General features: G+C 37.4%; 2 protein-coding genes across 2 annotated transcripts; both read left to right on the top strand.

Annotated features, from left to right (window-relative positions):
* Positions 1–83,899: 83,899 nt before the first annotated feature.
* rbm7 (RNA binding motif protein 7) lies at positions 83,900–89,270 on the top strand. Its single transcript, XM_051656061.1, has 5 exons — positions 83,900–84,083; positions 85,425–85,587; positions 85,867–85,954; positions 87,875–87,968; positions 88,168–89,270. Exons 1-5 carry the CDS (start codon positions 83,991–83,993, stop codon positions 88,534–88,536), a joined length of 807 nt encoding a protein of 268 aa, XP_051512021.1. The 5' UTR covers positions 83,900–83,990; the 3' UTR covers positions 88,537–89,270.
* Positions 89,271–95,120: 5,850 nt separating this feature from the next.
* On the top strand, positions 95,121–117,632 carry barx2 (BARX homeobox 2). Its single transcript, XM_051656060.1, has 4 exons — positions 95,121–95,517; positions 107,184–107,496; positions 113,667–113,751; positions 115,961–117,632. Exons 1-4 carry the CDS (start codon positions 95,331–95,333, stop codon positions 116,264–116,266), a joined length of 891 nt encoding a protein of 296 aa, XP_051512020.1. The 5' UTR covers positions 95,121–95,330; the 3' UTR covers positions 116,267–117,632.
* The last annotated feature ends 26,547 nt before the right edge of the window (positions 117,633–144,179 follow it).

The raw sequence follows: 144,179 nt of genomic DNA, 5'->3' as shown, positions 1-144,179 counted from the left end.
TATAAATAGATCGTTGTTATAGCGGAGAGAAAATTTATCGCAGGCAGTTGGCTCACCACATGTATTCTCATCATCATCTCTGATTTCCTTCATACAGCACCTCTCCGTTTCTGTGGTAAGACAAATGGAAGACAACATTGCATATGAATAATGTTAGCATGCACTGATCTACAATACAAACAAAACAAAGAAAATATTTATTGCCTGCACTTTGCCCAGCCAAGGCTAAATGTAATAAACACATAATGTGTCAATACTGAGTTACAACTGGAACCAGGTTTGGCTCAGATTCAGAGAAAATAAAGCAAGCAAGCACTTCTTTACAATCCACATTTGGTTGGACAATCCAAAATCTTTGAAGCTATTCTCTTCAGTTTAAGTATTGGTGTAGTTACTGCATTTTGGCTTTGTAGGGCTGCACTCAAAAGGAGAACAATAGGAACATGTCAATATCTAAGTAACACTTTCTCATGCTCTTATCATGTGGAAACGTGTTTTGTTGGAACAAAGCAAATGCTGTGCCATAGGATTTGGTTCATATCCTCGTAATGCTAATTGTTCTGACAACTAAAAATGTTTAGTTATGATGAATTCAGCTAACAGTGGTTTATTTTCTGCTTTACTGATGTCATTTCTTTGGAATAGGAGCAAGATACATTAAGAAGAGGCCTTGACTAAAATACCTGACACCTTTGTGACAACACCAGTGCACACTTTACAGAGGACTAGAGGGAAAAGTAGGTGGCATGGTCATTTATTTCTCTATGGCCTTCTCACAGTTGCTGGTGGAAATGTGAGAAGCTTGAAGATCAAATAGCACCATGCTTTTAAACACAGTCATAAATAGAGAGAGAGAGAGAGAGAGAGAGAGAGGTGTTATTAATATCTGTAACAGATAATTGACAGGCAAGGAGGAGGCGGGAACTGGCTGAACAATAAATAAAGTTTTAATATCAAACTTAACTTAAAACAAACAAACACAGACACACATGCAACGTGGCCGTGTACAAATCCCTCTCTCTCTCTTGAACTGGCGCCTCCAGCTCCCTTTTATCTCGCTCTCCCGCCGATCAGCTCATTCAGCGGTGGCCGTGCATCATTACGGCCCGGCCACGCCCTCCTCCTCATCACACTCCTCCCCACCCGATTCAGGCTGGGGCGCCACCGGTCTGACCAACTCCCCTCCCATCTCTGGAGGGGAGATTCTGCCCTTCCGGCCATTCTGTCAGCTGGTGGTCCACCCCACCTCCTGTGAACCTGGGGGAAAGATGAGGGGAGGCATGGGGAGAGGGAAAGGGCGAGCAGAGACACAGAGAGAGAAAGAGAGAAAGAGAGAGTGAGAGAGAGAGAGAGAGGGGAGAGAGAAGAACTTGCTCGCCGGCTCCCGGACGTGCTGTCACCCGATCCTCAACCACTCCTCCACTCTCTGGTGGACACCAGCTCACTCCTCCCCTGGCGGATGGCAGCGAATCCTCTGACCCCTGACGGTCGGAACCGCCCCTCCCCTTCTTCGGAGGATGGCAGCAGTTCCTCTGACTCTCATCGGCCGGTAGCGACCCCTCTGTCCACAGGCAGATGGCCGCGGATGCTCCCCTGGTGGATGGCAGCGGCGAGGACATCCCTCCTCCCTCCTGGGTTTCGGCATCACTGTAACAGATAAAGGAGGGGCAGGGAGAAGGCAGAAACCGGCTGAACAGTAAACAAAGTTTTAATGTCAAATTTAACCTAAAACAAACATAAACAAACACAGACACACATGCAATGTGGCTGCGTGCATCTCTCTCTCACTCTCTCTCTCAAACTAGCACCTCCGGCTCCTTTTATCTCGCTGTCCTGCTGATTTGCTTGATTCAGCGATGGCCGTGCATCGTTATGGCCCGTCCACGCCCTTCTCCTTGTCACAATATCATAATATTACTTGAGACATGGAGTCGATTAGAGTCTAAAACCTACATTCCTATAAACTACAGAAAATTCTGTATACCATCAGTAAAACACCCTCATGTTAAAAATGGAAGAGATTGTGGAGGAATTTTAGTTTGGTTTAAAGAACATCTTTTCCATTACATTCCACCTGTTAAAAAGGGATAACACATATCTGGATTAAAATTAAAAAGGAACTCATTTGTACAGATGAGGATACTTACCTGTGTGCCACCTACATCCCCCCACATGAGTCACTATTATAATCATCAACACATTACAATCTGAGATCATTCAGTTTCAGTCTCTTGGCTCAGTCCTGATAATTGGGGATCTGAATGCAAGAACTGGGAAAGAACTGGATTAAATTAGTTCATTTGGTGATAAGTTTATTATTAATAATACAAATATACATCAAACCAAACGTCCTATTAAACCATGTCTGAGCTATGAAAACACAATAAACAAAAATTGAAAGCAAATTCTGCAGCTCTGTAAAAACCTGGGTCTCCATAAAGTTAACGGCAGAACAAAGGGTGATTCTCTGGGCCGATTTACCAACTGCTCTTCTTTAGGCAGCAGCACAGTGGACTCTGCCATCACAGATATTGACCAAAACAAGATCAGTTGCTTCACAGTGATGCCACAGCTACCTTTCTCAGATCACAGTCACATTGTCATTAGTATGAACAAGTCAGCCTGTCTTCTACCATCTTCAGATCAGAAGTTTAAACTGTATCCCCTCCCAACCAGATTCTTCTGGAGAAAAGATAGTCCAGCCTTATATAAAGCTGAACTCTACAGCAATTATGCTGGGAACATGATAGATGCACTTCACCACATTTGGAGAAGATGAGAATAGCATCATTATGGCAACTTTTTCACAACTGGAAGAAATCATTGAAAAAAATCCAGAGTTGTAAAAAGAGTAAAGAGTAAAAAGAAAGTTGTTAAAACTGACTGGTTTGACAAAGAATGTCAAATGTCAACAAAAGAACTATGATTGTTATCAAATAAAAAACACAGAGACCCCTCAAACCAACAAAACACGTGCCACCTATCAACAAACTCTTAAAAAGTACAAGTCACTGCTAAAAAGTACAAGTCACTGATAAAAAGCAAAAGAGCTGAACATATGACAACAAAGCTCAACAAGATTGAGGAAGCAGTTGATCAAAATGTATTCTGGGAAATATGGAACAATTTAAATAAGTCCAAAAAAGATGAACAAATTCCATTCCGTGACCCAAACATCTGGACAGAACATTTTGGAAACCTTTATACGCAAAGTAAACTAAACCCCATCCAAAAAAAATAAAATAATAAAAAATAAATAAATAAAATAAAATAAAAATATGACCTGCAAACTACATCAACTAGAATACACAATAAAGTGTCAATTAAATCATTTGGACACCCCCATATCACTAAAGGATCTCTGCGAAACAAATAAAATCCCTCAAAAAAATAAATAAAAAATAAATAATTTGAAACATGGCCGACCCAAACTGAATGAGGCCATCCTCAAATTATTAAATTTGCTCTTAAAATCAGGACATTTTCCTGAGATTTGGAACGAAAATAAAATCACCCCAATCTTCAGACAAGGTGACATATTTAACCCAAACAACTATAGAGGCATTTCATTGAGCAGCAACCTTGGCAAACTATTCTGTTGTATAATGAATGACAGATTAGTCCACTATCTCCAACTGTCAAATTGGATTCATGCCAAAAAAAGAGAACAACTGATCACATCTACACACTGCACACACTTGTACACAAACATGTCCACCAAACAAAACAAAGAAAAATATTTGGTTGCTTAATTTACAGTATTTAAAAAAAAGCCTTTGATTCAGTTTGGCATAACAGACTCTTCCTAAAACTAATTCAGAGTGGATTAGGAGGAAATGTTTATGATTTAATAAAGGACATGTACAAAGACAACAAATTCTGCATTAAAATACAAAATAACTGAATATTTCATCCAGAATAAGGGAGTTCATCAAGGCTGCGGCCTAAGCCCAACTGTATTTAATATTCATATAAATGAATTGGCCACAATGCTTCAAAACTCTTCTAGCCCTGGACTCACACTAGAGGACAGAGAAATCAAATGTCATCTATACGCAGATGACATGCTACTTTTGCCACCTATTGATGAGGGATTACGTGAAAACCTATCAATTTTAGAAAATTACTGTAACTGGACCTTACCAGTAAACATGGACAAGTTTAAAGTCATAATTTTTCAAAAGAAAAATCATCTTAAAAGACACTGTTTTTTGTTTTGTTTTGTTTTTTACATTTGGGAGAGAAATTCTTAGCCAGTGTCCCAGTTACAATTATTTAGGTCTGGCAATCTCCGCTTCTGGACAATCTGACATGGCTGTAAAGGACCTAAAAGACAAGACTCATAGGTCACTTTACAGTGTAAGAAAAATATTATTCAAATGTAACGCCCCAATTAAGCTGTGGCTGAAAATATTTGTCAGTGTCATCAAACCCATCCTTCTGTATGGCAGTGAAATCTTGGGACCCAAATATAAATATAAATTATGAATCCTGGGACAAAAGTTCAATTGAAACAAATTTTGTTAAAACATCCTGGGAGTTCAAAGAAGTGCTTCTAACCTGGGCTGTAGGGCAGAACTGGGCAGATTCCCTGTCTTGACTGACATTCAAAAGAGAGCCAGTAAATTCAGGTTCCACCTCTTCCCCAGAAAATCACCATCACTGTGCATTTATACACAGAGCAGCACACGCAGCACATGCAGAGAACGACCTGTTACAGTACTTAGTGGACAAGCACCAGCTAAATGTATACTGGTGGCCAAAAGTTTGGAATAATGTACAGATTTGCTGTTTCAGAATTAAATTGGTACTTTAATTCACCAAAGTGGCATTCAACTGATCACAAAGTATAGTCAGGACATTACTGATGTAAAAAACAGAAACATCACTATTTGAAAAAAAAAAAAAGAAAAAAAAATCATTTTTGATCAAATCTAGACAGTCTCCATTTCCAGCAGCCATCACTCCAACACCTTATCCTTGAGTAATCATGCTAAATTATTAATTTGGTACTAGAAAATCACTTGCCATTATATCAAACACTGCTGAAAGCTGTTTAATTCGTTAAATGAAGCTTAACATTGTCTTTGTGTTTGTTTATGAGTTGCCACAGTATGCAATAGACTGGCATGCCTTAAGGTCAATATTAGGTCAAAAATGGCAAAAAAGAAACAGCTTTCTCTAGAAACTCATCAGTCAATCATTGTTTTGAGGAATGAAGGCTATACAATGCTTGAAAAAACTGAATATTTCATACAAAGGCGTACACTACAGTCTTCAAAGACAAAGGACATCTGGCTCTAACAAGGACAGAAAGAGATGTGGAAGGCGCAGATGTACAACTAAACAAGAGGATAAGTACATCAGAGTCTCTAGTTTGAGAAATAGACGCCTTGCATATCCTCAGCTGATGGCTTCATCGAATTCTACCCGTTCAACACAAGTTTCATGTACAACAGTAAAGAGAAGACTCAGGAGTGCAGGCCATATGGGAAGAATTGCAAAGAAAAAGCTACTTTTGAAACAGAAAATCAAAAAGAAAAGGTTAGAGTGGGCAAAGAAACACAGACATAGGGCAACTGGAAAAGAGTGTTATGGATCTTAACCCCATTGAGCTTTTGTGGGATCAGCTAGACTATAAGGTGTGTGAGAAGTGCCCGACAAGACAGCCACATCTATGGCAAGTGCTACAGGAAGTGTGGGGTGAAATGTCACCTGAGTATCTGGACAAACTGACAGCTAGAATGCCAAGGATCTGCAAAGCTGTCATTGTTGCATGTGGAAGATTTTTTGATGAGAACTATTTGAAGTAGTTTAAGTTTATTTGAAAAAAAATAAAAAATTCAAATGAAAGTCATTTTTCATGTTATTAATGTCCTGACTATACATTGTGATCAGTTGAATGACACTTTGGTGAATAAAAGTACCAATTTCTTTCCATAAGAGCAAAATCTGTACATGATTCCAAACTTTTGGCCACCAGTGTATCAATTCAATTCAGGCAGGCAAAATTAAAATAAATACAAAACATGACTCAAGAAGAATATATTCTTAATTGGCAAAGAAAATTCAAAGAAATAAACAAATTAACATATTTCATATATCAAAAACGTTTGATATAAATTGATTTAAAACAATCAAGTCAGCTGTCTGGGATACGGACAATCAGGTACAAACCTCATTTGAGTATTTCTCAAAACAGATTAAAGAAGTGTTTGAATATCCTGCGGGAGGACAGGATGTTTCTGTACAACTATTACACTTACACCAGGGAAAACACTCAGCTGCTGAATACGCTGTTCAATTCTGCACATTAGCCGCTCAAAGCGGATGGAATGATATTGCTTTAAAGTCAGTCTTCCGTGAGGGGCTTAATCACAATTTACGAGCAGAATTGGCATGCAGAGATTAAACCACTACCCTATCTCAATATATTAACATAGCTGTCAAGATGGATAATTTAATTTGAAATAATCTCCGATCGAAAATGTCTCAAGCCTCTTCACCACCGATCACATCAGTCAATCATTCAATCCCAGAACCACCAGAATCCATGCAAATAGGATATACAAAGTTGTCATCAGAAGAACACCACCGACATCAGTGCGAAAGGCTGTGTTTCTACTGCGGACATTCAGGTCACCAATGTGCTGCATGCCCCAATAAAACCAAGACCTCCAACAAAGTAAGGGAATTTCTCCATTTCCTCTTAGACAAAGCTTCAAACTACCACTAACAATAGATTTTAATGGTAGTCCTCACTATGTTTCAGCGTTAGTGGATTCCGGGGCAGCTGTAAATCTGATCCATCATGAACTCATCACTGCACTCAATATACCTACCTTACCATGCACACCATCCATCAACATAACAGCCGTCAACAATTAACCCATAGGAACAGGCATTACACAACAAACTATACCTCTGACTATACGGATTGGTCTATTCCACACTGAAAGGATTTCATTATTTGTAATATCCTCCCCAACGAACCAAATCATCCTGGGCCACCCATGGTTAAATGTACATAATCCCAACATATCCTGGGCACAAGGTGAACTCATAAAGTGGTCAAGTTACTGTCAGCAAAACTGCTCCCACTCTGAAATCACTCTGCCATGGCTCTCCACCAGCATAGAAAGCCCCAATGTTCAAGTTCAAACCAAGATTCCAGAAGAATATGCAGAATTTGCTGAAATCTTTATTAAAACCAAAGCAACCCAACTTCCCCCTAACCATCCTTGGGAATGCGCTATCGAACTCCTGCCCAATGCAGCTCCTCCTAAAAGCAAGGTATACCCACTATCACTTCCAGAGATTCAGGCTATGGAAAATTATGTCAAGGAGGCATTAACTTCAGGCTTCATACGCCCTTCCATGTCCCCTGCTGTAGAAACATCTCAAGGATGATCAGTGGAAACAGGATGCACCTGAGCTCAATTTTGAGTGTCATGGCAAAGGCTGTGAATACTTATGTACATTTTTTTCGTTTTTTATTTTTAATACATTTGTAAAGATTTCAAACAAACTTCTTTCACGTTGTCATTATGGGGTATTGTTTGTAGAATTTTGAGGAAAATAATAAATTTAATCCATTTTGGAATAAGGCTGTAACATAACAAAATGTGGAAAAAGTGAAGCGCTGTGAATAATTTCCAGATGCACTGTACGTCTCCCAGCACTGGACACCCAGGTATCCAAAGAACTAAGGCTAGTACGTAATTCATTCTGGTGGCCGAGTTTAATTCAAGATGTTACTAACTTTGTCAAGTCTTGCCCCATCTGTGCACAGTCAAAAACTCCCAGAGAACTTCCGCTGAACTACTTGAACCACTCCCCATTCCACAGTGACCCTGGTCCCATCTATTGGTGGATTTTGTCACAGATCTCCCTAGTTCTAACAGTTTCACTACTGTTTTGGTTATTATAGACAGATTTTCAAAGTCATGTCACCTGGTTCCCCTTAAAAGTCTCCCTACAGCTATGGAAACTGCTAACGTCTTGTTTCATCACGTTTTCAGAGTTTACGGAATACTAGACGACATTGTGTCAGACCGGGGTCTCCAGTTTACATCAAGTATGGCAGGCATTCTGCAAACAGCTAGACATTATAATTTAATTTAATTTTCTTTATTTATCACACATTATACATTTGCACATATACAGTGAAATTCTTCTTTTCACATATCCCAGCTAGGCTGGGGTCAGAGTGCAGGGTCAGCCATGATACGGTGCCCCTGGAGCAGATGGGGTCAAGGGCCTTGCTCAAGGGCCCAACAGTGGCATCGTGGCAGTGTTGGGGCTTGAACCCCTGACCATCTAGTCAGTAACCCAGAGGCTTAACCACCAAGCCACCACTGCCCCTAACGTCAGTCTCACCTCAGGCTACCACCCACAGGCTAATGGACAGGTGGAGAGACTCAATCAGGAGATCGGTCACTATCTCAGATCGTACTGCAGTCGTGAACAGGAAAAATGGAGTGATTTTCTTCCATGGGCCGAGTATGTCCAGAATTCCCTCACCTATTCCTCCACAGGACTCACTCCCTTCCAATGTGTTCTGGGCTACCAACCACCCATGTTCCCTTGGTCAGGTGAACCGTCAACAGTACCAGCAGTGGACGATTGGGTCAGGAGAAGTGAGAGGGTGTGGGACAGCCCTCATGTCAGGCTCCAACGTGCCATCCGGGCTCAACTAATTCAAGCCGACTGTAGGAGATGTACCCACCCCAACTACCAGCCAGGCCAGAGGGTCTGGTTGTCTTCAAGGGACCTTCGATTGCAACTACCCTACAGGAAGCTCAGCCCCAGGTACATAGGTCCATTTCATATCCTGAGACAAATTAATCCTGTGACTTACAAGCTAGAGCTTCCTGCTAACTACCACATCTCTCCTTCCTTTCATGTGTCATGGTTAAAACCGGTCCACCCTGAATCTGGCCCTGAAACCACGGAAATGTAACCTCCACCGCCTTTGGAGATTGATGGAGCTCCAGCATACCTGGTCAGAGAAATCCTAGACTCAAGAAGGAGAGGGGGCCAGATGCAATATTTGGTGGACTGGGAAGGATACGGACCAGAGGAGAGATCGTGGGTAGCCGCACTCATTGACCCGTGAGTTCCATCTAACGCACCCCAATCACCCAGCACCTAGACCAAGGTGATTTTTTTTCTTAAAAAAATGATTTTTTTTATGAAGTTCAACTCCTAACCCAAAGCTAAGCCTAACCATTAAGCGCAACCCCTTACCCAAACCTTAAACCTAAATCCATGGTTTTAATAACAGAATAGCATTTGTGTACCTTGAAAGAGAGAAAACATTTGGAATGAGACAAGGGATGTGTATTACAGGTTATTGACATTCATCAATCATTTATATTCATCAGCCATAAATATGGAATGAGTAACCAAATTTTGTCAGATGTTTCCTTTCTTAAAATAAAGTGTTGGATAGGAGGCTAGTTTGTAAATATGATGTTGATGTTGTATCGATTCTAAATTTTGTTTGCTGATTTATTGGTCTTTAAAGGAATAGACATTGTACCCTTCTGTAAAAGCCAAGTTGTATGATACCTTACAATTTTGCCATCTCGAATGAATCATCATGAGTAATCTTGAAACCATGCTGGAATGTTTTGTGAATCTGGCACCAGGAGAACATTCAGATTGCTCCTTCAACTCCTTCATCAGTACTGTAAATCATCTGACCCTAAGGCTCCAGCATAAATACACTCACCTGTCAGCAGTGCTGGGTAGTAATGGATTACATGTAATATGGATTATCTAATCAGATTACAAAATCAAGTATTTGTAATCAGATTAAATTACATTTTAAAATACTCTTAATCGGACTACAGTTACTTTGTATAGATGACATATTAATAAGACAACAGCAGGTAATTGATCTATTTGAATTGAATTATTGAAAATAATTTATTGATCATCCTAATCTCTTTTTACAATCTTTTACAGTTTTCATTCTAAATCAGCACACTGCTGATATATGTTCAGTAAATCTTTGAGAGTTTTCGGAAGGGAGGGGGAGGGAGAGGGTTGTGTGTATTGCACTCAGAACTGATACTCACTACTAGCCAGCCAGGTGAAGAAGGAATGGTCTACCTCAGCATTTTGCCACTGGATTATAGAGATAATTTCAATGTTAAGAATTAAATTACACCAACGGTGTGCAGCTCACACACTGAATTTAATTACTTCAAAGGATCTACTGGATGCCATGTCTAAGGGTCCTGCCTGCAGGGTACACAATAGCTCACCTACAAAATGTGCAGCAATATGAAATGAAGCCCATCACTCTAGTGTTGCTGCTGATGCAGTCGAGTCCACTGCATGAAACTTGACATAAAACTTGACACAACTGTTCCTTGTGTGACTCAGTGGAACTCTTTTTTGCTGTTTTAAAAAATTCTACTCTTTTAGAATATTATTGCTGTTCAAAAGATAATATCTTGCTCCTCACCTGTGGAATAGGTTATGGTGGACTATCAGTAACTAGTAAGGGTGTCATGTTTAAATGTTTTTGTTCATGTTTTCAGGTCTTTTATTTTGAAATTAGTTCATTTCCTTGTCTAGTCACGTGATTATCCTGTTTCCCTCTTGTTCATGTGTCTTGTTCTCATTGGTTTATTGTATTTTCATTGGTTCATGTTTTAGTAGTCTTTTTATTGGTTCATGTTTCATTGTCTTGATATCTTTTTTTTTTTATTTTTATTTTTTTTCATTGGTTGTCTTGTTAACTTGTTTACCTAGTTTATAGCCCTCATGTTCTCTAGTCCGTTGTTAAGTGATGTTGGTGTAATGTTGTCAAGTTGTTTATGTCTAGTTTGTTCTGGATTCACGGTTTTGGATTTATTGTACTTTCTAAGATAAAACTGTCCTGCTTGTCTACAATGTTACAAAGGGTTAAAAGTGTTTCTGTGTTTTTAGATGAAATCTTTGACCTAGCAAAGTCATTGCTGTTGATTTTATGGTCATTAATGTTCTTAATGTTGCTATTGTTATATGCACTTAAAATTAACTTGATGTCTCAGTGTTTAACTGAGAGTTAGACTTTGGACATGCTGTTAGATTTAATGTTTATTTCATTCATGTAATGTTTAATGTGCTTTTAAAAAATGTTAGAAGGAGCCCTTTTTGTTAGGAATGGAATGTTTTCTTCCTCTTTGAACTTATGTTAAAATTATTTTCCTATTCAAATGCATGTGACATATTCAAATAGAATTAGGTTGAAAGTAATCCCAAATTAATACAAAAGTAATCAGATTAGATTACCCCACAAATTTAATCTATGAGATTACATTACTGAATTGCGTTTTTTGTCATGTAATTAGTACCGGATTACAATTCATAAATAATCCACCCAGCACTGCCTGTCAGTAACAAAAACTTGACTGATTTTTAGCAGTTATCTCTTCTGGTTGCTTGCCAAGAAACCTGGGAAACTTCTCCCAGATGTTAGTCACCTACGCTACAGCAGTCTTTTGCTCAATCCCAGGCTCCACCTTGGTGATAACTCTCCTTCCCAACCGTGTAGCACTAGACCCAATGATGGCCAAGTGGCATAAACTACAACAGGCAGATAGATGACTCACACTGATTAAAACATATCTCATGTTCCTGTTTTGTGATCGAGCTTTGGTTGAATAGCTGGAGAGGAGATTCATGTTGGACCTGCCTCTGTATTTTTAATTGATTTGTTGACAACACCCAATGTGTTCACTATCTGTCATTTGTTTCACAAGCCAATTAGTGTCTTATTTCCAACATTTTGTGCAAGGTCCCCGTAAACGTGTTGAAGGGAAGATTGTCGGATGTGACAGTTATGATGTAGCTGCTTTGATCAGTGTTAGAAGCTTTGAATAGTGACATGTTGAAGTGTAAATGTAGACTTGAGTCCATGTCAAATGCCAAATAACCATCAATGCTCAATTGCATCAACTGACAGAACTATTTTTTTTTAATTTTTTTTTTTTTTTTTATTATTATTATTATTATTATTATTTTTATTTTTTTCATTTTAGAGTGCCACAGTGTGCAGACAAACAAGGGTCTGCATATGTTGCAAATACTGTTGATCTATTGTAGATACATTGTACACAGGTATTCAAGAGATTTGCCACTTCAGTGTAGTAAGAAGGAACAGTTTATTACTATGGATAGAGGTGACACATACACATGGATAGTGATGAATCTATATCTCACTGTCTGGGAGATGTGTAGAGGTGTAAATATATTTCATGCTTCATGTTACGCTGATGTCTTCGACACTGCATTGAATGAGAAGGCTTATTGATACATAAAATCAACCAGCACACGGAGAAAGACAAAATGAATCCCAGAAAGCTTTCAGCATAAATGAACATAAATGTTGGCACGGTGGCCATAAACAGAAGCAAGTCCCCATCTACGCATGAAGCCAGTCTGGGCCGGGCCAAGTTCCACCCACCTTGGATTACACATCACACAGCTCCACTCATGAAGGTCTCATCTAAATGACTCATACTGACTTGCACACTCAGCAAGGGTCCGTCCCAGCCCTGGCTCCATCCCAAACACAGCGAGAAGAGGAAATTAAAGGGAGGGAGGGAGCCATGCCATACTGAGCCACTTGACTCTGGATTTTGAAAGCAATTGTTTGCTTACTACAACTTCGTTTCCAATTAACCTTCTAATGGCTACTATAAAATGGCTGGAATTGAAGATGATTGTGCATTAGCAAACCCATTATGCTACAAATGTCCAGTGCAACCTAACTGAGGGAAGCACCATTAAATGGGTCCACTGATCACAGGGCATTGGGATTTGTGGTTCCTTCTGATCGGATTCCTGCCCTTTTGTATTTAGTCAGGATAGTTACATGTTGTTGCTCTCCACACTGTGACCATCTGTTGTAGGGGTGGCTTCCAATTCTTCTCAGTTTAGCTTGTAATATTAAATAAAATAAAAAACTGAATCCAAGTAATAAACTGAAATCACTGCATGACACATGTATGTTGAATGAATTTTAAGTTGTGTTTTGGCAAACTGAAATTCATGAGTTTTAGTTGAAGTTATCCCTTTAATGATGGAACACTTTTTTCCCATTTGATTTTCTGACAAAAATATTGTCTATATTGATCTATATTTATACACTTGGAACTCCTACAAACAAAAATTAAGTGGATATTTTTTGTGCGTTCTTTAATATTTGTTTATTATTGATGTCATTTTCACTGTCACTTCAGCCTAGTGCATCCTCACTGTAGTCAGTTGGAAAAACTAACTAAGAACTAAGTTTACTTTTCTTGTCCTTTCCATAAAACATTGCCATGTTCATTTTTGTCTTTTATATATATATATATATGTGTGTGTGTGTGTGTGTGTGTGTGTGTGTGTGTGTGTGTGTGTGTATGTATGTATGTGTATATATACACACTACTGGTCAAAACCTTTGAAACACTTGACTGAAATGTTTCTCGTGATCATAAAAATCTTTTGCTCTGAAGGTGTATGCTTAAATGTTTGAAATTAGTTTTGTAGACAAAAATATAATTGTGCCACCATATGAATTTATTTCATTACAAAACTAAAAAAAAAAAAAAAAAAAAAAAAAGTTTTGAAATTGATGACTTGGACCAAATAATAAAGAAAAGCAGCCAATAAGTGCCCAACATAGATGGGAACTCCTTCAATACTGTTTAAAAAGCATCCCAGGGTGATTCCTCAAGAAGCTGGTTGAGAAAATGTCAAGAGTACATGTCTGCAAATTCTAGGCAAAGGGTGACTACTTTGAAGATGCTAAAATATAACACAGTTTTTATTTATTTTGGATTTTGTTTAGTCACAACATAATTCCCATAGTTCCATTTATGTTATTCCATAGTTTTGATGGCTTTACTATTATTCTAAAATGTGAAGAAAAAAAATATAATAAAGAATAAGTGTTTCAAAACTTTTGATCGGTAGTGTGTGTGTGTGTGTGTGTGTGTGTGTGTGTGTGTGTGTGTATATATATATATATATATATATATATATATATATATATATATATATATATACACAAATAGTTTCTTCTGATTGTGTTATTTATGCATAAATTCAATTATATTATTGTAAACATTTCCAAATAAATGAATAAATGCAATAATATAATAGATGCCACTATCTCTAAAAAATTCAATGAGAAAATGCATTAGTGAAATTCCATTGTAGGATAGAAATTGCCATATGGAAACATGACAATTTTTCTGTTGTGGCAATGTTAATTTTGTCTCAATTTTCTGTAAAACCATGTTAGACAATGTTATTTAGTTAACAACATCTAATTAATTATCAAAGGTGCATAAAACTATAAAAATAAAAATCACGATGGAGACCAAACATTTAGACCAAATCTTTAATTGAGCGATTTTGGAGCACTTCAGCAGGTGACTCACCTCTAAGGGTGAACTCAGGAAAAAGAGTCTTGGAGACTAAATTAAATGTCATGTGGCTTAAAAACAGCATATTATTGGTTACTTTAAACGCAGCCCTTTTATTTCCAGCAAATGCATAATATTTGAGTTTTTTTTGAAAGCTGAGTAAGTGAAAGAAAATAAATTGTTGCCATATGACTACACGGTACCATACGGTTCATAGAGTTCTGCTTTATTAGAAGCTTCATTCAGTCTCAGTATCATGGCCCTAAAAATTCTTTCCAACTGATTACCACTGACTGTCTGTTATTTATTTCACAGTGGTCTCGGGAGAGTAGAGTGCTGGGTGAAGATATGGATGGGGGTTGTTAAAAGCTGAATCACAGCATACTGAAGTGATGGAGAGGAGAAAAAAAAAAAAAAAACTTTGCCAGCACAAACAGAGACTGCAAGTCCCTATTTGTCAAAAGTGGAGGGGCTGGTATTTTCAGCTGAGTGGATATCGAATATGAAAGGCTCTTCCTCCAAAGTTCGAACATCCTCTAAGAGTGGCCTGTGCTTTTGCTGTCCAGACAGGTATGAACAACCTCCGGCTACTGCCATTGGCCGGCACGAGGACTGTCAGAAAAGCCAGACGGTCCCCTCATCCTTTCTTCTTCTACTGTCTCCTGAAGAAATGAAAGAGAAAAAAGTCTGGTAACTGACAACCTGTCTTTCTGTGTTTGCTTGCCCTTGAATAATTTATAGGGCCCTGGTTTCCCCGGAGCCAGAGACATGTTCAGTTTCTTTAATGCTTCATTTCCCACACTGAGGCTTACCAAAGAGAAGCAGAGGATTCTGCTTCCAGAAAATCTACCATTCCCTGGCAAATCCTTGGAATAAACTGTCGATAACTGCAGCACTGGCTCTGTCTGCTTGTGAAATGCTGATGAGGTAGGTGTGAGTCAACAACTTTTTTATAGCTGGAATTACCTAACTTGGATGGCCATCTTTTCTTTTCTATAGATGGCAGACATATCACAAGTAGCCCTATGTTGCCGGAAACATGAATATATAAAATTCATATATACTAAATTTATAACAGAGTACAAAAATGAGGTCATTGTGTGAGAAAGAGAAAATGAAGGGTGTATAGCACAGATTATATACAGGAGAGACTGGGGCTAGCTGTCAGACTTTTTAGTTCACTGAATATTTCTCAGAGTAGGTTATTTTTGAAAGTCAGTTTCTGCATTGTCACATACCTATAAGTCTTGGCTACAAAAAAAGCTATGAACATTTTCACTGTTATTGTCCAGGACAAGAGATACAGTTCATTGAACACACGTTGACCTTTTGTGACAACCTGCCCCAGTTGCAGCAACTGTCTGGGACAAGTGTTCACAATAGAACTTGGCATTAAACTAGTGGTATAGGTTTCATGTGAACATTGGGGAGCATGTTCCCCAGTCCTTGCGATAATCTTGTGTAATCCACAGATTACAATTTTACTGTAATAGGCTTGGTAAAAATAATAAATACTGCTTATAATGTTACAAACTGCTGTGGGCCGAAAAGTCTTTAACTTTAAGTTTTTAATTACTGCACTGATGTCATTTCCTCATGCCACCAGTGCTGCATGTCAAGCATCTAGATGAGTTTTTTTTGTTTGTTTGTTTGTTTGTTTGTTTGTTTGTTTGTATTATTCTTATTTTTTAGGCATCACTTGATTTTTGTCCATGTTGTGTCATTATACTGTGACCTTTAATTTGAAGATATGATATTAAATTGCATCAAACACCTTAGGTGTCATAAGCCATTTAGCATAATTATTTTTGTATTCTTTTGTTTTAATTATGTTTCCCTTCATTTTGTGATGTTAGTCATAGGTGGTAAAGCATTACATGTCCAGTCTGTTATGGGAAAATATATATAATTTAAAAATTTCAATATAGTAATGTTAACAGAAATAACATTATCAATATAAATTTACAAATATGTTTTCTAGATATCATTCACAGACCATGTAGGGGCTAATGTATCCACTGAATGTCCTCCCTGTTATTGTCCACTCTTTTATTTTTCACACTGACCCTGCCCATTTAATCAGATCGAAATCTGAATTGGTTAAGTTATTTAGCTTGACCAGCATGACTTATAAAATCTTTACAGAGTGACAGTCTAAGTGCACAGTCTTTGCACTCTAATAGTCTGGTGGAAACAGTAGTGTGTAAAGACGGTGTGGATGTACTTTTAACAAGCGGATGTCTCAGGTTTGATTCCCCCATTTGTCCTACTTTTTCCCATCCTGTTTCCTGTCTCCACTCTTAATATTTCCTATAATACTACTTCATGTTTAATCAATAAATAAAAATAAATATAAAATGTGATTGCCTCGCAGTGATTTGGTCATGGTGGCAGTCAGGGAATTGAGAGAAAGGTTTAATCCGGCTAAAATTAACCATGTTTTTACTATAATAATATTGTAGTAACCATGGTTTTGAGCAGAAACCATAGTTTTAATGCAGTTAGCCATGGTGTTATAACAGTGATTTGGTGTTAATACAGTAACCATGTTTAATTTTGTGGTTACTATGATTTTATTACAAAATACCATGGTGAAACTATGGTTACTGCAGTAAAACCATGGTTATTTTTTAAATTTTTGTAAGGGAAGGTTAGGTTTAAGTTTAGGGTTAGGGGTTGGTGTAGGGTGTCTGTGGGACTCTAAATAAACACAATAAACACACTGCAATGATGCCCCTATACCGTATGTTATTATTTAATTAGGGGTGAAAATTGTATCTGCCACTGTTTGCACCGAGGTGCAAATAGTATCTAACACCATTTGCATTTTGCACTTAGTGCAAAGAAGATGCTTTTTATTGCTATTTACACTTGCATACATTTACAAATCTTTAACATGTCCCCTTAATGATGAAACATAAGGATAATTATGTTTTGTTTTTAAAAGTTTCAAAGCCAAAATGGCACTGAATTTTAGGAATGACCTAACTGCCTTAAAAATGAGAGTAAAATGATAGGCTGATAGGACTGTTGCTCAAGCCCTAACCCTGGCCCTGAGCCTAACCTTGACCCTAAACCTAAAATCTGATTGGTTGATTTTAATGTTGATCCAGGAACATATCCTATTGGCTGGAATAACAAGGAAAAACAAGCAACACACTCAGTAACAACCTTCATCATCCAACTCTCCCTGAAAGTTTTGCGCTCAGAAACACCTCAGCATGACTCATATCTTTATCATCCCAGATCATCATCACAAATCAAGGTCCAGTCAAAACCTTTAATGTTAAGAGATGCATGAACCATAACATAGTCCAACATCCTGCATATGAACATTCTCGTGTATCTGGAAAAACAAGACACTAGCCCAAATGCTTTACGGTCATGGAGTTTTCTCATGCATTCTTGTGTCCCTAAATGTGGCATTACTTAGTGAAATTGGGGTTATCTGGCAGGCATCTTTACATAACACCACTGTTTGAATCACAGAGCACACAAGGGGGACATGAGGCGAGATGTCAGTTAGCCTTTCACTTCTGAGAGATTGAGAGCCAAAACAAGCCAGACAGAGACTTAAGATCCTCAGCTGCTGATGGGAAACTATAATCACTCCATCATCATTTCTCTGCCTTTATTATTATTATTATTATTATTATTATTATTATTTTATTAATTTATTTATTTATTTTTTGCTCTCTGTCTTTCTCACCTCTTTTCACACTGAAACAGAGGCGGATGTTATGGTTCCTGCTGTCACATCCATTATTTCCTTCCCTGTCCTCCTTGTGTCTTACAGTGAAACCGGATCATATGTAAATATGTCCAAATGATTGATTAATCACCTCACCTGTGTGGATCCACTTCTAGCCTTAGGACCCAACACCCACTGCATCCATCATGCTAATGGCCAGTAACTGCTAGCGAAAATCTAATGGCCACCATGGCTCAGTAAATTAGCTGCTGATGCAGGGGATTTTTCTTGCTGTGTGTGTGTCTGCGAAGGGTGTGTATGTGCGACTGCCTGTTGTAGGCTAATCATGGCACATGTGTCTGCTTCTGAATCCATATTGATTAGGTTTGAGGGAAGAGGACACGAAGGGGCCTACTGGTTTGACAGGTGTCCTTGGCAAAAGCCTGTTTCATTTTGGCTGCGGCAGGACCCCAGAGAGAGCAGCCGAAGGCTTTGATGGACGTGGCGGTCGATACCAGCAGGGACGTGGATGGAAGGGGTGAACAGCAGGGACAAGTTATGCAGTGCCCATCTGCCAAGATGGGCAAACATTTGTATTTTTTATTTTTTATGTACACAATAAAATTTAATTTACACACACATATAGCCTAACTTCTGCACACATGCAAATTTACTTTAAAGGGATAGCTCATCCACAGTTTAGAATTCTGTCCTCATTTACTCATATTGTTCCAAACCCATATGATTTCCTCTCCTCCATGAAACACAAAAGGAGATGTTACTTCTTTCTTTCATGGAACATGATAGCATGGGGAATCGACTTGTTGCTACCGAATGTTCCAGTACCTTGGAATCAATCCTGTTACGCTGAATTGCTGGAAAGCACCATCACCTATCAGACATTGATGCATCAATTAAAATGTGTTCACCACTCCCTGTGGTGCTTTTGATAGCATGTTGCAGGAGCTGCTCCTGGGACACAGGCTCTGGTCATGTGAGGAATCAGGAATTAATCATGTTCAAATAAACAATGATGCGCAGAATTCTGAGGTTGTATCTTCCCTCTAAAATTACATTTTTATTCGACTGATGGTTAGAGTTTAGGTTAATAAAATATGCACTCATGTGGACTATATTACATCCTTTACTACTAAAAATACAAATTGCTCACACATGCCCACCCTTACAAAAAATCTTAGAGTTTTGTCAAACTTGCCGCAAACTTGTTGCACACTTGCCGTAAATTCCCCACTCAATATTTTCGCAGCGATTCGCCACAAGTGTTTGCCAGAGGCTTGCAGCTCTTCACCAGTAGGGAGAACCAGCAGCAAACCTTTGGCAACAATGTGGAGTTTGTCGCAAAGCTCATTTGCATGTGCAAGTTTGCAGCAGGTTTGCCAGAACTCTTAATTTTTGTAAGGGCATGCATTCAACAACACTCCCTGCTTCAGCCACTAGGGACAGTGATTCAAATTTCATTAAGTACAGACTGATTTCAGCAGCAGATTTTTCAAACTACTTTCGCCAAATTCATAGTAAAATCAGTCATTAGTAAATGATGACAGAATCTTCATTTTGAAGTGAATCATCCCTTAAAGTTCACAGACACACGACAGCTCACTGTAACCGCAGGGAACGGTTGTGGTGGCCCCTCCTGCACAAAGTTTATTTTGGGTTTGAGCCTTAGCAGCATGGCTGTGGTGAGTTAATTATGATGCATTCCACAATTCTCTTTATTACCGGGATATGCTGCAATGATGCTATCCATTCTTCCGTGAAATTGAAGAACTGACACACTATGTTTACCCTCTCTATTTTCACCCTGTCTCTCTCTTCCTCTCTCAGCCTGCCTTTGCATTCAGTATCAAGCTGGAAGGTAGTTATTGGCATATCTTTTTTTTTTTTTTTAGCTTTATTTTGATGGACATTCTGCTTATCGACTCTTGACTGCCCTTTCTAAGAATCAATCTAACCTTTAAACAGGCAAGTCTTTATGTCTGGCTAGCTGGAGAGGGGTGTGCTGTGCTGCATGTGTGAGGGAGAAAAACACCTCTCTTTACAAGACAGGGATTCTATGTGGAAACAGGTAGACAGAGTTTCAGGAAGGACTTGTCACTGGATGTAAACCCAGTGGAACAGGGACGCAAAGCAGTCGAACAATTGGCTCCAAGTGCTAGTCTGTCCCTGCAGTTAATGTCACTTGTTAGCATCAACACGCTTTCTGTGTATACTTCAACGTGACATTATTTGAATATTACTATGATTAATAAACCTGCAGGGACACAGTAAACCCAATGTGCAATGTAAAATTGACAGCAATGCTGTCCATGCCTTATTGTTTTCAAACTCACAACTTACTATGATTGTACAAGGCTCTGACGTAAGGAGAGAAAAAAAAAAAAGAAAAAAGAATGAAAGAAGAATTATATATATTTCTTTGGAAAGTACACAAAAAACCTAAAAGCAAATAAGACACATATTTTTCATATGAGTGTGGAAATACATTCATTATTTCCATTAATATTCAAGCCTTAATGTACATTTACAACATTTCAAAATACTGAAAGCCATTTTTACATTGCAAAAATTACAGATAAGTGAAAAGTTGTATTTACACTTACTCTTTTTTTTTCTTTTCTTTCTTTTTTTTTTTTTTTTTTTGAATAACATTCACAAAGTATAGAAACAAAGAAACAAAGTAACAAGCAAGTAAATCACAATTTAAAGAGTTGAAGGTGGTTGGTCTCAGAGTAAAATCTTTGTGTGTGTGTGTGTTTAATGTATTTTCCTTTCTTACTTGAAAAGTTTTTCTGCCACCTAATGCCCACCCCTAAAGATGGCCCTGGTGTTTTGATATAGAAAAAGTATAAAAGTAAATTCCTCTTTTTTACACTTTTTTTTTTTTTTTTTTTTTTTAACCCTCAACTACTGATTCTCCTTCACAATTCAAAATGTTAGCGAAAGAGAAACTTTACAGCACTATGATTTCTCAACTGTAATCAAGTGACATAACAATGCCTTTGTAAAATATTAGAAAAGTATTATGTTTAACCATGCCAATCAAAAGAACAGCAAATGACAATTGCGTGCCAGCAGATTTTGTGTGCAACACAACATTCTGTCCAGACTGATTATTTTCAAGGACATATTTCTTTGTCTTGTGAATTAATTCCTTGTGTTCATCCAGCTATTAAATATTGTAGTCTCATCAACAACGACAGCATCACAAAAGACAGTTCTCATTATTTAAACTGCATCACCACTACCCAGCCTTAATCCAATGAAGCAAAGCTGACCTTAAAAGATGACCTCAGCCCTTTAACGAACATGTGACACATTCTGACAAAAATCCGCCTTCGGCGTTCTCTGTCCCTGTCTCCTAAGTGATCACTTACATGCTCTTTGTGCAGAGAAGCATTAAGGTGTGACTGACTCTCTTGCCTTTAGCAGATGAGACAAAGGTCTGATGGCTCTCAGTGCTGCTGCATTGCCATTGAAGTCTTCTGTTCAGTCTCAGCATGCTTGATATGTCTTTGAAGCTTGCCAATATGGTAAGTAGCTCTTAAAACAGACTCATTCCCTCATGTTATCTCTTTTTCAACTTGTTTCTTCTTTCTTGTACTTTATTTGTCCACTCTGTCACGTTCCATCAGCACAGAGATGAAGAGACACTCTTTTTCTGGGGTGGGTGGGTTTGTGTATTTTCTTCTTTTCTTTGTACTTTGCCCTATTTTCCCTCCATTAGACTCAATCCCCCCTGGATGTGAGACCTTTTTGTCTCATCAACATTTTCAACAACAATTAAAGTGCACAGAAAACTGGCCACTACACTTTTATTTTGTAATGGAATCCAGGCAAAAAACACTCATTCCATTTATTCTGGAACTCCTAATAGATATAGAATGTTAAAAAGGTCACATCAGATAAAAAAGTTAATTGTAGTATAAAAACAAACTGTGACTTTAAGAATTCAAACTTCCTACTAAGTTACAAAAGACAATTAATTGAAAACTAAGCTGTAAAAAGTCTCTTCTCAACTTCCTCAACTTTCTGATGTCAGACAGATGAAAACATCTGAACATATGACCACACCCATTGTAACGTATTATTACAATTATTATTCTTAAACACCAGAGGAACTCACAATGAGAGCAAAATGTCGGGAGAGCTGCCAAAATTGTGCTGTTACTTTCTTTTGCAGTCTCTAGTTACGATAATTATTTCAAACTTGATTACACCTCCTAGCTCTTGACACATACACAGAGCACTCGATGGTGCTAGGATATGTTATAGAGCTTGAAATCATGACTGACAAGAAGACTGCTGATGTCCAGATTTAAAGTGAAAGAGGAGTTACATTTTGGCCTGTTCTCACCCAAAATCGATTGGATCACTTCAGAAGACATGGAATAAACCAGTGGAGTGTTATTGATTACCTTTACACTGCCTTTATGCCCTTTTTGGAGCTTGAAAATTTGGTCACCATTCACTTGCATTGTATGGAAAAACAGACATCATATCTCCATTAAAATAATTCCATGTGTGTTCTGCGAAAGAATGAAAGACATACGAGTTTGAAACAACACAAGTAAATGATGAGAGAATCATTTTTGGGTGAACTATTCCTTTAAACAAAATAGGGATGTGCCCGAAGCCAAATACCTTACTCGGAAAGGCACAAATAATGACTTCAAAACGTAAAACGGATTAATTCGAATATATATATATATATATATATATATATATATATTTGTATGACTGATTATCCAAAAAGCACAAGAATAAAGTGACATTTTAAATTACAAAGAATTTATGAATCTGTGCAGCCAATATTTCTACTGCGTAAACCTTATGAATGAAAATGCACACATTGTGAATTCAGATCGGATGGGCGCGGTCTCGACTCAGTTTGTGGTCTCTGTTAATTGTGCACATCTGGAGCTTGTCAAGTATAACATTAAGATTCGACATGATACACACTTTCCACTTCTTGAAATGTTAATGTATCACACAATTCATATGTGATTCTCATGTATTTATTTATATTCTAAACCTGAGTGTGATGTTAAATTCCTGACATGAAGTGATTTAACGTCGGAACTCGTCAATCCATCTCTTAAAGTTGACCACATTTATATTCACATCAGCGATTAAGGTAATTAACTCATTAAGACTTTATTCCAAAAACAAGTTTAAATGCTCCATAAAGGTTTAAATGCTCCATAGAGTTTTCATCTATTAGGAATATTCCTCCATGTAAAACAAAGAAAATGAAACATGCTCCGTCTTTTTTTCTTCTTCTTCTTCTTCTTTAAACTGTGCTAAATTTGAAAATGTTAAGTGTTCTTGAACTTTGGTAAGGGACTAAATAAATTTAACATTATTATTTTTATTAAACTAAATAATGGTGTCCTATCGTAAAAATTCCTGATAGACTTATGGGAATTTCACCTGTTTGTAGGCTATATTGATTTTATTTTAATTTATTTTATTGTTTGAATTTGTATTTATTATTCACTGCAAAATGTGTGCTTGACATTTCACATTTTGCTTGACGCCTCCTGCCTTCAGAATAATTTTGTTATACATGCACAGACAATCAAAAATTCTGTTTCATGCAGATGTTGATATCTGAAATACCAGGAGAAACCACAACATATTCCACAGATAATGTAGCCTAGAAATTCAGATTCATCTGGTAAGAAAAGAATTATAAAATAATATTTTTGTAAATAATAATTGTATAATAATAATAATTATTATTATTATTATTATCATTATTACTATTAGGCAATTATTATGAAAAGGCATATACAAAGCATATTTTTTTAATAGAAACTATAAATGTAAAAGTAACACTTAAAAATGGGTGTTTCATTTATTTTTAACGTTTTAAGCCCCGCCCACACCCAGTTCTATCCGAATACAATACAGAGACTTTTGTCATATGAACAGATACAGATATAAATACAGATAATGTCTTCGCTGCACACCCCTAAAACTTAATATAATTTTTATCATTATATGGTAAGGTAACTTCCAGGTAACAAATTAACAGTTTTTTTAATGTAGCATTTGTACTTTTTGCAATTTTGCCTGTCCAAAGAAAGAAGAGCGGGCAAGGTTTATACATCAGTAGGGATGAATCCTAAACTTTACGGCCAGACAGATGATTGGGCAAGGGGGAAAAAAAATTACATGGAGCAAGAGGAAGAGTTTGGCATGGTGAAAAAGAGAAGAAGAGAAAGACTCATCCAGGGCTGGAGATGGTTGGCTGGCTGATCAGGAGGATGAGAGATGAAAAGGGCTTGCGCTCCTCTCGTTTATTGTCTGTGCATGCAAGATACAATGTGACAGCTGAGTGGAGCTGGAAGGCCAGAGATGAATTCACAAATGTTAGCCCCAAGGACAAGCATGGGGTTAGGGATGAATGGGTGGGGCTGAGAAGATTTGGGTGTCGGGTGCACAAGAGTCAAGGAAAAGAGGGATCTGTGAATTTCTTTTCCAGTGGTCAGCTGACATTTACATCCAACATCTAAAACCATCATGATGATAACTGAGTTTAATTTCAAGTGTTAATTCATTGATGTTGAATATGGCTTCTTGTTTGCATTCATAAATGCAGGCTGATAATTTTCTAATGGCTTGAAAATTGTCAATTAATTTGTAAGTGAGCAAGACAGCACACAATTCCTGTCAGTAGAGGGGTAACTTAATTGCATCCTTTAGGGAAAATAAACAGCCCAGACATGCTTGCTTGTATGTGTCTTCTTTAATCGGGAATGAAGGATAATACAACATATTGTAAGAAACATTTTAAACATCCTTAGTCTTAAGTAACCATCAAGGGCTGGGTGGTATGACAGTACAGTATATAACGTGTCATAACAGAAATGCGTTTATAACAAATGTGTTTGTGTCATTGATACCACGGTATATTTTGTATTTAGTGTTTAGTTGTCACAACTTGCCACATTGAATTAGAATTTAACTAGAGTTGGAAATAGAGAACCAGTAGATGAAGTCAGGATCAATTATTTGATTGCATTTATGCCTTTAGAAGGTTTGTATAAACATGCCTTTTATAGGAATTGTATACAATTATTTTCTAATTTGTTATATCTGCTCTGCGAAATCTGATCATGATCTCCAGCTAACAGTTCTGAACAGTTAAGGAACTGCAATTGCTAAGAGGAATCTAAACTGGATTTGTTAAATTCCTTACAATTCCCATCCACAGATTTAACTGATGTGACCTTATCAAAACACGTGTGCGTATATTGACTATTTTACCATGGCTTCGAATGTTGCTCATCCAATCGGATTTTAGAGCCGATCCAGAGAGAATTTGGATACTTTTAATACTAGTTTGACTGTTTTTGGATTTTAACTAATACCAGACTTAACATTAATTTGTTATTAATAATATGTTATTTTGGTTTGCACCCATCAATTTCCAAATAAAAAAAAAAGAAAATAGTCAAATGAGTTTTTCCAAAAACAGGGATTACCACATGGTTATTTTTATATACAATTGTGTGTGTGTGTGTGTGTGTGTGTATATGTTTTTGTCTTTTTCCATTGGCTTTCCAGAAAGAAAAAAAATTACTGTCCAAATACCTTTACCATGATGTAACTTTACTCTAACAATGATTTTGGTCACACCGTCCAGCGTCTACCCCTATTCAGAAGTGCTTATGTGTGGTAACACTGTTGCCAAATGTCCAGTTTAGTAGTAAAAATACACAAAGCCATTGTGCAAACATCCACTAGAAGATTAAAGCAATAATCTAATAGAAGATGTTTGTTACAGTGATTTTGCCATGGTGTCCTTAGGCACATTGCAAAGCAGAGGTAAAATGCCATGTTATAATTAATAACAGACAGACTCAGTTGTCTTATTGCTTAAATGAAACAGGAGAAACAGCACAATGTTAAAAGACACTAATGTTCAATAGACAATTAAATGTATTCATAATTACTACGGAGTGTCAATTTGCACCCCGGTGTAAATAGAATCTGCCACACAGTGCAGCTATTTGCACTCCAATAGTCTGGTGGAACCACAGAAATATACGTCAAACTAAATATTAGGTGTTGCTGCTGTGGCGTGGGGTGTAAAGATGGTGTGTGAATATGTACTGTTGTCCTAGTGACCGCGGTTTGAATCCGTGTTTTGTCTCACTATTTTTCCCATTCGATTTCCTGTTACTCCACTCAAAATATTTCCTTTAATACTACAATAGAAATGAAATGAATATAAATGTTGATTTCATTTAAGTGATTTGGTCACGGTGAACTTCGAGGAGTGCAGAGAAGGGTTTGATCCAGAGGCGGAGTCTGCTGATCGCATTCAATTCTGCGGCTCGCCGTCGCTTGTGTATTGATTGCATCACTGTATTACAGTGATTACATCATATTGTAGTTACCATATTTTTTTGGCAAAAACGTCTTGGTTACAAACATAACCTTGGTTCACTGAGAGGGAATGAGACGTTGCATATTTACGCAAATGGGATTACGTCAGTGAGTCATGTGGTCTGAAGCCTGTATACAATCACGGCAATTTATTGGCTGATGGCACTGAAGCGATGCCCATAGGGAGCCGCGTCACGGAATCCATATAGGTGGATGCTTTGTGCCATTTCGCCAGATTTTCTGCAAGAGGCATGAACCTATGCAGCAACTAGAGAGTATGACTAGCTATGCAAAGTCTCATTCCCTCTCAGGGAACCAAGGTTACATACGTAACCGAGATGTTCCCTTTAGATGAAACATCGATGTTGCGTAATTACGCAAATGGGACGAGATACAATCATGCCATGCGAACAGTGGCTGCCAGCTCTCTAAGCCCATGTGGCAAGCTTATAGCAGCACACAAGTGAGCTAAAGAAATAGAAATCTCAAGAACTTACTCCTGATCCAACAGAAAGAACTTGGGAAGCAGGAGTCAAACTCTCGTCCAAATGATAAAACCTAACAAAAGAATGCCACCATACAAATGTCTTCCAAAGACACATCTCTAGCCAATGCCGAAGAAGATGCCATACTCCTCGTAGAATGGGCTCGAATACCCAGAGGCGAAGGCAAACCATGTGCCTCGTAAGTACTCGAGATTGCATTCACAATCCAATGAGACAGTCTCTGCTTGGACACCGAATCACCCCTGTTGCGGCCACGAAAGCATACAAACAACTGCTCTGATTTACACCATTGGCTAGTAAGGTCAACATAAACCTGCAGAGCCCGTACTGGATACAGCATATGCAACCTTTTTTGCTCTTCTGACTCAAATGGCGGCAGAGAGAAAGGACTGCATATTAACAGTCTGTGAGCGAATAGCCCAAACGAGGGCTCAGTACAACCTTAGATAACCCTGGTGCAAATCCCATACACAAGGGATTGATCGACAGGGCATACAAATCACCAACCCTCTTAAACTATGCCAATGCTAATAACAGGGCTATTTTAAGAGTCAGGAATATATCAGATACTGATGCTTGAAGTCTTGAACTGAGCAGCTGAGAGTGACTCTAACACCACAGATAAATCCCATAAACGGACACGGATGGGACGAAAATGTCTAATAAAATGAGAGACAAGAGGATATCTCCCAATAGAAACTCCATTTACCAGCACGTGTTCAGCTGCTATAGCGGCTACATACACTTTAAGCATTGCTGGGGTAACCCCGGCCCCAAAACTCTCTTGCAAAAAAATCCAGCACTCAACCAACTGGGCAGTGGAATGGATTGTCACTCCGTGCTGCGCACGAAGAGCGAAAATATGCCATTTACTCGTATATACCCTTCTTGTTGATGGAGCTCTAGCATTTAAGATGGTATCAACCACCGCGGGGGATAAACCATCATTCAATAGAGGGCCCTGTTGAGGGGCCGAACCCATAGTTTCCATAACTCGGGCCAGGAGTGCCAAATGACTCCTCTGGGAAGTGGAGTCCCATTTGCGTAATTACACAAAGTCGATGTTTCATCGAAAGGGAACTATAGACGTTATTCACCCTATCGCAATCTTTGGTTTTTAACGGGAATGACAACAAGGTTGTGAGGGATAGACTTACAGTCTCTTCAATGGGCTGTACTGCAGTATAAGTGTTTCTGGATCGTTCCGCTTACAAAACATTGATTAAATATCTGTCCAAGAACAATCATTATGCAAAGAACTCCAGACAACATGAGTTGTGGAAAATCAGATGTGAACTAGGAGCTTTATACAGCTTTATACCATTCATGGCATTGAAGAGATGTAAGTCTATCCCTCACGGCCTCGTTGTCATTCCCATTAAAAATCAAAGATGGCACTAGCGTGAATAAGGAATATAGTTTTAATGTAACTAACCATGGTGTTTGTACAGTAATATGGCAGTTGTCATGTGTATTTTGTTGGTTCATGTTTTTCATGTCTTTTATTTTGAAATTCTAGTTCCTGTTTCATGTCATGTGGTTCCCTTGTCATGTGATTTCATGTTTCCCTCCATGTTCATGTGTCTTGTTTTCATTGGTTTATTGTCTTGTTATCTTGTTTAGAGTTCTTAGTGTTTATTGGTTATCTTCGTCAGGTGTTCTCCATCATCGTCTTTGTCATTGCCAGCGCTAGCAACAACGTTACAGCGGTAATATAGTAACCATGGTTAATTTTATGGATACTGTAAATTTACAAAAATACTATGGTGAAACCATGGTTACTGTAGTAAAACCAAGGTTATTTTTTCTAAGGTATGTTTAAGGTTAGGTTTAGGGGTAAGGGAAGGGTTGGGGAGTAACGGAATACATATAACGGGATTACGTATTTAAAATACAAAATATAAGTAACTGTATTCCACTACAGTTACAATTTAAATCATTGGTAATTACAATACAGTTACATTCTAAAAGTATTTTGGTTACTGAAAAGATTACTTTGCATTTTATCTTCATTTCTTTAATTTAATATTTATTCCTTTCAGATGGAAAACATATACATATTAATGATGCGATCCAAAGTGCATTTGAACAGCGGTGAAACACTTTCGTATGATGTGTTATATTCATACGTGCCGACAGAGAAGTAAGTTTGGAGCAGAAGAAATAGAAATAAACCTTGTGTAAATTGTCAGCTTAGCGCTAAGCTAAAATGCTATTTCTAGCCATTTTACATGCACGTTACCAGGCACGATCATATTTTTTTATCAAGAAAATTCACGTTGGATCATAATTTCTTTTTTCTAGAAAGACCTTTGATATTAGGGCAAAAATCATATTCTTGATAATTTTTGTATTGTTTTCCTGTAAAAATATCTAAAAATCCTTAACTAGATCAATTTGATTTATCTTGTTTTAGAAACAACACTGCATAAATATTTAGGTTTTTCAGAGAAAGTATTTTTAACGTGTATTTTGTCTTAATGTACTGGCAGAGTTTTTATAGTCAAAACAAGTGAAAAAATCTACCAGTGCTGAAGAAGTAATCCAAAGTATTTAGAATATGTTACTGACCTTGAGTAATCTAATGGAATATGTTACAAATGACATTTTACAGCATGAATTCTGTAATCTGTAGTGGAATACATTTAAAAAGTAACCCTCCCAACCATGGGTAGGGTTTAATGTAGTGTGTCTGTGAGACTCTAAATAAACACAACAAACATACTGCAGTGATGCCCATACTGTATGTTAGTATTTAAATATGGGTGCAAATAGTATCTGGCACTATTTGCACTAGGGTGTAAGCAATATCTACCATTATTTGCACCAGTGTTGGGGTGCAAATATTATCTGCCACTATTTGCACTGGGGTGTAAATAGCATATACCATTATTTGCACCAGGGTGCAAATAGCATCTGCCAAATAATTATCATAATAATAAATTATTTTGCCAAGTACTTCATTAGCTGTTTGTGGTTGCCATGCCACATAGCAACTTGACACATTAGTAAAGAATGTCTAGTTGCAGGTGTGCAATTATAGTCATTTTGTGACAGCTTCGATTGCAGCCAGTCCAATCAGATTTTAGAGTCAGAACTATCCATTTAATAATTAATCACAGACAGACTGATCACACTTTGACATTTGGCAACAATAGGCTGAATGTTCTACTGCTGAAATCGGTCTGTGCTAACTGAAATTTGAATCATTGCTCCTAGTGGCCGAAGGTGGAAGTGTTGTTGAACATATGGGCATGTATGAGCTTCAGTTTCCAAGTGAAATGTCCACAGAGTGGTACCAAAAGTAAGTTTGTAAATGATGTAACTGATGGAATTTTATCCGTAAATAATGTAATACAGTCAACAGGAATGCATATTTTATTAACTACTCCCTAAACCAAACCCCAAACCTAAACCAAACCCTCAGTGGAATAAATTTGTCATTTTAGAGTGAAAATGCAACCTCAGAATCGTGCTTACCATTATTTATGTGAGCATTACTACTTCCTGGTTTCCACAGGACCAGAACTGGTGTGTTGGAGGTTGCACTAGGGAAAGGTGAATTGGTGCAAAAATGTCTGATGGCGCCGGATGTCGTTTGTCAGTTATTTGGCAGAATCGGGTAGTTTCGGGGTACATGAACTTTTGGAAGCAATGTGTTGATTTCCCATGTGATCATTTTGTCACACATGGCAAGAGCAAGAGACAAAGAGCTCAAAGAGTTCAATGGAAATCACAAGGGGACACCGTTTTAAAAAGCTGCACAAGGAAGGGCACTATGGCACAGCATTAGTTACAGTACACAATGGCACTCAACTCACTCATACAGCCTCTCATCTGACTAATATGTTAATTCCCATCTCACAGTTGCCTTTGTCTTATGCCTTCCTGCCAAATGCATGTAGATAACAACTCCCACGGGACCAGAACTGGTGTTGGAGGTTGCACTAGGGAAAGGTGAATTGATGCAAAAATGTCTGATGGCGCCGGATGGCGTTTGTCAGTAATTTGGCAGAATCTGGACAGTTTCAGGGTACATGAACTTTTGGAAGCAACATGTTGATTTCCCATGTGATCATTTTGTCACACATGGCAAGAGCAAGAAACAAAGAGCTCAAAGAGCCAATGGAAATCACAAGGGGACACCATTTTAAAAAGCTGCACGAGGAAGGGCACTATGGCACAGCATTAGTTACAGTACACAATGGCACTCAACTCACTCATACAGCCTCTCATCTGACTAATATGTTAATTCCCATCTCACAGTTGCACATGTCTTATGCCTTCCTGCCAAATGCATGTAAATGACAACTCAGGGCTGTTACAGAAATTCAGCCTATGTAAGGTTTTTTTTTTTTTTTTCCTTCAAGCAATATACTCATATTCAATTCACCTTCCTGTGTAACCTCAGGAGATCTCACACTGTCCTAACAAAAGTTTCTATGGTGTCAGATTGGTAAATGCAATTCAGACTGGCACTTTTCCTTGGACCATGAGTGGGGAAGTGTGAGACATGTAAGGAAGCCTTTAAAAATACATTCACAAAGAGCTTTTAGCAGACCCAGCACCAAGGCACTGTAGCACCAATAGCACACAACAACAAGCTCTCTTTCTTGCTCCCTCTCTCTCAAGTGTGCTGTTTCCAAGGCCGCTGGGTATCTTTATATTTAATTTAAACAGTAGTTTGCATAGAATCTTGTAAAACTCCAAATGCACTTGATAGTACAATGCAATGGTCAAAAGACTTTTGCTCACACACTGGGCACAAATGTACCGTGGCCCCACCAAAAAAGTATTTGGAAACTTGAGCCCACTTAAGATTACTCACTCAGCTATAATTTTTGATTTCGTTCTCTTTGTTTCCATTTTAACCCTTTAAAGTCTGAGCCTAAAATTCCGAAAATTTCATTCTGTGCCAGAATATGATATTCACATCAATATTCATATTACATTCATAGTCATATAACATCACACACCTGAACTGTATATACCATATTGAAGAGAAGAACTAGGGCTTTCAAATGATATAAATATATGTATGATTATTTAAGGTTAATCATCCTTTATCAATAAGATTTCACACATCAATATTTACAAAAAATCTTCTCCGGCAACCATACTTCAGACAACTGCATTTTCAACCATTTTAATTACAAGCTAGAGGGAAACTTAGAGTGTATGAAATATACATAATTTTGTGGGCAATATAGAATAGCATACAGATTAGAAATATAATCTATTGTTTAAAAGTTATGACCATTCTAGTGATTAGTGGGAAAACAGAGTAAACAAACATTTAGAATGTTAAGATACATTTCACATGACCACTCCTCAAATACTCCTTTTGAGCACCTGTAATAATAAATTGAGATTGTAATTGAAATTGAAGGACACAAACACTGAAATATAAATGTTATGTGTTACACAGCAAAACATACAAAATCAAACTTTCGAACTATCTACAGTGAATACATTTTTAATAAAGAGTGCAGGAACAGAATATATATAAATTAATAAATACTCAACAACTGCAATACCTGTGGAGAGAAGAGAGGGAGAAAAGAGGGGAGGGGGAAGACAACAACACCAGTAAACACAGCCCAACCTAGGCCTCTTCGCGAAACTGAAAACAGTTCCTATCGCGAACCAAGCAAAGTCTTTTGCCATTACATTCCGGCGCACAACAAGCTACTTTACTTTTATTTTCAGTCCTACTTTTCCGATAGCATAGCCAACATCTCTTAGAGGACTCTTCAAATTTAGGGACATGGGCTGTGTGGAGTGATGACGAAGGAGGGACTACAGGCTTTAGTTTATGCAAAGGGAAACTTGCGTGAATATCGTTACCTCCCAGCTGACAAGCCAGGTTTTCTCTGAAATCTATCTGGGTTAAGTTCACTGGTCTACACTCATCCCCTGGTGCCGCATGAATGTGATGCCATTCCTTAAACAATATGAAACTATTGATGACGGCAATGTCTATGAAGTGGAAAAAAAGAGTCTTCCACCACTTCTGAGTTTTTTGTAGGACGCCGTAAGATTTTATCATTTGGTCTGACCTATCAACACCACCCATGTTTTTGTTATAATCGCTGATGACAGTGGGCTGGAGGGCTACTTCTTTTGTCCAGTCGCCATCATTTTTTACAAACATAGTAATTTCGGTTGAGCCATTCGCATTGTGGAAATTGGAGAGGCATGTAACTGCATGCGTGTCCTTCCACTGAATTACAAGTATATTCCCCTCAATCCTACACCACCTCATATCCCCATGAGCTGTCTTGCCTTCCCATCTTTTGATGTCTTTAAATTCTGCAGGAAACAGATTACGATTCACCCTGCATGTCCCACAGGCATTAGTTCCCATTTCTAACAACTTAACCATAAGAGCTGGGGACGTGTAAAAGTTGTCAAACCAAACATTGTGGCCCTGGTCTTTGAATGGCTGCAGTAATGATTCAACTACTTTGGTGGCCAAGTCAGTGACACGGCCATCATGACTTCCTGTGTAAACATTAAAGTCGAGAGTATACCCCGAGTCTGATGTTGCAATTACCCATAATTTAAAGCTTGCCCTTCATGTTTTGGTTAAATCCTGACCGAGCTTTAAACTTGACCATACGTTCATCTATTGAGAGATTTTGGTTAGGCTGAAAGAGCTGCTGGCATTTTTGTTTGAGGTGGTCCATAAGATAATGCAACTTCCTAAGGCGATCCTGATTATTTACAACATGTAGAGCTGTTAAAAGAGCCTTGTAGCGGTCACGTGACATAAATCCCCTCGCCCACGAGCCCTGAAGTGACTTGGTTCCCCAATGACTATGGGAATCGGGGAGAATTGAAAACCCCATGTAAATGAGCAATCCAAGAAATTTGTAAAATTCATCGGGGGTCACCTCCATCCAAGCTCCTTGGTAGCTGGAATATGATGGACAGTTTAGGATGAGCTCCCACCCCTGACGGTTTGTAAAGCTGCATATCTCAGCAACTACAGCCTGAGTGAAAAATAGCATGAAAAAGTCAATTTCTTGCAACATCATATTGGAGGTTGACCGCACAGCCTGATGCACACTACCTAAGTCAATACCGAATGGACGGCTAGGCTTAAATGGGAGAGGTTTTGGTGCCTGTGGATCGATGTCAGTGTACGAGGGATAAGAAACAGAGTCAAGGAAGCGTTTACGCTTTCTAGCTGACTTGGGACCTGTGCGAGAATGGCTAGCCATACCCAAAATAATAAGAGTAACAGTGTTAGTGTTACTGTGAGTATCAGTCATATGAGAAATAGAAACAAACAATACATATACATTCATACACACCCAGTTGATGGTCTTGGCTGGGGATCAGGTTCCATCTCATCCTCCATCTCCTCATGGTCAGGGTCTTCCTGCAGTAGTTCCTGGTCCAGCAGATCTTCCTCCTGTGTGCTCATGCCCTCATGAGCCATGTCCTCCTCTGCTATGAACCTAAGCTCATCAGCAGTCAGCTGCCTCCTCTTCTTGAGGGTGCTGAGCAGGGAGCCATAGTCTCTATCCATCTCTACAACAGAAAAAAAAGTACAACAATTGGTAGCCAGCAGTGTGTTCTTCACAAATCAATTCACTGAATAGTCACCAAAGGCTTGCAGACTAAGCAGAATGTCCGACTGCAGACAGCCCTCTCACACTTTCCTTGTGAACAGGAAGCTACACACAATCTAAAACCATGTCTGTGTGATGGATGGGTAAGGCTATCTGCTAAATTATAGAAAGATATCTACCATTTTTTTTTATTACATGGAAAAATCAACAAGCTAGATAACTTATCTAACTAGCAGGCCAGTTTCCAGGCAGGTCTGAACAGTGTCAAAAAAACTAAAAACAAAAAAATGTCTGAACAGTGTCTGCTCTCTGCCTCACATTACTTCAGGCAGATTTTTCACAAGCGACAAAATTGGCAAAAAAGTTATTGATATTTAGTTAAAAATGTACATAGTATTGCTAGCTAATGTTTATTTATCAAGTTTCACAGAAACTGCCAAAAAAAGGTTGATATAAAAAGAGGCTCGCCAATGACGGTGATAGAGGCTAGCTTCCTGTGAATGCCAACCGTCATGTCATTTTTTTCCAGAAATAACTAGCGTTACTTCTACAAATAAATGCTTTATAACTAAAACGTTTTGACTTTCAATAGACAATATTGACAACACATGTTAAATAACTTGTCTTACCTCAAAAGATCACCTCAGTTTTCAATATGAAGCAATAAGTCCAACACTGGAGGTAATCTCCCGGCGTATCCTCTCTGGCTTCGCTCAGGCAAATGGAGAATGACGCTGATGACGATACATTTATTATTCACGCCCAGTAACCCCTTAACCAATCATATGTGCTTTTAGCTTATATTGTCATGAGTATCTGGCAGTTTTCAGAAATAAAATCGGTGATTGGACGGCGAAGATACTGAGACAGGAACCATGGGAATAATTGTTCCCAAATTTGAACGCTCCGGCTGGTAAGGGTTAAAAGATCTAATTATGTCAATATCTCAATTAAGGGTCATTTGAGGGTGCCTGAGTCTTGTATATCTGTGCAGATACTGGATGTGGGAACCAACACAACGGCCACTTAAGGGTCTTGCAGTTCTAAAATTCTAATCTTTAATGGTCCAAAATTACATTTAATTCTAAGATTGTCCCACATGGCCAAAACCAGTTGTTTTCATTTATTATTATTATTTTCCAAAACTTAATATATAACAGTGTGACCTACAAGAAAAACATCAATATCCTTTATCATAAACAAAACCAATACCTACGCCTCAGTCTGTCCACCCACAAACCATCCACATACTTCCACATACATTTACAATGACTGTTTGGAGCATATTGTGTAAAAGATGGGATGAGCTTGTAAAATCCACCAGACTGGCAGTCTGCTATGCAACATCAGGATGCAAAGGTTTTTATCAGTCGACTGGGAAACAAAGGATACAAGTTGCAAAATTGCTACAAAAACTAGTGTAATCACTGTAGGCATATTGACAAAGTTTGCCAAAGTTTTTTAATCTTTAAAATATGTTTAAGAGTTTTTTTCTAAGGCAGTTAGTAACAAGCAAATTAGATATCCTCAAATACAGCTGTATATTCCACTTTATCTGTACTTATCACTTATGAATGGTCAGAAATTCTTATCAGTCTAAAATAATTTCCACTTAAGTTCTTCATTGCTGACCAGTTGCTGTTTGTATTATTGCAATATATTGGTGGAGTGGGCTAAAGCACAGAACTAGTAAGCAGAATGTTGTGATCCCCACAGCTGCCACAATTGTGTCCTTGAGCAAGTTGCTCTGGGGGGATTGTCCCAGTAATAAGTGCACTGTAAGTCGCTTTGGATAAAAGCATCTGCCAAATGTGTGTGTGTGTGTGTGTGTGTGTGTGTGTGAATATATATATATATATATATATATATATATATATATATATATATGTATATATATATATATACTGTATATTAGGCTGCTCTTGAATTAAAGCTAACATATGGGAATACCGGTGTAACCATGGTTACAGGTGATCATCTTATCACTAATGACATCAAAACTCGCCCCCTCCCCTCAAAAAATAAATAAATGTATAAATAGCGAAAGGAAGAAAAAGACGAATATCTTATGAGCAGGAAAGTAACATATCTTCCGCTGTTGTTTTGAATAATTGAAAACAATTGTTTTAAAATAAATATCATTACAAAAGTTAGGCAACGATGATATAGACATAACTATTGCTAGTCATATCAGTAAAGTCAAATGGTGGAAACTATTATAACTTAGCTAGCAGGCAAAAATACCAAGGTAGTAACTGGTTTAGAGATTGGCACTGTTACCAGCATAAACTTACATTTTTTCCATTGTCCTTCCTTCCTCGAAAATGTAATTGAAAGCACTGCAGTACCACAATCCATAATAAAATGCCCCATTGGAGTGGCTAACACTATCTAACGAACTACCGCACTAAGAGAGCTACCTGGCTATCGGTCCGATAAAATATCTTACCTGTCAAGCAAGAAACATTCCATCTCTGGGACGGTTTTAAATCCTTTAAGATCTCGGAGTTGTCGCCACATCTGAAAAGCCAATCCACTGTTGTTTTGTGTTTTATTACGGGCTCTGTCACTTTCCCTTTTTGCTTGCAAACGCTTCTCGGTTCGAGGTTTCTTTATTTTGAAAGAGGTGATTCCCATGAGGGTTGCGTTTTTGAATGATCCATGGTCAATGTCACTCATTTGGTGTGGCTACAAGCTTTCTGCTTCAAACTACTACCACACCTCCGGACCTTCTTTTCTTTATTTACAGACATGACGTAAACATGCACGGACGAATGACGGAGGTATGCAATTTCCTGCAAAATCCGTCCCAACAGCTCTAAAATATAAATCATTATTATAGGCTTACCATAGTGAATCTTGGTAAGGTAAAAACATGGATTGGAAGCCAGACTGTTGGTACTTAATGGCTCATTGACAAAATTTGGTCATTTCTAACAAAATAATCTTACATGGTATAGCTTTTTTTCTATTTATCAGTCAGGGTTGCATTGAAAAGTTAGCTTACATTGGGTTGTTAACTTTCATATGCCAACTTTCTATCTGTAATTTTAGCAAACAGGATGTTTTACAGTTGACATACCATGTTTTAGATGTTTTACAGTTGACAAACTAAAACATCACAAATCTATTGCTAAAACTTGTGTGCATGTATTTTTCTACCAAAAAGGATGTCACTTCCATCCGGAATGGAATGACATAAAAGAGATCATTAACCCCAAAATGACAGTTCTCTCATCATTTACTCACTGTCTTAAACTCGCATGACTGTGTTTTTGTCTGTACAATGTACAGAAGAGGACAAAAAAATGGAACTGTGTTTAACATCTAATAGCATGGGTTAATCTGCCATTGCATTCAGACTCTATTAGCATGAGCTAATGGGACCCAAAGAGGGAGACTCAGGGCTAATTACACTGTCTGCTCATTAGTAAGCCATGGGGGTTGGTGCAACAATAAGTGCATGTAAATAACAGTAGTTTCAGCCTGGGAATGGATGTGAGATGCTGGGGGGGCTGGTGAGTAACACGAGGAATGGGACTCTTTCCAAACAAATTGTTATACTGTTTAAAGGGTGAGCCGATTGTGTCGGTGATTTGGAAATCAATGACTCTGATCCAAAACCTAGTGAGCTGCCTTACTGTTTACCTAGGCAGCGACTCTGCGCAGCACACTCGACTCAGTTTATTTCAATAGAGTTTGCCGTTAGCATGCTGCTAAGCTAAAACTGACACTTCAATAAGCACAACAATACAGAGAACACACAAGCATTGGTAACACTTAACAATAAGGTTTTATTTGTTAACATTAGTTAACTACATTAGTTAACATGAACTAACAATAAACTACTTTTAAAGCACTTGTTAATCTTAATTCTAATATATACTAATACATTTTTCAAATTAAACATTACATAATGCATTATGAACTAACATGAACTAACAATGGACAATGTATTTTCCAAAATTACCATTGTCCAAGATGAATAAATGCTGTAAAAATATTTTGTTCTTTGTGAGTTCATGATACCTAATGCAATAACTGTTTACAAATAGAATCTTACTGTAAATTCTTACCCAATTATTGAGTAAAACAGTACATTTTAATTGAAAATTAGAGATATTTTAATGGTATTGAATAAATTATAGATACAATTAAAATCAACATTACTTGCTTGTCTTCTACGCAAAGGACAAATGCAAAGCTGCCTTATAATTTGGCCAAAAGAAGGTATCTTAGAAGGCTGCATAATTCTGCTGCCAACATTTGATGCCTTAAATGCTGCCTACACAGTTGGCTCACTAGGTTTTATAACAGAGCAATTCCTTCAACATCATCATTGCTCACAGGTCTCTAGATGGCTGTTTAGAAACAAATAAATGTGATTTGATAACAGCCAGAGATAACATAAAGCCTGTGATATAAACACAAAAAGAAAGCCTGTCCGCTAAGATCTTTTGTGACCTTAATTAGGTTTAAAATAAATAAATAAGCAAAGGAAAAAATTAAAACAAGAAAACGCCATTAACATTTAACAAGTGGTAATAGCGTAACACAAACAACAGCACCTCTGAGTTAAATACTAAATCAGGCCTAATTAAGATGGTAGAAATTATGAATATAAATTAATGCAGAGCCCTTTAGGATGAATAGATGCACATATACACATGTGCATACACAAACATGTACACACTCATGCTCTACAGGAAGACATTAACAGTGACCTGTACAGGTGCTCGTTACAAATGGATGTTAAACAGAGCACTAATGAACCTCAATGGGATAGGTAACGATTTATTAAAACACATCAACAATCCACTTTCGTTATATTTCTCACTCTATCATACACTCCCAAAGTATAAAGAATTGTAGTAATCATGGCGCGAGGAGATGAAAGCATGAATAACAATCTCAAAACTCTTCCTGCAAAGGAAGGGTTTAGTTTTTGCTAGTCGCCATAAGTGAAAAAAGCTCGAGCTGACGACAGCATTCATTTGTTTGTCAAACTTAAGGTTGCTATCAAAATAGACACCTAAGTCCTTGAGATTGGTGCGCCATGGAGGATGAGTGTTTGCCAATAACGACAGAAACCTTCGATTTGAAAGATAAGACTGGAACCATTTCAGAACTGTACCCCTAATTCCAACAAAACGCTCTAAACTAGAAATAAGAATATTATGATCCACAAAATCAAGCGCAGAGCTGAGGTCTAAACGAACCAGAGCCATAGTGCTAATGGAGTCAGTGGTCATTAAAATATCATTATAGACTTTTAAGAGAGCAGACTTGGTACTATGCAAAGCTTTAAAACCTGACTGAAAAATATTGAAAATTGAATTCGTATTCATAAAGGTTTGTAATTGAGTGAGAACCACTTTTTCCAAGATTTAAGATAAAAACGGCAAATTTGAAATGGGTTTAAAATTAGCAAGGACAGCAGGGTCAAGAGTGGGTTTTTTAAGAAGAGGAAACACCATAGCAAATTTAAAACAATTAGGAACAGTCCCAGTAGAAAGGCAGTTATTTATAATACACAGTATGTCAGGACCAACAGTATCAATGATTTAAGAAATCGCGCAGGAACGATATCATAAGGAGAAAAGGTAGGTTTTAGGTGCTCAATAATTTCTCTGCAGGTCAGGAGAGAAACAGAAGCATGAATAACAAAGGGAAGCATTGTATTAAAATGTATTAAAATGTATTTAAAATACATAAATATTAACCATATACTTGCATTGCATATTATTTTGCATGTACATTTGAATGCACATAATAAACCAGTTTTGAATTTGTTTAAAAATTGTTTGTATGCTGAATGGCATGTTTAAGCATCAGCAGCAACTGTTGCGTACTTTTTCTCTGAATGCAGTACTGTTGCCCAGAGGAGAAACTCTCTGATTGGCACACATAGAGTACTTGTTATACTAAATATCGGCACTCATGCAATGCTGCTTGTTCAATCAAATTTGATGATTAGAATTAACTTCCAATCATAAAATTAGATGCCTCATGCACACTATCACCAGTTTAGACCAATATACTGTAATTTTACGTTTCCAGTATTCCCTTTGTCTCTTTTCTGTTGTCTTCCATTTATTGTCATATGTTATAAAAAATAAAATTAATAATAATAATTAACGCTTGAGTTTGACTTTGATTTACCAGTTTCCCCATACAGCTTATAGTTTTCTACATGCATCCAGCTACACATGGCTAACCCAGTAAATCTACATACAGCATAACCAATCAAATCCTTCCCCATGCTATATAATGCATGTCAGTGCTGTGTCATTTTACAGATATGAGGCCTTATGTGTTACTCATAAACTGTAGGAATTTCATGTGAATCCATCAGACCCACATGCTACAAAATACAATATCCAACAAGGGATTTGTGGATTTGTCCTATGATTTTCCCATCCTCCATACACTGGTCTAATTACACTCAGCGGTCTCTTTTTCCTCTGCACTTGCCATGCACAAATTGATGTGCATAATTTATTAACCTCCCTACAGTTTCTGAATAAGAAACACCAAACCACTGCATAACCTTGGTGCGTTCACCAAGTGCAGTCATCTCGCTGTCACTTTGAATATAAGTGAGTCTGGATATGCTAATTCAGTGAACATGCAGTCGTGACTCCCTTTTGTTTGTCATCAAGAACTTTGGCTGTGAATACAGAAGCAAGCTGGGCTCGCTCTTTCTTGCAACAGCTGTAATATTAATTTTATGTGTAGCATATGGTGTAGAGAACATAGGTGGAGCACATAAATTAGAACATTCTGTCATCATTTATTCACTCTAGTTGTATTACAAACCCGTATGACTTTCTTCTGTGGAGCACAGAGAAAATAAAGTAATTTGAGTTTTGAACAACATTAGGGTGAGTAAATGTTCAATCATTTTTGGTTGAACTATTCCTTTAAAGCAGGATTAAAGGAGTCTTAAAGGCTTTATTGTCTGCTATGAAGGCACTGTGAGAAAACGATAATCAGGTGGCATGATTTTACAGACATAACAGCCACACTGGTCATCAAAGGGCATTTTGTGCACTAAACAGTCCAGACACAAACCAGAGTCCAATACATGTTCCATTGTGCTAGTTATGGACAACATTATCTGCTGGCCTAATGAAAAGAACGAGTGTTTTCAGTGCCCCAAGCAACATCCTACCTCTCACATTTAGGGACAGCACCTCTCAGAATACAGAAATGAATATTTCACAGGGCTACAACACCCATCAGACAAATGATTGTGGATGTCCCGTCAATACGTGGCTGAAAGATTGATGAAATATGATGGCTGTGGGCAGACCGTGAACCTGTGTGAGTGGGCGTTGATACACAAGCTATTTTTGGGTGAGTTTTCTATATATTAGCTGGGAGCCAGAGTTGGCTGAGCTGGGTAGGCAGGCACACGTCATGGTTGCCTGGTAAATTAGAGTCAAATGCTTCAATGCAACACACTGACTTCCCATCTCCAGATTAATTTACTGGGTGCACGACAGTGGAATGACCCTCCAGACATGAAATATTACATTTCGCTTTAAATAGCCACCTTGTCTTCTCAAAAACACTGATAAAGAAGGAAAAATACATCTCATCACAGCAACAGCCTTACACTGCTTCGCCAGACATGACCAGACAGTTTGAGTCTTGTGTTATTAATGTTATTTATGTTAATAATGTTATTATTTCTACAGTAACTGCCTATACATATGGTTAGATAAAAATATACATTAAGAAATAAAAAATACATAAATTAATTTAGATGGTCAGAATAAACGATCATCATGAATTTGCTTTGAAGTTATTTAAATTCATTAAAACAATTATTTGAGAAAAAAAGCAAAATAAAGTTGCAGAAGTAGCTCTACAATGCTAGAAAGATAATAGAATAGAAATTAAATGGTAATAGAAATGGGGTGTCAATGAAGGCTGTAACAGGCACTTCCAGTATAGCCAACTTCATAATGGTAGACATTATCCCTGCTAAATAAATAAATACAAAAGAGAGACAAATAATAAACTAGATTTTTTCACATTAGCTAAAATTTAAGCTAGATCATTTAAATGTGTATTCTTATTCCGCTTGTGTATTTTAGAGCCATTTTTTTAAATGAACGACTTTCGCATTCTATATGCTTTTATCTCATGTATTTTCTGCATCAGTTTAATTGCTGTTTTGCTAAGCAGGAAAAAAAAAAAAAAGAGCCTAATCCAGCCTAATATGGTTTCTGTTCTCCCAGTTGATTGGCCAAACGGGCATCTTGATGGTTTAGCTGGACAGCCAGCTAGTCTCCCAGCCTTACCAGCCAACACATGCCCAGAACCAGCTCTAAAACCAGCGAACAAGACCAGATTGACCAGGCTGGAAGACCAGCAAATCAGTTCAGGCTGGTTATATCATTTTTTGTAGGGATGCAACAGGGTTTATGTAGGGATATTGCTTGATTTATAATTGAAGCGATTTCGTTTTGACGCGTTGCAACAAAATGCTTATGTACGTGTAAACTGCAGCACTGGTGCTGATATGATAAGACAGAGAAGTGCTGTATTACTCATACTGTATCAAGGCCTTAATTGTGATTTAGATGTTTCACCAGTTGTTTACTTCTCAAGACAACACTTATTAATCAAGCATGGAGGCAGAAACATTATTAAACCCTGACATCCAATAGCACATATGCTAGAAAACACATGCTTATTAGATGGTCAGAATTCTAAGTGCGCGTAATGTGATGAACAAACTGCAAGCATGACTAGCGCTGATTGCCTCATTACAAATGATTAACATGCTTATTCAGCTAAAATTAGCATGGCAATGTGTACAATTAACAATCTATTAGCTAAAATGTCATTACACAGTCCATGTACTCTTTCCAGATTCTGATAAAGCAATTTCAGAATTTATCAACATATCTCAGTGCAGATGGATGTAGACTTAAGGGGATAGTTCACCCAAAAATGAACATTCTCTCATCATTTACTCACCCTCATGCCATCCCAGATGTGTATGACTTTTTCATCTGCAGAAACTAAGATTTTTAGAAGAACATTTCAGCTCTGTAGGTCCATACAATGCAAGTGAAGGGGTGCCAAAATTTTGAAGCTCCAAAATCCACATATGGGCAACATAAAAGTACTATATATATATATATATATATATATAAAATAAAATAAAAGACTTAAATATTGATCTGTTTCTCACCCACACCTTGTAATGACACACCAACTTGGGAGCGGAGATGAACCCAGATGTGGGAGTTTATTGAACTGAACACAGAGACAGGCAAGTAGCATGAGGCGAGTATTCATGTAAGGTATATAGCCTTTTGAACACAGTCTTTAGTCTTACATAGAACTTAGGCAGAAGGCACAGATAGTTAATTTCAGATCAATGCTTGCAAACACTAGGAACATAAACTTCTAACAGGGTCTAAGGTGCGTGACTTCCATAAACTGAGGAGCAGATCAGAACATCAAGGCATGAATACATTCAGAGTTCTCAAAGTCACGTGTTTAGTACATTCTGAGCCGATCGTGGATTATCAGACAAGTTCCACACAGTTAAGTAGTAATACGGAAAACACAGGGTTCACATGAATCACTAATCTTGCAAATCCAGAGCACATCATTGATAAACAGGTAAGTAAAAACCAGATAAGCAGTTCACTAATGCAACAGAGCAAAAAGTGAGTCCAAGGAACTTTCAACAAGGCTAGACGCTGACTGAGAGTGAGGTTTAAGTGCATGTCCAAACAAGGTGATAATGAGCTGCAGGTGTGCATGATTAAAACTCAGGCAAGTGAGAGCGGGTGACTGACGGTGAGGGAGAGGGAGTCCGGTGGATACGTGACACACCTATCATATTGTGTCTGAACACATGGATTTAACCACAAGAGTCATATGGATTACTTTTATGCTCCCTGTATGTGGACTTTGGAGCTTCAAACTTTTGGCACCCATTCACTTGCATTGTATGGACCTACAGAACTGAGATATTCTTCTAAAAATCTTCATTTGTTCTGCAGAAGAAAGAAAGTCATACACGTCTGGGATGCCAGGATGGTGAGTAAATCATGGGATAATTTTAATTTTTGGGTGAACTATCCCTTTAATAAGTGAGTCCAGAGACTAATTTCAGATTGTTAAAATATATTCTCGCACATGGCTGAAACCTCAGCATTGTATGGTTGCACATCGTGGTTTATCTCTGCAGCAAAGAGAAGGCAAGAGGTGAACTGATTGGATGAAAGAGAAAAACAGGCCAGCCTCTAGAGTGTTCACTTCTTATTTGAAGGTTAGCTCTGCAATTGTATGCTGATACAAGTCTGCTACTCGATTCAATTGTTCCATAAAGCCTCCGCAATTAATTTACATGCCAAACGTTGCCAACAAGATTGAGGGTTCTTTGACCTTCTTTTACACTATATAAAATGTTCGACTGTACAAATAGCTTCCTGCTATAATTACTTGGCTAAATGCAGATCTTAGTCTTGTGAGCACCTGTGTCTATTGCATCACTGACTCCTGAGGCTTAGATGCTCTTCTGTACTGAAGACTCTGAAATCTGTGAAATTCACTTACATTTATTATTTTATTTATTCATTTAACAGACTCTTTTATCCAAAGCACCTTACAAATGTGGAATTCATCCAAGGGGTACTGTAACATAAGAAGTGTCACCATACAAAATACTAGAATTGCTGAGAAAAGAGAGCACAGGCCATTACAGAGTATGTGAGACATTGTGAGACAACAGAAAAAGTATGGAGAGGGATTCATTATTTTTATTTTAATTTTTTTTTTAGTTAGAGAGGGATTCAACTTTTAAGCTTTAAAAAAGGATGCAAAAGTATCATACAAGTATTGTAAAATACTTTTGTTGTCCATATTATTTGTGTTGTATATTTCAAGTCTTCTGAAGTCAAATGATAACTTTGTGTGAGGAACAAAGTGGAATTTAAATTGTCATTCCTGGATTAAAACACTTGTTGGTTCTGGAACAATATTTCTACAAACCAATCAACTTTTAAGGGTAGTTAATGGGAGTTAAGGTTGGGGTTAGGACTATGTTGGTTTGGCATGAATGTTGTTCCAGGTACAACAAAAGATATAAATCCAGGACAAACAACTTAATTTTTGCTTTGTTCCTCATGCAAAGCTAATGATCGATCAAGGAACATATCCTTGGCAAAACATAGTCAACCTTAAATTATAATTCACAGTGAGTGAGTAGATGGAACGGGAATTAATTTGCATTGCTATAATATTTTTGCACCATTTATTTAATTTATTTTATAACGGATATGGGAATTGTTACAGACTTAGCTGCTGGAATCTAGTATGTTTCAGTGATAACAAACTGATTTTTTTTTTTTTTTTAAATAACCTAATATATATAAATATATATATATATATATACACACAGTAGTGGCCAAAAATATTGGCACCCTTGGTAAATATGATCAAAGAAGGCTGTGAAAAAAAAAAAATCTGCATTGTTTATCCTTTTGATCTTTCATTCAAAAAATTCACAAAAATCTAACCTTTAATTAAAATAAAACAATTGAAAGAGAGGAAATATCTCATTATTAAATAAACATTTTTCTCCAAAACACATTGGCCACAATTATTGGCACCCCTAGAAATTCTTATGAGTAAAATATATCTGAAGTATATTCCCATTCATATTTTACATTTTTTTTTGTACACTAGGAACATGAAATTGTTCAGCCATGACATCCTGTTTCACAGGGGTATAAATATGAGGTAACTCACAGGCCAAATTCCCTTAATCATCAATCACAGTGCATTAGACTAAAGAATATATTTCTGATGTGTGGCAAAAGGTTGTTGATCTTCACAAAATGGGAAGTGGCTATAAGAAAATAGCCAAAGCACTGAAAATGCCCATTTTCACCATTAGGGCAATAATTAACAATTTCCAATCAACTGGAGATCTTAAGAATCGGCCTGGAAAAGGACGTGTGTCTATGTTGTCTCCACACACAGTGAGGAGGATGGTTAAAGTGGCCAAAGAATCTCCAAGGATCACAGTTGTTTGGGAGGGTTTCAAGAAAAAAGCCTCTGCTCTCATCAAACAACAAACTCAAGAGTCTTCAGTTTGCCAGACACTACTGGAACTTCAAATGCGACCGGGTTTTGTGATCACATGAAACAAAAAAAATGCTTTTTGGCAGCAAACACCAGAGATGGGTGAGATGAACACAGATATGAAGAAGTACCCAATGCCCACGGATAAATGTGGTGCTGTATCTTGAATGTTGTGGGGCTGTTTTTCTACCAGAGGTCCTGGGTATCTTGTTTGGATACATGGCATCATGGACTCTATCAAATACCAACAGATAAAAAATCTAAACCTGACTGCCTCTGCCAGAAAGCTTACAATGGGCCCTGGTTGGATCTTCCAGCAGGTCACTGATCCAAAACAAACATCAAAATCATCACTAAAATTGTTCACTGACCACAAAATCAAGGTTCTGCCATGGCCATCCCAGTCCCCTGACCTGAACCCCATAGAAAATTTGTGGGGTGAAGTGAAGAGGAGAGTTCACCAACATAGACCTCTGAATTTGAAGGATCTGTAGAGGTTCTGTATGGAGGAATGGTCTCAGATCCCTTGCCAGGTGTTCTCCAACCTCATTAGGCATTATAAGAGAAGACTCAGAGCTGTTATCTTGGCAAAGGGAGGTTGCAAAAAGTATTGAATAAAAGGGTGCCAATAATTATGGCCAATGCGTTTTGGAGAAAAATATTTATTTAATAATGAGATATTTCCCCTGTTTCAATTGTTTTACTTTAATTAAAGGTTAGATTTTTGTGAATTTTTTGAATGAAAGATCAAAAGGCTAAACAACGCAGATTTTGTTTCACAGACTTCTTTGCGCATATTTACCAAGGGTGCCAATATTTTTGGCCACTACTGTGTGTATATATATATATATATATATATATATATATATATATATATATATATATATATATTTTTTTTCTTTTAATTGTAGATTGGCGCCCCCCAAAAAATCATGTTTAAATGCTACTAAAACAACAGTTTTTCATGTATAAAACACTTATTGCAAAATGCTGTGCCTGCAGATTAGGACATACATTGATGCAGTGTTCACAAAATGCAGGGATTTTTGTGTGTTTGCTGGGATTCAAGGAAATCTGCTTGCCAATTTACAGTATTAGTCTTACATATTCAATTGAGCAGTGTGTGCGATTAATTTGGTAAAGGGGCCACATCAGCCATTAATTAGATCCTGGAAGAGAGAAGATAAAAAGTTCTGCATAGTTGTATCTTTTAAGCCAAGAAGTAGTAGTGCACTCACGCACTACTGAAGTGTATACTGATGGGACCATTCTGTGATTGCTTGAAGTTTTGATGCTACATATCTATCATGTGTTAGTAAAACTGAATAAAGGCTTAATACAATTATTAATTGTTTATTTTTCCATACTTCAATGCAGTGGTAATTTAGTATTCAATTTAACACTCTAGCTTACATCAGGAGTCTGGTTTAATAGTAAAATAAAATATTCGGAAATTAAAGATTCTAAAAACGTATTTTAATGTTTGCCGCAAAGTGGACGAAGTTGTTTTATTCTGAAAACATTATCAACCCGTTTACATGCTCATGGGTCATGATGTGGGTGTCAATGGTTTGTTTGGCATCCCATTCAGCACACAGCTGAATAAAAAAGGCTGCATGACACTGATAAATGATTACTGCCAGAGTAACATTTGCATACAGGTGTGAGGGACTTCAGCATTTTACAAATAACACAAAGAACAAACATTTTCCTCTCTCGCGTGTCCCCTGCATTTGCAAATGATGTGAAGATCTATTGGGATTTTACTAAAGTTCGTCACTGAAAATGGACACGCAGTGAATGGACATGGAGTGGCTGCATCACACTTTTCTTTGAGCAGAATATTGCACTTGTAAGCGCTAAGTTTTTTTATTTTATTCTTTTCGAAGAGGACAGAGAGAGCGCGTACATTTGCATATATGGTTGCCAGATTGCATACATTAAGTATGACATAAGGCGAAATATTTCCTATTTGTGCATGTATAAATCTCTGATTGTGGTGTTGCATCTATTATCTGGCAACCCTGCAATTGCCCTGGTCTGCATTTGAGGGTGCTCTAAGGTTCGTTTGAGGGTGCTTAGCATGAATGCTTTAGACTACAGTCCTAATCATGGTCTCTTTTAAAAGAAGACACTAAGGAGTTTTTTTGGTGAAGTGAAAGCAAGCAGCAATATAACATTAAAACAACATTATAGAAGCTTAAGTTTATTTTAAAGAAAATACACTGCACTTAACTTGCACTAAACTTAAATAAAACAAGCAAAAAAATGTCCCACAGTGTCTGTGCCAGTTAAGAGGTTCTGAATAAGCTATTTCAAAGTAGTAAATAAGCATCAACGACTGACATGAACAGTCGTTAACTTGTGATTCTTACCTTTATATTGCTCTTTTTTTCTGCTCCTCTTCTTTGTGCCGCTTCCTGCCTTGTGCACCTGATAATTAGGTTCTTTTTTCACTCATTTTGTCCACATATGATAAGGATCCAATTATAATATAATCGCATAGCTCTAGTGCTCAATATATGGGTAGAGGGGCGTATAGTCGTCACGAGGGGGTGGCACCCCCCCCCCCCCCAAAAACAAAAACTCTTGTGCAGCGCCTCTCTGTCATTTTGCGCCCTAGGCAACCACCTATGTCACCTAAGCCACGGACCGGCCCTGTTATATATAAACTCAGCAAAAAAAGAAAAGTCCCTTTTTCAGGACACTGTATTTTAAAGATAATTTTGTAAAAATCCAAATAACTTTACAGATCTTTATTGTAAAGGGTTTAAACAATGTTTTCCATGCTTGTTCAGTGAACCATATACAATTAATGAACATGCACCTGTGGAACAATCGTTAAGACGCTAACAGCTTACAAACGGTAGGCAATTAATGTCACAGTTATAGAAACTTAGGACACTAAAGAGACCTTTGTACTGACTCTGAAAAACACCAAAAGAAAGATGCCAAGGGTCCCTGCTCATCTTAGGCATGCTGCATGGAGGCATGAGGACTCCAGATGTGGCCAGGGCAATAAATTGCAATGTCCATACTGTGAGACGTCTAAGACAGCACTACAGGGAGACAGGAAGGACAGCTGATCATCCTCGCAGTGGCAGACAACATGTAACAACACCTGCACAGGATTAGTACATCTGAATATCACACCTGCGGGACAGGTACTGGATGGCATCAACAACTGCCCGAGTTACACCAATAACGCACAATCCATCCATCAGTGCTCAGACTGTCCGCAATAGGCTGAGAGAGGTTGGACTGAGGGCTTGTAGGCCTGTTGTAAGGCAGGTCCTTACCAGACATCACCAGCAACAATGTTGCCTATGGGCACAAACCCACCTTTGCTGGTCCAGACAGCACTGGCAAAAAGTGCTCTTCACCGATGAGTCGCGGGTTTATCTCACCATGGGTGATGGTCGGACTTGCGTTTATCGTCGAAGGAATGAGCATTACACCAAGGCCTGTACATCCTGACATGAACCTCCAGCATGACAATGCCACCAGCTATACAGCTCGTTCTGTGCATGATTTTCTGCAAGACATGAATGTCAGTGTTCTGCCATGGCCAGCGAAGAGCCCGGATCTCAATCCCATTGAGCACGTCTGGGACCTGTTGGATCGGAGGGTGAGGGCTAGGGTCATTCCCCCCAGAAATGTCTGTGAACTTGCAAGTGCCTTGATGGAAGTGTGGGGTAACATTTCACAGCAAGAACTGGCAAATCTGGTGCAGTCCATGAGGAGGAGATGCACTGCAGTACTTAAAGCAGCTGGTGGCCATGCCAGATACTGACTGTTACTTTTGATTTTGACCCCCCCCCCCCTTTTTTCAGGGACACATTATTCCATTTATGTCTTTGTTGTTGAATCTTTAAATGTTCATACAAATATTTACACATGTTAAGTTTGCTGTAAATAAAAGCAGTTGAAAGTGAGAGGACATTTCTTTTTTGCTGAGTTTATATATATATATATATATATATATATATATATATATATATATATATATATATATATATATATATATATAATATATATGTATGTATACACAACAGTTAGTTCCGGTCCTAAAATCTGATTGGACGAGAGACGTTCCATGAGTACTGATGTCTCAGTACATCATCACTTGGACGCTTTACTGTGTGTATCAATCCACATGTGTTTGTGCTGTTCTAAACTAAAGTGTTAGAGCAGTGCATATGTGTTATGAGCTATGTGTGTCTCTTTACATTTATTTTTGTGACATTACTGATTTTAGCAAGCAGATGGCGGCATATATGGCCCTAAATCAGCACTGCTGTGATTACCAATAGCACGAGGCCACGGGCGAATCACAGCAGTGCTGATGTAGGGTCATATCGCACTCTTGCTCGTGTGATATTTCTTAAATATATATATATATATTTGTATATATATTTATATGTACTCTTGCTCTCATCTCACACACACACACACACACACACACACACACACACGCACATGTTGGTGCGGCTATCCTTATGAGGACTCTCCATAGAAATAATATTTTTTATAATGTATGAATTATAAACCTAACCCTCACAAAAAAAGTTCTGCATTTTTACATTTCCAAAAAAAAAAACATTGTTTAGTATGTTTTTTTTAAGCGATGAAATGTCCTCATAAACCACATTTATAGCATAATACCCTTGTAATTACCAGTTTGTATCCTAAAAAATTGTTCTCGTAAACCACCCAAACCCACCCACACACACACACACACACACACACACACACACAGTACATGCTACCACAGCAAAATAACCATATAAACAAAGACATTGGTTAAAGTAAATCGGTTAAGAACGTCAAACAATGTCTATAATATCCTACGTTTATTTCAATTTCAGTTGAAAAGCTCCCTCATCTCCCCTGCACTTACACACACTCACACGCACGCACGTTCACGCACACACACACACACACACTGAGACTCATGACGCGACCAATATATAGAGCCGCACCCCTGCGACTTGATCAATACAACAGTTTCTTTATCCGAAATAACTTTTAATATGTGAAACTTTTTATGTTTCAATTTATTTTGTTCTAATCAGCCTCACACAGCTATAACTGAAAGCACCACACTAACCCTCCCCCTCCTTTTCGCTCACACACGCACGCACGCACACACACTACCTTTTACTCCAATGCCGAAAAGCGGGATATCCTCTGTTGCTAGTTCTAAAGTGATGTTTTTCAACTAGCAACGAAGGCTTGAGCTGTATCAAAGCTAGATACACTTGATCAATAAAACTTCTATATTATCTGTAATATCTGTGGGAAATACTCTTTCCCACTCTTTACACACTCCCACACACGTGGACACACATACATATACGCATTATGCACACACTTACTCGCAAGCGAAAAACAGAGCCGTCATGTCAGCACACACCTGCATCTGTCAGTGGGGTTGAAAACAGATGTTAAGGTTTACATCAGAGAAACTATAGACAAAAATGGTGACACTCGCTGCTGCTGAGAAGTGCTTAACCCTGTGATGCCCACTGTTGTAATATTACAACATCAATTTGAGCTCTACTGAAATAAACCTGCATGTTTTTTTTTTTCTTCTCTCTCTAAGACCACATTTACACAACTAATAGGTCCTATTGTTAAGCCTTGCAATGCTATTGGATGGTAGATTTTGTAAATAGGCCTGTTCACCTGGTCATGAACTCACACAACCTGCAAACTTGACTTGAAGTACATCATCTTGTTTAACTGGACTGGAAAAATCAACATTCAAGTTAAGTAAAATGCCTAAAATATTTTTTTTCTATGATTAGTAATATGTCTAGATCATGCAGATATTAAGGTACTGTTGAATGCTTTGATCATATTAGATTTTGAGCTTGTTATGTCAATGTTGTAATTTTACAGCACTGGGTGAAAGGGGTAGCAAAATTTGCCTGTGCACCTTTCACATTATATGGATGAATTGTACTTCTCACCTGTTCCATGTGAAAAAAATGCTAATAGAAACATACTACTTTTGATCATTCACAAGTTTAAAATGTCTTCTTTGTTAACATTTTGAGTTTCAATCAAAATGTAATGATTATTAAATGATAAGTTCAAGTTGAATTAAAGAATAAATTATTTCTTTGAGAATTTGAAAGTATTTGTGTAGCAATATTTGAAACTATCTGTATCTTATCATTTATAAAATATACTTAACTGGTCTTGTTTTATTTTCTAGGCTTTGCTTGTTTGCCCAAATATCTGCTTGCTTCATGAGGGACAGGTGATAATGTTCTGGAATGTGGGGGGTATAAGTGCTATTAGCATGATAAGTAGAGGGCACAATAAGCTAGCCAGACAGTATTGTGTGAATTCTGTGGAATGGGTCAATTTTTAAACGTGTAAGTATGATTGGGATTTATTTGCATTGAGATTATTTAGCCTGGAAAATAATCAGTGATTTTTTTTTTCCATTTCAGAATGTCACCAGCCAGGAAAGACCGTCTTATGTACAATGTGTATGATGTCATTGATGCCGTCCAAAATGGGAAAAGTGACTTTGAGAAGGACTCTGATACAAGTGATGAAGAGGAATGTGGAGATGCCTGTGAACTGGAAAAGGAAAATAAAAAACCCAATGACCGCCCACCAGATGATTATGTGAACAACATGCCAACAAAACCAAGCCATTCAAGAACATAGTAAATGCCAAAGTTTTCATTCAGTTCATCAGGTTTTGTAAATACAATCTGAACATATTTTTATAATAAACAATATTTCATAAAAATATGACTTGTCTGATTATCATTACTGTGTGATTATTAGTGTATAGATATATAGGCTACTGTTATGGGGCTACATAAGCAGTACACCCTGCAAATGAACCATTAGATGTTCTCTACATTTGTTCAGACAGTGAGTAAAATCATTGAAATTCTGCTACCCAACAGGCTCAAAGTTGCAATATTACAACTTTTCCCTAAAAACTTACTAAAATGTAAAAAATGTAAAAACCCATTTATTTCTGCATTAGAGGGTTCCTACAACAACATATTAAAGGTGAATTTTTTTTATTTTTTTGTATTTTTGTATTTTTTTTTTTTTTTTGTATTTTTTTTTTTTTTTTCTATATTTGGGTCTCACAGGGTTAAACGTACATCTTGCTGATTTTGAAGCGATGTTACTTCAGACGAGAGCTGCAACAAATAAAGGTAATCCCACAGGTGATCTTTCTTAGTTTCTGAGCTTCTCTCTTTCGATCCCTCAAAAACAAACTCACAAACGCACTACCTTCTCACTCCATTAAGTGCTCCAGTAAAGCAGCGCAAGCCTCCGTTGCTTGTTATAAAGTGACGTTTTCGAACTAGCAATGATGGCTTGACATGTATAAGAGCAAGACGCTGAATCCATGGTGGAAGAAAGTAGTTCCACTCACAAGAGCGTTTTAGGGATGAAAACCAGAGAATGTCTTGAAGTAAAACCCTGGACGATGTCTTAAGGTGTGGTAACTGTGGTATAAGCGGAATAATGGAAGACAGACCATTGAATTGTTGAAAAATAATGCACACCCGAGGTGTAACGGTCACTACGCTGCGTGTTGTGACCGCATTACCACCTTGGGTGTGCATTATTGCTTCATCTGGAAACAACTGGTTTGATTCAAGCCAAAAAATGTATTTAACATTTTAACATTTAACCTGATACATTAGTTTTCACTGACAGAACAAATTTTAAGGGTTAGGTCAGATAGAAATAGCTCTTTAAGGGAACAACTGTAGTTACCACTTACAGTGTAAGTCCTGTTATCGATGCTGAGTTTGGTGGACCAATAGTCCTTCCTGACCTCTAAGACCCCTGTCTGACTATAACTCTAGGTGTCTTTAAGTCTAGGATCTTAGGGACGTGATATATTTTTTTGTCTCAGGCGCTTATTGATTCCCAATCCTAGCTGTCTCCAGTCTAATTTTATCATAGCCAGTCACCAGACCAGCTCCAATGCCACTTTACGCAAGCAAATTGAATTAATATATTCAGTGATGATTTGGGTCATATTCATGCTAATTCCAAGAGATTAAATTCAATGTGGTGACAAATTGCACTGATGGATGAAGTTTGTCAAATTTCTTAACCACACAGCTATGGCTACTCTTATTAAATTCTAAGGGAGGATCAATGCTTTGGCTAAACTGTCTTTTTGACTTCTTGGATGAGACATATACCTATATTATCTTAATCCTTCACTGAAATCACTTGACATAAGAACATTTCCCATTGTTCCCTTCTAGTGGCAGACTGATCATACTTTAAATAACGAAATTCAAATGGCCTTAGCTGAAAATTTTGTAGACCATTTTCCAGGTGAAATGTCCACAGGATAGTGTAATTAATGTAATACAATAAACAGGAATGCTTATTTAATTAAGCCTACCTCTTAACCCAAACCTCAACTCTAAACCTAACCGTCAGTGGAATAAAAATGAAATTTTAAAGTGAAAATGCAACCTCAGAATTGCTTTCTATTAATTATGTGAAATTACAATTACTTCCTCATTTCCATGTGACCAGTAACCATATCTCTGAGAATGCATGTGTGACATGTTGTCAGTAACGCCACAGGGAAAGGTAAACATGCTTGAAATGAGAATTGATACAAAAATGTTGGATAGGGGATGGTGCTTGTTAGTAATTTGGCAGGATGGGGTCGATTTCTGGATATATGAATATTCAGAAGCAACATGACGATTTCATGTGTTATCATATTGCTACTCATATGGTGTTATAAGAGAAAGAATCTTGAATAGACTTTTTACTTGTAGCATAAAGTCTAATCCATATTGAAGCTAAGAGCAGCCAACAAACAGGAAGTCAATTTTATTTTCATGTGTTTAGGGTGGGTCAATCTGAAATAGACAATACCACAAAAATATTCTATGTGATAGTTAGTCTGTGATTGTGCAGAAGAAAATATATCGGAAATTTGACCAGAATACTCTTTCTAGAAGTGATAAACACTGATTATTTCACAAACATAACTCAAGCAGGAAATACAGTTCTTCTTGTGGATATCTTGTTTACTTGCTACTAAGTGCCTCAAACATAACTCTGAATATCTTTAAAATATCTGAAGCCACACATATGGTAAAATGCAGAGATTAGTTCTTCCGAATAAGCGCTTATAATATCTATGCAATGCAATGTTTGTAAACCTGTCCGACCCCGACTCACGGAAACTGTGTTGCAGTCAGGCAATCTGATTGGTGTTTGCAATTTTCACAAATATTTTCACAGAAGTTTATGTGTGCACTATGCATCAGACGGCCAGTGAATGGACTGTATGAGGTCTGTGGCATGTTGTCTGCGGCTGAGATTATAGGAGAGAGATCATATATGAGGTTTGATAGGACTTATTATCTCCTTTAAAGCCGTTGAAGTGTAAAATGCATCGAGGGAGTGCATGGGGATCTGGCAGATGCTTTGAGATTGGAGATGAGATAGGGCCAATCTTAATGTCCCTCTGTTAATTACTGCTGTAGGCAAGCAGCTAATCAGCTAATAAACAATCAGACTCTCATTCCACGAAGAATCTTGAGTCTGGCTCCTCTGGCTTCAGCTATCATCTCACAGGAGCTGGATAATGATATGAGAGAGACAGAAGACTCAAAGAATGTGAGTGAGTTGGTATCCTGACTGTGGGTGAATTAAGGATAATGTAGTGAGTTTTAAAAGTTTCTAACTGTTGGATTCATGATGTGCAGGCCCTGTACTCTCTCCCAGCAAGACCAAAATTATTCAGTCTCAATGAAGTAATTAAACCCCTTCTGAGACTTAGCGTGGGAGAGTTAGTGGAGACTGATGCGGTGTGGAGATGCCATTGGCCAGCATACTGCATCGTGTGTGTGTGTGTGTGTGTGTGTGTGTGTGTTTTGTGAAGGATGCTTGCCAGCAATAGCAATGTGTTAACTAAGACTTGTGAGCATGACGCAACTATTACCAGTGTGGCCAGTTTGACAGTAATTGTGCCTCCGGTCTAAGCAGAATTTCATCTTGCTGCATTGCTAACAAGTGTTAAATTCAACAGGGGAAATCAACAATGTGTGGGAAGTTTCACACCATTAAATGAGTCAGAGTTTAGCATATGTAACAGTCCGGATATGAAGCTATACTCAATTTATTTATTTATTTATTTTTTTTGGTTGGAAGGCAAATACAATCTCACTTAAAATATATGTTTTTAAGAAAACTTTTGGATCAATCTCCTGGTTACATTTGCACTGCTGATATATGTTGAAAGTGGAATTGTTACGACTGACAACTCGCAAACAGAGGTGGGTAGAGTAGGCAAAAACTGTACTTAAGTAAAAGTACAATTAGTTTAAAAAAAATAATTACTCAAGTAGAAGTAAATGTACTAACATAAATAATTACTTGAGTAAGAGTAGGAAGGTATCCAATTAAAAGAGTACTCAAGTAGTGAGTAACTCGTTACTTTCACAAATGACATAATGGATGTTAACTCCCCTATATTCCATTACATAATACACATTTAACATGTATTACAGAATTATTATTATTATTATTATTATTATATTTCCCACCCCCCCTTTTTCTCCCCAATTTGGAATGCCCAATTCCCAATGCACTCTAAGTCCTCGTGGTGGCGTAGTGACTCACCTCAACCTGGGTGGCGGCGGACGAATCTCAGTTGCCTTCACGCCTGAGACCATAAACCCATGCAGCTTATCACGTAGCTTGTTGAGCGTGTTACTGCGGAGACATAGCGCGTGTGGAGGCTTCACGCCATCCACCGCGGCATCCATGCACAACTCACCACGCGCCCCACCGAGAGCGAACCACATTATAGCCACCACAAGGAGGTTACACCATGTGACTCTACCCTCCCTAGCAACCGGGCCAATTTGGTTGCTTAGGAGACCTGGCTGAAGTCATTCAGCATGCCCTGGGATTCGACTTGCGAACTCCAGAGATGGTAGTCAGCGTCTTTGCTCGCTGAGCTACCCAGGCCCCATATTATTGTTATTATTAATGGAAATTCTGTCATCATTCACCATCATGCTGTTCCAAACCCATATGACTTTCTTTCTTCCATGCAACACAATAAGTAAATATTAGACAGAATGTTAGCCTTGGTCACCATTTACTTTCAGTGAATGTGGGGTTTTTTTCTCCATATTTTGAAAGTGAATATTGACCGAGACTGTCAGTCCCTAACATTCTGTCTAACATCTTTTGTGTTCCACAGAATACAGAAGGTCACACAGGTTTGAAATAACATTAGGGTTGGGAAATGATGACAGAATATTAAATTATGGCTGAGCTATCACTTTAAAGGGATAGTTCACCCAAAAATGAAAATTCTCTCATAATTTACTCACCCTCATTCCATCCTAGATATGTATGACTTCCTTTCTTCTGCAGAACACAAATTATGTTAAAAATATTTCAGCTCTGTAGGTCCATACAATGCAATGGGTGCCAAAATTGTGATGCTCCAAAAAGCACATAAAGGCAGCATAAAATTAACCCATAAGACTCCAGTAGTTAAATCCATATCTTCAGCAGTGATATGATAGGTGTGGGTGAGAAACAGATCAATAGTTGTCATTTTTTGCTAGAAATGCTTCTCCCTGCCCAGCAGGGGGCGATATGCAGAGAAGAATGTGAATCACCAAAAACACAAGAAGAAGAATGTAAAAGTGATCTGTTTCTCATCCACACCTATCACATCGCTTCTGAAGATATTGATTTAACCACTGGAGTCTTATGAATTACTTTTATGCTGACTTATATTTATTTATTTTATTATCATTTTTTTTAGCTTTAAAATGTTGACACCCATTCGCTTGCATTGTATGTACCAAAAGAGCTGAGAAATTCTTCTAAAAATCTTCATTTGTGTTCAGCAGATGAAAGAAAGTCATATACATCTGTGATGGCATGAGGGTGAGTACATGATAAGATAATTTTCATTTTTGGGTGCACTATCCATTTAAGGACTCTTGTCAGATCTGGATGAATTTGTCAATAAGAAAAGAGGTTTGGAAACCTTTCTAGTAATTATTACGGTGAAAACGTGAACAATGTCCCACAGGGACATTATATATAATGCTGAAATATAAAGCAAGATCATGCTTTATTAATGCCTACTTTCGCTATTTCATAGCTTTTAAAGTCCTGCGTGGATTCTTATTTCAGTGTAGTTATAGTTTTCAATGTCAAAATAATTTAGGTCATTAGTTCTGTACCGCCACTCCCTAAACGCAGAGTACGCAGCCTGCATAGGGCACCAACCCTGGCCGCGGAACAGTCGCTGTGTCTGAAACCGCCCCCTATCCACTATATAGTGCACTATTTTGGGTGTCCGCCATTTTGTAGGAGTGTCTGAATTCTGAGTGAGCCACTCGTTCCCTACTTTTGTTCACTCATTCTTACATACAATGCACTCTAATTTCGAGTGAACATCTGATTAGATGAAAACAGGACAGCCTTCTCTCAGCAAAAATTAAATTGCTGTATCCTTACCTAGGCGCAGATCAATGTGAAGTAGAGGGTGCATCCACAACTGTAACTGTTGTCACCTTGTACTTTTCGCTGGCAGCAATTTTTCTCAGTGTGCGCTTGTCTTTCAAGAGTTTGTCGTAAAATGCAGAGCAGTCCAAAACGCACTGCCTTCATGACTGTTACACTGAGTCGATATTTATCCGGAGTTTACTCCGAAGTCGATGGTCTTGCTCTCCAGCTCCGAAAAGCTTGTCTTTCAGACACAGCCATCATGTTCCACTCAGTGATGCGACAAGTGATAATGTTTTTCGAGCGTTCGAGGCTGCTCTGAGTGTCTTTCCACTCTGGGATGTCTCTCAGTAGGGCCCAATCAATTTGTTCTGTGTTCTCCAATGAGCGGCTCCAATTTTGGAGGTAGTCCACTGATCCTGAATAAAAGTTTCTCACTGCAGTTTCGCATGTCACCAGCTTCAACCAGGGCATCCAACTGCTTTTTAATGTCAGAGGGTATGAATGATTCCTCCAGCCTGGCCTGCAAGACTTTTCTCAGGTCATGAATGTGCAAAGCCACTTCCGTGGCTGATATGTGGTCTTGCTCTACTATCTCCAGTGCATGGTTAAAAGTGGCTGTTTGATTGAGTGTGAAGCTAATCAAAGTTGAGTGCAAGGATCACTGAAAATGTTTCTTAGAAACTTTGGGCATTTTTCTTGTGAAAGAAAATATGCACATAGACCACTGAAAATGTGTAGTATTCTTTCAAGAGCTGGACCAAGAGATAGGAAACGTGTGTTGCCATGCTGCAATAATTTCTGATTGTCCAGCTGCACAAAAGCGAGTACGTTGCATATGACAGCTTCAGATTTGGTGCGGGCAGATAAAAATTTCAGATCATACAATTTCTTGATCAATTTCGCAGTGCATTCAGCCGACCGAAAACTATGGTCGTACAAAACAGAATGAAAAGCAAAAAGTCCTTCACTTGCGTGCACCATGTCAGATTCGGAACTTTGCTTCACAAAAAAATCGATGGAAAAGTGAGCTCCACAAATCTCACACATTTTACTAGGCTCTGTCTGTGACTCCTTTTTTAGAAATTTAAACTCTTTTTGAAGATCCTCATTAAATGTACATGCACGCTTCCTTGACATTTTCCAGCTGCAATTTCATCTGTGTGCTCTTTCAAACTCACTCTTCAATCAGTTCACTAACTGGATGTTTATTTGATAGGGGATTGTGATTGTATAGTTTAATCCAATCATGTACTTCAAATAACACAGTGTGATTTTATTGGTTTTACAAGCCGTATCCTTGGCTACCTTTAATTAGAATACTCAAGTGACTGAGAAAGCCGCTTAGAGGCGATAGAGAAATTTTTGGAGAGGGGAAATATGGGACTGTAACAGTTAAAAGTATGGGCAAGGAGGAGGCAGGAACCGGCTGAACAGTCAACGTAAATGTTAATTGTAAAACTAAACTTAAAACAAACATAAACAAACACACACACATGCAGTGCGACCACAGGCCTCTCTCTCTCGAACTGGCGCCTCCGGCTCCCCTTTATCTCGCTCTCCCGCTGATCAGCTGATCAGCCATGCATCGTCATGGCCCGGCCACGCCCTCCTCCTCGTCACAGGGAGAAAACACTATTTTTTCCACAGTAATTCAGGACACTAGAAAAAGTGCTTAAAAACGGGACTGTCACAGGAAAAATGGGATGTCTGGCCATCCATTTAATTGCCTATTAGTTGCCCATAATCCACCATGGGAAAGACATATGAGCTGGGAGAGGGAGCACGAGCAGGAGAGAAAGAGATGCCAGTTTACTTCTTCCTTCACTCCTGCAATGTTTTATTTCATGATGAATGTATTAAATTACTTTTTGACAAATCAGTACTTAACATAATAACATATAGAGAGGCAAAACATACAGATACATTTTAAAATGTATCTGTATCCGGTAGGGGTGTAATGGTACACAGAAGTCACGGTTCGGTACGTACATCGGTTTTGGGGTCACGGTTCAATATGAGTTCGGTACAACAGGAAAAAGCAACAAATCCCAAATGCTAGGTTTCTTTTCATTTATTTTGAACAGACAGTAGTGCAAATTACAGTTTGTTCCACCTAGCTGCATTTAGTCCCCCCTGAGGTAGTTGGTACCATACAGCCTCCTTTAGTGTATTAAGCACTAAGCAGTAAACAGAATGCACTCTTTCATAGCCATATTTTTTTGTAGGAAAGGTATTTGGTCACAATCAGCTACAAAACTGAAAAGCATCTCTTGTGTTATAAAAGTACAAAATAAATAGAATAATGAAAAATAAAACTTGTGCATTAGGGGAAGCCATTCTTGTTTTGGGTCTGTGCATAGATGGTCTCTTCTTCTTCTGCTCTTTTTCCTGTTGTGGCGATTAGTAAACAGCGTTGCATTACCGTGCGCACCCCCTTCTGGATTGACGTGTGGATCCCCTGTGATTGACTCGGATTTTTTATTTTATTTTTATTATTTTTGTTTTTTATTATTATTACAGAACAAGAACACTTGCAACAAAATATACATACAAATGATCACAATTAACTCACTGATACAATTATAGTAGCAGCAAAGAGTAAAATTAGAAAGAAAGAAAAAACAATAACAAATAATAATAATTAACCAAATAAAACCAGGGGATAACTTAAAATGAATTAACAAGAGAAAAGGTTTCAAGTATTCTATATATTCGTTTTGCCTTTTTATTTCTTGTATCTTTTAGAGTCTCAATATAATGCATCAGTTCAGTTTTAAATGGTATGATGTTAGGTTTATTGTTTGCCCATTTTTGTTTGTGTATATGGTATTTTCCATATATAATTAACAGATTTATCACCAAATTTTGTTCCAAACTCTTATTCTTAAATAATAAAAATATATCTTCACCAGTTAGCTGAATCTTTAATTTTGTGTGTTTAAGTATTAAATATTCAATATCAATCCAAAAAAGTTGGGTAAACACACATTCAAAGAATAAGTGTTTTATGGATTCTTCCTCTAAGTTACAAAAAACACATGTAGTCTCCGTGTCTCTAAAAAATCTTGAGACTACTTGTCTCACTGGGTAAATTAAATGAATAATTTTATATGTGACTTCTTTAACTTTATTGGTGAGACAGTATTTACTAGGTAACTTCCAGACCTTTTTCCATTCAATCTGATTATACAATGAATTCCAGTATGGTTTGCATTTAGGTAACGATGTGTTTCTGCATATTGTTTTTATAAAGAAGTTGTTAAATGTTTTATCTAAAATCTCCACACCATTAATACTTATCTGAGTATTATATACAGAAATACATTCAGAGGATATATCACCCGATAAGAGTTGAATAAGGCCACTAGGAATGGCATCAAAAACTATTGCAAACTCTTTAGCAGTCACCGGAATCTTATAGTAATTAAGGAATTCACAATAATTAAAAAGTTGTCCATTACTCTTAAATAATTGTCTCACCAGTACAATACCATTATCGTACCAGTTTCTAAAAAATAAAGATTTGTTTTTAAACACAATATTCTTGTTATTCCATATTACAGATTTGTGTGGAGAGAAGTTATGTTTGTAAATGAGTATCCATTACAAAAAAGCCTGTCTATGAAAACAAGATAGCTTTATCGGAACCTTGTTTACATCAAAATTACATCTAAAAAAAAATTCCAAACCTCCCAGCTTTCCAAAAATCAGGTCAGGGATGATGTTCCATATTTTGTCTTTAAAGCATAAATAATTCTTTATCCATTTATTCTTAAATACGCAATTAGCAGTATTAAAATCAAGTACATTCAGACCACCTTCTTCAATTGGATTGCATAGAATCGTCTTTTTTAAATAGTGCTGTCTGTTCTTCCAGATGAAATTAAACAAAATAGTATCTACTTTTTTATGACTGATTGTGGAACGTCTAATGCAAGAGCTGTATAAACTAAGCGCGATAACCCTTCAGTTTTAGATAATAATATTCTACCTTTCAATGATAGATCTCTCATTAACCATGAATTTAATTTTTGTTTAATTTTCCCAATAATTGGTGTAAAATTCAAATTATTTCTCTCCTTCTGATCTTTACAGATCTTGATACCTAAATAATCTACCACCTCCTTCACTGGTATACCATGTATGTTATTAAGGTTACAAGTTTTCAAAGGAAACAAAACACATTTTTTGATGTTTAAAAATAAACCAGATACTGATGAGAAAGTATGAAGACAATCACTAGCTTTTTTTATTTCAATTTAATTTAGCAAAAAAAGGGTAGTATCGTCCGCTAATTAGGAGCATTTTATTTCTTTCTTCAAAAGTTTAATACCGCAAAATGTATCTCTTTTAATATGTATGGCCATAGTTTGTGTTACAAGTAAAAAAAGAAAGGGTGAGATTGGGCAGCCCTGTCGTATGCCTCTATTGATTTTAAACCTTGATGTTGTTCCATATGGCAACTTAATTGAACTGTTACAGTCATTATATAATGTTCGAATAACTCGTTTAAAGAATTCTCTAAAACCAAAAAAATGTAAGGTCTCCAACATGAAATTATGATCAATAGTATCAAATGCTTTAAAAAAATCAACAAACAAAATAAAACTATTATCTGTAATAAAATCGTTGTAATCAGCCTTATATTATTACAAATGTGTCGACCTTTCATAAATCCCGACTGACATTCATTAATAATGGGATCAATACAATCCTTTAGTCTTTCAGCAAATATACTTGCGAAAATTTTTGCATCATTATTAATCAATGTAATCGGGCACCAATTTTCTAAAAGTAATACATTTTTATTGGGCTTTGGTAATAAAGTTATCAAACCTTGTCTCAGTGAACTTGGTAAATAACCATATTGTATAGCCTCTCTAAATACAGCTAACAAAAAAGTGACAACTCGTTTTGGAAATATTTATAAAATTCACTAATTAAACCATCATTCCCGGGTGACTTATTGTCTTTAAGTTTGTTAATACAATGAAGTACTTCATTTAGAGATATCTCTTGGTCACACATTTTCATAGAAGACTCACTTATCTTTTTAGCATCCTCTTTAATAGAATCTAAGAGTGACTGTGCATTACTCAATTTGTCGTCATAAGAATAATATTTCTCATAAAATTTTGCCACATATCTTGATATTTCCATAATATTTTCTGTTAACTGTCCATTAATACTCAGTTTGACCATAGATGTGAGTTCTACATTTCTTTTTTCCATGTTAAAAAAAAATATATATTTTTTACTTTTTTCTCCTTCCTCTAACCATTTCTTCCTTGATCTAATAAAGGCACCCTTTGCTTTATATTCATATATTTTATCTAAATCTAATTGTAATTGTAATAATTTATTTTTCCCTTCTTGATCTAAATTGCAATTTCCAGAGAGATTTATTATTTCACATATAATTTTTTCTTCATTTTTTTTTTCTCTGTTTTTCTATTTCTTTTCCTCTCCTTATGGCTAAAGTTCTTATTTTATATTTCATTAATTCCCAATTTAAACCGAAAATATTTGTTGAATGTGCCTCATTCCAACAATCTATAATAATATTTTAACATCCTCTCTGAACAGCTCATCTTTCAATATGTTCTGGTTCATTTTCCTGTACGTAATTGTTTTTACATCATTGGATTTTGTTGTATCTAGTGAGAGAAAAATGCCTTTGTGATCTGTAAGAACAGAAGGCTCTATAGAAACCTCTTTAACAAAATTCACTAAATACCTTGAAATTAACCAATAATCTATATGTGACTGTTGAGTAAGGTTCCTTTTACACCATGTAAATTGAATTTTATCTGGATACTTATGTCTCCATATATCAATTAAGTCAAAAGTAGAACATAAATTATTCAATTCTGGGAGAACAGCCATGACATTTGGACGAGGAGGAAAACAATCCTTTTCAGAATCCCATATTGTATTAAAATCTCCTCCTATTACTAATTTTGCATTGATAAACTTTTCTATTATTTTTTGAATCTGATCTTCAAAATGTAAAAATAAAGCTTTATTTTGCGTGGTAAAGTTTGTTGCATAGATATTTCCCAAAATAAAAATTTCAGCTTCTTTTCTATTACCAATTTCACCCATCGACCTGAGTCATGCAATTTTGTTTGAATTATTTTCCCCTTAAATATACCTTTTAAAACTGCAACACCGGCTGATCGATTATTCCCATATGACATCCATAAATAATCCCCCCATTGACTCTTCCAAAAATTATAATCTGAAAAAGAAGCATGTGTTTCTTGAATATAATAAAAGTCACATTTAAATTTCTTGCAAAATAAAAATACTGCTTTCCTTTTCAGCAAATCACGTATTCCCCTGACATTTAGAGAACAAACTGACAAAGATACCAATGTGCTGTATTAACAATACCTTATCAAAAGTGAAACAAAACATGTTCCCATCACCTCAATAATGTAACTACAACCCAGACTGACCTTAATAATACTTAACTTAAGATCTTTAAGAACTCTGATGTACAACATATGAACATTTTGGATATATTTCAATAATATATATATAGAGCATTTCTGTCCTCAACGTAGTCCATTCCAAGTAATGACTGTACTTGTAAAAGACACATAGTCCACTAAAGTTGTGACCACATGCATTTCTTATTCAAGATACTGTATTTGCACACAATCGTATTCAGTATTTAGGCATATATCTCTTTTCCATCAACGAAGGCTCATACGCCGACGAAGTAAGCCTTCTTTCCTACCTGCCGAGCAGCCTCCACTTTGGCCACAGTTGTTTACGTATGGCTTTGTCCATAGTTGTTAAATCCTCTCTAAATCGTGTCTCCTTTGTCTTCAGATAGGTACTCGTTTGTGCAGCTTTCCAAAGCATATCACATGAAGATCTGGACACAAACTGGATGATGACGGTTCTTGCTTTCACAGCATTTCCTTCAAGTTTTCTTCCAAGCCAGTGTACAATATCTACATCTACATGTTGAAGTTTGCTGGTAAGTTCTGGAAGAACTGCACAACAAATATCCACCACTCGTGCCTTTATGTCTTCGCCTGCCTGTTCCACCAGTCCATACATTCTCAGATTCCATCTTCTTTTGTAACGTTCTACCTCGTTGAGCCTGGCTTCAATCTCCGACATTTTCTTACCATGTGCACTGCTGACCTCATGATTTATCTTCATCTCCTTCTTTACATTTTTCATGTCTTCTTTGACGTCTTTTACTTCATCGAAGTGGAATTCTGTGGTTTTCTTCAGAGCTTCAGTGCTCACCGTATTTGCCCTTAAGAGTTCCTCTAATCCATTGACTCTCTCATTTATGCATCGTACGATGTTTTCTTGAATTTCAGACAAGGAAGGTTCATGTTTACCTTTCTTCGGATCAGGAGTGCTGGGGGTCAAATCCGGTAATGGAGAAAGTGAAGTGTTATGCACCGAATATGAGTGCAATGCTTGAATGTCAGTGCCGCAAATGTGTACTTCATCATCTTTGCTTTTCATCTTTGTTAGCGACTTTGTTAGGCTTTTTTCTTTGACTTTACTTCCCCTCTCTTTCCATTTTTCCGCCATGTAAGCTTACTGATTTACACATCGGCGAGTTGAAGTTGAAGAAAACGTTACAACACCTGATTAACTTGATGATCAGTTATAAGACCTTACATCTAGATGTCCGTGATTGGCCAATTTATTAAACAAAAAGAATGATTTAAGGTGAAGGAACAAACTTTTATCCTCAGCTTCTCAAAACAACCTCCTCACCGGTCGCCATCTTGCACACCACCGATTGACTCGGATTTATTCTTCGTCTGACTGCATGCCGTGACGTCAGTACCGTGACTGTTCAGGACGAATACATGTACTTTTACACCCCAAGTATCCAGGAGAAGTGATCTATCTACATGAGTTGCGTGTAAGTGTGTTTATTTCATTGATTTACTTTGTTGTAGAGTGATATTCATTGCTAGACTTGTGCTGTTTGTTTACTGTCTTGAACGCGCATCGCTTAAACGTGTGTTTGTGTGTGTGCTATATTGTTTTGACTTGTCCCAAGGTATTCACTGCTAGATTTAGAGCTGTTTGTCCAGTGTTTGTAAAACCATCGTTGTTTTTAGTGTCTATAAACAGAGCTTCACTTGTTTTAGAGTATTATTTATTGCTAAAGTGTAGCATAATTTATTTGCAGTGTACTGAAGTAGCATTTGTTCCTGCGCTTGTCACCTCGCGCAACCCGTAGTTTCGGTTGCCCACGTGACTAGCTTTGTTGTGCTAAGTAGCATTAAGGCGTGTCTAGCGCCAGGTAAGATATTTAAACCACGGGATCCATAGTCATTTCAGGAGAAGTGATCTATCTACAGGAGTCTGCAGTTGCGTCATCGTGTATATATTTGACTTGAATGCTGATGTGGAAGCGGCAGCAGAAGTGGTGGTAGCCCTCGTGTAAAGCCCTCCTCGTGTGAAGACCAGTGAGTCTACCTGTGTGAGTCCACTGGGCAAAGACACGACAAGGTGCTACTCACCATAGCACTTAAGTATCTTTTAATTTGATCTATTTTCTTATTTTCCTTCTACACACTAACACGTCTACTTCACGAATAACATATGCCTTAAAGCATATCCTTGTTATCTGTTACAGACCGTTTACACGATATAGATGCAAGACAAAACGCAACTCACACAACCTACAGCCACTTTGCACTTCAGCACCTGCTCCGCTTTCTTTCTCAGTTGGACTCTGAAACTGCCAGTCAGCTGTGAACAAAGCTGACTTCATTCCAGCCTTTGCCACACAGTCCACCCTCAGCATCCTGGCACTGACAGAAACATGGATACGTCCAGAGGATACAGCAACACCTGCTGCTCTCTCCAACAACTTCTCTTTCTCTCACACCCCTCGACACACCGGTAGGGGTGGGGGAACATGTTCGCTCATTCATAACAACTGGACTTTTTCACCACACTCTTCTCTATGTAACAATACACTTTTGAATTCCATGCTATTACTACAATGCAACCAACAAAAAAATGTTGCCATCTATCGCCCTCCAGGTCAGCTGACAAACTTTCTCGAGAAGTTGGATGTCCTGCTGTCCTCCTTCCCAGAGGATGGTAGGCCACTTGTGGTTCTTGGTGATTTCAACATACATCAAGACAAGCCCCAGGCCATAGAACTGAATGCTCTTCTGGCCTCATTTGACTTGGAATGACTAAGCACCACAGCAACTCACAGATCGGGCAACCAGCTGGATCTCATTTTTACACATAATTGTACCAACTCAAATATTCCTGTTACTCCTTTACATGTCTCTGATCACTACTTTGTTCAATTCAACATGATTCTCCCATCTACATTAAAACAGACTCCACCTTTGGTTTCCTTTCGCTGTAACCTCCATTCTCTTTCACTCTCTCGCCTTTCCACTGCTGTCTCTACCTCTCTTCCCACACAAAATGTATTTTCCACCCTTGATGTAAACAATGCCACAGACACACTAAGCTCTACTTTAACAACCTGTCTAGACAAAATCTGTCCTCTCTCCTCTAGGCCACCACGTACTACACCACCCAGCCCCTGGCACTCTGATGTCCTTCGTGAACATCGGACTGAGCTCAGGGCAGCTGAGAGGAGATGGCAGAAATCTAAATATCCAGCAGATCTAGGTAAATATCAGTCTCTATTTGCAACTTTTTCAGATAACGTTAAATCTGCAAAAACTCCCTATTACCAGAACAAGATCAACAGCACCACAGACGCTCGCAGCTTGTTTAGAACATTCAACACACTTCTCTGCCCTCCCCCTCCACCACCTGACACATCACTGACAGCAGATGTCTTTGCCACATTTTTTACTAAAAAGGTTACAACCATCAGCAGTACATTCTTAGCACCACACCCTGTCAATCACCCATCTCTTATGCAACAACTCTGTCTCTATGTTCTCTCCTTTGACTGATACTGAGGTCTCTAAATTCCTCCTCTCCAACCACCCCACCACCTGTACCCTTGACCCCATTCCTTCTCACCTTCTCCAGGCCATCTCTCCGTCCATCCTACCTGCACTCACAAATATAATTAACACATCTCTACTTACAGGCACTTTTCCCACTACATTTAAGCAGGCTCGAGTAACCCCGCTGCTGAAGAAACCCACACTTAAACCCATACAAATAGAACACTACAGACCAGTCTCTCTCATCCCATTCATGACAAAAACACTTGAAAGGGTAGTTTTCAATCAAATCTCTGCCTATCTCTCACAGAACAAGCTGCTGGATGACAATCAGTCAGGCCTCAAAAGTGGACACTTCACTGAGACTGCCCTGCTGTCTGTCACTGAGTCGCTGAGACAGGTGAAAGCTGAATCCAGATCATCCGTCCTGATTCTGCTGGACCTTTCTGCAGCCTTTGACACAGTCAACCATCATATCTTACTCTCCACCCTCTCTTCGCTAGGCATCACAGGAACTGTGCTTTAAGGTTTAATTCCTATCTCTCAGGAAGGTCCTTCAAGGTAGCCTGGAGAGGTGAGGTGTCCAAGCCACATCAGCTACTTACTGGGGTACCTCAGGGTTCAGTACATGGGCCACTTCTCTTCTCTATATACCCAACATCACTGGGACCCATCATTCAGGCACATGGTTTCTCTTACCACTGCTACGCTGTTGACACACAACTCTACTTGTCTTTCCAGCCCAACGACACCACAGTGACTGCTCGAATCTCTGCCTGCCTGGAAGACATCTCGGCCTGGATGAAGGAACACCACCTGCAACTTAACCCAGCCAATACCAAACTCCTTGTCTTTCCAGCCAACCCTGCTGTTGAACACAACATCACCATGCAGCTGGGTGCAACTACAGTAACGCCTACCAAAACAGTCAGAAATACCTAAAATCATTTCTGCAGAGCTACATTCCCACTTGAAGCCTGCGGTCAGCTAAGGAATGTCGCCTTGTTGTTCCAAAACACTTTCCTGGACTTTCGGCTTCATCACACCACATTGGTGGAATGACTTTCCCAACTCCATCCGTGATGCTGACTCACTTTCTGTGTTCAAAAAAAACAGCTGAAAACACATCTTTTCCATAAGCACTTAACCAGTCACTAAAAAAAAAAAAAAAAAAAAAAAAAAAAAAAAATCCTTGTTGCACTTTAATCTGTTTTGAATACTATTCTGATGCTAGTGAAACTTTGTAATATGGCACTTTTTGTACCACTGTCTCCTTAAGATGATGTGCTTATGTTTTTCCCTTTTGTAAGTCGCTTTGGATAAAAGTGTCTGCCAAATGAATAAATGTAAATGTACTCTTTTTTTATTTTTTATAATGTGATATTATTTTAATGCAGGAGACTGCACACAGTGGAAATGATCATTCTGTGGATGATTTAAATATTCAGTTAAAACATGTAGGTTATGATAACTTTGGTGCTGTTTATGGTCGGATGAGGGCGCAATGCTCCCAGAAACGCTACCCCGCTTGTATTGTAGTTTAAAGATACTAAGGTATAACAAATAAATACAATAATGTACATTTGATAAAATGTCTACTCTTTATATTAACATATATATATAATGACAAACAGAATGAAAATTTATTGTATTAATGTATTATTAAATAAGAATAACAAGTAAGGCCCAAGACGCTCGGTGTATAAGTCAGCATCCGAATTCACTCACTCATTTCATTCACTCACTGCTAAGATATAGTGCACTCACTGCTATTCACTGTATAGGAAATAGTGAATGAGTGAAAGATTTCAGACACAGCCACTCTCTTCACCATACGATCGCCTCGCGCCCGTACATCTCTCATGCGCGCGCCCCGCGCACCTCGCTGTGCACGTGCAGAAATGCTGTCTATCCGCGCTCCAGTTGTCAATCACCCGAATAGCAGAGCAAAAGGCATTTACACTTGGATGTTTACATGGAATTATTCAGTTAATCAGCCTGATATAGCTGCAATAGTTTCCAGTACCCCCGTGAGGGTGCGGGGTAAATGTGTAAATACTGCTCATGACATGGGATGCGGGACAAAGCGTACTGATATATTGCTGCACTGATTTAAAAATGTACACTTGATGTCATAAGAGCCCAATTACAGAATCACCCTGAAAATGGAAAATTACCATCACCATGACACAGAAAATCCCACGTTATCTTTAGAGCCACAACTTACCTCAACATGCTGACTTAAGTTGAAGCTGCAATTTTAATCTTGATATATCCACTTGTCTTCATGTTAAATGAAGGCATTGCATGATGAAACTATTTTTTTTTTCACTGTGTGGAGTGAAGAAAGTTTTTCACTTTGTTTGAAGAGCATGTTGCTGCAGCAGTGATGGACTCGGCTTGAGTGACAGTCTGCGACAGTGCGCGCAGCTGTGAACTTCCACTGTCGTAAAAGTCCTATTTACTAATCTCTCAATAAATTATGCATTAATTACAATTAAACCCAGTAATGTAACGACAGGAATGCCACCCTTTTTAATGAAGTAAATGTAATTTTATTTTCATTAGAAATTTACTTGATTGAGAGTAAAAAGTACTCACTTTTAAACCTACTCTGAAAGTAAATTTGTTTCCCAAAAATTACTCAAGTTAATGTAATGGAGTAAATGTAGCTTGTTACTACCCACCTCTGCTCGCAAATAAGATAAACACATACATGTAAACTGTAGGACAAAGAGAGGAAGGCCAGGGTCATAACAATTGTCATTTAGCTTTTCAGGGCTACAAATGATTACAGTTGTTTTACAGCAGGATGGTCCTTTACAATCAGTGGTTTAACACTTTATATAGTTTCATAAATAACATTAACAAACATTATTACATTATATGGTAACACTTTACAATAAGGTTTTATTTAGCATTAGTAAATGCATTAAGCATAAAGAACTAACAATGAAAAATATTTTTTAAGCATTCATTAATCTTGATTAATGTTTATAGAAATACAATTGTTCATAGTTAATTTATGTTAGTTCATAATGCATTAAATATTGTTAAACTACATATTAGCATATGTTGGAATTAACATAACCAAGATTAATAAGTGTTGAAAAAGTATTTTTCATTGTTAGTTCATGTTAACTACTGTAGTCAAATCATGTCAACAAATACAACCTTTTTGTAAAGTGCTACCCATCATGTACCGTAAAGTACAGATTATTAGTTATTGTACGGTAAAACTGTAAGAAATGTCATAAAACTTTGATTCATACATTTTCTATATATAAAAGGTTGCGAAAGTCAGATTTTTTTTTTTTTTTTTTTTCATTTAAACTCGGAAATAAACAGGAAAGGAAATATTATGATATTGATGATTTTCAGTATTTCTAGGTCACTAATCAAATATAAGTAGCTTACATTTGTGACACTGACAATGTTACTCTCTTGAATAAAAGCTGAGATTTCTTTATTTCCATTGAAGCACACAGGCTGCCTTTAGGACATTCTCAAATCATGCTGGATAACATCATCATTTTATTATTTTATTTTTTTCATGCCAGCTCAAGTGCATGCTGTCTTAAATGCAAAAGGGGGGACACACCAAATATTATCAAATAAATTAAGCTTTTCACACAAATTGTTATGCTGATTATATAATTTGTAAGAAGAAAAAAAAAAGCCTATTCAATTAGAAAAATTCTAAATTGAACCATTTTCACTCGGGGTTTCATACTTTTGGACTCATGAACCACATAAACATGAACTACTCTGATCTGTTAAGAATTGAAAAGTTTGTTAATGACTACAGTTATTAACCAGATCAGTTGTAAACCCCATTCACCCTGTTAAATTCAAAACCGTGTCCATTGGGCCTGAATAAAAGTTGGAGCATAAGAAATTTAGCCTATTACTGCTAACTCTGCACAGGTTAACATAAAGTAATACCTTCTGCTGTTTCTCATAAAGAAACTGGAATTCCTCCAATCCATCTTAATGACATGGTGCTTTGGCCCTCTGAAAGACCTGCACATGGCAAACAGAACATGACATTAGTGTTTCAGTCAGCACACTGATAGGATTTTGCTGTATTTTCTTTTTATCTTCAAGATATCTCATATCGGTCTGGCAGCCATTTCACAGCTATGATGGTCCCGATGTCTGTTTCAATTGAGGCCTCATATTAGACATCTGCATAGTTTATGTCATGCGCCACATTCCGGCTATGATTCTGATCTTAATATCCCTTACATGTATATGCATGTCCATGCACTCTGCAGATCCATCAGTAATTACATGCATTGACTTACTATGTAGAGGATAGATGCATTTCCTACCCATTGCATTAAGCAAGATTGATCTTTGTGCCTGACGTGGCACCTTAGGGGCATTTAAAATGCAATCTCTCCCAAGTGGAGCAGGCAGAGAGGCATGGGAGGATGCAGGGCATAAGCATGGAACACATCTTTCATGAAGACATAAGCCATTACTGCCCATTCTCAGCTAACAGGACACAACAATTTAACCAGGCTGAGAGTGCCAGCGGCCGATGTGATTTAGGTTCCTTCCCACAAATATTCAAGAGCATTTAATGATCTTACATCACTTTATTCCACATGAATTATGAATATAATGAGTTGAAAAAAAATGTGCTGGAGGGAAGGGGGGATAGTGGAGGAGGGGGGAAACTAGGACGGAGGTTGTAGCCACTAGCAAATAATCGTGGCGATACTGGTGTTGTTCCCCTAGGTTAACAAAGAGAGTGAATGCGGCAAGCAGAATTGCGGTGAGTGATGTCACAATCTGGAGCAAGTGGCCTAGATTTGGGAATCTCCACCGCCTTGCTTTGGTTCTTTAAAGGTTCACCCATCCAAGCTCGCTCAAAGCAATAAACCCCCATGTCACGTTCCTCTGCTCCACTAAAATAGTGCTGGCCAGCTGAAAACGCTCTAATATGATAAAGAAACGGTTGCCGGAGTGCATGTCTTAATCATGTTAAGTGTAACAGTTGACATTTCAGTCAGCCTAGGGCTGCCTTGGACACATTTTAATCAAATTCAATACACTTAAGTGCACCCTTAATATAAACAAACTAGAACTATTCTGTGCTCGGTCACGTTCATCACTTGCAGTGAATGAAACACCTTCTAAGCTAAGTAGGAATATGTTCAACAGCTCTGATACTGATAATCTATTAGGTAAATGCCAGATTCTGATGTTGACGACTCACCAAGGAGTCTATCATTAATTGATTTCTCTGAATAAAGTCACTATATGAAGTAGAACTCAAATCAACATACACTCCACTGGGAGACGTCAACATGGGAAACTGGCTTTAATTTAAAAGATCAGAACTCTATGTCACATATTTAGTTCCACTACAACGTCAACAATCAGTTTCACATCAGGATATCTAGAATGCTTTATTGTCATTAGAAATAAAATAAGATAAAAACAAGGCTCATTTCTTACTGACTACAAAAGGCAGTATGCTAATTTGTAGCACGATGACATATTGCAACAAGACAGGTCCTGACACTTCAATTAAATATACAGACTTTAATGAAAACACTAAACCTAATTTTGCCTCGCCAAAGGCTACCACAGGCACTTGTATGAGTACAATGTCAACACTTTTCATTTTAGTGCATTTAAGGGATGTGTTATGAGGTCGTTGAGGGAATAATTAGCTTTAGCGTTTCCCTGCGGTTCTCATCCAAGTCATGACTAAGATAGATAAAATTTAACTCTCCCCTGAGATGTGCTGCCTCTGTAGAGCACTTCTGAGTCTGCACCACTGGCCAGCCCCATCCTGTGACTCTGCCTTCAATGTTTCAGCACGGAGCTCGCCTCAGGACTAAGGAACTACAGAGAGCATCTGTCTTTTCTAGTTCCATTTGTTCTCCCTCCCTGCTGAACCACCATAGTACGATGCATCGTTAGAGAAACTAACTAGCTAGTCACGACTGTTTCCCGAAACCCTAGTAACTGTTGCACATCCATCGTTCGAACCACATTGGTTCAACAATGTGGGGCTGTCATTAATGACGTTACGGGGTGGAGTAATAACTTCCGCAGAGATCGAATGGATATCAAATTATAACAGCTCATTTACTTGGACAGAAAGCAGTTTATTGTGAAAAAAACGGCTTGAGACAAGAAATACACATTTTCGTTTATATGCTCTTTACTACAGTATACAAGTGGTTCGGTCAGTAAGCAGCTCCACAGCAACATTATTTCCCCGCGACGCTGCTGTAAATAGCGAACATGGCATCTGAGGACTACTTCTGTTATTTTCTGTTCTCTGTTGTTTCACTTTATTTTGACATGCCCCTCTGTTGCTGGTGTGTTTGTTTTCATCACAACCTCTCACAGCATTGAGCTGCAGTAGTGGGGTTTCCCTCTTACCTCACTTTACCGTACATGAGCACATACATTTAAACACTTTTCAAAAACCAATAAGAACGCCACTTTTATTCTTGACACAATGAAAGATTTAGAATTAAATATATATGGCGTGAAAGATACAGACTGGGTCTGGCAAATGGGGCTCTGGTGAAGCTGTATTAGTTGGCTAATAGCAACAAACATACGATTTTCTACTTGCATTTCAGTGACAGAGAAGTTAAAACCCTTCACAATCTGAATTTACATACAAAATATAAAATCCCATTTAATGACCAAAAATACTCTGTCATTCTTTAACATGTGTTTTGAGTAGTGCTTTTCTAATACACTGGGAATTCATCCAGTAGTTTAACATGCAGAAATTAGCACATAATAGTTGATACTTGTGACTTGGTGCATCACAGTAGCATTGGAATGCCAGCTCAAATGTAAGCAATTATTGTGTGTATCATGTCATGCAATGTCATTACTTCATTATCAACTACCAGAATAATGTCATTAATAAATTATATACTGTAAGTGTGATTAAGAATCCTATATGGAATGAAATACAAACCTTTATTGTTTTGCAGTGGTGATGACCCACCACCACATACACAACTACAGTCAAGTAACTAAAGCTGGCTATGTAAAGATTTCTCAAAACACAAGATAATAGCCATGATAATATAAGCCAAACATGACACAAAACACATCCTTTATTTAAATCCTCAGACAATTCTAAATAGTCAACAGTCTAAAACAGTATGAAAGCAGCCTATTTTAAAACCACAAACCCATTAACAGATGAATACAATAATTTGATAATCAAATTAAGCTGTGCCCTATTACTGTCACAAATCATTGATGAAACACTCACATTTAGCTAGTTAATTTAAATGATTATTAGCCACCAAGGTATGTCTATCCATTCCTCAGGTGCATCAGTAGCAGGTGTATTAATGACTCTCCTTATAAATACAGTATATATGTGTGTATCAAATGCTCAACAATGGAGGCTTTACAAAGAATCCTACAGCTTGAGCACAGAATGTGACGCAGAAATCAGATAGTGTATATAAATGCCTACATAAGGACACATTTGTCCCCACTTGACTCTCTATCTGATGACGACATCATAAGAAAATTCTGGATTCCAAGGATCCTTGAATTGCTGCAGGTTGTGAAACCACACCTTCAGAGGGCCACAAGGAGAAACTATGCCTTAAGTCCAGCAGTGCAGTTCTTAGCTGCACTGCATTATTGTGCTGTGGGGAGTTTTATGGAGGTGGTTGGTGATGGCCTGTGGCTCAGCAAGTCTTAGGTCAGCAAGGCTGTGAAAGCAGTAACACCTTTGCTGTTAAAGCTTATCAACACCACGCTGACTTACCCCAAAACTCCTCAAAAACTCCAGTCACAACACTGCAGTCATGGAAATTTTTTCAACTTCCTGAGGAGGAAGAGGGGGTCATGCTGGTGCTGATGATGACGAAGATGCTGCTGCTACTGATGATGATGATCTACTGAACCCACAACAAGGCAGAATGCATCCTGCAGGAGCAGAAGTCAGAGAACATTTAATTCAGAAAATGTTTGGTTACTTTTTTTTCACTTTTGATTTCAGTTTGGATACTGTATTTTCTGTTATTTCATCTGACTGACATAACTTGTGTTAATAAACATTTTGTGTAATTTCCTACCTTGGCCTATGATTATTATATTGGTAACGATGGAACTTGCGACCATAGTTAGCAAATGATGCTTTTGGGAAACGCACCCCTGAATGGGAGTTAGTTGAACATCAATGTAGTTCTGAGAACAAACACTGACATCTTCTGTTGGATGATGGAACTACATCACTCAGCACCACCAGTGGCCTATATGGGGAGGCAGTTTTATCTCGTTTTACGGCCCAGGCAGTTTTACGCCCCTGCTGTTCCTGATACGTCCTATAGGGGGAGGAGGATATATGGCGAAATAACAATATTAAATCAACGCTTGAAACTTACACATTAATAACCGTCCCGTCCATCCATAAACGTTGACTAATTGAGTGCCTGTGCTCCAGGTCTGCAGCCAACCCCTACTCCCAGTGGCACCAAAAATAATTGCAATCAACTGTTGCAAATTGCAATCTGTTTGAGGAGCCCTACTGGGTGGACTACCTGCTTGTAAGATAGGGGGAGTGTTTGAAATGTGTTTGAAAATAGTCATTTTTGCTATTGTGTTGGTGCTACAAGTGGCAGCTGCACACTTTACCTTTAAAAACAGCTATAAGAAAAAGTTGATCTCAGTTATCATTTCAGTGCAATTTTAGATGTTTTAGAAGTATCAGCCATGCAAATGATTATTCATGAATGAATAGTGAGGGAAATCAACAAAGTTGTGTCATTATATGCATTCTAGTGACGGGAAATCCGATTCTTTTCCGCTAACCGGTTCTTTCGGACGGCTCGTTTCAATGAACTGGTTCAAAAAACCGATTCACCAGTTCATTTACGTCATCACGTAATGACATCACTATATATAATGCCAATACGCTGGCGTCATAGAATACACACAGGAACACATTCAATAAATCCATATGTAAGGGCATATTGCTGATTATAACATTTTATTTAATTATTATAATAATAGGGTGTTTATTGTCATCAGTGTTTTATTCAGTGATCATACAATACATCAACATTAAAGTTTTGCACCTAAAGCACCCAATACTGACACTGATATACAAACGTGGATATTTGTTTAAAGCATAAAATGTGATTAAACTAGTCTTAATCAACTCTTTTTTTTTTTTTACAGAAACCATGATCCAGCTCATCACAACTTCAGATATAATCTGCATGCACAATACTCAATAGTTAAATTTGTTTACATCTCTCGACTGAAACATTTCGCCCTCTCATTGAAGTCCTCGGTTCACGCATGTTCATCAGCTGATGTCCGAAAGAGGCGATTCTCAGTTCAGTGTACTGGTGACTCGTAAACTAGGGATGTGCATCTCCATAACTGAGGCCGATGCGATGCGCATTTCGATGCATAGCCAACGATATGATACATTAAAGATACATATGAAGCAGCTACCGATGCGATGCGATACGATTCACCCCTATTACGATGCAGTGCGATCCGATTTCGATTCGATTCAACACAATGCGATTCAATGCAATACGATACAATGGAAAAAAAAATATGATGCTATGCAATTCAATATGGTACAGATAGTTCGCTTTTATTTAGGGTTTTATAAAAATGTCCATCTCTCTTATAAAACCCAAAGTGTTTCCAAACATTGGATTTGTAATTATTTGGTGGAAGATACAGCTCTACCTCTGCCATGCTAATCTATATCTCACAGTTTAGAGAGGAGAAATCAATCTACATATAAAATATTGGTCACAAATTATTGGTCACTTTCTAAATAATAAAAGTATAGCGCATCTACTAATAATTATATATAAATAAATGGGTTTTTACCGATGCAAATAAGTTAGAAACGATGCATCGCGATACAAATGCCAACTTGTATCCGGTGCACACTTTTTTAAATCGATGCATCGCATCATTAACTTTTATGCCGATGCACTGATGCGAATCGGTGAATCTTACCATCCCTATCGCAAACTGCTGTGATCGACTCAATGTACTGCTGATGCGAGAGCTGCTGTCCTCGGATCAGTGTACTGTTGACTCGAGAACTGCTGTGATCAACTCAATGTACTGTTGACTCGAGAACTGCTGTGAACGATTCAATGTACTGTTGACTCGAGAGCTGTAGACTGGATCATCTTCATATGTTGATAAAATGGTAATACAATCAAGTCATAAACATATTTCCAGTATGTTTTATTTGTTACACAGATCTTGCGGGCCCCAGTGCAAAGAAACTGTCGGGCCCCCTCCTTGGGGGACCTTGGTCATTCTTCATCACCCCTCGGGCCCAGGGTCATTTTTTTTTTTTTGGGTTTCTTTTGGTCGACCATTGCATGCCCCCTCTCACCCAGGCACAAAGGCAACTGCCCACCCTGCCCTCCCTCTAGTTATGCCAGTAATGGATCCTGGCATAGGCAATATAGGCAGCCGCTTAGGGTGTCAATGCTCTCTGGGGCGGCATGACAGGGTACCTGTACCTGAATATTTTTAGAAGAATATTTCAGCTCTGTAGGTCTATAAAATGCAAGTGAATGTTGGCCAGAACTTTGAAGCCCCAAAAAGCACATAAATGCAGCATAAAAGTAATCCATAAGACTTCTAGTGGTTAAATCTAGTCTTCAGAAGTGACATGATAGATGTGGGTGAGAAACAGATCAATATTTAAATCCATTTTTACTCTAAATCTCCACTTACACTTTCAGATGTGAAAGTGAAACTAAACAGTCATCAAATGTGAATTTCAGATGTGAAAGAGGAGATTTTGAGTATGAAAAGGACTTAATTATTGATCTGTTTCTCATGTTGTTGTTGTTGATATTAAGGCGGCGCCACGTCAGATCTCACCTAGGGCACCAAGTAAGCTAGAACTGCCACTGAGTTATGCCCCTGTGTACATGTGCAGGTTGTGGGGTTGAAGAGGGAAGCAACACACAGAAAAACAAACAATAAACCAGGACAACAGAGCTTAACACGTGTTTGTCTTATATCATTAATACAAGCAATGATTGTGTAATTAATATGATTATATTAATATTTTTATGATTAAAATATAGTTTATAATCATAATCATTCATTTATTTTTAAAATTAATATGACTAAGTTTTACACAGTAAACTTAAAATCAGTGTAACTTGTTAAATTACCTTAATGTCTTTTAAAGTAAACTTGACTTTTTTGTTCAATCAACTTCATTCTAATTCAATTCAAACTGATAAAAAAAGTGTGAAATCAATAGGCAGTCTCTGCATTCTGTGCATACAACAACAGTTCTAAATTTACAAGACCCAGTACGTGTAAGGTTACATTTTCCTTCTTTGACATGCATAATTATAATGGCAATAAAAAGATGATAGGTTCATATTGAACATATTTATTAATAAGACATTCATGAGTTATGTAACCCTGTATTTTAAAACTTAAACAAATAGGCCTAAATACTGTAAATATTTAAAAATATGGTTAACAATGGAGATAGTGAGAGTGGGTAATAAGTGATTCCCTTTCTCTTTCTTCATCCTCCTCCTACTCCTCTTTTCCTTTCTCTAATGGCTGTATCAAATCCATTCCAGTCACAAATTGCATGCTGCATGGCAGTAAGGCTACAAGTACACAGTGCCTGGAACTCTAACTGGATAATTAATATTTGGACAGGTCTATAAGTAGTTAAAAACTGATGTCCATCATTTTATTCCTTTTCTGTGCATATCTTTTCAGTTTCCAGCCAAAGAACCAAACTTTAGGCTACACGAGAGCTCCTTATGATTCCCATTGCATGCATTCATGTTAAATGCATTTCATGTGTCACTTTCATTAATCTTTGGCCGAGTTCGGAATGGCATATACTAACATACTATTCTTACTATTTCTGTCATAGACAGATATGGCAGAAGCAGTAAGAGTATAATGGGTAGTGTGCCATTCTGAACTCAGCCTCTATGAAGTCTCTACATCTGAAACCCTGTCTTGCCAAAGCCATAGTTTCCTTTCTTTAATTCAATTCATTTCTAGTAAATAACTTTCGGGGCCTCGATTAAGTTGCATGCAATTTCGTGCGGGGGGGATTTCTCCTGAAGTCCTCTATCGTCTCCACTGTTTTGAGCGTGTTCAGCTCAAGGTTGTTGTGACCGCACCAGACAGCCAGCTGATCAATGTCCCGTCTGTACGCAGACTCATCACCGTTGCGGATGAGGCAGATGACCATGATGTCGTCTGCAAACTTTAGGAGCTTGACAGTGGGGTCTTTTGCAGTGCAGTCATTTGTGTACAAGGAGAAGAGCAGTGGAGAGAGAATGCATGGACCAGCAGGGATCCAGTGATGTCCTTCAGGTAGGCCAAAACCAGTCTCTCAAACGACTTCATGGCCACAGACGTGAGAACGACAGGTCTGTAATCATTAAGTCCTGTGATTTTGGGGTTTTTGGGAACCGGAATGATGGTGGAGCGTTTGAAGCAGCAGGGAACTTCGCACTGCTCCAGTGCTTTCTCTGCATTCTCGCCAGCAACATCTTAGACCCTGGACATCATTCTTATTGATGTACATGATGCCATGATTCAGCTCCAGTGAGAGCAGCTCCCCAGCAGGTAAAGGCAATCCCTAAAGAAACACTGTTATTTCCAACTGTTTTCAGGTATCATATTTAAGGTGGCTGAAATGAGAGGTCCTTACACATATCTCTCTTTCTCTACTGTAGCAGAACTCAAGTCAGCAGTCTTCACTGTGGGGACAAATTTACGTGAACATGACAACAATTTTGGAATCCAAAATGTACATGCTGTATATCACTGTTTGGCTAGGTTTCAAGTGAAATGTCCAGCTGGGGTCGCCAAAAGCAAGTAAAATGGTGTCATATTCAGATGCGGTTTTAAGGTGAATTTTAGATTTACAAAAAACATACCTCCCTAACCTAAAACCTTAAAGCCTGAACCTAACCAATAGTGTTTTAATATATAAATGAGATGTTTAAAAAAGACATCATTTCCAAATCAGCGCCTAACTTAACCATTAGTGTTTTGAAAAGCAGAAGCGAAATGAAAAAGCACATTTTCTGAAGCAATCACCTCATTTTGTGCTGTTTCTATGACTCTGTAATGTCACAGGTCAGCTTGAGTTCATGGCTGGACTTGAACCATAGTCTTCTGACTCTAAATATAACGCTCAGTCAGGTGAGCCACCGCACAAGCAACCAGCAGTGGAATAAGTGTATACTGTATATGTACTGTAGGTGATTCTGTAATAAAAGCATTAAAATATATTGTTTTTCAAAAGATGTGTTTGAGTAAAAGTATGTGGATATCATAAAATAGCAGGGTCTGAGTAATAGAGAGGAAAATAAGTATTTATAAAGTCATAATCAGCCATTTAAGCCATGATTTGAGTGAAACTGAATAAAACACACAGTTGTTGTAGCCCCTCTAGTGTTCATTTCTCCTGGAAACTACAGGGAATTGTACCTGGAGACATGTTTAACAGGTTTTGCAAAAAATTATATAGAGTTAAGTTTACATTATGAGATCAGGTTGCAGCATCATTAGAAAGTTGTTTGAGATCAGATGTGAGCTGCCCCACTAGCTGGAGTGTCACCGGTCTCTGGGCATTAAGGTCAGTGTAGTTTCATTGTGATATACTCAGCATGTAGATCTTCTAAAGGTGCGGCCACATTATCTTCACATGGGCGAAATTCTGCGGTGAAGAAGGCATGGGCGAATGTTGAGCAAGTGTGAAACCAGCAAAAAACGAATTGCCAAGCAGCCTCTTTTTAATGCTGCTGTTTATACTCTGAGAGAGTGAAGTTGAAAGGAAACTCGACACCAAAATTGTATCCTAGTCCATTGTAAATATTTAGTGAAGTTTTGAACAAAGCACCCCCCACACAGAGGTCACTGCCAAAACTAAGCAACTTCCTATTGATCAATGCAGTGAATTTGCCTGGAAAATTCACCAAACCATGCGAAAATCCACATGGGGGAATTCTTTGCCACCAGAAGTCCATTGCGCGGAATTCATGATTGCATGGATTCCCATTGAGATGACTGTATTTCGGCAGCGGAACTTTGCTGTGCAAAGGTAAATTTGACCGTGCCATAAGGGTCAGGTCAGGATCAGCAAATGGATTTTGGCTTTACGATGGACCTTCAATCCGAGATGCAGCCGACAAAAGTTTTGAATTGGGGGGGGGGGGATGCTCATTAGGAAAATAATGGAGCATAATAAGAATGTTTTGGATGCATCTTAGTTTTGTTTTTGTTTTTGTTTTTGTTTTTTGCAGTGGTGCTCCTATTAGTCTTTGAGACTGAACCACTCACTCAAAACTGATTTGATGAATGTGTGGTATAAATTCAGATACATACATCATAGTAAGACAATAACAGATGAAGAAAGATTGAAGACTGATCTAATGCATAAAGTGTGTGTCTCTGGTGGCAGATAAATATTTTATGAATTTAGTGTTTAATGTTGAAGACCAATGTAAGTATCAGCCTTTTCTATAGGATATCAAGTAACCAATCGGTTTTTAGGTTTCCTCATAGTAATATCCTTAGCTGTACTCTTCTTTGCTCTGGAAATTTTTGGAATTGTGAAATAGCGCCTCCATGAGGTCATTATTGTAACTGTAAATGTGTCGTGAAGCGACTGTTCATCACGACAGTCCTTGTTCACGTATGGCAAGAGCATTTTATAAAACGGTGGGTTTGTCATCAATACCAGCTAACAGAGTATACGCAATCAACCGACTGGATTATCAATACTGTGGAAAATGGGCATAGCCGATGAGGCTGATAAGACTCTGTTTGTAGGTAATTTGGACCTTCAAGTAACAGAAGAACTTATATTCGAGCTGTTTTTACAGGCAAGTGATGTTTGTGTGTTCGATTGATTAGCTTGCTAATGCTAATGATGGACCGACCACATCTATGGATTTTGTGGGGGGGAAAAGTATATATCGATTTGCAAAAATCTACCTGAAACGCACAACAAATGTGCAGTTTTAGCTATTAGGCGCATATTAAAAGAAAGCTACCATGATATCGAAACTGTGTGTAAACATTGTCTGCCACGCCGTCATCACCGTATCTCTCTGCGTCTGTCAAGAATTCGCTGAATGTGGTTTTAAGTCTAAAGCAACTTTAATTCGGTAATGAGGTGTTTGATGTTTTATGAGTGTGGTCATTTAGCGTGTTGCAACGCGTTTGATGTTCTTCTTCATCTAGGGTGACCATATTCTGGTTTTCCAAAAGGAGGACACCCATTTTTCCGCCGGGGGGATTTGGGGTGGAATAATAGGGTTCAAAACAGTGTTACTATGAATGCAAACTTTAATACAGTGAAAAAGACACTCTATTAGCATAACATAAATGTGTATAAATAACAATTACCAACATTCTTTTGAATGTCCATGTACTAAAATAAAATATTTGATGCCATGAATGTACCTTCATTTACTATTACTATAATTTTGAATGGCCATGGAAAATGAAGCAATGTGATGATTTTATCTGGTCGCAAAAAGTAGTCCGTTCATTTACCTGATGAAATTTCACCTTTTGCTGACCCTTTATGCTTAGCAGAGCTAATGTGTGCTTCTAAATCACTTGCACTTTTATTAGCAACTGACACATAAGTGCCAGCTTTACATGTCATACATTCTGCTTCCCACGGATCTCGACCTGGACGAAAGCATGGGAATTTTTTGTGCAAATCTTCCGTCAATTTGCACAATTAGCTGTCATTTGCTGCTACTCTCAAGCAACTGTTTGATGCCGAACACAACAGCACTTCGCGCGTTCGCGGAGAGATTGACAGGCAGGAATTTGGCCAATAGTTGCTGCAAGCCCCTTATAATCGACCAATTGGTGTGCGAGAAGGCGGGACTTACAAAGAAGGGTTAAAGCAATGCAAATATGCGCGCGCACACAATGAAGTATTAGACCAGATGCACATCATAATACAACTAAAGCCGAATCCCGGACATTTTCGCAAATTTAGAAATCCCAGCCGGACGCTTTTTTTAAGGTACGAAAAAGAGGACGTATGGGCACCCTGTCTTCATCATAGACATTTATCGGCAAGACTTAGAGCATCTATGCCTAATCTTCCAATTTTATAATACGCCATTATTGTGATAATGCACATTCATTGTCATGAACAGTTCAGTATGCTGTAATCTCTTCTGTATTTCCCTTTCTAACAGGCTGGGCCATTAATCAAAGTCAAAATACCTAAAGACAATGATGGAAAATCAAAACAGTTTGCATTTGTGAATTTCAAGCATGAAGTCTCTGTGCCCTATGCCTTGAACTTGCTGAATGGAGTCCGGCTGTTTGGAAGACAGCTCAACATAAAGTTCAGAGCCGGTAGGATTTTTTTTTGACACCAGTGAGTGTTGATAAACAAATAAATGCTGTCCTCTTGTGCTTTCTTTTGTCACAGTCCATCATTTCAGCATACCACTAGTCTGATGCGAACAACCCAATCGTTTCATGAATAGGACAATGTCCACAGTGGTCTTTAAGAATTTGTTATTAGGAAACATGTAGGAGAGGAAATGGAGTGTGCTGGCACTGTGTAGAGAATCAGAAATTTGGTACAGGATAGGTGCTGAATTAATCGGCCTATAATTGTGTCTTCAACAGGCAGCAGTCATATTAATCAAGAGGGCAAAAGTCCAGCAAACTCTCAAAATCCCAGTCCAGCAAGTACACCGGGTCACCGTGGTGGAAGGTAACGTTTCTTAAAGGGGACATTAATATATATATATATATATATATATATATTTTTTTTCTTCACTTATGTTAAAGTTTTTTTGCAAAAAAACCAGTCATAATGTATTATTACATGACCTTTTTCTACCCTATCATTGGCTCTTTGTCTGAAACAAGCGGTTTTGTTTGTACTTGACGCCAAAAAAGACACACTCTGCCATTAAGTGTGGAACTGTATTTCCCAAGAATGAAAACTTCCAAGCGATTTACAAAATCGCCTAAAAGCACTCAGTTCTGGTAATCATTGATAGATATGTACCAATTTATGTTAAGCACACAAAGTACAACAGTTGTTTGACTGTAACAATAGAAAACTAAACAAAACTGTCACACTGCTTCTCCCCAATACTTATCAGGCATACAAGATTTGGTGATAAAATAACACTTATTAAACTGCAAAAATATTGCATTAAACCGAAAGCACAGTCTTTCACAAGCAGAACAAGTCTAATTATCCTTTATAAAAATGTGTGTCTACAAATCTAGTGAGACTGCACTGCAGAGTGTTAAAGCATCATAAGTGTTTCCCCACAAATGGTAAAAAAAAAAAAACATTTCTATCATATTGTGAATTGCTAAACAACTTTTTATCAGGCTATACAAAAAAAAAAAAAGACTATTATAATTATTATAATAGTACAAAAGAATGAGTTTCAATAATATCCATATGTCATTGTAATGTGTTGTCATCACTCACTTTTATTCATAATTCATCCAGCCACTTTTCTTTTTGAACGAGATTGCCAAACTGAAAAAACGACTTGACTCCTACACTCGTTCAGTCAAACAGCAGACCCTCATTCACAAACGAGACGACTGGTTCATTCATTCAGTTCGTGCACGACTGTACCAATATATTCAGTGACTCTTCTCGTTCATAAAATTACAAACCAGACTGGTTCATTAAAGGGGTGCATTCGTTCAGTGGGTCAAACCAGTGATATGCTCTTGCAAAGCCCTCAGTTGAATGCTATTGGCTCGTGCAATAATTAGTCTTTACAAGCACGAAAAGCCACCAAAGCAAGCAGTCTCGTGCTTCAAACTAGAGCTCTTTTGCTTCAGAAGAACGAGTCGTCAGTGACCGAGAAATATCAGTCAGTGTATGGAGATGAAAGTTAACGATTTGTTCACTTAAAATATTACCTCAAAAAGACCACATTTCACATTAATATGCCATCTTGTTATGCGAGTGTTAGCTGGAGCACTTTCTGTGCACTTAAACATTTTGCAAGAACATATAGAGGTGAATTAATGTCGAGATACATTTTGTTGTTTTTGGAAGACACTTAAGTAAACGCACACCTTAAATTCAGTTATGGCAAAGAGACACAAATCATGAACAGGTGTAAACATGATGCATCTCTCCTGTCCACTTGTGATCAGTTCGCTTAAAATGCATCTTAATGCAAGGTGTAAACGGGATTAGATTATAGATCTGCACACTCTAGATTTGCCTCAGCTTCATGAGGTGCCATAAACCGTATTGGAGTTCCTAAATATGCTGGGCTCTATAAGGTCCAGCCCATCCATTAAAAATATAAGTTTTGAAAATAATGTATACAGTATGTGTGTGTTTGTGTATATATAAATGCATACAAAACTAATTTCATTTAAGCATACACCTTTAGATCAAAAGTGTTTTTTAATATTAAAGTTTGAACACACTTGACAGATTTAGGGTATTTCTTTGATTGTATATGAATGGGCTTTTCCAAGAATTGGATGGCTATTTTCATTTAAAGTCATACCTAATTGGTTAAGTTAAAGACCCTTTGAGTAGGCAGCAGCATCAAGTGCATATACTCTATAGTGTTGTCTTATCACAGGGTTTTAATCTAAGCTGAAGCTATCCTTTTTTGCTTTCTACTGTGATCTGCAGAACCCCGGAGCAGATGGGCTCTCCGTCCTACTCACCTCCGCAGCATCTGCAAAGGACTTTCTCTTCACCTGACAGTCTGCAGAGACAGGCAATGGTGAGAACACGTCTCCTATCCATTTTCCATGTCCTGAAATAATAAGTCTAAAAGTAAAATGCACCGCTGTATGTGCTTTTAAAATGCAATCCGCACTTGATGTTCCGGTGCAACATGAAGATCTGAAAATGAACACAAAAATGTTGAGCATTAAAGCATTTAGAGTTATTATACACTTTAATATTATTTTTTTTAATAGATGAACAGTATGTGGCAACTTCAGATGCAACAGCAACAGATTCAGCAGTTGCACCAACTGAGCATGCAGCAACTCCAGCAGCAGCAGCTAAGGGGTGGTGGAGTAGGTGGAGACAGTAACCACTGGCAACAGAATTGGTCTGCCCAGCATGGTCATCGCCACTCCCACCAGGACAATAACATCCATCATGGCAGAGATCAACGGCACAGCAATAGTGGGAGCAACCACGACCGCCATCGACATGATAGCCAGCGGGGTGACTTCTATCACCATGATGACCATAGTGGAGAACGCAATAGAAATTACACTCCCGAAAGGCGTAGAGACTCCAGAGACGGCTCTAGAGACGGACGATGGAAGCAATTTTAAAAAATAACTTATGGATTTTAGATCTCTTTTTATATTAATTATTTTTATGAACTTGTTTTTCCTCCATGATTTTTAAATGACGTTTTGGATTATTGCATCCTACCTTACAGACCTCCGTTAACAAAAAAATATAATAATTTTGCAGTACAACTTTTGGGGGGAAAAAATAAAATACCAGCATTTGTCAAAATGAGGTTAAACCATTTATATCTAGAAAAGAAATGCTTTGCAAAGGTATAGAACAAATAAGTGGCCATGTTGTGTGCTGGCCTTTTATGTTTTGATCTGCAGGCACTTGAGTTTGTGTATATTTTGTATTTCCTTATTAGGAAATATTTCTGTATAATGCCAGAATGGATCTGGTATCTCAAAAGAAAAGTGAAGAGAAGGTAAAAGTGGTATGGTAGAAATTCATCTAGAAAACTGATTTCCATTTGTAATTTCTCAGGAATAGTAAATGGTAAAAAAAAAAAAAAAATGTAAACTAGTTTGTAGGTCAATTTCTGTCTTGATATAATGCTTTTTGATGGTGTTTTTTTTTATTTTTTATTTTTTTTTTATTTTACTCCTTTTTAATTTTACTCAGAGAATGTTAAGATTTTAACAATCAAACTCCTCATGACAGTCTCTGAAATTCTTGGAACAATAACTACTTTTAAAACTTTTGTAAATACAGCAGCATTTTTATTGTCAAGTGCAACACCCTGATTTTCATAAAAGTCAGAGTTTACTGATCTCTTGCTGTCAGATTAATTTGTCATTGAATTCTCATATTCTGTTAAAGTGATTTACATGCATACATTTGTTCTTGGTAATGCAACATTTATTTTAATCTGTAACCCATCATCTTTTCTAAAAGTCTCATGTAGGGATTTTAGTAATCACTAGGTGGTGCCATACATCATAATAATGCATATTAAACATAGTGTATAGTCTTGATACACTCAAAACATTAAATATGAAGTCTATGATTTCAGTGTTCCTAAAAAAAAAAAAAAAAAAAAAAACTATTTTCAAACAAATATCCATGGTGACTAGTTTCAGCCAAAATACCATAGACTTAACAGTTATTACTACACTAAAAAAATTTGCAAACTTAAAAATTCAACGCAACATGATGTAATAAGATTTGAGTTCTCACAACTCTTAATAATTGTCCTCAGTAACATTTCTTTTAGTCAATGTGAATTTATTCACTAAATGCCAAAAATATTGTCGAGAGAACTACTAATTTCTTGTTCAGCCAACTATCAATTAGCAATATGAGTACTTTGAGTTTGTCACCATTCCAGTTACTTTTTTTTTTTTTTATGAAGTTAACTGCAGTCTTTGCGTCTGAAGAGAGAGGTATGTATTGCAAGGCAGTACATACAATTGTTTAACATAGAAACACAATAGACTTCAATAATTAACACACAAACCACATTGTTAAAAGATGAGCTCCTAACATCACCACACAACAACTGACTAACAGTCAATGACAGCATATTGTCAGCAAACAGCAAAGAATAAGCCTAGAACTCTAATCACATAATTTATTAATGTTACAATGCATGCTGGGAATTCACAAATCAGCAACATTGTTCCATATGAAATTGTTGGTTCAGACAACTCTGTTAGGCTAGTTGAGACAGCATTTGGGGGAATATTGTTAGTCTAGCGTGCTGTTAAAGCTATAGATGCAGAGCGATTCACATTTTGAGTTTCTGTGACTCAAAACCATCATAAGCTGAATAAAATGTAATTTCGTTTATTAGTGTACTGAGTGAATAGTTGATCTTCAAACAGTGCAATGAGCTCTCAATCTTTCTGCAAGTTTATTTTATTTATTTATTTATGACAGTGGTTACTGCCTGTTCACCACAGTTTTACTGTAGTAATAACTGGAGTAACGATGGTATTTTTGGGGAAACTGTTTACCATGGTAAGTTTTTGTATGGGTATGGTCAACTTCAATGGAGACCGTAATATTGGTGATACAGTTATTACGTGTCAACCGGAATCCTTTAATGTCCGAGCTAAAGTCGTAATCTGCCCTTCCGAAAGTGCTTTGGACTGCTCACAGCGGCTCCCGTTGTGTATGAATCCGTACATCCCCCACAAAGCTTCTCGAACCAAAAGCGGAGGTGCATTTGCACCCTGCGCACTGAGCCGTGTGTCTATTCATTAATCTGCGGAGGATCGGGTTCTCTAATGAAGCTGCTGTACTGGGAAACGGAGTTATTGGGGAGATCAGGCTACGGGCATCGCAGTTTAATTGATTGAGCTGCTTGGCGTCTTTCATCCAAAAGCCGGTGGCTTCATGCGCCCTAGAATGACCGTTTACTGTCTCTGTGGTTATCTTTTAGGCCCTATGTGTTGTGTGCGGCTTTATTTGTAGTGTTTGTATAGCCTACAGTAGATTTCTTTCTATGTGTACATTGTACAGTATATGCATTGTATATATGTCTCTGTTGATATTGTAGTGTGTCTGTATAGGGGAAAGTTGTAAACACTTCTGCTAACTACTGTAGGCCTATTCAGGCGTCAGCTAATGAAACGGTTTAATGTGTTCTAAGGTGTATGTCGGGCGGGGTCAATTAGTCACAGGTGTTTTAAAAGTTATACATTTTTACTATCTATTAATCACAGTGTTTGCTGGTCAAAATAATGGTTTGATATGTTTGTATTTTACCTGTTTATACTGTATATTTGTATGATGTTTCATATCTATCTATCTATCCGCCTGTCTATCCATCTGTCTATCCGTCTGTCTGTCTAGTTGTCTGTCTGTATACATGTCTATCTATCTATCTATCTATCTATCTATCTATCTATCTATCTATCTATCTATCTATCTGCCTGTCTATCCGTCTGTCTGTCTAGTTGTCTGTCTGTATACATGTCTATCTATCTATCTATCTATCTATCTATCTATCTATCTATCTATCTATCTATCTGTCTGTCTGTCTGTCTGTCTGTCTATCTATCTATATACATATCTGTCTGTCTATCTATCTATCTATCTGTCTGTCTGTCTGTCTAGTTGTCTGTCTGTATACATGTCTATCTATCTATCTATCTATCTATCTATCTATCTATCTATCTGTCTGTCTGTCTAGCTGTCTGTCTGTATACATGTCTGTCTATCTATCTATCTATCTATCTATCTATCTATCTATCTATCTATCTATATATCTATCTATCTATCTATCTATCTATCCGTCTGTCTATCTATCTATCTGTCTGTCTGTCTAGTTGTCTGTCTGTATACATGTCTATCTATCTATCTATCTATCTATCTATCTATCTATCTATCTATCTATCTATCTGTATGTCTGTCTGTCTATCTATCTGTCTCTCTGTGTGTCTCTCTGTCTAGTTGTCTGTCTGTATACATATCTATCTATCTATCTATCTATCTATCTATCTATCTATCTATCTATCTATCTATCTATCTGTCTGTCTAGTTGTCTGTCTATCTATCTATCTATCTATCTATCTATCTATCTATCTATCTAGCTCTCTGTCTGTCTGTCTATCTATCTATCTATCTATCTATCTATCTGTATGTCTGTCTGTCTGTCTCTATCTGTCTGTCTGTCTGACTATCTATCTATCTATCTATCTATCTATCTATGTCTGTCTATCTATCTCTCTGTCTGTCTGTCTGTCTGTCTAGTTGTCTGTCTGTATACATATCTATCTATCTGTCTGTCTATCTGTCTGTCTATCTATCTATCTATCTATCTATCTATCTATCTATCTATCTATCTGTCTGTCTGTCTGTCTGTCTGTCTATCTATCTATCTATCTATCTATCTATCCGTCTGTCTGTCTGTCTGTCTAGTCTGTATACATATCTATCTATCTATCTATCTATATGTCTGTCTGTCTGTCTGTCTAGTTGTCTGTCTGTATACATGTCTATCTATCTATCTATCTATCTATCTATCTATCTATCTATCTATCTATCTATCGCTCTCGTCAATTCTTTTATAGAAGCACATCTCTTATACTCAGATCAGCTTGCACGTACTAAAACAGGTGCCATATAGAGACCCTACTTCCCGCTGTACTGTCTGTCTTGATATTTTGTCGTATAACCTATCCCCTTGTTTTAAAGCCAAAATCAGCTCCGCGCAGTTGTTCTCATTTCTTCCCTTTGATCAAGTTCTCAAACTCAAAAAAAGCTCAAAGCTTTTCCAGTGGAAATCTGTATATTTCCTTTACATAATCCCTCGCGCTTTGAACACGGCGGCTGTTATCTCGAATCCTCTGCGAGTTATATTTACTCTCTCATACATGGGAAAATGATAATCATTTCGACAGCGGACACACGGCTCTGAAAATCAGAAACCCGACCCTGTCCTTGTTTGAGGAGTCCAGTGCGCCCTGAACATCAAAGCGACGGTCCATCTGTAATAAGCATCATAATGTCAAACAAAACTGCTGCTGTCTGGGACGAACTGTCGTTCTCACTTGTTCTGTAACAGAACCTAAAGAAATGTCTGTGCATCTCCATTATTTCACACGGTTAATACTGTCTGAACTTGCTGAAACTGATATGAAAAACACTTCTGAAACATGGCCGTCTATTCTGATTCATGAAATATGAAAATTTATACAAAAACTTTTCAGAAATGTCCTTTTTAATGCAGCTCTATTACATAAAAAAAAAAAAAAAAAAAAAAATAGCACAGAAACTTCTCAGAAGTGTCCTTGGATATTATACTTGCTACGATCTCAGCAGCGCAGAGATTCTCACTCAGCATTTCTGATTTGAACTTCGAAAATGAGTTTAATGGCTACGTATATAAATTGTTATTACTGTATTTTGCATCTTTTTTTCTATATCTTTTTAATTTGCATAAACTGCTCACGATATATATATATATATATATATATATATATATATATATATATATATATATATATATATATATATATACATACACACACATATATACACACTTCCCATACGTCACAATTAAACAGTTTATATTGACTAATCTTTAGTTATTCTTTTGTGCGTTTGCTTGTATCAGCTAGTGTATGATTATGAAAATCGAATCTTGATTACCACACTGTGATTAAGTACAAACTTGCCTTAAAATGTTTGCAATTCATTGTTTAACCCAAGCTGGAAACAAATATCTGAAGATCGGTCATTTATAAACAATTCTACATTACAAATAGGGTCAGATTATTTGTGTCGCAGCTATCATTAATAACATTTATCCATTAACAAACTTTAGGCTATGTAGCAAATGCTTAACAGATAACTAATTATTACATTCCAATACTGTAGTCTCTATATGAATTGCATATACCTTTATGAATCAAAGAATAGGCTATAGCGGCCATTGAAGCTCTGAATATAATCTAAGTATATGAATGTAGGCTAATGTATAGCTGATGACCTGTTAAGATCTTTAGTGTAGCCTAAAATGATTGTTAATATTAAAGATGTAAATGAAAGTTATTATAAAGTATTACTATTTATTATTAATTAAATCATAATAAAATCCCAATTTTTGTTATTAAAGCAATGCACTTAACGTTGGGCTTTAAATAGGCTATATTTGAATGAATGATGCCACTTGTCCCGGCAAGTGAAATATGCTTTAATATGTAGGCGTTTCCATATCTAAAGGAGATTTCCAATAGCAAAAAATTAATAAATAAAAAGCAAATTGTAGAAGGCTAATAATACTAGTAAACAATTAAATGCTATTATTACAGTTATATTGTATTAAATTACCCTATTTACATTTTAACTCCATTTTCTCTGCCTATGACATGCAGCTGCTAAAATATCTTATCTTAATATTTTATCTTTAATATTTCATAATTGTTTTAAAAAACAATTGACTTTTTTTTTTTTTTCTTTTTTGTCGGTCTTATGTTGTAAACGTGGAATCGTTATCCTTAACATGTAAAATAATAATTAAGTAGCCTAGACTTTCATTACGATTTTATTGTAATATTAGAGAGCGTATTTTATGTGCAACATTATCATTTGGAAAATAAATATTTCCGAACTTTCCTGTACAAGTCATCAAATGTGCTTGCATTTTTGTCACATTTGGAACCATTTCATTTAATTTCATTTCATTTGCTTTCATTTTACTTTTACTTCATTTTATTTCATAGACTTTTGACTTATCAAGTAATACTACTACTACTAACAACAATATTATTAATAAAAATAATAAAAAATAATAGTTTAATAATAATAATAATAGACTAATAATAACTATCCATAGTTTAATCAGTTTAGTTTGTAAAGGATTTATTTAACAATAATACTACAATTAGGCTACATGAATAATTAATTTCAAATTCACTATAAATGGCAAAATGTCATACAAGCAGCAATAAATAAATAAATAAATAAATAATAATTACAAAAAAAAAAAAAAATAATGAAAAAGGCAAACGCTTCTATTGTACAGTGAGAGAGACAGACAGAGCGAGAGAGAGAGAGGGAGAGAGAGAGAGAGAGAGAGAGAGAGAGAGGGGGTTGATTGACATGAAGTGTGTCGGCTCTGGTATACAACAGTGTAGTGTAGAGTTGGTTTATATAGCGAAGACTCGAGGACAGCGCACACTCTATCAATGAATGCGCGGAAGACACCGAACATCCATTAGCGCGCGAGACACTATTAGCGCAGCAAAGCTGCACGAGGACTTCTATGTGTCTTTTTGAACAGTGACACATGTAAAAAGTTTTACAGGACTTTTAACGAGGCGAATATCAGAACTTTTCAAGAACATCACTCTTTAAGGCTAAAGTCGCATACTGGGACACAATGCATTGTCAAGCAGAGTTGAGACTCGCGAGCACTGCGCAGCTGAAAGCAGCCCGAAGACGATATAAGACGTTCATGATCGACGAGATCCTCTCCAAGGAAACTTGTGATTACTTCGAGAAACTTTCTCTTTACTCGGTTTGTCCCTCTTTAATCGTCAGACCAAAACCTCTGCATTCATGCTCGGGTAAGTGACAAACACATTTTCTCCCAACAGACACGTTTGTAATGTGAAATGTATATGTCAAATTTTGAATATCTGGTAACACTTTACAATAAAGTTCCATTTGTTAACATTAGTTAACATAAACTAACAATGAACAATTTATTAATCTTAGTTAATGTTAAGTTCAACATATACTAATACATTTTTTGTTTGTTTTTGTTTTATTGGTTACCATTAGTTAATGCACTATGAACTAAAATGAACTAACAATGAACAATTGTATTTTTATTAACTAACATTATCAAAGATTAATTAATGCTGTAAAACATATATAGTCTATTGTTTGTTCATGATGCCTAATGCATTAACTAATGTTAACAAATGGAACCTTATTGTAAAGTGTTACCAAATATCTTTTACATGTTTTTTTTTTTTTTTTTTTTTTTGCTTTGCCTCAAAATATAGGGACAAATATCAGTATGACAAAAAGGTCAGATTGGCTGTTTTTTAAAAACTGTGGAGATTATATGCTAGTTGTGAATATAGCCTACAACTATTGTTTAAACTGCTTTTACACAGTATATCAAAGGTCTGTTATTTATACACAGGATTTATACAAAAGGAAAATTGCAAGATTTATATATAGTAAAAAATGTAAACAACTTTACAGAACAACCTGTACATTTTACAGTATAAAACTGTTGTAATTTACATGACCATGCTGGCACTGAGAAAAGAAAAAAAATTCAGTTAAATTTGCAGAAAAAATAAAAATAAAAAAAAAATGTATATTGATCTATATCATAAACTTGATGGTAACCTTCTGAAACTATAAAAAATTTATTTTACTTTATAAGGTATTGTTAATCACCATAAAAATGACAGAAGAGCACATGATGACATGAAGTTCACCAATAGTGGCTCTTCCAGGAGCAATGACCAATAAACATGTAGAGACAGCGCTCAGTGTCTTTCACACAAACACTAAACACCATCAAGGTAACACATGTGAAATTTAAATAATGCAGTAAACATTAACTAAACTACATCAAATATAAAACAGAACACCCCAATGTACGTAACTGATATTAAAAATAAGAAGAAACATAACTATTCCCATAACATATAATGAAATATGATGGGTCATGCAGGGAATTGTGGGAATGCGCGATTAATGTTTTTTTTTTTACTGTAATTTTAACAATAATTTACTGTAAAAAGTACATGTACTCTCTTGTTAAACATAATGTAAGTTTTTACCATTAATTATACAGGAAAATCATACTTTTTACATATAAAAAATGTAATTTTTACAACATTGTATTGTAAAAACTACTGTATTGTCTTTTATATATATATATATATATATATATATATATATATATATATATATATATATATATATATATATATATATATATATATATATATATATATATATATATATATATATATATATATATAAATTACTGTATATTTTACAGTTAATACTCATTAACAAATTAAAGTTTTTTTCTGTAGCATTTTTACAGTGTTTTACTGTTAAAATTACAGACATTTTTTACAGAGTACTTCTAAGTAAAATCCATAAGTAAAATGTATCCTCTGTCTTCCACCTGTTACATTAACGTATGTGTACTGCAGTGTTTTAGACTTGTAAGTCATATTTACGTTAGATAAGCATGTTTCTTGGGTTAGATTGTGCGGTATACAAGTTATTTGTGATGAAGTATTTCGACCCACACCCTCTGTTAAACACGCTAGATAACGGTATAGTTGACAGTGGAATGACAGTACCCTAAGTCTTATCCTTAATATACAATATTTGTCGGAGAGCCTGATTTAGTGTTACAATAATGCAGAAATGCAATGTTTAAATTATACCTTGCATTGCATTACTATCTTGAATGTAAATGCATTTACATTAACTTTGTTGTCTTATTGGTGACAGTGTAATTGTTATCAATATAATAAAAATATTATTGCCAGATATTGATGAGTTGTTTTTATATGCATGCACATTATTACTTTCTGTTACTCTCACTTTACAAAAAAATAAATAAAAAAATACAGAATCACACACCTTTCAAGCAATTCACATTTTTTGCATATTGAAAACACGAGAGCTACACAGATCACATTAATATGCCCTTACATTCACATAAACAGTTCTTACCATTTTCTTTTTCTCGAGCACTCACATGCAGCTCAAATTAGATTTTAAAATTCAATGTAAAATTATTTGAATTTATCTTTTGATCTTCTTTTCATCACAATCATTGTGGATATGATGCCTAATTTGTTTCCTGTAGACATGTTTAAAGAGAACTCCACAGATGAACAACTCTGAAATATCACCACACCTTCCTGATGATTTATCATTGCACAATAAGACAATGCTTTTATCTATAAACGTTGTTTTTTTTATTTAATTTTTTTTTTTTACCTAAATGACATCGGATATTTCCCAAGTGATAATGTGTGCACATTCCCCAAACTGCATTTGTTTAGTTCATTTAAACTGTCACATTTATAATGAGTTGGGTATCTGGTGTAAAAGACCCTTCTCCTTTTATTTGCCCTGAGGAACGAACTCTTCGGGGACATTTATCTATTTACAGCAATGTTGACACACTCCTGACTGTGCAACACAGGATGCAGTCAGGTATGATATCCTGAACCAACAGGTGCAATTTCGTTCCATCATAATGAGAAGCATTATGCGAAGTTCACAATCATTGTAAATGTTTCTGGCACATCATTTATCCGGGTAGTAATACATCAGACAACATGGGATGTATACAAAATTTTTGACTCTCAAAATTAAAGTTCATCTGTTTCAGTTGATTCTGTCATCAACTGCAGATGTAACATATTGACATACAATGTACTATATTGGTAGCAGCACTTGCATGATTAGATTTAACTCATTGATCAAGCACATTTGTGAATTCTTGCAGCAACTGTACCATCAGTTGGTTTTGGCAGGAACATTCTTGCGTGATTCCCCAAAGGGTAAATCAAAGCCCAAATAGGCTATTATTTGAGTTGTCATTTCAAAGTTCAAACAACACTCATCTCTCCATATTGTACACACATTATCTCACTGTAAATACTTTATTTTAGCAGATAATTCATGTAAAAGGAAATCCATACTGTGCCTCGATACTAGTGCAAGCCAACCATGAATTGTGGGGCTGGTAAAATAAAACCTCTCTCGGTCTTGTTAAACTAAGCATTACTCCTGACAGTTGCTTGTAAGACAAGCATGTTTTTTCAGGCTCAGAAGGCCTGATCTCACAGCAAATATTATTTTGTGTCAATGAATAACATTTTTCCTTCACATATATTTCCTTCACATAACTAATTTCACACTCAGCCGGCCAAGATTGCACTGAAACAATCATGAGAGTAGAAAAGTCAATATTGGAAATGTGGCGTTTGATAATTGTCTGCCCATTCATATTTTTTTCCTCATTCCTTATTATTACTATTTTCCACATGCTAGAATAATAGTAATTGATTGAAACTATGAAATACAAGTTAAACAAATCAAATTCTTATTATACCTCTTCTTGTTATAGCTTATTATATTCTCTGGACAACAAATTTCCTAGGTTTGGGATGCTTTCAATAGTAGAGAGTTCCCAATTTACCAAAGGCACTTGTTGGCTTCTTTTCCTTCACTATGAAGTCCAACTCATATATTTTAAATCAAATCAAATCAAATAAATTAAATAAATAAACCCAAAAAATTTTGATCAAAAGTTTAACATTTTTTATTGTTTTTTTTTTTTTTTTAATCATGACATTTACATTACATTTGCATTTATGCATTTGGCAGACGCTTTTATCCAAAGCAACTTACAGTGCCCTGATTACAGGGACAATCCCCCTGGAGCAACCTGGAGTTAAGTGCCTTGCTCAAGGACACAATGGTGGTGGCTGTGGGGATTGAACCAACAACCTTCCGCTTACCAGTTCAGTGCATGATAAACATACCTTAAAGGGATAGTTCACCCAAAAATGAAAATTCTCTCATCATTTACTCACCCTCATGCCATCCAAGGTATGTATGATTTTCTTTCTTCTGCTGAGCACAAACGAATATTTTTAGAAGAATTGCTCTTTGGGTCCATACATTGCAAGTGAATGGGTGCCAGAATTTTGAAAGTACTCCAGTTGACTCCAGTGATTAAATCAATGTCTTCTGAAGATGACAGGTGTGGGATAGAAACTGATCAATATTTAAGCCCCCTACTGGGCAGGGAGGAGAATTTATTATTAAAAAAATGATTTACAAATTTATCTTTTTCTCACCCACAACTATCAAGTCATGTCTGAAGATATGGATTTAAGTCATATGGATCTGGAGTCATATGGATTACTTTTATGCTCCCTCCTATGTGGATTTTGGAGCTTAAAAACTCTGGCACCCATTTACTTGCATTGTGAGGACCAAATTAGTTGAACTTTTCTTCTAAAAATCTTAATTCTGTTCTGCAGAAGAAAGAAAGTCATATTCATCTGAGATGCCAGGAAGTTGAGTAAATCATGAGAGAATTTTCATTTTTTGGTGAACTATCCCTTTATGTCAAATGTTTAACTAGCGTATGAGTATAAAACTGATCAGTAATTATATTGTAATTTATTATTTTAGCAGATGACTCTAAAGTCAATTACAAATGAGGAATATGTACACACAGGATTAATCAAGTGTTGCGGTGCAAAGTTTCAAACTAAGTCCAAACTCTTTAGTCTTGATGTCTGTTGACGCACAGCAATAAGAGCATCTCTGCTCTCTTTTACCTGCTGTGTAGTTTCTAAAATCAGTCACCTCCTTTTAATGGACAGGACCACATGATTAAAATAGATTAAAAAAAGAGTTCACTCACTTACTTTCTTTGATTGTTCACACACAACTCCTAACACACGCACTCATGCACGCACGCACGCACGCATGCACGCACGCACACACACACTAATGTAGGCTACTACATGCAATTACACACAACTGTACACATTTGTGCATATGACAGGGCTCCAGACTAAAAAAAATTACCAAGGAGCCATTGGCTCCTAAACTGAAACATTTGGGTGCCAAATGGCTGTTTTAGTTGCCACATCACAGAATTGCTCGATTTAGAATGTTCAAAAAGCAAGATTAATTGGGTGTTTAATATATATACTGTATAGTTGAGTGCACAAATTTGCATTACCCTTTTGTCTCATAAGAATATATATATATATATATAAATCTTAGTCTTTCTTTACTGTGACTAGATGGCCCAGACACAAAGACTACAAGAGTGAAAATTGAATGAAATCCCAGATGCAGTTTATTGTGCTACTCCAATCCCAATCAATAATAACCAGGAAAAAAATTATATTTGGTACATAACACAGGACGTTTAATTATAAACAAGACCAAGTCAAAGACCAGGTTCAAAAGAGTCATTTGTTCACGAATCGGACATCATGGATGTGTTTGTTGTTGCGTGCCGCCAGCGAGCTCATATCAACAACAGAAAGGGTGAAAAGCGGCGCGAGACACACTGGCGCTCTGAAGATATATTCAGTAACTCACAAGATGATATCTGACGAAACTGAATATGAAAGCACACATCCCGACTGTCGTCAGTGGCGACTATATTTTAAATTATTGTCGCAATCATTTATTTTTGGTCGCATTTGCGACCATTTTAGTCGCAGTCTGGAGCCCTGTATGAACACAGAAGCTGCATGCATGAACATGCACACGCATTTACACACACACTTCCTTCTGTTCTCTGTTTGTACATCCAGCTGTGAGGCAGAAGGCATGAGTTTTGACAGGCCGGGGTGAGGGGATAGAGTATCCACCCCAAATATCAAAACCCTGTGCACACTGTGCCTTTTCAAGTCAGAGGGGTGAGAGATATTCTATATGCCAGCACATCAATGGATGGTACTGCTTAATATAGAATGTAGCTGGCATTAAGGATGGCACTCACTGAAAGGCCATTGGCCTCTGGACTCTCCCTCATAAGAGTGGAGTGTCACTGTCACCACTAGGGGCCGCTGTAAGACATATCTAAATGCAACAGGAGAGTCTGCGCTTCATAATCATCAAATAATGACATGACATTTCAATATAAAAACAAATAATTATACATCTTTAAACGTAAGATGTTTTTTGGAGGTCCATAAACACGTGTTAGTGAAGGCATTTTCTCCTTTAATGTCTCTGCTTCCTAACCCAAACGTAATTTAATTGAACCGTGACTTCCAATGAACACTGGTTTAGCATCTATGTGAAGACCAAACAGACTGTTTTAAACCTGTAATATATATGTTACTTTATGATTTAGATTGAATACACAGAAAATAAAGCAATCCCTTACCGTTTAATGCCGAAATGACTTCATTTGGTTGCTTCAAAATGTCCGGTTGCAGTTATGACAGTCGTTACGGGCAGTGTTCAGGCTAAATCTCTTTTAATGTGGGACCATGAATGTGGTCTATTGCTGCTTTAAACTTTCACCTCAGACAGGATCAAAGTGTAATAGCAGGTTATAATATTTCGTTTGGAGACATGTCTTTCACCATAATGTGGGAAAGGCATTTAGATGCGTTTTTGAAAGGAGTCGATCCAGATAAAAATCAGCGACAGTGTAATCTCTCATGACAACATGCTGAAAAACAGCCTAATAGTCGAAAATCACACCATCCACACCTTGCCTTCACATTTTATCCACTGTAGACAATAAGACAAAAATACACAATTATTTGACTTTTCATTTTTGGTGATACATATTTTGCGAGTTTTATATGGAAATTTATTATCAGGGTATTAGGGATATCTATTGTGAGATCTTATTATTCCGTTATAAAAGCCAAAAGATTCACAGGGTTGTGTTTCATGTCTAAACACTTACATACCACTTATGAGTAATATGATACATACAAGTACACCACTAAATGTTTTCCAGAGCTTGTTGCATTTTAATGCTTTTCTTGCAATCAGAAGGGATGTTGTTACAGTATATGCTTGGAAGAGGGATCAGACCCAATACTTGACTGATAACTTTGGTGTGGGAAACATTAAATTGTGCCTTGAAGTCAAACAGAGCAAAATAAAAAGACACCAACTGTGCATTATCAAAAGTTATCACGCTTGAGTGAATCCATCAAAGAACTGGCTTGCAGCAAAGAAAATTTTGAAGCTCTATCTTATGTGTTTTTTCCCCTGACTTTCTGGATAGGTTTAATAGCTATTGAGAGATAAAAACTCAAACGAGTGATGAAGCACCTCTAAACCTGTCACCACATGGCCCGACCAAAACACTGTGTACTGTGTTACTGAGAGTGCCAAGTGAAATCATCTCAATGGAATCCAATCAGTCAGGGAACAACAGCAAAATAAGACAAGACTGAAAGAGAGCAATCAAGGGCTTAATGTTTGCCTCTGTTTTTCTTTTTTTTTTTCTTTTGCCCATTGATTGGAAAGCACAAGTTTCACTCCTCTATTGTGACTAATGAAAACTTGACACTTCATTCACATCACACGAATGACAAGTCAATGCAACAGTTTCCTGATACAGGGCATGTCAATACAAGGAAATGCAACACCAAAATGCTTTGTATAATTTTGTGCAATTAAAGGTAACCTATCACTTTTATTAGAACATGATTTAGAAACCACTTTTCTCAAAGCACGAGCAAGGTCTGTAGAATTACAGAATTATAATAATAAGGCCTCTGAAAAATTATCATTGACTGATTTAAGAAAGTTTGTCACTGTAAATAATTAACCTATAACTTGGATACTTTCAAGCAAGTCTGGCTTTTAAAAGATCAAGTTGTTGACACATTGACAAAGGACTTTAAAGAGAGAATAGAAGACTGATAGACATCATGATGAGACTATTGATATAAATATTGAAGAAAGAACAGTTTTCAAAGTGAAGGCAAGAAGGAAAGACAGTGAGAGAGAGAGATAGAGAGAGAGAGAGAGAGAGAGAGAGATGAGCCGGAAGGGATGTTTCATGCCTGGACGTGCTGCATTGATGCCAATGAGCTCATTCAAAAACTTGTATTCAGATGTGCACAAATACATGTTTGTGCATCTCTGTGTGTGTGTGTGTGTGTGTGTGTGTGTGTACTGAAGAAGTCTCAAGTTCGTCATTCGCTCCTCTATCTTTCTAGCTTGCACTCCAAATTTCCATCTCATCCCCAAGTATAAAAAATAAACAAGCTTGATACTTTTAAGATCATCCATCTTTTGATGTCAATATTTCTTCCAGGTCATATTTGATAAGGAAATTATTTTTGATATTTTACTTTGCTTTACCACAGTAATTTTTTCCCCTCTTATCTATAAGCAATCAAAAGATCAGATAAGACGTGCATTAACCAGGATTAAATAGGCTTGCATGACATCATCATTTACTTGTCCCTGCTTTTGGCCCTGTGCCAACTTTTTTCTTTTCTTTTTTTTTTTTTTTTTGTCTCTAAATGCTCAACTATAATCACTTAACTTAATAAATCACAGCATCAAAATGTTTTTGCTTGACAACATAAGATTTTTTCTCCTGGAGCAGAGGTGGGTAGTAACGCACTACATTTACTCTGTTACATTTACTTGAGTAACTTTTTGGAAAAAATTTACTTTTATGAGTAGGTTTAATAGTGGGTGCTTTTCACTCTTAAGTAAATTTCTAATGAAAAAAGTGTACTTTTACTTCGTTACAATGGGCGACATTCCTGTCGTTACATTACTGATTTTAATTTAATAATTTTTAATAAATGCATAATTTCTTAAAGGATTTTTGAAAGGGACAATTTTACGACAGCGGCACTTTACAGCTATGCTCTGTCGCACGTTCATCACTGCAGCAGCAGCAAGCATGCCAAACAAACACTTTATTTGCTCCACACCATGAAAAAGAGTAGTTTCGTCATGCAGTGCCTTCATTTTACACCAAGACAAGCAGATATTTCAAGATTAAAATTGCAGCACAGTAAGTTTTGGCAGTTATAATAATGTGGGCTTGTCTGTGTCATTGTCATTTTCAGGGTGATTCTGTAAATACTGACCTCAGTTTATAAGTATACATTTTTATATCAGTGTTGCAATATATCAGTTCCTACTGTATAAGTCCATGTAAACATCTGCATTAAGTGTAAATGTCTTATGCTTTGCAGATCGCATGCTTGACTTCTGGAGCAAGCTGATAGTATGTCTGCACATGCACAGCATATTTCTGCATTTGAAAGATGCATGTTTTTCTTATGGACAACAGAAAGCAAGCCCTGAAACATGTGTCCAAACACAGAGATAAGTTGCAGTTTACCCTTAGTGTACAGAACTAATGATCTAAATTCTTTCGACACTGAAAACTACTCTGAACTAAGAATCCATGCAGGACTTTTGAAATACCGACAGTAGGCATTAATAAAGCTTGATCTTGTTTCGTTTTATTCAGCATTACATATAACTGGGCCTGTGGGACATTGTTCATGTTTTTCACCATAATTACTAGAAACTGGTTTCCAAACTTCTCTTCTAATTAACAGATTTGTCCAAATCTGACAAGCATCCTTAAAGTAATAGTTCAACCATAAATTAATGTTTTGTCATCATTTCCCACCTTCATGTTGTTCCAAACCTGTGTGACTTTGTGTATTTTGTGGAACCCAAAAAAGATATTAGACAGAATTTTAGAGACTGACAGTCTCAGTCACAATTCCCTTTTAAAATATGGAGGAAAAAACATGCAGTTACAGTAAATGGTGACTAAAAGGCTAACATGTCTGACATCTCCTTAATTGTGTTCCATGGAAGAAAGTAATATGGTTTGAAACAACATGAGGGTGATGACAATTTCCATTAATAATAATAATAATAATAATAATGAGAATAATAATAATTATTATTAGTATAATTATTATAATTCTGTAATACATGTTAAATGTGTATTATGTAGTGGAATATTGGTGCATAATCATCCATTATGTTTTATGTGGAAGTAACAACTTGATACTTGAGTATTCTTTTTATTGGATATTTTCTTACTCTAGTAATTTTTAACATTACTACTTATACTTGAGTAATAATTTGTTTAAAGTAATTGTACTTTTACTTGAGTAAAGATTTTGGGTACTCTACCCACCTCTGTCCTGGAGGTATTATTTCCGCACTGTAGCGACCTCTATCTCAGCTCAGACTGGTCCTGTGTGGCATTTTATGTTAGACTCTGGCGTCTCGTTGATGTCTGAGAAAAAAAAAAAAAAAAAGGCAGGAGACACAAAGAGAGAGAAAAGGTGAGAGGCTTTAGAGAGGTAGACATATTAAAACTGTTAGGGAGGGGGAGATGCCCCAGTTGAGATTTTAACTCATAGTGCATTGTGTCTGTGATCATGTGTATCATAGGAGAGTCATTATGCAGCAGAGTTCAAAGGGGAAGTTTAAAACGCCAGTTGCGTCATTGCAGCAGGCCTAAAGTTCAGGCACCTTACATCACAGAGGGCAAAACTCTTAACACTTACCTCCAGTATTAGTGAGGGTGGGGCGGGGTGTTAGTTCACTTGGACATGACGGTTATAGCATGAGCTATTAAATCTAAGGGTTATAGCTGGCTCAATTTAGCAGCTTGAAAAATCGATTTTACAGTGATGTACAGTATGACGTTTACTAGACCTGATGTAGAGCTTATCCCCAAAATTCACAGCCTTGAGACTGAAGCGTTATTGATTCATTAATGATTTCTGCCTGCAAAGATAATCGTTTGGGTAGTTGATATAAAATTAAGTTCCAAACGGAACTTCTGGAGGAGATTGTTCATCTAGGCCTGTTAATCATATCCCAAGGAAATATAAGCGGCTGCTTCCCTCTCACTGGTGGCAATTCTTCCGCCATCCCTCCACCTCCCCATTTGCACGTTTACCTTAATGAACTCCAGGACTATATGAACCAGTGAACTTGTGAAATGTTGTTGGAATGTTGGCATGTCTTACAGTGTCAATTGCTATATGTCACCGGTCCTACTCGACCCACCCAGAGTGGTATTCGAGCCGGTGATCCCAGCCATGGGAGGCGGACATGCTAGCAAAGCGGCTAAAAACAAGCCATGGCCTCTAGCGTGTTTCTTAAGGCCAGGAGAGTGAGATTTATACACTGCACAACCATCAAGTACCAGCTGGCTACCGTTACACTCACCCCTAAATCTCACTCCCATCCAGGCATCGGCATCATTGTCACCAGTCCTACTCGAGCCGCTCTTTAAGCATCAGTCATTGAAAACACCAACTAAATATTTAAGATTGGGGAGATTGCCAACTAAATATTTAAGCAACTAAATTGGCCTATTTAAGATTGGGGGGGATAAAATGTAAAAGTTTAAGCATCAATCATTGAAAACCCCAACTAAATATTTAAGATTGGGGGATTGAATGTAAAATTTTATGGATCAAACATTGATAAATCTAGCTAAATATTTATAATTTGTTGATCAAAGGTAAAAGTCGAGTATCAGTCATTGGAGAACCCATATTGGTTGACCACTGCTCTGAAAATCATTTTGAGGAAATGGTGGGGTGGGGGTGGGGGGGGATTTACCATTTAAATCTCCATGCATCAACCAATATTTTGTATGCTATCAGTATTAACCAGGCCATTATTTTTGCTCATTTCTGTGCTCTCCCAGGCTCTGGCCCTCTGAGAACATACCCGCTCCTCTCTGTGATCACACACCAACCTCCCAGCAGCCTACAACAGCTCTCTCAGGTCTCTCCTCAAGGCCGGATCCCTCACCTGCCCCTTCTTTCCCCCCAGCACCCGCTCTGCTCAGAACCCACACCCAGCGAGACACCCGTCAGCATCAGTAGTGAATCAGAGATAGAGCACTCAGCCCTTCGGCTCAAGAAGCCCCGCCGCAGTCGTACCATCTTTACCGAGCTGCAGCTTTTGGGCCTGGAGAAAAAATTCCAAAAACAGAAATATCTGTCAACTCCAGACAGGTCAGTGTTTATTAAGAGAAATCATGCAACATTTTCAGGGCATTCCTCCAGTATTTGTGCCTCACACGTGGTTTGTCATAGTCATAATTAAAGGAATAGTCACCCAAAAATTAAAATTATATCAGAATAAACTCACAAGCCTGTAAGACTTTCTTATATGCGGAACACAAAAGGAGATGTTCTGTTTTTTCAAAACCATGGCAGTGGATTGTGTTTTATTTTAAAGCTTGAAAAAGGACCCAAATGCATCCTAAAAATAGTCCATGCATCCTAAAAATAGTCCATGCAGTTCATGCGTGAAATTTCAAGTCTTCTGAAGGCATCAGATAGGTTTTGTGAGACACAACTCAAAATTGTGTCATCTTCAGCCTTCATAAGCACTATGAGAGAAAGTCGTGAAAAGTGGGCATTATTTACTAGAATGGAGTAAGATGGTTGGAGGGGAGGGGTTGAAAAGTAAGAGGGATTTGTGACGTTCACCAAAAAACAGAAGTTATTTTAGATAGGGAATACATATTTTCATTTTGAGAAAAAAAAATTGCAGAGACATTTGCTAAATATGGAACAATTTGAAATAATTCATAGAGTGCATCGATGAACCAAGCAAAATAAGACCATGCATTTAATTTTTTTTTAAAAAGGGTCAATTTTCATTTCATGTTCACTTTAAGATAGCAGAGTAATTATGAAAATTCAGAGTGCATATAAAATAAACACTTTCACTTCAGGCCACATCCTAAAACTGCTCTTAGCCCAAGTACTACATTGCTCAATGTTTTAGTTAAGACGACAGTAAAATTTTAACCATGCTTTAAGCTACAAAGCGAAGCCTTTAAAAGAAACTTTACATTCAAGACAACGGGGACATATGCCAAGAACAGCGAACAAAAAGTATTACATCGATTTCATGCCAATAATTTAAAACACACAGGTGTATTTAAAAAAAAAATAAAAAAATGTTGGGCTTTGTACAATGACATGATGTAATCAACGTGTCATAGGTCTTCTCTCATGGGTCATTTGTTTCTGCTGTATTTTCGACCATAACACATTTTCCATTACATTTTTGGACCCACTTTTAGATTTGGCCAGAGTGGATATATTTCCATTGTGGACCAAAGGGTGCATTTAGGTAGAAATCCTAGAAAATCAGTTCTATCCCACCCATTCTAAGTGTGTCTGCCACAGAAATCAATTCTCTGAATTTTTGGTCAGTCAAAGCCTAAGGATGGATTCTGTCGTGCAAGAGCACATAAGCTGTCAGACATAATTGTCTGAAAACTGTCAGTACCACTAGACATGCAAACTAACAACAACCACCAGGAAAATCACCCTTAAGCATTCCACTTTTATTAATTTTGGTTTCACTGAAAGCTTTCATTCTTAAAAAAGAAAGAAGGTTCATCGATCCAAGGTAATTGGCTTACATTGGTTTCATCAAATGTTGTAAACGAAAAAAAAAAGAAAAAAGCCAGCTTTCAAATGTGACCCTGTTTGTGTGCACTCTCTTCACTGCAAAAAAATAAATAAATAAATAATTTTTTCTCCATTGGGACAGGTGTGTCGCCACAAGGTTATAACGACAGATGCCTCCTCCATGGGTTGGGGTGCTGTATATGAGGGTTGTCCAGCCTGTGGGGTTTGGACGGGCCAGCGGCAATATTGGCACATAAATTACCTGCAGATGTTCACGGACAGCCATGTCCTCATCCTGTCGGACAACATCAATCACCAGAGAGGCTGGCACGTCGAATCCCTTTGTGGGCATGGGACAATGTGCTGTCTCTAAGAGCCATACATGTTGAATTTGGGGGCAGAACTCCTGTCCAGATGGCTTGATGCCAGGAGAGTGGACATTACATCTTCAGATTATGGAACAAATCTGGAGAAGGTCCAGTAGAGTGGAAGTGGACCTGTTCGCTTTGAGCGAGATGTCGCACTGCCCCCTCTAGTTTTCCCTCTTGCCCCCGGCACCGCTGGGCATTGATGAATGGACACCATTTTGGCCATCAAGTATCTGCCTTGGGAGATTCCAGTCAGAACAGACAGGCTCAGGCTCGGGGCAGCATTTGGCACCCCCGGCTGAACTTGTTGAAATAATGGGTATGGCCCCTCAACGGGGCAATCTTTTGAATAATGGATTATCCCCCGTTGTGGTTGATACCATTCTAAATGCTAGAGCTCCATCAACTAGGAGGATTTATATGTTCAAGTGGCATATTTTTGCGTCTTGGTGTAGAGCGCGAGGTGAAAATCAAGTTCACTGCCCTATCGGTACAGTGCTGTAATTTTTTCAGGAGCATTTCGAGGCCGGGGTTGCCCTGACAGTGCTTAAAGTCTATGTTGCCACTATAGCGGCTGAGTACTCACTTATCGATGGAGTCTCTGTCGGTAGACATTCTCTTATCTCTCATTTTATGCGTGGGGTACGCAGGCTTGGACCTTTTCGTACCATCCGCATTCCTTTATGGCATTTTTCTGTTGTTTTAGAGGTGCTTTCGGGTGGTCTGTTTGAGCACTAGGCAACAGTCACTGTTAAGCTTTTTACTCTCTTAAACGATGCCAATGCCACTAGCAGGGCCGTTTTAAGAGGCGGTGATTTGTATGTCCTGTCGATCAATCCCTTATGAATGGATTTTGCGCCAGGGTGTTCAAAGGTTGTGTTAAGACCTCATTTGGGCTACTTGCCCAAGGTTATTTCGACGTCATTTCACTCGCAGACCATTCATTTTTAAGGTTTCTATCCTCCCCATTTGAGTCGTAGGAGCATGAAAGGTTAGCCACTAGCCAGTGGCGTAAATCAGAGCAGTTATTTGTGTGCTTTGGTGGCTGCAACAGGGGTGTTTCGGTGTCCAAGCAAAGACTGTCTTATTGGTTTATTGATGCAATTTCAAGTGCCTACGAAGCACATGGTTTACCTTCGCCTTCGGGTATGTGAGTCCATTTTTTGAGGAACATGACATCCACATGGGCTTTGGTTAGAGGGGCATCCTTGGAGGATATTTGTATGGTGGCAGGGTGGTCCTCTCTGCATACATTTTATTAGATTTTATAATTTTGACAAGGGTTTGACTCCTGCTTCCCAGGTTCTATCTGTTGGAACAGGAATAAACTCATAATTGCTTCTTTTTATTTAGATGCTTTAGCTCGCTTGTGCGAGCTTAGACAGTTGGCAGCTACTGTTCACATGGCGTGAATGCATATCGTTCTCATAGCAATTACGCATCTCGAGTTCCTACAAAAGGGAACATCTCGGTTATGTGGAATGTAACCCTGGTTCCCTGAGTGGGAATGAGACTATACTATACTCTCTAGCAGCTGCATAGGCTCATGCCTTCCTGTAGAAAATCTGACTCGATGGCGCGAAAGCGAGCACCTTTATGGAGCCCGTGACGTAGCTCCCTAGGGGTGTCACTTAAGGGCCATCAGCCAATAAATTGGCGTGATTGTATAAGGGCTTCAGACCACGTCACACTCAGATGGTGTCCCATAGCGATTACACAGCGTCTCGTTCCCACCCAGGGAACCAGGGTTACGTTCCACGTAACCAAGAAGATATTTTTACTGGAAAACAAGACAAAAATACTAATTAAGAATATTATTTTTTTGCAGTGTTAAAATATAAACATATTTATAATAGGGATGCACCGATATTGACATTTTGAGTGATACTGATAATTATTTTTATTATGGCCGATAACTGGTATGATGACCAATATTATAAATATAGATCTTTGTTTTTGTTTTTTGTTTTTTAAACTGTGGTCCCAATAAAACCTCCAGTCTCAAATTTTCAATTAATGTAAAATTGTACATTTTAAATGTAGCATTTTAATGTATGATAGAAAATATTGATGACTTAAAAAAAAAAAAAAAAGGAGTATATGATTTGAATTGGAAAAATAAGCTCACATATTATCTGCTTCAAATATCAACCAAATCAGTCTATATATATTGTATATGTGTGTGTGTGTGTGTGTGTGTGTGTGTGTGTGTGTGTGTGTGTGTGTATTTTTGTTATACATTGCTAATAATACTTTAATAATAATACATATATGATAATAATTAATAATACATAATATGGTACTATATTGTTTTAACTAAGTCCAAACCTCTGTGCAGCCTGTATTAAATTAATTCCAAACCTGTTAAACAAACCCAAAGTTGTACTACAAAGACTGACCCAAATGTGGACCAAAACCCATCTGGCTTGGGTCAGGTAGCAAACTTCTGGTGGTTCAGGGCCACTCAGTTTAGAGCTAGATCATGATTAACTTGCAAATTCACAATTCTTTACTCTTATCAGTCTGTATGAACACACACACAAATGTGCAATAAGGCCTGCAAACATTGCCTCTGGAATTAACAAATTAATTTACGGCTGAAGGAAGAACAAAAGTGAGGGAAATTCCCCATCTCCTGGCAAGTTGGAGGAATGGGCCTCAAACTGCCTCAGGTTTGTGTTTTATCAATCTTAGAGACGACCTGTAGGTCTTCTGCTGTTTTTTGGCTTGTCCGCCTAGGCCACACACTCTGAACATGAAAGCAATGAAAAATACGTTTCAATATAGACCATAATGATTTATATCATCAAGTTTTAATGGTTTTTTTATAAGGCAGGGATGATTATAATCTTCTTCATCATCATTATGAATAAATGTCAAAACCAAAACTGAACTTGGATTAGGGCTGTAGTTGTAAGGAACTTGCCGACACTGGAATGCAGTGTGTGTGAGTGTGTGTGGTTTGCTTCTGAAGAATAATAAGCACAAACACAGAGCTGCTTTTCTTACCTGCAATTACAGCACAGAAAGCAGCCACAAATGATATACATCTAGATTGGTGATGTTTATAAAAAAAAAAAAAAAAAAAAAAAAAAAAAAAAAGAATAATAATAATAATAATAATAATAATAATAATAAAATAAAACAAATAAAAGCACTAATTTTCCCCAGCACTTGTAGTTATTTATATGTTTTGCTCAAACATAATTTCATATAATTTGACAGATTAAGCAAATAAAAACAATACAGTTAACAATTTACTCTTGTCATTTTGCAAAGACAGTTCTGGTTTTATTCTTTGACTGCAATAGTTTAGTCTCAGAAAAAGCACTACACTTATAAAAAAGTTCAGTTGTATTACTTTGTAAATAGAAAAGGAAAAGTACCATGAGTATCATGTAAACACCATGGAACATTATATGAATATGTCAATCATTTAGGACCATGGTAAATGTAAGTGGATAATGGACCATGGAAAATGTATGGTCAGTTGATCATTATTGAACAATAAATCCCAACAGGGTGATCTGGATGCTGTGTGAACCCTAAAGGATTTATGTTGTAATAATGACTGATTATCCATTATCCCATTTGTTACACACAGTACAAAATGTTGATTTTATATAGTTTTTTTAATGTCTCATAGATAAATAAGATAGGGGGAAAGGGAAGAAGTTTAAATAATAGACAGATAAAGAGGAAGAGAGAGAATGAGAGAGAGAAAAAGAAGAAAGTCAAGGGCTTTAGAGCACAGTGTTAATCTGCTCATTTCCTATAGATCACTGCACCTCACATGGCTCTCAGAGAGGCTTGACAGAGGAGGTGCGTAATCCCATTTGGCTGGTGTGAGAGACTTTCAAAGTAGATGTAGCAGAATTCTTTGCACTCGTTTGATAGATCACTTGTTCTTTTTCTCAAATCCCATCCCACATGTCCCAACCATGCCTATCACATTACAGCTGGCCAATCGCTGCATTAGTCGTGTCTGCCTGAAGAGCCCCAAAAAGAACCTCTATTGGCTTTATGCAAGTCAGGAGCTCCATGACTGGATTACCTTCTCCTGTACAGATAAACTGTGATGGCATTCCACGGGAGGTCTGCAATTACATTCAGCCTGGGAAGACTCTTCAGTTCAGAGCTTGGCAAAACTGTCTGCTATGTCATACCAGCTTTGGGAATTTTGCAGTGATTAGATATACATCTGCACTCTAGATGGCCACCCACTGGCTTTTATGTGTAAGACGACAGATGACTTTGGGATTTCGTTCAATTACTTCCAGTTCTGAAGTTTCCGTCCTTACCGTAATTCTTGTGACATTCTCATGGGTCTTTGCATTTGATGTGAATTAATTTAGCTTGTGCATGTGTTTTGTTGTGTGTGTGCAGACTGGACCTGGCTCAGACTTTGGGACTTACACAACTCCAGGTGAAGACATGGTACCAGAACAGACGAATGAAATGGAAGAAAATGGTCAGTAAAACTAGCTTATAGAAAAAGAAAGCTTTGCAAGATTCATATCACATGATATTCTACCTTTTTTAGAGTAGCATGTCTTTGTGCTATTGAGCCAGGTACATTTGTGGACGAAATTTACTATGAATAAATTCTGACCACTATTAGTGTTTATTAACAAAGGAATTAAGCAAATCAGGTAGCAGTGCAAACGTGCCCACAAAATGCAATGTGCATGGATCGACTGTGCCCTATTCACGGAAATGTGCCAGACAATGGCTGAAAAACTGCACTAACAAAAAAAGTACCTCACAGTACAAAAGTACCATGTTTTTTGGACATGTTCCATGGTAGTACCACATCTTTTTGGGACCTATACCAATGTAATATAAGTTTTTGTACATGTACCATGGTAGTACCACGTTTCTTGGTCATGTACATGGTAGTACCAAGTTTGTCTGATCATGTACCATGGAAGTATCATGATATTTTGGACATGTACCATGGTAGTACCATCTTATTTTTAGCACTGTGGGGGTACTTTTTTCTAAGTGAGAGAACAGTAAAAATGTTCATTCTGGGACCTCATGATTCTTATACATGTGTTTTTTTTTTTTTTTTTTTTTTTTTAAGTAAACACAAAAATAAATAAATAAATAAATTGCCTTGCTGCAGTCATTGTCCCCATGATCGCCGAAAAATGAACACTTTTAAATAAACCTTCATTTATTCATAAAAGCGAATCTTAAATTAATGTTGCCGTTTATTAATTTGTCATATTGAATAATTTGCATACAGGAGGCATGTTTGCTTAGACAAGTATTATGCTGACTTAGGAAAGTACTATTCCAGCACATATAGAGCCTAGTTAAGTTGATTTGCGAATAAGACGCAGGGTTTTGTGCTGAAATACTGCACTAAATGGCACAATACTTCTGTGAATTCAGTTTTTAAAAATTCTAATTTTAAAACGTAGAATTCTAAGTTACATAATTGATATTCATGAGCCAAGGTGATAAAGTTTATAATGTGTATAATAATAATAATAATAAAAAAGTATAATTCCTGTGCTCCTGAATTCACCCCTAAATGTGAAAATTGTCCATCTTTTTGTATCAATAAATTTTTTTTCAATCCTCCAAAGCTTTCTGTGTGGAAGCGGAAACTCTGAGACATATAGTTAAAAGTCCATTAGACAGTTTTGAGCTGCCCTCTTCAGCACTCAATACAATCAGTGTGTGTAACAACTGTAACCCTGGGGCGATCCCTGTGTGTATGAGACACATGAGTGATGAATAAAAGGACAGTACAGGTCTACGTCAGTGGGGTCAACCTCTCAGGCAGGAACAAAAGATCCACAGCGCGTTCACCTCTGAGATGAATGAGTATGAACGAACGGCCCACTACAGCCATATATCTTCCCTTAATCACTGTAATAACCATCCTCACCTTTGACCAGGCTTACATTTGTCAAAGCTTAAATGTGTGTGTCCCTGTTCACTACCAGCCAAAAGTTTAGAAACACCTAGTCATTCATTATTATCATGATTTACCACATTATATAATAGTAATGTCATTAAAACAATAAAATAGCAAAAATGGAAATACTGGAATTATGTAGTGAACAATCAAAACTATCTTATATTTAGCTTAGAAAACTATGGGCATTCTCTCAACCATCCTCATCCACCTGAGATGCTTTTTTACACACTACTGAATGAGTTCCCATGATTGTGCTGTATGCTGGGAACTTATCCAGACTGATCACACTATAAATTCAGCAGCAATAGGTCTAAAGTTTAGCTTCTGCATCAGCCTGTGCTTACCGAAATTTGAACCACTGCCCCTAATGGCCAAAACTGAAAATGTTGAACATATGGACAAGTGTTAGCTCCAGTTTCCAGGATAAATGTCCTCAGAGCGGCACCACATATGAGATGTAATTTTAGTTGTAAATGATGTAATACAGTCAACTGTAATGCATATTTTATTGACCATATAACACTAAACCTAACTCTAACTCAGTGTAGTAAAAATAGCAAAAATGCAACCTCCGAATCGCACTCACCATTGTTGATGATGACTTCCTGGTTCCCATGGGACTAGAACCTGGTTCTTAAAGATTGATATCAGTAACTGTAGATGGAAATGTGTTCACACTTGGATTGATGTAAACATGTCTGATGGGGAATGGCAGACTTTTGACTGGTAGTATTCCTTTATCTAGGTGTTAAAAGGAGGACATGAGGCTCCCACCAAGCCCAAAGGCAGGCCTAAGAAGAACTCTATCCCGACCACAGAGGAGATTGAGGCAGAGGAACGGCTTGCGGCGAAGCAGGGAGAGGAGGAGAGGCTACAAGCAGAAGCCCAGGCTGAAATGCATCTTCAGTCGCATGGGGAGGTCTTTCAATCTCAGCCTCAAGATCTGAGCACATCTGCTATGTCTACTGAGTCCATCTGTCCCTCTGATCCAGAGAATTCTGCTTGGAAACAAGCCCCTGCATCTCCATCAGAAGCAATGGCAACCAGCTAAACACAGCCATGCTAATGCACAACCAAAGACAGCTACTGAAAGACTTTTTGATAACTGATGCTCTCTGAACTGGAGCTGTTGAAAGGCCTCCAAAACATATTGTTTGAGTTAAATACAATAGCTTCAAGAAGTATTTGGATATTTAAGCCACACCTAAAAATCTACAAATGTCATTGCATTAAATAACAAAATATCAAAACCAATCCAATAGGCTTTTATAATTATGAAAGGTAGCCCACTTTTCATGCAATCATTTTACAAAAGGAAATTTGCTAGGTTTTAAATTATGAAAAAAAAAAAAAAAAAAAAAAAAATAATAATAATAAAATAAAATAAAATAGATATACTGTTTAGTTTCTTTCTAGTTGTCATACTTAAGGTGCAGTCACACTCGGCTTTAACTAAATGTCACAGATTGACCTCTCTTGGCTCAATACAAAGAATACAAACTCCAAAGCAGCATGGTTTGCAGTGTCCTAAGTAATGTTGCATGCTCAAAGCGCAGTGTGACCTCACCTTTGGTGGACCATGTCTATAGTTAATGTGATTATGCACCTGTGGTTACTCTGTTAGGACACCTGTGTGAACTTGTGGGGAACTGATTTCATACTTTATCTTCTAAAATCATTCCTAGTTAGTTCTGAGAATAGGTCTTGCATTATTTGTTTGCAGATACCACTTGTTTTGATATTTAGTTTTTCTAATGCAAAAACATTCATACATTTTTAAGTGTGGCTTAAGTGTCCAAAGACTTTTCACTGGCCACTGTATATAGCAATGCAGTGATCAATCAGTTTCTGTCATACACCTGCCTTTCTATAATGTAGTCAGTATTTTATGAATATGTATAGTATGGTTTTTAACACCGTTGATACTCTATGCTGCCAGATACTCTAACATAAAACTGAATCACACAGACCCACGTCTCACACTAGTATGGCATGTTCTATATTGATAAATGGTGTTTATTTTTTCCTGGATAAGTTGCTCTCCTTCTCTGTAAATATTACCTTTTTAAATGCCCCTATAGTTTACAGTGCACCTGTGTACTGTAGCTTGGGATTCTGTGCCAAAACACATAAATCTAAGAAGCTAAATTTCCCTTTGGGAATTTTGTACTTTTTTTTTTTTTTTTTTACATCTATGAAGCTACTGCCATTAAACGTTAATGGGACAGGTTAGCATGAATACCAGTGTAAACACGTACATAGTTCTGGCATTTACATGAGAACATGTGGCACTTAAATTTTTTTTTTTAAAAAAAGCAGGATTGTCCAGTTTGGGTAAAGATTAACTTGACATCTTAATAGACAAAGAATCTGTCAACGGAGTATCGCAAAAGAAAATAAATTTTAAGAAACATTAATGGTCATATTGATTTAAGTAAAGCTTCTTAAGTGCCCTCTCTCAGCAAATTGATAATGTCTTTTCTGTTTGCAGAGTGAAATAATTGAATTTGTTCTTTTTTATGTGTGGTATGCTTCAAAGTCATATATTTGAACTCAATAATGGCTTCAAATCACATTTTTGTATGTATAAACAATTGCACGGCAACTTAGTTCACTCTTTGAGCCTGAAAAACATTATATAAAGTATGGAGTCCCAGATGTAGCATGCTCACTGTTGTATGTTTCTTTTTTTATTCCCTTCTGTATAAAAAAAAAAGAAAAAAAAAAAAGAGAGAGAGAGAGAGAGAGAGAAAATTAATTGTTGTACCCTTTTCCCCCTGCAGTGTGGTGCAGTACAACACCACTAAGTGCAGGCTGGTTTTATTACTGTTAGAAAAAACACTTAATCCGTCAGAGACGCAAAGCAATTAATAAATCACACTCACTAGTAAAACCAGCAAAAAACAAAACAAAACAAAAACAAAACAAACGGCCAAAAAAATTAATCAATGGTACATGTTGAAGCCCGTGGGAGCTCCACACATGCCTACAATCTAGCTGACTGCCGGCCTACAAATACATCATCATCAAAGACATAGACTGTATTCTGCATGTCAAATGCTAGTTTTCAACTGATTTATTTGTAACATTTTGGCCAAAAAATATTACAAATATTTTATTTTATTTTTTTTATATAAAACACTATTTTTTCTCATTCACTTACTGAATTTTAATGGGTGAGCAATTAAATGCATATATATTTGATGAATCCCTTTTTCACCCAAAAGTTCTGTAATTTTTATTGTATGTGCATGTGTGTTTGTATTTTTAACAACATTTATTAAAGATGGCATTCATTTTGGAAGTCTGACATGATGTGATTTCCTTTAAGAGATTTGCTTAATCTTAGGAGACAGACAAAGACTTGGAAAGGGTCTTGTTTCAGACATTGCTTGAATATACTCTGTGAAAAAACTTCACTCCTATTTTAGCTGCTTTATAGACTAGTTTGAATTCCAAGTTAATAAAAAAGTCACTAAAAACCTTTTTGCTAGTTAGCTTGTAGCACTCTCAAAAACAAAAAATAACAGTCCTGATCAATTCATAATTATACAACCATTAGTTCTGGTCCCCTGATTTGGCGCTTCAAGTAAATCATTCATAAATCCATTCATATATATTTTTTCCCCTCATTGAATTAGAGACGTCAATTTACATTGGAATGGTTTATGCATTATTTACGAAGAAATGTGTTTGTATTTAGTACACCAGAACTGGGATGCTTCGCTGTTCTTATTTCTGTACTTGTCTGTGTTTGTGGTGTTCCAGAAAGGCTAATATTCTATGTGTTGCTCAGCAACATGCAACGATTAATCTGGCTATGGATTTGTTTGAAACTATTTTATTAGCTCAGCAAAAACAGAAAAAATACTGTCCATATTGTGACTCAATTTGAAATGTTTGTGTTTATAGAACTGTTATAGAGCATAAAGCAATCACATTCGCAATCATGCTGTTGTACTGAATATCAGCATATCAGCAAGTACGCATAAATAATACAAAGAGAAGTGATGATTTGTCCTTTTTTTTTTTTTTTTTGGCTTCAGAAAATGTTTTGCAACACAACCTTTTCTTTACTGAACAATTTGCTCTTAAAAACAAGTATGATTAAGGGCTTATCTCACAGTGCACTTACTCCCCAATGACCCACTCTGTGGCAAAACTGTGATGAGAGTAAAGGTAATCACCTTGGGCTGTATGTGTATTTTTGCATGCGTGAACAAATGCACATGTGGGTGTCCATGTGTGTGTATGCAGTGAAGGGGTCAGGGTCAAAGGTAGCTTCAAACCTGAGGCAGTTAAAGTGGATTAAGGCTGAGATTTGTCAAAACAGGAAGCTGGAGTGGAAATGCCAATGTTTGAAGTGTCACTGCTTAAGAGAAATATATTGTTTAGCTTTGTCAGGTCATAAAACACAGCTTGCAGTAGATGGTATGCATGAGTCTTGTTAATCAGTTACAATGACTGCTTTTCAGTCCATGAATTAAATATTTAAAACCATATCAGTTTGTTTGGAAGTAACCCAAAACTACAGTAGGAGACAACACCACAACTTTATAATAAACTGCAACAAAATTCACTTATAAAAAGAACGGAGCTGCTGGCAATACATTTAAATTTCTATGCAGCAACCATATCTTTGTTGCTGAATTTACATTTATTTTTAAGTGTGTAATATCTGTAAAGGGTTCCCAAGAGCTTATCCCAATATGGATCTATAGCTATTTAAATGTATCTATCCAAGTATCCAAGTGTCTGTTCAAATAGTATGTGGACTGAATTCAATACACTGGTATTCAGAAGGCTAGAGAGATATCTTGAAGAGATATTAAAGCAATAATTCACCCAAAACTGATAATTCTCTCTATATTTTTTCACCCTTATGCCGCTTCAAACGCGTATGACTTTTTTACTTCTTCAATGGAACACAAATTAAGATATTTTGAAGGATGTGTGATGTTTTTGTCCATTCAATGCAAGTCAGTGGTGTCCAATATTTTCAAGCTCCAAAAGGACATACAAGCAGGTTAAAAGTAATCCATAAGACTTAAGGGATTTCATCCATGTCTTCTGAAGCAATATGATCGCTTTGCATGAGAAACAGACCAAAAGTCCTTATTGAATGATTAGTATTTATATTTAAATCCTTACTAAAAATTAATTTATACATTTTTATATTATTGAATTGCATTTTAGGCTTGGACTACGCAGCTAATTGCATAGTTGTACACCTACAATCAGGTCAAATTACCATGGACTATCTGTGATGACTTGTTCATGTACAAAAGTCTGATACCACTGGGGAAATGCTTCTATTTTACATTATTTTCAAATTTAATATTTTTTTCCAAATGATCAGCAAAACAATTTGGTTCAAATTGTATTTTATAGCGTTCATGTTGTTGTGCATTTAAATATAGAGGCTCATGTTGCATTGAAATAAACAGAAGAGAGAAGAAATTATTCATTGTGTCCATTGCACCAACCTGCAACCATTCAAGTGTATGTGAGGGGTGTTTCTTTATTGTTCTGCATGTAAATAAAAATAAATATCTTCATTTTATGAAGGACACATCCAGCACTGGTAATTGTTTCTTATTAGAGAAGATATTTATTTAGACTTTAAGATCTGCATATTTATGAGGTAGTGTATTATGGCAACAGGCTGAAGCATGTAATTTCCTCTCACTGTAAATAACACTGACACCTGTAGACATATTTTATATTGTCACCTGTTTCTTGGAACCTACTTGCAAGGTTTCCTGTTCACTTAAAGTGCTGAGAAAATATTTAATAACTTAGTACTTCAACCTTTTTTAGGCCAATGAGCCCTTGATGGATACTGTAGAAACTAAGGGCGTTTTCACACCTGGCTAGTTTAGAGCATTTGTTTCGGAACCTGGTGCGTATTCTCCTTTGGTTCGGTTAGTTTAGGCACATATGAACATGGCAATTGCACTTGGATCCGCACCAAAACAATCGGTCTGAGACCGCATCAACCAGGTGGTGTTGGACCGATTGCAAACGAACTCTGGAGCGGTTCGCTTGTGGTAAGAATGCAAACTGACCCAACGGACCAACGAACCAAACAATATCCCCATAAAAACCATGAACATAACTGAGGGATCTTTGGAGAAGACATCTGTAGATCAGCACTTCTCTGTAATTCATCATCAAAACGTGTATAGCCTTTTGGCAACTATATTAGATATAACTGCATGTTTAAAATAGGGACTGTTTTATAATTCCTGTGGTAATTTTAGTGCGATTGTTCCTCTCTTTTGTATAGTGGCAGAACATGGGTAGGATGGCATTAGCAACTTTTTGACAAATAAAAAAATCTATATTTTTTTTTACGTGGCTTTACTCTGCTGTGTGTGTGTGTGTGTGTGTGTGTGTGTGCATGCGAGAGTGAGGGAGAGAGAGAGAGATCTGTGACAACAGGCACATTTTTTAATAACGTTAAAATACTCGCTTTTTCAAAAGTATAGCCACAAGGCATTAAGGATATGCGTGTAAACATGATTTAAGTGTGATAAAATCACTTACTAACCTTTTCTGTGTAAAGTTATTGCCAATTTTACAACTTCGTTGCCATGACGATGTAATGTCAACAAACCCTAAAACCCTAAAACGACTGTAAAAATTACAATTTAAGCAACTTTACAAAGATTTAATGTGAGTGCTTTTATAAAATGGTAAGCTTCACATTTCTGTGTTTTCCCTTAAAAAAATTTAAAGTTCACTGCAAATTTTCTGCAAAGTCACCACAGACAATTTTCACATGCAAATTAGCTTTGCAGCAAACTTGTGGCAAATTGTCCATTGTTACCGAAGGTTTGCCGAAGGTTCACCACTACCGGTGAAGAGCCTGCAAACTACTGGCAAACATTTGCAGCAAATCACAACTTCAGTTGCATGTGAAAATAAAGAGTGGCAAATTTGTGGCAAGTTTACGGCTAGTTTAGATTTTTTTTGTAAGGGTAAACCCTCCAAACCACTGTAACATCGATTTTTATTTTTTGTTTTTAAAGAAGGGAGGAAAGAGTCAAAATAAATTTTTGTGGTAATCAACATTATTCCACAAATGCTGTTGATTTAGCTTAACTTGTAATGAACCCTGAACATTCCTTTAAGCCTCGCCAATGATAAGACACATATGACATTGTCCCGCTAAGGTCCTCTTTAGTATAGTATAACCTACTCATTGGGCACAGGGTAGAGGGGGACCACCCAAAACAATACTGACGTACAGTATAATACCATATTAATGTATTTACATACTTTATGATGCTTGCATATGTTGCTTGTTTTTTACATACATTTTAATTAATACATTGCAATGTGGGAGAGAACTGAGCTTTGCTCGTAATAAACTTAATGTTGTATTTTTGTTCAACAAATTGTAATTTTTGCGAATGGCAAACCCAATTACAGAAACACACACACACACACACACACACACACACATACACACATATATATATATATATATATATATATATATATATATATATATATATTATTACATATTTAATCAATTTACTAAACCTAGCAAATCTAATTATTTGACATGAATTCATGAGCATCTATAGTTGTGTTTGGAGCATTGCATTCAGTGTATCCAGAAAAAAAAAAAAAAAAAAGAAATCTGTTGAATTATAAGACTCCTTGACTGAATCTTTGTAGTGCATCTGTACATAATGTACATAAACAAAGGAGGGTAACAATATTGCAAATGTAATCACTTTGAAACATTCTCTGTCAGAGTGAACTCATCATGATGAATTATAGATATTGTGCAGTGTGTTTGCTGTTAGTTAATGTACATGCCCTGGGTAATGACAGGTTTTCATCCTGCAGGTGAAGACAACAGAGTCATTGTTCGTATGGCAGAAGGGTGGATCCTTTCCCCTGGACAGGTTGTGGTTTCTACTCTTGGTATGTAGAAATCGCCTCCCCTGTCACAACACAGATAAGGTCACAAGTTATGCTGCTTTTTTCCCCCTTGCAGTATGCTAATCGCTGGAGCATGAGCTAAGCTGACAGGTGAAGGTGGGGATGGATGAGTGTGATGAGGCACTGGGGGGGGGTGACGTCGCTGAAGTTACCGGACTCCGCTGACCTGACTGTGAACCCTGGGGACCAGCAGAAGAAATGATTGCTTCTCCAATTAGAGCAACATACCTGCAGGCTGTTTCCATAACCTGGCCATACCACACAGCAGCTACCCTGAATGCACCAGGCCTGCTGTGACCTGCCATGCCAAAAGAGAATGAACCTCATTGCATGTGACAGCTATAGTTCTATCAGGAAGACTCGCAGACTTGGGTGAAATTTAAGATGACATTTATTTGATGAATATAAAACAGAAATGTAATGTCTCTCTTTGGCATAAGCCCATCTGGCGGTCCAAAGAAGTTGTACTCGGAACCGTCATATCCTGCCGGTGATAGGAGACAGGGGTGAGGAGCCTACCCCCGTGCAGGATGGGACTCAACTGGTGATGGTGGGGTGGTGGAGGTTGCCGTGTTAGCACACTGAAACAGCAATGTGGTAGATTGTGAGCAGAATTATAAAGCAATGGCTTACATGTGATTGGCTAAGAGTTGCCTAGCTAATGGTGAGATGATGTACAGCAGCTAGTCTTCCCGCTAGAACTACGCTGCGCTTACATTTATGTTTTCATTTAAAAGATAGAGACATTAACTGATAACTTTGCACAGGCATACAGTGGGTCTAAAGGTCTGAGAAGACATTGAAAATCTGTGAAAGTTTTAGGTTTTTGAAAAATAAATAAATAAATCAATGAAAAGTTATTACATACAATGGAGTGGAAACATTTAAGATCCTGTACTAATTCTTGGTCACTATTTAAATGTAAGCAAATTTGTGACATTGACCACGTTGACTTCTTTGTACCAAAGGTCACATTTCCTTGCATCCATTGAAGCATACAAGATGCCCTTTGGAAGATTCTCAAAACATGCTGGATCATAACATGGATCATCCATGCCAGCTCCAATGCATGCTGACACAGCAAACACTAAGATACAATAAAATTCATGCACTTTTTCAATTGAAATTTTCACTCAAATTGGGGTAATTTACAGTGTCTGTGTTGCACATATTACTTGGTACTATCATTAATTACTAATATCAATAACAACATGTAAGTGTAGGCAGCGCAAAAACTATTAAAACTATAAAAGCATGTAGTTCATTAGTATTACCCAATAATTACTCACTTAAAGTCAAAGTGAAGTGCAGTTTGCAACCCAGTTTACTTCCATAATCCGATATATAATCCAAGCAATTTATTATATTTTGATAATAGATTATGAAGACAAACTTTTTTATTTTTACTTGAAATAACAAGCACCAATTGTGTTCAATAAGACCAGGAACATGCATTAAAAGAGCAAATAAGGGGTCAATTTTGATTTCATGTTTAGTTGGTTGACACAACCTATGGAAGATGGCCAATCAATTCAACGGTCTCATTCTCTCAAACAAGTTACCAATCAGCTGCTTCAAAATCTATCTTTTTCAAGTCACACCTTTATTAATTAATGGTGGTTAATGTCGTTCCATGCAGACAGCTGGCTGGTTCTGTTTCAGATACTTGGCAGATGTATTTACAGTAGCAATTACCCTTCAGCAGTCCACCCCCACTCCGCTCATGTTAATATACCGGTCAGCAATCTGTCCAGCGTCTGAGAGATGGCGCTGCCGCCTACACACACACATAAAACACTCACTGCTTCACACAGACATACACATATCCACACAAATCTCTTGTGTCATAGCTTTATTTATTTATTTTTTTATTTTTTATTTATTTTTTGTTTGAGGGGATTTTGAGGGATCTTCACCAAGAGGGCTTCTCTTGTGCACCTGTAGTAGAAATCTGTTCCTAATATCTATCTTTATTTAAACATTTGCAAATCAGTAAATAATTACCCTGATTTTAGTTTTAACTTATGACTTACAACAGAACACAGTAACAGTTCTTGGTTTATTTAGAATTAGAAAGTAATTACTTTTAGTTCAGTATGTGTCGAGGATTAGTTTGTGAGCTTGTTATCATGAACGTGCAAAGGAGAACGTGCAAGCAGACTTGGAATATGATGCACAAATCACATGGACCACTTGTATGATACATTTGGGTCCTTTTTTTATGTTTTAAAGTGAGGCACTATCCACTGCCATTGGATTGAAAAGATGAACCACAATATTCATTAAAACATTTCTTTATGTGTTCTCTTTTTATGAGGTTGAGTAAATAATGATCCTTTAATTAAGTAACTATTCTAACTGATTCAGTAAGTGAGCTGTTCTAGACCAATGAATTCATCCATGAATCATTTGTGACTTGTTTTGACCAGTCATTAAAAATAACCACTCTTAAGAGTCATTCGTCCATGAATTGGACTACACATCAGTGTAAACAATGCAACAGCAAGATGTGTTACCAATTTATTTATTTCATTGTTTTACTTTATGGCACTTCATCACATTCAATTCAGACTAAGCATGCAGCTCAGCTAAAGCATCACTTCTTTTGCTATGGCACTGTGGATTCAGCAGCACAGAAAAAAAGAGCATTTTAGAAAGTGTTTGGCGGAATAATGCAAATGTTCAAGAACCGTTAATAATAATGAATATGAACCAATTCTCAATTCCCAACCCTACTGTCTGCCCATTCTTAGCACTCCAAGATGAACCAATGGCTCCAGTCCCCTGTCGTTAACATTCAAACTTCAAGCCTTATCCTCTGCTTGAGAGATCCGCCGAGAGATGAGTCAGACATGGCACAGATAGCATGGAGTCTGTGGGACATGTGATCTCCCTGTTTTGCTGCCCAAATGCTCCATTACAAGTATGTGATATAGATGGGTAGACAGTGAAGATGGAAGGGGACGGCAGAGTGGTCACTGTCACCCAGCTGGTCGATGTATAAGTCATCACTGGGCACAGCTGCACGCATACTCACCCAGAAGCCACCAGTGCAGCCTGGCCTGATCTGGGCGTCTGGTCTGCTCCATGGCTGTCATGTTGTCTTTTCTCTAAACATGATCTAAGACTCTGTCACAGACTGAGCCAAAAAAGACTTTCATGCAAATTCTTTGTGCTGGGATACATGCGCATTGTAAGTCAGTGACAATTGAAAAGCACAGAAAAACGCACACACTCACTATACCAGTCAAAAGTTTGGAGACACTTGAAGGCTGAATATATGTTTCTCGTGATCTAAAATAAATAAATAAAAATAAATAGAAAATAAATAATAATCTAAAGGAAAATATTTAAAATCTGTTTTGCAGATAGATATGAATTGTGCCTATCTATGTATGAATTTACTTGCAAAAACTAAAATTGTACTATTTTTTATAATAATAAGTTCAACCTAGTCTTACAAAATGAACGTAACTACAACTATGTTTTTGCAAACTGACTCTTATATGTTGCGTTCTAAGTTTTGGCATAGTTTCCTTCTAAAATTAACACTAGGGGCGCTACAACAACTGCGCATTTTATTCACTTTCACACAAATCACGAGCACAACGGATGATTATGACTTTATAAACAATTATTTTTCCCGCTATTAATCACATACCACTTTTTTTTATTTTTTATTTTTTTTATTGAAACACTTTTACTCCAACGCATCATTTGAAAAATGATATTAAAGCTTGTACTACAGACCCACATACAGTTACACACTTACAGTATTCCTACGTGCTTAGCTTCTGTGGTAGCTCGCCTGACAGAGTGTTGGACTTTGGACATAGAAGACCGAGGCTCAAGCCCAGCAAAGCATGCAAGCTAGACACGATAGTGTCTAGAAGCAACACAAAATGAAGTGGTTGCTTCAGAAAATGTGCTTTTCATGTCACATTTCCTTGACACTGTCGGTTAGGTTTAGGTGTTGGTTCAGGGTCAGGATGTCTGTTTTGTTCACCATGCATTTTCTTTTAGGAAAGTATTGTTTAGGTTTAGGTTAAGTTTTAGGTTAGGCAGGCATGTTTTACTCATTAAAACCACCATCTTACATTCACATTGAGAACCTTGTCTGATTACGAGACCATTTCACTCGCTTTTGGCACCCCACGCAGGACATTTGGGAAACTGCAGTGAGGCGTGTAATGAAGCACAAAATTTCGTTTTGCAAAAATGTTGCAATTTCCTGAGATCAGGCTGAACAAGTTAGTAAAGGAAAAGCAGCAAGTGCCTAGCATACACTGGAACTCCTTCAATACTTTTATTTTTATTTTTTAAGTATAGCCTATCTACTGTATCTCAGGTGGAACCTCATAAAGTTGGTTGAGAGAATACATCATGAAGGTTGTAGAGCTGTACTCTAGGTAAAGGGCAGCTAATCTGAAGAATCTAAAAATATAATATAGCATGGATTTGTTATTTTGGTCATAACATAATTCTGATACTTCCATTTGTGTTATTCCATATAACGTCTTGATGACGTTACTATTATTCTAAAATGGGGAAAATAATAATAGTAAAGAACGAGTAGGTATGTCCAAACGTTTGACTTGTGTACAGTTTATTTCCTGTACTGGGAGTTAAATTCAACTGTTGGTTTCTTATAATGATACTGTAAAGAACAACTCTTAATGCACGTCATGAAACACGTTTGCTATAGACTGGTAATCCACATTTTACACTGTGAATTGGATTTATAAGAGAAGACACTTTCAGAGCCAAGGAAATGTCAAATAGAGCAGGAAGGACTGCTACGCTGCAGACTGTGTAATGCAAGATCAACTGCCTTTGGAAATTGCTGTGTAATTACGTATTTGTTGACAGGCCACTGCAATCACGAATGTGTCTTATGGACATGATATACTTCAACAGTGCATGAACATGATTAGGCTAGAAGACTTCACTTCAAAATAACTGTTTAAAAGAACATTTGAAAGTCAGTCCCACAAAGCCAGAAGCTGAAGCTGAAACTGACTTTTGGGTGGACAATGGATTTCCTGCACAATAATGGATAATGTACAGTCACACTGAGCAGCTGTTTGAAGCCAACATCATTTAATCTGAAAAAAACTGACTTTCCTGTTTGAGAGAGAGAGAGAAAAAAAGCAAACTGTGTAAAGAGTGAGGGGCAAATACACCAAGAATGAATTGCACCAGCAGTGTTTATTTAAGCTAAGTGCATTGTTTCAGCAATATGCATTACTTGAAAAATTATGCATATCAGACAAACCCAATTATAATTTTTCAACCTGATAATAATGTTCTTCACCACTATTTGATAATCACTCAATAATACAATTAAAATTTGATAATTTAACCATCCACTTTCCACAGAGTTAATAGTAATGGTGGTGATTGCGGCAGACAAAATAACACAAGTACAAAAAAAAATTGACTAAACTAAGAGTGAATGCAAGTCTGATTTGATTTGAGCCGATGCTTAACCATTATTATAAAATACTTTACATCTTGTATCATAGAGCTCTTGTTTGTGAATACATTTAAAACTAATTTAAATAGAACGGCAGCAACATGTTTACAAAATATATCGATGTGTTAGTTCATATTTTTTCCTCTGTTAGGGTTAGGTTTAGGATAAAGGCCCTTTCACAACAATTGCGACATGAAAAAGCGAAACAAATTGGTGACAAACGACCTCTTCACACAAATAGCGATGTGAATACTTGCATTGGCACATTCATGCCTTTACAATAGGCGGCACTGATCAACAGTCAATTTTACTCTGGTACTGTAAGTGGCGTAACACATGTTTCAGCTGGTTCACCCTCCATCTATCAACTAGCCTACTTAAATAAGTTTTAAAAGTAACTGTGAAATCATACTATGAAAACAAGCAAGCAAGTTCTGTAGTGAGCTAAATGAAAAAAAGAAAATCTAAGAAAATGGATTGCTCTTCAAGCTGCAGCAGCAACAGACAGAAAGCATTTAAGAAGCCTTTACAAAATATTTCAGTTTATCTTCTGGGCTGTGTTTCTCAAAAGCATCGTAAGCCTAAGTAGATCGTAGAAACCATAATGGTATCTACGATCAACTTAAGCTTACGATGCTCTTGGGAAACGCAGCCCTGGACAAGTTGCCTGGCAGTATAAACGAAGTTTAAACGGAGTTTAAAAATAACATTAATTGTTAAAACAAATGTTGTTAACTGGAACAAGACTGATAACATGTTTTGTGAAGTACATCTACTTGTGTTATAAATTATTATTTATATATTTTTTAAAGTCTGCATGTTTTAGCTATGCAGTTACAGATTAAACACACAATACCTAAACACTCCAAGACTCTGTTTGATGAATTCAGTAAAAAAAAACAAAAAAAACAATCCCAACAAACTAAACCCATCTTCAGTCTGACTCATGATTCGATATTTCAAAACTATTATACAATAGCACTTCAATAATGATTACATAACTTTGAAAAGAAAACACCATATTTTTGGTATACAAAGGCACTTTGATACAAAAATTTGAATGTGTAGAGTGCACTAATACGTCATAGCAATATTATTATATTTGATGAGAAAAGCCATGTAGGATCCGTTAAGTTGTCAAAAAAGTGATACAAAGAAAAAGATGCCACAATATTATTTATATTGTGAAGAGAACTCCCATGTGATTAGATGTTTAAAAGGTATGCATAGAAAAAAACGCAGCGATATAGAATACATTATGAAGATAATCCACTGTAGCCAAGTGGAGAAATTTCATGTAATTTAAATCTAGTCATAAATTGGACGTGGCCACTTCAAGAACCGGAGATTTGTGACACCGGAGTTTTGTGACACCTGCTTTCTGGCTCTCTCTTGTGTAAGAAACACGAAAACAAACATTGTGCAAGAGAGCTCACGGTTTTGTTCATCGTTTGAGAATTCTTTGGGTAAATATACAATTTTACACAAAATATTTATAAATTGCATTAAATATGTGTTCAAAAGAGTTGTGTGTTAAAAATTGAGTGTTTGTTATGGATAATTTTTGAAGGATGCATATGGATTTCATGTGTGGAATTTGACCATGTTTGTGCATGTGAGGTCTGGCCTCTACCATATTTCATGGAACCATATTTAATTTTTGTATTTAATTTATTTTATTTATTTTTTTTTATCGACCGCTGTTTTTAAATTTTTTATTATATATATATATATATATATATATATACAGGTGCATCTCAATAAATTAGAATGTCGTGGAAAAGTTCATTTATTTCAGTAATTCAACTCAAATTGTGAAACTCGTGTATTAAATAAATTCAATGCTCACAGACTGAAGTAGTTTAAGTCTTCGGTTCTTTTAATTGTGATGATTTTGGCTCACATTTAACAAAAACCCACCAATTCACTATCTCAAAAAATTAGAATACATCATAAGACCAATAAAAAAAAACATTTTTAGTGAATTGTTGGCCTTCTGGAAAGTATGTTCATTTCCTGTATATGTACTCAATACTTGGTAGGGGCTCCTTTTGCTTTAATTACTGCCTCAATTCGGCGTGGCATGGAGGTGATCAGTTTGTGGCACTGCTGAGGTGGTATGGAAGCCCAGGTTTCTTTGACAGTGGCCTTCAGCTCATCTGCATTTTTTTGGTCTCTTGTTTCTCATTTTCCTCTTGACAATACCCCATTGATTCTCTATGGGGTTCAGGTCTGGTGAGTTTGCTGGCCAGTCAAGCACACCAACACCATTGGTGTCATTTAACCAACTTTTGGTGCTTTTGGCAGTGTGGGCAGGTGCCAAATCCTGCTGGAAAATGAAATCAGCATCTTTAAAAAGCTGGTCAGCAGAAGGAAGCATGAAGTGCTCCAAAATTTCTTGGTAAACGGGTGCAGTGACTTTGGTTTTCAAAAAACACAATGGACCAACACCAGCAGATGACATTGCACCCCAAATCATCACAGACTGTGGAAACTTAAAACTGGACTTCAAGCAACTTGGGCTATGAGCTTCTCCATCCTTCCTCCAGATTCTAGGACCTTGGTTTCCAAATGAAATACAAAACTTGCTCTCATCTGAAAAGAGGACTTTGGACCACTGGGCAACAGTCCAGTTCTTCTTCTCCTTAGCCCAGGTAAGACGCCTCTGACGTTGTCTGTGGTTCAGGAGTGGCTTAACAAGAGGAATACGACAACTGTAGCCAAATTCCTTGACACGTCTGTGTGTGGTGGCTCTTGATGCCTTGACCCCAGCCTCAGTCCATTCCTTGTGAAGTTCACCCAAATTCTTGAAACGATTTTTCTTGACAATCCTCATAAGGCTGCGGTTCTCTCGGCTGGTTGTGCATCTTTTTCTTCCACACTTTTTCCTTCCACTCAACTTTCTGTTAACATGCTTGGATACAGCACTCTGTGAACAGCCAGCTTCTTTGGCGATGAATGTTTGTGGCTTACCCTCCTTGTGAAGGGTGTCAATGATTGTCTTCCCCATGATTGTGTAGCCTAGAGAACCAAACTGAGAGACCATTTTGAAGGCTCAGGAAACCTTTGCAGGTGTTTTGAGTTGATTAGCTGATTGGCATGTCACCATATTCTAATTTTTTGAGATAGTGAATTGGTGGGTTTTTGTTAAATGTGAGCCAAAATCATCACAATTAAAAGAACCGAAGACTTAAACTACTTCAGTCTGTGAGCATTGAATTTATTTAATACACGAGTTTCACAATTTGAGTTGAATTACTGAAATAAATGAACTTTTTCACAACATTCTAATTTATTGAGATGCACCTGTATATATATATATATATATATATATATATATATATATATATATATATAAACAGCCATCAGAATAAAACTGCAAAATATATTTTTGTATCCGTGTTGTTTATTTACAACCCACTGGCTTCACCACATAAGATCAGTAAGTTTTTAAAAGGTGATAAATTGTAGAGATGCAGCAGGATCATTTTATATCATGTTAAGAGAACCAATATGAGAAAATGTTTTGGTTTTGATACAAATAAAAATACACATCTTCACTGATGGTTCCAGTAGGTAAAATAGTTTTCTGTGCTTTAGCGGCATCAATTGCGCTGGACTTGGTAAAGGCAGCGACTCCTAACACATGATCCCAAGCTCAAATTCTGTTGGTAGAGGTGAATCATCGTTGGGCAAGTAAAAATAATAAAACAATGAAAGCACTCACTGTTACAAAAAATCATGCTTGTTAAAGAGTTGCGTGCTGTCATAGCAACTATGTTCCGTTCCGTTTCCGTTTGTCCTACGAAGGCCGTCTCGTTTAAACGAGGCTTGTTTAAAGGAGGACACTCGGTATACTGCAGCCTTCAAAGGACGTGTCCTACCTAGCACACAGCCTTCGAAACGAGACACAGCTACTCACAGTGTTCAGAACAGCAATCTGGTTGGATTTTTTTATATGTTATCCATTTGGTGAAGTTGTTTACCTGCTATAATGCTTGGATATGTTGTCTGGTAGGGTTGTTGAAGCTTATATTGGTTGTCATGCACATATGAATCAAACAATCCTCGTGTGTTAACCGATCGCAATGTATCTATGTTGTCGGGGGAAGTAAATGTGAAATGTTTACTAATATTTATGACTTCTGAAGTTGACTTCTTGTAACTGTTATATTGCATTTTTAAGCATATTTTTTCATGTTTAATAAAGTATATTTAATCCCCATCATTACTGAATCTTTATGTGAGCATTGCATAGACATAAGTTCACTTCAACTGAGGCTGTACAATAAAATATAACAATAATAAAGTCTTCCATTGAACTCGTATCAGCCATATCATGAGTATCACCTCTTAAATTGATGAGTGTAGTACAATACAAACATTAATAGTAGATAAAACACTTGCAAAATATGTTAAACTATACTGGTAGTGACTGAGTACCCTGTTCTCTATGTAAAGTGCTTTGAGTGTAGTGTCAGAAAAGCGCTATAAGTGTAAAATTCATTAATTCAAAATATGTGAATACAAGTATTGTTTATCTTCATCAAAGCAAGTAATATTTCAGTTTTAAATGTTAAATTGTATAACATTATATCAATATAATATATATTGGCTCTGAATATCTCCAGTTATGATCACATAAAGGCAAAGCTTAAATCATGAGATTATTCCGTCAGAAGGGCAGTGCCGAAACACAATTCACGTAAAGTGTTCTTCCGTAAATTGCTTGCAATTTTAAGTTTCAACCACAGATTTAGCTAGAGAACACACATTTACATAGTGCAGCTTTAATGTACTTACTACTTAAATGTTTCCGAATGTGCCCTTCATGTCAAATTCATTTAAAGAAATAATTGAAAGAAATTCTGAAAGCAGACAAAAATCAACTTCCTGATGCCAATTTTCCAGTGAGATCAGTCTGAATGGTTGTGTGTGTGTGCTGATAAAAATAACCATGACTTTTTAAAAATAGTCATCATGCAGAGGTGCATCAGCATATTTAGTGCTTGGTTAAAGGTGCACCCAGAGATTCCTGAGAAACACTGTTGATATTTGAACTCAACTGGCAAAACAAACATACCCCTCACTTCAGTGCTCCTTTGGAAGCTCCGCCCCTCAAATTCTGTAAGTTGCTTCTGCTAAGATAACTTGCAAAGAAGACGAGATGGTTTTACGCACACCAGCTCCAGACACTCACAACTCTCCTGCTACTAAATCTAACATCACAACAATAGCATATATGGGTTCTGTGAAACATAGCAATATTTATGTTACCCACCTATCGAGAAGAAAAAGAGCAACTTCTGAATCCGTCTTCAAGCCTTTTACCTCTCGGAGGTCTCTCCACTGCTGAAAATTCTCGCCAATATTGACGCGGCCCCTAGCCCTCGATTTATCATAATCCTTATTTTTTAGTTTATATTCATCTGACCTTTTTCTCTTGGTCTGTTTCTCAGCCATTTGTCCTCCTTGGAGTTTTGAAAAAGTTCACATCAGCTAGATTTGCCATCGCTCTTCAAATAAATTTCCCTCTCACTCTGCCCCCACCCCCCATCCTGTGCACACACAAGAACCACCCCCTGTGCTGATTGGCTGAATAGTGTTGTGTGGATCGGTCCGATCCACTTAATTTTTGTCCCATTTACAGAGCCAGGGCTGTGTACAAATACCAGATTTTTTTTTCAGCCCACCCACAGAATGGACAGCTAGCAGACTGTGAGGAGATATTTGCAGAATTTGACAAAAAGTGTATTGGATTAGAATTACTGAGTGCACCTTTAAACTGGAGTGCGTGTAATTAGTTTATAAGATGCATGTTTTTATTGAAATACAGCTGAAATACTGTTTAGTAAATTCATGTCAGAATGTTACATGAGTGTGTTTTCTAATGTCAGTGATGTCCCCACCTTGCCTAATACCTTTCCTACACTTTCCTGTGTTGACGGACCGGATCTCAGACCCTTCATCGCAAAGCTTGACACCATGGCCGAGGCTGTGGAGATGTAAATGAAAGGTATTAACGTCAGGCCATTTGTTTTCCTTTTCATTTTTGTTGGTTATGAACAAGCACACAGTGTGCATAATATTTTCCGGTGAGAAAGATAAAAAAAAGAGGAAGCCTGAGTGGCAGGTGTTGAGAGGCTTCTCCCATCATAGATCGTTTAGTCTAAATTTTCATGAATGCTCTGACAGAGGTGGATGTCAGAGCGGTTTCTGCGGGCATCTGCTTCCTCCAACTGCCGTACATGTTGGAGGTCAGAACAGGGTCGAGAGGGAGTCAGTGGGTGGGGTTAGTCAATTTGATTGACAGCCTTTAATGGGATATGTAAACGCTGTAGATTTAGCGTGTGCAGGCCAGAGGGAAGAAAACTGAGGAAAAGTTTAGATTTAGCTCCAAAATAAACAAAAAAGTAATTGTCTGTGAAACGATGACATGGAGCGCATGCACACACACATCTATGTATATCCACATACACGTGTACATAAACTTTTCTAAAAATCCAATGATGTTTGGATTACTAACCACAGAAGTTTATATAAATGGATACTTTTGAAAGAAAAAACATAAGCCGTTCTTACCATGTCATCATCCGGAGATGATTATCCATCTGATCACTGCAATTACTTGGTTCATATATTTTTAAGACACCCCTGGCTCCTGCAAAAGGCTCCATGACTCCATCAAAGAGAGGAAAATAGTGCAGAAAAAAACTTTCATGAGCCTACAGGTAGAATTAACTCAACCTGACACTTTTCCAGTTTAGCTAGGTGATCTGCACAACAGGTTAAAAGCATTAAAACACTATTTCTTTTTACGAGCATTAGCTCTGATTGGAAAGTTATTGCAAATTTTTATTAAAGTGCAGCTGCTTAAGGTTAGATGACATAAAATGGACATGTCCAGCCAACTTTCAGTTTTTCTTTTCCCTTTCTTTTCTTGATTTCTACTGTATTCAAGGGGAAAATTATTTGGGCATTAAGTGACAGGTGGATGGATGAATGGTTAATGGAACTAGAAAAGGAACGTTTAAGACAAGACCTGAAAGTTCAAAATAGTTGAAAATTGTAGGATTGAAGGAGTTTAGGTTATTCAGACCTTACACAGTGATTATTAATGTGTTCTGAGTGCTTGCTAGCAGTGATGGGGAAGCTACTTTGAAACTGAAGATTTCCAAGCCACAAGCTACTCATAACTTAGAATTGTTAAACATTTTTACAGTGAATTAATCTAGTTGCATGTTGTCACATATGACTCGCACTAAATATCATATCATTTGATTTAGGAATGTCCCAATACCATGTTTTGTTTGTTTTTTTGAGCACGAGTACAAGTACCAATACTTCGTTTTCAGTACTGTTTTTTTTTTTTTTTTTTTTTTATGAATTCAAAATTAACATTTAAATTTTATCATCAAAATGGTGTCGAAATATAAACTCAGCGAAAAAAGAAACATCCTCTCACTTTCAACTGCTTTAATTTTCAGCAAATGTAACGTGTAAATATTTGTATGAACATAAAAAGATTCGGGGGGGGGGGGTCCAAATCAAAAGTAACAGTTAGTATCTGGTGTGGCCACCAGCTGCATTAAGTACTGCACTGCATCTCCTCCTCATGGACTGCATCAGATTTACCAGTTCTTGCTGTGAGATTTTACCCCACTATTCCACCAAGGCACTTGCAAGTTCCCGGACATTTCTGGGGGGAATGGCCCTAGCCCTCACCCTCCGATCCAACAGGTCCCAGACGTGCTCAATGGGATTGAGATCCGGGCTCTTCGCTGGCCATGGCAGAACACCGACATTCCTGTCTTGCATGAAATCACACACAGAAGGGGCAGTATGGCTGGTGGCATTGTCATGCTGGAGGGTCATGTCAGGATGAGCCTGCAGGAAGGGTACCACATGAGGGAGGAGGATGTCTTCCCTGTAACGCACAGCATTGAGCTTGTTGTCATTGCAGGCAAGCTCAGTCCGATGATGCTGTGACACACCACCCTGATGGACCCTCCACCTCCAAATTGATCCTGCTCCAGAGTACAGGCCTCATTGTAATGCTCATTCATTTGATGATAAAAGTGAGTCCGACCATAACCCCTAGTGAGACAAAACCACGACTCGTCAGTGAAGAGCACTTTTTGCCAGTCCTGTCTGGTTCAGCGAAGGTGGGTTTGTGCCCATAGGTGACGTTGTTGCCGGTGATGTCTGGTAAGGACCTGCCTTACAACAAGCCTAAAAGCCCTCAGCCCAGCCTCTCTCAGCCTATTGAGGACAGTCTGAGCACTGATGGAGGGAACGAGACGCTGCGTAATGACACAACTGGGAACACGTCAGTGGTCACGTGTTCTAAAGCCTTGTATAATTATGGCAATTTATTGGCTGATGGCGCTTAAGCAACGCGACTAAGGAGCTACGCTGTGGGCTCCTTAAAAGCGCTCTCCCGTGCAATCTCCACCAGATTTTCTGCAAAAATGGCTTGCTATGCAGCGTCTCATTCCCGCTCAAGGAACCAAGGTTACATACGTAACCAAGACTTTCCCTTTCGTAGAAACTTCTACACTGCATAGTGACACAATTGGGGAACGACTTACCCTCACGCCATGCAAACAAAGCATATGCAAATTTTCATGCTCCTCCAACTCAAATGGGGGAAGAGAGAAGTAAAATTAATAGCCTGCGAGTGAAAGGACATAGAGATAACCTTAGGCAAGTATCCCAAACAAGGTCTCAACACAATCTTTGATAACCATGGTGCACAAAGGATCCATACACAAAGGACTGATCAACAGGACATGCAAATCACCAGCCCTCTAAAACGACACCAATGCCAAAAGCAGGGCAGTTTTAAGAGTCAAAAACTTATCAGCAACTGATGTTAAGGGCTCTAATGGGACAGCCGAGATTGCCTCTAACACCACAGATAAATCCCATAAAGGGAAGCAGACGGGACGAAAATGTCTAAGCCTGCGAACTCCACGAATGAAATGAGAGTCAAGAATGTCTACCAAGAAACTCCATTAACAAGCGCATGCTCAGCTACTATAGCGGCAAAATAGACGTTGCAAAATAGACCAAATAGCATTGCCGGGGAAATCCGGCCCCAAAACGCTCCTGTAAAAATTCTAGCACTGAACCGACAGGGCAGTGAACTGGATCTACACTTTGCGCTGAACACCAGGAGGTGAAAATATGCCACTTAAACACATATAGCCTCCTTGATAATGGAGCTCTAGCATTTAGAATGGTATCAACCACAGCAGGGGATAAACTAACATTCAAAAGTGCGCCCCATTGAGGGGAAAAACCCATAACTTCCATAAGTCTGGTGGGATGCTGACAACATGACAACATGTCCATTGGAATGTGATGTAAGGCACCTTCTTTCTTGGGGACTAGGAAATAACAGCTGTAATAAAGCATTCTCTCTGAGAAGGAGGAAACTCTTCTATTGTCCTTTTCTGCAAGAGAGAGTGAATTTCCTGAATCAAGAACGGCTTCCTGAATCAAAACCGCTGTCGGAATCACCTGTTGAACATTTGGGGAACATAACCATGCTTTATCATTCGAATTACCCAATTCGATAAATTTTGCAACTGCTGCCAAGCTGCTAGACGGGCAGACAGTGGAGGGGGACCTTTGTGCCTCTGCTAGTGTGACTGATTGAATGGGGGTTAATAATGTTTTTGCCTTTATTATATTCAGGCATAAATAACATTCACCCTGGAATGTACCTACAGCAGGAATGCTCATAGAAAAAAACTCTTCCCTGGCTTTTTTTAACAGGGAAGAATGTTGGGGAATTGGGAACACACTGGTTCGCCACAATGGTCTGAAGGGCAAATACGAGAGGAACGGATGCACTTGTATGGTCCAGTTCCCTCTGCTGAATGGGGGCTCACCCTTCGTTTCACAGCAAGCATGTCAGGCTCGTTTCTAATGTCCGGCCGGCCGGCCGTTTGAATGGTGCCGAACCAACCTCCAGTTGGTTGATCCACCGCCTAATATGGTTGATCCCAGGACTTTGAAATCTCCTGATGGAGGTCTGGTGAAAAAGGGGAGCGGCCTATGAGGCATCTTTGCGTGTTGGCCCGCAAAAAACAAGTCATAGAGGATGGACTTACAGCTGAGTCTTATCTGGCTAATTGAAGTGCAGCTTCTCCACTTTACATTTAACAACCTCAAGCAACTCCTTGTAAGTAACTGAGGGCCTGGAAATCCATCTGCTGGGAGGCAAGGCCTCGGCCTGGCTGCCGGCGAAATCATTGGAATCCGACACCGCTGTTGACATGGCATCCTTATCCTCAGTACCGAAGGACACCACTGTGTGGGCATCAGGACTGGGACACAAATGGCCTCATGTAAATTCCATGGGTGAATGGCAAGCTGAATCCAGTGAAAGCAACAGAGAGAACTGAAGGTCAGTCTGCTGTTCACCTCTCATCTCTTCAGCCTTCGTGTCGGCCTCCCATGTGTCAAGCGGCCACGTGGCGTGGGCAGAGACGCAGCCAGAATGAACATGTGGCTTAACTGAATCCCTGAGCCTCCTGCGGAGCATCCGGACATTCATCAGATCACACTGCGGGCAATCCAATTCCTCCAGTGTGGACTCAGCATGGCGAAAAACCAGACAACTCACACACATGTCATGATGAACCTTGTACACTGAGGCAGGGCTGATGTGGATCTCAGTATCACATATGTGAGTTATTGCTTAAATATAATAAAATTACTATTGATTTATTATTATTATTATTATTAGTAGTAGTTGTGGTAGTAGTAGTAGCAGTAGTAGTAGTACTAGTAGTAGTATTACAGGGAAAAAAGTCTGACAGTTTTACTATCTAATTTTCAATTTAAATTAAGCTTTTATTTTGACGGAAGATTTTATTTTGAAGTGTTTGTTTTGTTTTAACTGAAGATTCTCACTTGACCCAATGTGGTTATTAAACCACAAAAGGCTGTGATTTCATTAAATAAATATGTAGTCTGTGGCCACGTACACACTACAGCAAAATTTGGTTGTCAGTTCAACTTTTAGTGCTTAATTCTGTACTGTACACATGCAATTCGATAAAATATGAGAGTGACAACTCCATTCTAAAAACGATTTAACTCCCGAAAAAATTCAGGCAGTGACAACTGCATTTTCAAAAATTCCATGCAGTGCGTATGGAGCCGAACTGAACAACTAGTTGTTAATGACGTGATAAATAGCAAGTGTGAGATGTGTTCGTCTTCTCCTGGTTCAAATTACACAAACAAAGGTATGTGTCTTCATTCATTTATATATTAAAGTCTCTCTCTCTTCAGTGAAGTTTCGCTTATCATCCCTCCGGGCCCGAGATAACCCGTTCATAACAGCCCAGAGCATGCATGCTGTTTAACAACAGAAAAAGAAACGTGGCGATTCTGTCGATGGCAGCTAACTAAACATTGTCGGATGATAATACATCTCTGGTATATAATCTCTTTGCTCAAAAACAGCAAACAAAATGGGTTAAGCTGGGTGAATTTATGTTTCTTGCTCACGGGCATGAGACACTGCAGCGTTCCTATGGATATCACAAATCAGTCATCACAATTGTGAGAGTCAGTCATCTATTTCGTACACAGACGGAATGAAAATTTAGGGGATTCACTTCCTCATTTAAATATTATTGTCACTCCCAAAATTTTGAAGTGTGTACGTGGCCTGTATGTGCCTCGCTCAACAAAGTGAATTATAGCAGCACTCTGCTCGCAGTCATCTGTTACAAACTGTGCCTGATGCTCATGATAGAGTTTTCCGTGTATGAGCGGTATCGGGACATCCCTAATTTGATTTATTTGATTTGATATAATGCAGCCTATATTGGACAATATAAATTGCATGCACTTCGGCCATACTATCAAACAATAAGGCTATTATCTCAATGGCAAACACAACAAGCTCAGTTGACTCAGGTGACTTCTCAAGGAACTGTCAAAACTATCAGAAAGCAGGTCCCATGAAGAACTATGCCAGCATTCCTTTCCACCACCCTGCTTAAAAGCAGTGTGTTGCTCCTGGTTGCTATAAACATCTAGGTAATTTGCCTTGACTTTGCAATACTGTAATATTTCCTTCGAGATTTTATCTGTCAAAGACTGGCATGCTGCCACATATTCAGGGCAGATCTGATGTGCCTTCAGACTTGACAAGGTGAGTGCTTCTGAGCCCGGAGGCCCATGCTGCATTGCTGTTCACTGAGGAGGAAGAGGAGGCATCGAGCCAACCGCAAGCGATCATGATTTCATAAGCACTTAACTCTGATGAAACCAAAGAATATAGGGGAGATGACAGAGATGAACTGTGAGTGTCAGGGTTTATGTCACTCTGAACCTGTTTGTCATTGTGGGTGGGTGTGTCTTTGTATGTTTCTGACTCAAGCATTTTTGCCACCTTTTAATGAATTGTAACAAATAAATCTTTCAAAAAACACAGCGAGCAACGTGGATCTTTCTCCAGTTTCCCTAGTTAACAATTACGAAACCAACTGTTTTCACATGGTGAGAGGCAAGGCTATATTGAGTTAAGCAAGGATGAAAAAAGGTGATGCTGCTCAACAATGATTATTAATCGGTGATAACTGGCAAACCTTAAATTAAGAATATAACCCGACAGACATCAAGGCTTAGGGAGTAACAAAATACTTGTAATAGCAAAGCAGCATAATTAGGATACCAAAACTGTAACTGTATTCTGCTACAATTACATTTCAAAAAGACGAAATTAGATTATTTATACATTTTGAATAAATAAATAAACTGCTGGTTTAAGTTTTTTGGTTAAACAAAAGTAAAACAGTACTACCATCAGTATCGGAAACTGACATTGATGACATAGACAGTCCATTAGTTGAACATTGTAATACAAAATTTCTAACAGACTTAATTTTTGGAACAAATTCTTAATTGTCGGTTAATGGTTAATCAGTTAATTTTCTACATCCCTAATGAGAAACATGCGTGTCCCGCTCCAGTCAAAGAGTTCAAATTAGCTGCAGGGTCATCTGTATATCAGCCACTTGGCAGTTCACCGACAACATGCCAGATCTTCTCTCAGACGCATTAGTGCACTGCCAAGTTTATCTTTCCGACAGTGTGGGTGGTAATGATTTGATTTGGCCAGTGCAGTCACAGAAATTGTTTCCTCATTAGGCTACAGACTAAAAAGAAGCTGTCCACCCCATTGTGTATTAACGATGAGTGACTTGTAGTCCAAAAATACAATAAATTGAGGAGGTTACTGATGTGATAAATATCAAGAGATAATGTAGATAACACTGTTATGACTGTTACAGACAAAAACAATATTGCAAATAACCCCATCAACTAATGTACTTAGTGACGGCCCACTAGATGACTTGAAAACCTACCATTTTTGCTGAAATCTCACCCTTTCCTGTCTCGAAAACCTGAATAAATACAAAATGAGAAACAGCAGAGCCAGCACTAGTATGCAATCTTTGAAAGGCATTTTGACCTTTAGGATGGGCAATAGGTTCTGTCTTTTCCATACAGCATTTCTTTTACCATCGGACTTGGGGAGGAAATCAGAAGTTTATCTCAAGATAATATTTCAAGACACCTTTTCAGTAATATTTGACATTTTATGGTGTGGTATTAAAATGTGTATTTTGTGGCAAAATGCATATTGAGCTAAATACTACTGTTGTACTATCTCTGCGTTTCTTTTCAGGTATATTAAAGGGTGCCCTTAAGTTTTACTACTTATATTTTTAGTAAATTTATGTGTTCATATTTGATGCTGTCACCTTAATTAAGGTAATTAAGTTTTTTTGTGTGTGTGTGTGTGTGTGTCAGATAAATACTGCTCTAAATTTACTAAATTGCTCTCTTAAATACACAAGCTATATAGTTAGTTGGTGTAACATAGTTAACTACTTTTTTTATTAGCTTGAGCTTGTAGCTAACTATGTTCTCAAAAGTGTAGTTTGACTGTAGTCCAATGACTGTTTAATACTCTGCAAAGTCACTTCCATGAACAAATTAATTCTCCCAGCTGACTAAATCACAAATTGTGCAAATTTAAATATGTCAGCTCCTCCGCATCAAAGAAAAAGTTGTAAATGTCACAATTTAAATTGCCGTAGTAATAACTAAAAATGGCTGAAGAGAAAATATTGAAATGGGGTATGGTAAGCCTTAGATATGCTGTGGGTGAGTCACTTGCAGGTTCACTGTGGGTGAGTCACTTGGAGTTAGCACAAAGGGTAATTGTTCTACAATGGCCTTGGAGGCAATTTATGTTAATTTTGAGCGTACAGTCAAGACATGCTTAATTTTAGTCCTCTTAGAAACAATGCATAGATAAGTCAAAACAGAGAGGCCCCACACAAAATCCTCACATTTATCAATCTCTGACAGAATCTCATATAAAGCAAATGAATAATTTTCTCTTGATGCTGTTACCCAATGCTGCATCACCTTTAGCCTCCAAGGAATTTTGAATGTGTGCATACCTGCATACACTCCCATTCCCTCAAACACACACAAACACAAGCACACAAGCACACACACACACACACACACACACACACACACAGAGAAAGACAGAGAGTGAGAGAGAGAGAGAGAGAGAGAGAGAGAGAAAGAGAGAGAGAGAGAATGAATTGATATAACCCATTCATCACAGTTTTGTTTCTCACATTATAAAGTCAACATGAAGGCATACCACTGATTTGGTAACTGTCATAATGATCCTCCAACAGGAGTGTCAACACTATACATACAGTATAGAGATTATTCAGTGATCATATACCACCAAAGCATTGGTTAATATTTGCATCATGAGTTTCTTAACTTGCAGAAATGTGGAAAGCCTTATAGAGTATCTAAAATTATTATATAGCATTTTTTATTTATTTTTTACTTTTATTAAACACATTTTATTTGCTGAAAATCTTGACATTTGCCATTTCTCTCTTTGTTGCATGGTTCATTCTCAAATTGTATTATGAACTCTCATGGAATATGAATTTAAGTCAAGATATAAAAGGCATACATTTGGTGAAAAACCAGTTTTGGGTCAGTTATCCACAAAAAACATTACTCAGTATATCCCAGTATATTCATTCAAAATGTATTAGTGTTTCAAAGTAGAAAGAAAGTCATACAAGTTTGGAGCAACCTGAGGGTGAGAAAATAATTTACATTTTCGGATGTACTATTCCATTAAATTTATCAAGTTACAGAGTGCATGATGTGGTTAATTTTAAAATTTAACATGCAGTTTTAACATGACTGAAAAATCATAACAGACAGCAATTAATTGGCTTGACAGAGGGATGAATCACTTTTGAAAGATCCTCAGGCAAAACATGATCTAATTCTGCTATAATCACTCAGGGAGACTGGTAAACAAGCTTTCATTGAAATTTCCAAATAGCTCTCTTAGAACTCTGTGTACAGTAACTGGCCTGATCTGACTTCAGACTATTCATTTCATTAGAATACAATCTGAAAGACAGAATACCCCACACACCTT

The sequence above is a fragment of the Myxocyprinus asiaticus genome, chromosome 26 (assembly GCF_019703515.2).
Source record: "Myxocyprinus asiaticus isolate MX2 ecotype Aquarium Trade chromosome 26, UBuf_Myxa_2, whole genome shotgun sequence".
Taxonomy (NCBI): domain Eukaryota; kingdom Metazoa; phylum Chordata; class Actinopteri; order Cypriniformes; family Catostomidae; genus Myxocyprinus; species Myxocyprinus asiaticus.
This window is presented reverse-complemented; position numbering and strand designations above follow the sequence as displayed.

Bases quoted from the DNA above. Each gene is read 5' to 3' on its own strand.
- barx2 (XM_051656060.1), top strand. From the start codon at position 95,331: ATGCATTGTCAAGCAGAGTTGAGACTCGCGAGCACTGCGCAGCTGAAA. The intron at 95,518-107,183 runs GTAAGTGACAAA...GTGCTCTCCCAG, and splicing joins ACCTCTGCATTCATGCTCGG to GCTCTGGCCCTCTGAGAACA. The intron at 113,752-115,960 runs GTCAGTAAAACT...TCCTTTATCTAG, and splicing joins GAATGAAATGGAAGAAAATG to GTGTTAAAAGGAGGACATGA.
- rbm7 (XM_051656061.1), top strand. From the start codon at position 83,991: ATGGGCATAGCCGATGAGGCTGATAAGACTCTGTTTGTAGGTAATTTG. The intron at 84,084-85,424 runs GCAAGTGATGTT...CCTTTCTAACAG, and splicing joins TATTCGAGCTGTTTTTACAG to GCTGGGCCATTAATCAAAGT. The intron at 85,588-85,866 runs GTAGGATTTTTT...TGTCTTCAACAG, and splicing joins CAACATAAAGTTCAGAGCCG to GCAGCAGTCATATTAATCAA.